General features: G+C 44.1%; 1 long non-coding RNA gene across 6 annotated transcripts; it reads left to right on the forward strand.

Annotated features, from left to right (window-relative positions):
• The first annotated feature begins 19,419 nt into the window (after window positions 1-19,419).
• Window positions 19,420-120,692, forward strand: LOC309848691. 6 transcript variants are annotated; one of them, XR_014303211.1, is made up of 8 exons: window positions 19,420-19,697; window positions 20,635-20,695; window positions 20,846-21,006; window positions 25,237-25,346; window positions 29,709-29,800; window positions 34,091-34,155; window positions 35,195-35,289; window positions 35,878-36,085. It is a non-coding gene; the product is annotated as an uncharacterized lncRNA (long non-coding RNA). The 6 variants fall into 6 exon arrangements; XR_014303209.1 differs by lacking the exons at window positions 34,091-34,155; window positions 35,195-35,289; window positions 35,878-36,085 and adding exons at window positions 39,177-39,266; window positions 120,614-120,692; XR_014303210.1 differs by lacking the exon at window positions 35,195-35,289 and having other exon boundaries at window positions 34,091-34,200.
• The last annotated feature ends 23,487 nt before the right edge of the window (window positions 120,693-144,179 follow it).

Raw genomic sequence — 144,179 nt, forward strand, 5'->3', positions numbered from 1 at the left:
TTTTTTAAACTTCTGGAACTCATGCTATGCTGAACTGGAATTAGGAATCTTAGTATCGATGTGTCACAAGACCGCTTCCAACTGTTACCCAAAGAAGTGTTTTCCTCGGCTGGCTTAGCTTGCTTACCACTCCAAACATTTGCCATTAGGAAAATCCTCAAGGCCTGCAGAAGCCACACTCCTTTCCCACTGGTACTGAATTTTTGGAAGCTTCCCCGGTTGTTCGCAGACTGCCACCAACACTGAGAAATGACTGTGAAAAAGACTTGGTGTCCATGTGACTTAGAAATTTGCTCGCCTTTAAAAGTCTTTTGGGATTCTAAGGGACACAAAAGCAAATGTCCTCCTTCATGAGAATATTACTAGGCGAAATGTTCATTTATTCAAAATTCCTAATAAAGGGTTTGGAGGAGAAATTTATCATCAGCTGATAATCGGCATTTATGGAATCAAGTAGGACAGAACTGATGGGAAAATAAAAAGCCCAGTTGTCATCATAATAGGTAATATTTATTGAGCACTTGATATGAACCAGGCTAAATGCTTTAGCGTGCCCTTTTCTATTCAATCCTTATTTTGTTATTAGGTAATATTATTATGTCTCTATCAGCCAGGGGCCCAGAAGGAAACTGATGACAGATTCTTAGTAGGGAATTTAATAAAGGGACTACTGCAGGTTTATTTAGAGTTTAGGGAAACAAAGGATAATGCAGTCAGTCCTCTCGGCTCCTGGGTCTAAACCGGTAAGGGGAGGGAGGATTGCTTATGGAGAGGGCTGCCAGTGAGAAGTTGTGATTTTTTGTTTGTTTGGTTCAAAATTTGCTTTGATCTAGCAGGTGAGTTCTATTCACATGAAGGCTGTCAAATGTACTCAGCCTATGAATAATTCATTTTCATAAAATAGATTTTGGGGCTCACAGATTTGACAAAAGCTTTCTTTAGATGCCTATGACAATTGAAGCTCAGAGCATAGTACATACTTCTAAAGACGTGTTTAATAAAGCGAAAGAGTTTAACTTTGTGGGGAAATGGTTGAGTTACATTTGGCACTTTTTATAGCCTTGCGTTTTTGCAAAGCATTTTGCCATGATTTTCATTAATCATTCTCATAATCAGTCTTTAGATTTAGTGACTATTTGAGCTACAGAGGTCCTTAGCCATTATTTCATTGAGCTGGTCATTTTAGTATGGAACAATGGGTCTGGGATTTTATTCCTCTGATTCCTTGGTATTGGGCTTTAGATTTACCCATAAGAAACAGAGTCTCTGCATAGTGTCCTGTCCAGACACCACTCTCTCCAAATCCTGGCTACAGGAAAGGAGGTTGGGTGCAGAAAAGATGAATTTTAAAGTTTTATTGTATCTGGCTTTTGGTCAGTGTTCACAGAATAGCTTCATGAACATAGTCATAACAAATGTTGTGGCTTTTTTTTTTTTTTTTAATTTTCCCTATAAATGTTTCTAGACATTGAGGATCTTTATTTCGGGTATTTGAGCTAGTTGCAGGTTCTCGCTGTACTCCCGTTTTTGCACAGGGTCATAAGGTCTGCGGGAGTGTGCATTAAGATTACGGTGTGCCTGTCCACGTGTGTATTTATAGTCCTAGAGATTTGTATGTATGTTCCCTCAGAGATATATGCTGCATGCGAAAGAGATCTTAAATAATTTATCATAACATTAAATCTTCATAGTAATACAGGAAAGGGAAGGGAAATACACAATTGAACTCATCCCCATTGTAAAGCTGAGCAACTTGGAAAAACACTGGATACCTGGAAAATCACTGGAACAAATAATCAGAAAATCAATTTGCAAACACCTAGAAGACCACGGGGTCCTGGGTAATCATCGCACATAGCTTTGTGAAAAACAAAGCTTAGCAGGTAAATCTAATTTCCTTCTGTCACAGAGTGACAGGCACAGTGGATGGGGCAGGGATGTGGGGGTTGTCACAATAATGTATCTCGATTGAAGAAACCCTGGGATCTTGCCCTTTGATGTATACTCAGGAAGACGGCTATTGACGTGTGGCAAGGACACGTCAAAGCAAAGTTCAAGGCCGGACTTCCCCTAGACGGGCAACTTACACTCAGTCTGTGCAAAAATGACCTTGTCCTTTCCCAAGGCTCTGCTTAACTCCTTAAAGTGTCATTCAGGTGGTGTCGATGCAAATTACTTCATCCGTCCCTCAGTTTCTGGACTCTAGAATGGGGGTAATACTAGGACCTGCTTCATGGCGTTGTGGAGATGAGATCAGAAAGTCCACGCAAAGGGCTTGGCCCTGGGCGGCACCAGTGGCCCCTGGTGGCCCTTACCATTAGCCGGAGCATTACCATTATTACCACATTTGGTTCCTCTTTCTCTTCTACCTTCTAGCACAACATTAAATCTGATCATTTCTACCTTTTCAGTGGTGTCCATGTATGTTGACATTTATTTCCCCTGCTGCTGGGTCAGATCATCTTGCTCCATGAACTGTGGGAAGAGGCGCCAAACGAGTTTCTCTGTCCCCAACTCACCCACCTCTTTCATCTCACATTCTTTCCGCTTGTCACAGCTCGAAGCTGAGCTCTTGCTGCCCTGCGCCTACACCCGACACCTGCGGGGCTTCGCCTGCTGTGAGCTCCCAGCCCACCTCTGCAGCCTAATTCCTACCTCTTCCCTCCGTGCATCACAGATTCCGTTAATTTCTCACTAGGTCCTGCATCCGTCTTACTCTGTATTTCCTCTGTGAAATGCTCTTGTGTCCTTTCTCTAAATATCTGCGTCTTACCCATCCTTTTAGGCTTACTTCAGATGTCATGTCCTCTCGGAGCTTCCCTTACTTTCCTGCCCCAGGGATGTCTTCTGATTCCCCTTAGTATCTGGCATACTTGCCTTCTGATAGTTATTCTTCTCTAACTTCAGGTCTCATCTTAAAGGGCATTTCCTCCAAAGGTCTGCCTTGCCCCACTGACAGGGGACATGCTTGGCTCTGCATGTTTCTCTCTCACGGCCTTCCCCACACCTGCTGTGGTGCCCCTAGATTATGTGTTGCAAGGCCAGCGCCCTGCACACAGTAAATACTTCACAAATGTGTGCTGAGGGAAGGTGTGAGCCGGACAAGGACTGTATTATCCTGAGGAACACCTTAGGCTCTGAGTTATAGAAAGTTACTGCAACTAGTTAGGGCCCAAGGGAATCAGTGTCTTATGTAACTGAACTGTGGGAAGCGGGATAGTGTGACTGGCCTCAAGAACAACCAGAACCAGTGTTTTTTCTCTCTCTCTCTGTTAGATTTCTTCTCATCTCTCACGGGCCAGCTGCTTCCACATGGCAAGGGATCTGGGCCCTGCCAGCTCCATGTTCATTCTGCAAGCTTCCCCCACTGAAACGGAAGGCCTTTCTCAGTTTCTGTTGGAAAGTGTTAGGGATGAATTTGGCCTCACCAGGGCCCCGCACCCTCCTGATGGTTGATGCAAGTGGGGTATTGTGGTTGGCAGCCCTCATCAGAATCCCATGGTGGAGAGGAAGGGGGAACAGGGATTCAGAAGTAAGTCAGATAAACTAAAGAGTAGTGATGGTCACACCATTCTGTGAATGTCCGAAAAACTTCTCCACTGTGAAAGACTGAATTTTATGGTATGTGGGTTGTATCTCAATTAAAAAAAATAATGAAAAAGTAAACCAGAAGTAAAATCTTGCTGGCAAAACAAACATTTTTATGTTCCCTTTATTTGAGGCATTCATTTATTCAGCCACCATTTATAGTGAGCTTATTATGTGCCCCCACTGATCTAGATTGACGGTTTAGTTGGGGGAACACACACACACACTCACACTCACATATCAGATAAAAAGCTTGGATTTCATTCTCAGTGGGACAGGAAACCTCTGGAGGGTTAAGCATGGAGAGAGCTCCATCCCAGGATGATTCCCTGGATTGGAGGGCCTTCGAGAATCTTCTGGCCTGGCCCTCTGCTCGTGGTCAGTGCTAACAACACTTTTGTAGGAAGAAGAGAACATTTTGACTGCTCGCTCAAGATAGCTTATAACCTCATTTTCAGAATATGGCCACTTTGTCATAAAAGAAAGTTTCTTTTTGGGTTAACCTAGATCACATCATACTTGGCTTTCTTTCAGCCCATTTGCCTGAAGTTAGTCAGACTGCAAAGTTTGAAGCCATGGTCCCCACAATTGCCCTCACTTTGGACACCAGTTGCAAGTTTGGGGGGCTTGCCAAAACCACCGTTAGGTTTGATGCTGTGCTGGAAGGATCCACAGAACCCACTGAAACCTGTAGTACTCGTGGTTATGGTTTATTACAGAGTAAGGATACAGAAGGAAATCATTCAAAGGAAGAGACGCGGAGGGCAGAGTCTGGGAATGTTCCAAATGCCAAGCTTCCATTGTCTTCTCTCTCCAGGGAATCAGGTTGCTTTACCTTCCCCTTATTGGTGTGTGACAATATGCATTGCCAACCAGAGAAGCTCATCTTAGTTTTTATTAGGGCTTTATTATGTAGGCATGATTGATTGATCACCCACGTGGTTGAACTTAGTCTCTAGGTTGACTGATAACAAGTGACCCAGGGCCCTGACCCTAAGTCACATGATCTTTCTGACATGGTTAGTTCCCTCCTAAAACTATCAGGTGTATCCAACACCTGTCCTAAGGAAAGATACTCCAAGCAGGTGTGACATAGATGACTTCTAAGAGGCTGAGGGCAAAGGGCCAGTCTTTCCGGGCAAGTCCAAATTCTTTATAATGCATTACATTTTTCCCCCCTAATTTTCTCCTCATTAGATATGGAGGAGAGAGGATTGGTTATTGTCACAAAACATGGGTAAGTGTTCAGGACAGCAGCTCACGCTGGTTCTGGGCACCTCTTGCTTCTCTCCAGACTTTCCATGGGGAAGTTCCAAAAAGAAGGGTTTGGAGTGGCCGTGGGGAATAGCAGGTTTTCTCCGGGGCCCATGCTCTTTGGCTGGCTGCCTCATAACCCCGTGCTCTGATTTTAAAATGGAAACTGTGGGCCCTTGGGGTGTGTCTGATGTTTAAGAGAAGCCCAGGTTAGATTGAGGAATATCACCTGCCTTAGGATTTCCACTGGAAAGCTGAAAAGCAAAGTTACAGAATTGCATGTGGAAAATGGAGGCTTTATAAGGAATTTGTCCAGATCTGGCAGCATTTGAGAGTGGACCTGGGGAGCTCTGCCCCCCCAGCCTGCACCCCCATCCCCAATATGTCTTGGCTATGTTGGCTGACATCTGCGGGAGTCTGGGTGCGTCACCTTCTGCCCTGACCTTCTCATTGTGTATAAATTTTAGCGAGTCTATCTGGCATAGACAGTAACCCCCACCATTTATTTCTTGCCTCGGGTGCTTCCTGGTCTAATGCTGTTTTCCATTCTAAGCTCTAATATAGACAAATTGGAAGTGGGGGAGTGAAGAAGGCAGGAAATTTTGTAAGCATCCAATGTGTTCATTGAGTGGAGGTGGAAATGGTGAACCTGACAGTTATCAGAAGCCGGAGTAATTTTCCATAACCTGTGCTTGTTAATGTCCTGATTGGGGTTAATGGATTCATGGGAGGCAGAGAGAGTGGCGCGCGGAGGGAAGGGAAGGAGGCATAATCAGAAGCTGGCAACAGCTCAGCGGTGGGGTGTGAAGGGAAGGGATGATTTGTTGACAACCCCAAGATGATAAGCATCCCCAGAGAGACAGAGAAGTGGGGCAGAGAGAACGAGATTTATCTCCTCTGACAAATCCGAGGCACTGCAGGGACATCTAAATGGAACAATGTAAGGGCGCACGACATCCAGGGTGTTCCAGACACCTACCTAGGGGACAATTGTCATTTTCAGGCCAATAGGAAACTGAGGGATTTTCTCAGGGAGCCGGCGTTGGGAGTTGGAGTAGGGGTGGCTGTTGCAGGTGGCCGGGGGTAGAAAGGGAGGAGAGGGAGGAGCGTGTGCACGGGAATGTGTTCGAGGTTCTGTCGCACAGCGGACTTACCCTGACTAGACATCACAGGAGCACCAGCTGTGCCCTGCCCAGCTCCACAGGCCTCTGGTCACGGGGCAGCCAGCATAGATGTGAAGTGAATGACGATTTTCTGGCAGGTGGGGGCAAAATGTCTTGAGGAAGGTGTGACTTTTCCTAATTTGTGCAAAGGTACTCTATGAGCTGGCAGAGGCTCTGCGGGTACCTGTTAGGTTATTTTGTGTAAGTCTTGCAAATTTTTCCATTCCTTCTGATCTTGCTACATTATGTCGGGAATCAGTCAAAGCCCCGGGCCACTACTTATTTTGTAAGTTGGGCACATTCGTGTTGGCACATAGCTTCTTGCACATGCTTTCTGTGTGATTGTTGGACACACTGGGAAGGTGAATTGGACAAATTTCATGCAATGCCGCTTAGCATATAATACAGAGCAAGAACCAAAAACATGGTTCTTCCTTGCACCTGGTAATTCTACTTCCAGAAATCGATTTTGAGGGAGGAATGAGAGAAGAGCAAAGAAATAGATTTATGAACAAGGATAGATTCATGAGCAAGGATATTTTTCCTTATAGCAGCATCTATCATTAAAAAATATGGGAAGCAATAAAATGATAAAAATAGGAGAATGGATGAACAAATGGTATACCCATATGATTGGATATTGTACAGCTGGTGTTGTTTACAGTCAGGATTATTTTAGGATACAGAAGAAAGCAGGATCCCAAACTATATGTGTAGTGTGGGCCCAACTTTGTGTCCCATATTAATATGTTTGTATAAGTAAACACACACACATAGAAACTGGAAAGAAATATACTAAAGTGTTAACAGTGATTATTTCTGGATGGTAGAATTACAAGTGATTCTGTCCCTTTACGCTTATTTTAACTATCCAACTTCTTTGAAATGAGTATATAATTGCTTTCATAGTCACAAGCTTTCTTCCATAAAATAAATCCATACATCTTGGGAGTCTATGTTAAGGGTTAGGAGAGGTCCTTTCCTGGGCTCTCAGCATCCCTAGGACAAGGAGATTTCAGCACCATCCAGCCTTCTGTCAGTCTTTACTTGCTGTTCTGACCCTCCAGACTTGAGGCTCTGGGATGACCCTTCTAGGGGGCAGTGCGGGCAGCAAAGGGATGAAGCTCCAGGCCCCGCTACACCAGCCCCCCAGGTCCTCCCCTAGGGTGGGGTGGGCAGTCCATCTTCTCATCCAGAAACAAAACCTGGGTACCCAGGCCTCACACGGGAAATGCCAGCTTAGTTGTATGTGAGGTTCTTTGAGTAAACCAGTTATTTGGTAACCTTTCACGAGATGCTCTTCGCCAGAGTTTAAAGACTGTTTAAGTGCACAACTTGGATCTCATTAGATTTTCTTCATCTGGTAACTTCCTCTTGACACAGCGCTGCCTTGTCTTATTGAGGCAGGTGTCGCAAATGAAAATCAAAGTCGTTTTCCCTTTTAAAATTATTTTCAGGTTGAGTTTTGACCCATGACTCCTTCGCTGGATATGGAAGGCCCTGGGGAGATTTATCAAAATGAATTTCTATTTGAGTTCTTATTTGAGGGTTAGCAGAAACAACCGGTATTTCCACAAGCTGTAAAGAGGCCAATGTCAGGTATTACAAATATGACAATAAAAAGGAAAAATAGAATTCATTCCATATGAGGCTCAGCAATGATAAAAACATAATGAAAAACTTGCATATTTAGAGAGAGCTCTCTACCTTTTAAACTTGATCTTCTGAGGGCATGATAGAAATATACCTCTATGCATGTGCATATCTACATAGAAAGTCATTCTGCTTCCAAGACAATTAGACCCCAAGGGTTCATAAATTTCCAGGCTCCTATCCAATTACTCCTTTTCTCATGTGGTGTCCACCACAGGGCCAAGAGACTTCTGGGAGAGGGAGGCAGAGCAAGTAAGGCTACAGCTTTTCCCTCAGGTAAATTTCGATTCAGATTTAAATGTTGTGCCACTTCTGCTGAGTCTATAACTATTTCAAAACAAAAAGTTAAATGAAGGGCCCCTGGGTGGCTCAGTCGGTTAAGCGTCTGCCTTAGGCTTGGGTCATGATCCTGGGGTCCTGGGATCAAGTCCTGCATTGGGTTTCCTGCTCAGTGGGGAGCCTGCTTCTCCCTTTCCCTCTGCCTGCCGCTCCCCCTGCTTGTGCTCTCTCTCTCTCAAATAAATAAATAAAATCTTAAAAAAAAAAAAAAGGAATTTAAGGAGCTGGGGGATTATGTAGATTCAAGGCACAGATTGCCAAGTCTGCTGCCATCCCATGGTGGGTGACCCAGAGTTAAAGGTAGATGCTGGTGAGGGGAGGGTGGAGCATGTGCAGAGACACCAGAAATGAAAGTTGTGGGTTCGACCTTTCCACCACCAGACAGAGGAAGCAACACTTGTGTCTTCTATTTGCAAATGATTCTCTTTCTCCACATTCTCGCCAATACCTGTTGTTTCTTGTGTTAATTTTAGTACCCTGACAGGTGTGAGATGGTATCTCATCATGGTTTTGATTTCTATTTCCCTGATGATGAGTGATGTGGAGGGTCTCTTCATGTGTCTGTTGGCCATCTGTATGTCTTCTTTGAAAAAATGTCTATTGACATCCCTGCCCATCTCTTACCTGGGTTGTTTGTTTTTTGGGTGTTGAGTTTGCTAAGTTCTTTGTAGATTTTGGATGTTAACACTTTATCAAATATATCATTTGCAAATAGGGGTGGGGGGAGGGGCGGTCCTAGCTTTGGTTGTGTGAGATTATTTCTTCTTCTTCTTCTGTTGTTGTTGACTTTAGATGACTCGGTGTGGGTGTCTGTCCCTGGCGTTGCAGCTGAATTCCAGTATAGACACTCCAGGTCCTTTCCTCACCACTCACTTGCCCAGCTGCCCAGGGCTGAGTTGGGTCACCCAAGTGCAATGACTCTTGAGGACGTTCTGAGGGATCAAGTGTGCCGCCAACGGAAGATTCTTTCTGAAGTTCGTGTCATGGACTCGTGCGCCAGCGTCACTTGGGCCACCAGCCACTGACGAGTAAAACGACCTCAGTGACCAGATGCTGAGCAGAAGGCCTTGCCCACAGGACAATGCTGCTTCCCAGTTTCTGCTAGCCCTGGGTGCTGTGGCGAGACCAGACCTTTTCAGGCAAGATTCTCCACCAGCCAAAACTCGGAAAAAGCCAGCGTTTCTGGTCAGGGAAACTTGGCTGCTTCCATGAGCCTCTTGGAAGCACAAAAGCTGGTCCCCCACGGCGAGTGGTTGCCCGGCACACAGCTCTGAATGGCGCGCTTGGCAAATCCCTTTCGCTTCACTCTGTAACGCGAGTTCAGGCTCCCTCTCTGGCAAGGACACTGTGGAAAATTCCCCGGACATAACTGGCTTGATTTCCTAGCAATTCTACGAAGTTCTGTCCCCGTGATGGTAAAATGGGAGCAGCCTGAACTTCTGCAGATCACTGGAATCTGAAACAAAGACTCCCTGGGGCCCTCTGACAAGAAGGGGGGCTCCCCTGGCGGCCCGGAGCTTTCAGAATTTAGAAGAAATCTGGCCTCAAAGGTTCGGTCACAGCGACTGCTTCAACTCTGGGCCTGCTGGAATGTTCGTTAGTGGGTCCCTGAATATTTTGAATTTCTTGGCAAAGCTGTCCCAGAATGTGTAACCTGTGTCATCAGGGAGCAGAGGCAAACCGCTCCTAGCTTTCCAGAGGAATAAAGCTGGGGGTGTTGTCGAGGGGTGGGGGGAATCAAGTAGACCCTGGGAGCACAGATAGCTTCAACTTGGACAGGCTCAGAATTGATTTTGCCAATGTGTGACCTTAGGGGCAAATTCTGTATTTTCTTTAAATCCTAGTTCTTCATCTGAAAAGCAATAGAAAAGGCAGTGCCTGCGTAGTAAGGTCAACGTGAGGATAGCTGAATAAATAGGAGAGGTGTCCAGGAGGCACTCTCAGGTTCTTAGCCATCTCTCTCTCCTCCGGCTCTCCACCCCTTTCTCCTGCTTCTAGAGCTATGATTTTCAAACTATTTTAACTGCTAGAACTTTATCTTTTTAATTTTTTAATAAAGATTTTATTTAATTATTTGTCAGAGAGAGAGCACAAGCAGGGGGAGTGGCAGGCAGAGGGAGAAACAGGCTTTTTGCTGATCAGGAGCTGGATGTGGGGCTTGATCCCAGGACCCTGGTATCATGACCTGAGCCGAAGGCAGATGCTTCACCGACTGAGCCACCCAGGTGTCCCTAACTGCTGGAACTGAGCAGTTAAAAAAAAAAAATTCAAATCAATGTGTAGGTGGAAACATAGAAAACAAATGCCCCAAGCGGCTACCAAGGAAGGCCCTGTCTTGTGTCGGTTTCTTCTTAGTGGAAGCTTTCTGCAGTTTCAATGCCATCGGGCTGGCTTTCTTGTCTGTTGGGAGACCCCGGGGACACGGACACTGTGGATTGCTGCTCCCCACCTTCCACTGCTCTCACTCCTCCCAGGTCCGGGCAACTGGAATCTCCCCGTGGAGGGCTCCTGTGTGTCTTGGGTTTAAATGTAAGCACTTTGGGTCAGAGTTCTTTCTATGCTGGTGTTTTCTCGGATGAACTCACTTTTTGGAGGGACAGTGGGACTCCCATGAGCCATGAGGGCTCTGGCAGCTGTGCCCCGACCCCACCCCCATGACTTGCCCCACCTCTGCCTCCTCCCCGGGTTGCTCTCCATTTCCTTTCCCGCAGGATCATCTATGTGGAGGCTCGTGAGAAGGGGCACAGTCCTCCCTCCCAGGGAGGAGGAGGACTGTTTGAGGGCTGGGAAAAGGGCTTCTTTTCCTCTCTGTGTCTCTGATTATAGATTGCTGGGTCTGGAGGATGAGGACAGCCTGTAGTCCTGCCCTGAGCTGGGACTTGGAATGTACAGTAGTGCTTTCAAGACCTTAGTCATCAGTAAACAGAGCTATTATGCTCTGTGTCTCGTGTGCTCTCTCTTCTGCTGGGTCGCCTGCGGTTGCCATGGATATGGCTTTGTCTTTGGAGGCCTCTAACCAAGGAGGATTTAAGTAAATCCTCGTGGGTCAATATTTCCATACCCCACCCCACCTCACTGCACGCCCCCTTCCCCCAGCCTCCAAGAAAAGAAAGAGAGAGAGAAGGAAAAAGAGAAAATAAGGCCACCGTTAAACAACTTCAAGAAATCCTTAAACAATCCGGCAGTCATCACCAAAACAACAACAGAAAGCCCAGGCTTTAATGGCGGCGACTTAAAGGGCACACATTTTCGAACAGTACTCAGAATTAGAAAGATGAGGTCCATTAATGGCTCTGACAGCAGCAAGTGTGAAAGATGGTATTTCCCAGTTGAGTGTTTTGGACAATATAAAGTTACATTTTTTTTTTCTCTCGCCATGCTTGGTTTTTAGCGTGCGTCTTGATCTGCCATTTCTAGGATGTGTCATATTCCCGCATATCAACGAACCTGTGTTTCAAGCAAACAGTGGTTGTTTCTGACACAGAGGATTCAGTGACACTTGGGAATGACTATGGAAGATGGGTAGATTGATTGAAGAAGGCTAAAAAAGGAAAGAAGCCTGGGTCCTGTGCAGGAACCAAAGGGTCTTTGTTTGAAAACACATGCACCCTCTCCCAGGATGGCCCCTAAATCACTCCAGAGAAAGGTGCTGTCGCCTGGTAAAGGAGAGGTCAGAGGCTGAGAGCTGGGGTGTGGCCATAGCCCCTCCATGTTCGGTTCTTTGCTTAAGGGCTGCATCCTTTTTAATGAGATGCCCTTTGTGTATGTCTCTTTGGGTGTGTTTCCAGGGGCCACACTGCCTCCGCCAGAGAGGCAAGCTGTGGATCCCCGGCTGAGGTGCCCGCGGCGTGGAAGGGGCTGGTCCATAGCTGTGTGCAGGCTGGCATCACCAAGTTGCCCCCTTTCCTCAAGGTAATGACCTGGGGTTTGGTCATCCATTCCATTGGCTTCCCTGGTCACCACAATGGGCAGCAAGACACTTCAAAAGAAGAAGTTGAGTCTGAGCTGCCATTATTACCCAGTGACCTCTTCTACTGAAGGGGGAATAAGTGATATGAATTTCCTTTCCATCGGCTTGAGTTTTCACGTGTTTGTACTTAGTCTCTGGATTAATCCACAGCCTCTCCTTGCCTGGACGAAGAAGGGAAGCTCACACTTGAGCGTGCTGGGAGAAATGGCCTGCCTCCTTCACCTGGTGTAAGTTGGCTTATGTCCTGCCTTGAACTGCCCAGAAGGCTGAGGCAGCAGTCTAGAGTGTCAGGCCAGCCAACAGAGGCCCAGCTTCTGGGTTTGAAGAGATGTATGGGGAGGTGTGTCTGGGAGGCCCAAGACAACTTTGGGATGTCCCCACACAAACAGCTTCTAGATTGTCTGAGCTGATCAGGCTTTCGATGAAATTCTGGCCCCTGGGGCTTTCATATAGTTCTCCCGGGGTCACCACTAAATGGGACAGATTTCAAGGAAAAGCCGAGGGGTATGCTGATCCTTCCTTGGCATCAGGCAGAGAGAGATCATTTTGATCTGGTTTAAAAGGGGTTTTCTGATTTTCTAAGTTGTAGTATGAAACGGGGAGGGGGGGCGGGGAGGGAGATGTCTGGGAAGTTGGGATTTGAGGGTGACCTAAAAAGGACCTGGGAAGGTTATGAACTTTTAAATGACATCCTATCTGTACCATTACCAAAAAAAAAAAAAAAGATCACAAGAGAGAAAAGGTGAAAGCAGCCAATGAACGTGGTGTAGAGGGAAAGCCGTCATAGCTGGATTTTGAATGAACACAAACAAAAGATGGAAGGAGGGGCCGAGATGAAGGGTGTCACAAAAGAGTAGTGTCAGGAAAACTGAAGCCCCCCTCCCCCCCCAATATGCTAAGATTTGTGAAATAGCAGCTGACATGAGAATAATGCTCTGTAGTTTGCAAAGCATTTTCATGTAAATGATCACGTGGACCCTCACAATAATCCCATGGGGGGGCGGGGTGAGGGGTGGGGAGAGGAGTTATTATCCTCAGAGTGTGTGGGGACTACTCAGAGGCAAAGCTGGGATATGAGCCCAGATCATCTTGGGCCAAATGCTGGGTCTTTCGACCACACCACGTCACCTTCTGTTACACACTCCCAAGTACTTTAGAGAAGGTGGGGCGAGGCCATGATTCCAGAGATGGTATACCACAGGCAGGTGATGATAGAAAGCAAAACTAGTTGCTTCTTTGGTTTTTTTCAATTCATTACGAAGCAACACACTCTTCAGAAAATAGAATATATTTCTTAAGATGGATGAGACCTTCGAGAAGACCTGGTTTGTCCCAGCCAGAACTGGCCATTGTAGATGGCTATTCCCAAAGGGACCTAAGTCTCTCTTGTATGGCGCGTTCTCCACTAGACTTGGTGTCTTGAAGGCGAGGACTATGGCTGTCCTTTCCATCATGGTATCCTTTTGGGTGCCCAGTCAATGAGTAAATAACCACAGACCCACCAGCAGTAATTCTATGAAATTATGGAGAATGGGAAGTATGCCACAGAGAGAGGCGGAAGTCATGATGATTTACCAAAAGAGAGAAAAGGTAGATTCTGGAGTCTATTTGCCAGTGAGCTGACATTAATCTCTAAAGTATTTCTGTTCATTTCAATGATAAAACCGAGGCCCAAATATATAAAGTAGTCATGTGAGCTCATCTCGGTCATCCCAGAGGCTTGATCAAAACCTCTGTTTTGGGGGGTACCTGGGTGGCTCAGTGGGTTAAAGCCTCTGCCTTCGGCTCAAGTCATGATCCCAGAGTCCTGGGATTGAGCCTTGCATTGGACTCTCTGCTCAGCAGGGAGCCTGCTTCCTCCTCTCTCTCTCTCTCTCTGTCTACTTGTGTTCTCTGTCTGTCAAATAAATAAATAAAATCTTAGAAAAATATATTAAAAAAACCCAAACAACCTCTGTTTCGGGTCAGTCAAGGCTGAGATTGGGCCATCGGGCTGCAGTGTCATCAATGCAGGAAGGAAAGAGTTTCAGGGCAAGAATCTTTTGTTTTAGATTTGAGGATCTGCTTTTAGAATGAGTTGTTTTAGTAAGTATTCAGGCTTAGTAGAAGAAGTTTTATTTTCTGCTTGTGCTAGAAGGTACTTATTTTAGAGAAGATGGGAGAGGATCCTTTTTTTTAAAAAGACGATTTATTTATTTGAGAGAGAGAGAGGGAGAGAGAGAGCCAGAGAGAGCATAAGTGGGGTGAAGGGCAGAGGGAGAAGCACACTTCCTGCTGAGTAGGGAGCGGGATCCCGGACTTGATCCCAGGACTCCAGGATCATGACCTGAGGGGAAGGCAGACGCTCAACTGACTGAGCGACACAGGCACCTCAAGGATGCATTTAACACCAAAGCTGAGTGACACTGTCAGTTATCAGTACTTATCATCATGACCATAAGTACCATTCACGCAATTGTGAACACAGGCAGAATGCTCTCTAGAGGAGAATGGGCTCAACTGAAGCCAGATTTCCAGAGATTTCTTAAGCTCCTCTCTTCTCTCTGGAAGGACACTAGTTAAAGTTAAGCTTCTCCTCTCTTTTCCTGACCTCCAGGCACACCTTTTCAGCTCCATGCATGACCTTTCCTGGGGCTCGAAGGACCTTGAGCTGAGTCTGTCTCAAGCCTTCTCCTCCTTCATTTCACAGTAGTCACAGGGCCCTCCCCTTTACCCCAGAACCCTGGCGCCTGCTGTTCCCTCTTCCAGGTCTGTTCCCTACATTGTTATCCCCACCCCTAGCTTGGTGTCCTTCCGGTCTCAGCTCAGAATCTCCCCAGAGAGACCCGCCTGATCCATTCCCCTTGTATTTTCCTCATAGTGCTTTCTTCACAACACAAAATTGTTTCACTTCTCATCTCTCCCTTCTCCCTCTCCCTTTCCTCTCTCCTTCCTTCCTGTGTCTCCCTCACTAAAATGGGAGCTCCATGAGGCAGCCCCCCTTATCTGTCTTGCTCGCAGATGGATCTCAGTGCCTGGGACGGCACCAGAACAGGTGCTCAGCATACATTTGTTGTGTGAACACCTTGGCTCGCCCCACGTTCCTCCTCGACTACTTCCACTTAGAGCACTTGCAGACAGTAGATCATCTATTTTCGACAAAGGGTAAATGAGGGAAGGGAAATGGAGATCATTTGAAAATACTTTGCTATCAGTAAATAGTCTTAATGTTCGAGGGGTCTCTGATAACCTGAAAACAATCCACAGGGACAGGCTCAGATCACCAGTTCTGGAAGCCTCTTTAAGGCAGAAAGAACTGTGCTTCTGTCTTGTAGTAAATGACACCTCAGGGAAAGCTGAGGAAAGGGAATGGGGTGAGTCCATCTGGGAACACAAAAAACACTGCTAGCAGGAGATAAGCCTGCTCAGGATCTCTCAAAATATCCTTTCTTCAGATCATGCTGTGCTACTGATCAGTGTCCATGGGCGAGACTGAGGTCCGAAGGAGCTAGGGGAAGGCCAAGGATAGGCAGTAAGAGAGAAGCTTGGGCGGCTGAGGAGGCTGAAGAAAATGAGACCCAGCAGGTACTGGCTTAAAGCTAAGCATTTCCACTGATTTTACTGCCCAGTGTGGGCATGCCCCCTCTTAACCTCAGTTTGACTAAACGGGGAGGGGGAGGTGTTACTGCTGACTTTCTTAGTGGGGAAGGTAGGAAGCAATGATGCGATCACGGCCATCTTTTGGAAAAAGATCCCAACTAACAGTGAGTTAAGCGAAATTGTGAACTTCAAACTCTAATGCAGTCCACACAGCAGCTAGGATATAATTGATACACTTGCCTTTTCCTCATTGTTCTGCCATTTTCGATATTGCCCTCATCCACACTACCACGTCCACATTTAAGCCAGAAGAGGAAAAGAAAGGGAAGATACTCAGCTTTCAAGCTTACTGTGAAGAAGGTACATGCATATTCTCCATTCACATTCCATTGGCCAGAACTTAGTCCGTGATGTAGCTCACTGCAAAGGAGTCTGGGAAATGTGGTCTTGAACAGGGTGGCCACACCTCAGCTAAAAATTCTGCAACCACGCAAGAGGAGGAAAAGATGTATCTGGAAGCAGGGGACTGGAGGAAATGATGCCAAACACCTTACAAATACAGAGATGGTTTTCCTTTGTGACTGTCCTAGGGAGGAAAATCAGCTGGAAATTAGAGGCTCTCTGAGAGGTCTTTGCATAGCAAACTATAGATTTTTGACAAACAGACCAATGAAAATTTCTCCCTAGCCAGAATATAAAGCCCAGTGATAATAAAGCGTATTAGTGCCATAAAACATATGTGTAGGAAGTTTGAAGTCTTCATCAGAATGTAGCACCGACCAGGTCATTTATGTAATCAGTCAGAATAGTGCTTCCTGCTTTCACCATCAACCAGTTGGAATTAACTATAAAGTGGGTCTCCTGTGGAGTCTAAATCCAGAAGTACTAGAGTATAAGCTCTGGAGATATTAAATTTGGGCTGCACTTATTCATTCGATGTCTAACAACTAGGTATCAAATGCACCATGATGTACTATGGGGGCAGGGCAGCTATGCTCTTGAGAAGGACAGAGATGCATGTGAAGAGTTCAGTAACAGAAAACCTGCATATGAATGAGGGCATTCATTCATTCAACAAATATTTGTTGAATACCTACTTAAAAAAGAAGATTTTATTTATTTATTTGAGAGAGAGCATGAGCAGGAGGAGGGGCAGAGGGAGAGGCAGAAAATCTCAAGCTGATTCCATGCCGAATGCAGAGCCTGATGTGGGGCTTGATCTCATGACCCTGAGATCATGACTTGAGCAGAAATCAAGAGTCGCAAGCTTAACTGACTTAGCCACCTAGGTGCCCCTTGAACACCTCCTTTGGGTCAGACTCATGGTATTATGACAAAGCTGGGGCATATTGATGAAGAATCAAGACAAGTTTTCTGCCTCAGAGTGTATATTCTAGCGTGAGGAAAAAGGCAGGAAAGACGGAAGCAAGCATGTGAATAGATAGGTTACTATATGGTGATAAATACCATGAAGGAACTAAAAAGAGTGATGATGGAGAACTTGGGGAGTGAATAAGAGGGTTCCTGAGGGCCTTTCTGAGGTGATGGATGAAACCTAAAGGATGAGAAGCCACCCGTGAGCGGGAAGGTGGGAAAGAGCTTGTGTGTTAGTGGGACAGCAAGAAGACCAGTTGTTGCTGGAGTGTGTTGAGTGAGGGGACACTGATGCAAGATGAGATGGACAGGGAAGGGCTGGTCCTAGAGTTTCTGGAACGCATGGAGCTTGAGCTGATCCTTGCAGGACAGGTAAGTTTTGAGTCAGAGAGGGAAAGTTTTGCAAAGTAGGATGAGCTGTGGAGGGCTTGAGCCTGGTAGGTATTGGTCCAAGGTGGTGGGTAAGAAGGGTTCGTAGTGGGAATAGTGAGAGAAAAGGCTGGAAAGGCAACCTCAGGAAAATTCTGGAAGGTCTTATAAGCCAAGGAGCTTGAATTCTCAAGGACAGTGTACAGCCATCTGAGCAGGAAAGAGACATGATCAAAGCGTGGTTTTAGAAAGATTTTCTCTAAGCTAGAGAGTGGCTTTTTGATCTTAACACTGTTCACATTGTGGGCCAGATCTTTCTTTGTTGTGAAGGGCTTTCCTGCGCATTGCAGGATGTCCAGCAACATCCCTGGCCTCTAGATGCCTGTAGCAGCCCTCCTAGTCACGATGACTGAAAGTGTCTCCAGATAAGGCCAAATGTCCTGGGGGGAGGGGAAGGGCAAAACCGCTTCTGGTTGAAACCAATACTTTTTTTTTTTTTTTTTAAACTGGTTTTGTTTATCTTTATGTTTTTGTTTTTGAAATCAGATTTTGGACCTGAAATATCTTGATAATTGACTGTTTCCTTACACTAGGATTGCGTGGACATAAGAACTGCCCGTTTATTTTTATTATTTTTTAAAGATTTATTTATTTATATATTTGACAGACAGATCCCAAGTAGGCAGAGAGGCAGGCAGAGAGAGGGGAGGAGGAACCAGGCTCCCTGTGGAGCAGAGAGCCTGATGCCCCCCGCCCCCACACGCTGTGGATATCTGATGTAGAGCTCGATTCCAGGACCCTGGGCTCATGACCTGAGCTGAAGGCAGAGGCTTTATTTAACCCACTGAGCTACCCAGGTACCCCGGAGCTGCCCATTTAAATAGGAAGGCAACCTTAGTTCTAGTTGCTGAATATTTTTTGACTTAAATTTTAAGAAACGCTTATACAAACCTTCTACAAAAATAAGTTTTAATTCACTCCAAAATGAGGCTTTGGAAGTCCTGAGGGATCTTTCTTCCGTACTTCCATCCCTTGACCTTTCTGCTCTTCTTCCAGTTTTCCCCCCTCCCTCTTCAGCCCTTGAATCTGGGAAGGCCCAGGTGAAGTGAGGTACCGAAGGAGGGGCCCTTTTCCTGTGAGAAGATGTGGCCCCTGAGCTGAAAAAACATTAAGGAGGATTGTCTTGAATTTTTTTTCTTCAGGTCCCTACATTTACATTAGTTTTGTAGGAACTTTCTGGGATTAACTCCCCCTTAAAACACCTCCTAAGATAGATCCTTTCATTGCTTCCCTTCTCTAGATGATATATGAAAGACACCCAAATGAAGATATCCAGAGAAAATTTATTTTAAAATCTGTTTATGTCTCTATGTCTTTTTAATAGCCCACCAGGTTGAGTCCCCTCCCGCACTGCCACCCCGCCCCCCCCCCCCCCGACTCATGTCCTGAATTGGAAATTCATATTTGGAAATAGTCTTTGCAGATGTAATTAGTTAAGGTGAGATCCTACGGGATGAAAGTGGATCCTAACCGCCAAGAATGGTGCTTAAAGGAAAAGGAGGGGAGGGACACCTGGGTGGCTCAGTCTGTTAAGTGTCTGCCTTCGGCCTGGGTCATGATCCTAGGGTCTTGGGATGGAGTCCCCCGTCTGGGTATTTGCTCAGTGGGGAGCCTGCTTCTCCCTCTGCCTCCCCCTGCTTGTGCTCTCTCCCTCTGACAAAATCTTAGAAAGAAAAAAGAGGAGGGAACACACGGAGACACACTGCGAAGGAGGCTCCATGAAGAAGGGGGCAGAGGTTGGAGTCCGTACAAGCCAGCGAACACCAAGGACTGGGAGGCAGCTGAAGCTGAGGAGAGGCAAGGACGCATTTCCCCCTACAGCCACCTGACACCTTGATTTTGGAAGTGTGGCCTCCAGCACCCCGACAGAATAGATCTCTGTTGTTTTAAGCCATGCAGTTTGTGGTAATTTGCAGTAATTACAGCCCTAGGAAACGAATACAAATGGTTATTTTATAATCGGGTCTAGTTTTTCATTAACATGTGGGCTCGCTAGTTTCTGCTTCAGACTCCTTGCTTTTTGGAGCTGACGTGAACCTGCAGGGAAAGGTTAACCCTTGGCCACACGCTTCACGGCTGCTGGACCGCTTTCAACACGACCGCTGCAAGTTCATTCCCATGGCACCCAAACCGCAGCCTGAATTCTGTGCGACGAACTGGTTTCCTGTCGGAGCAGTAATGCTTCCTTGAGACCAGATTCCAAGACGGGAGGGTCGGGCAGTCCTCTGCGGTGGGTGGTAGTGGGTCTTGGCTCAAGTCTCCTAACTAGAGGAGGGGATCCAGCAACTCTAAATTAAAAGGGGAAAGAGGGAGGCATCTGGTCAGATCCCGGAGAAAAACAGTGGGAGGTGAGTCCATGGATAATGGGGGTGGGAATAGGAGGGAGAAGCAAAGGGTGAAGGTGTTGGCAGGGGGGAGGTGTAAGAGTGGAATGTCAGGGAATGGGGTGCGGGGAGGGGGTGACTGGGGAGTGGGGGAAGAGAATGAGAGGCAGGACAGCTGAATCCTTTCAAGAGGAGAGGAAAAGGGTCTTCATTTGCCACAGGCAAAAACAAAAAAGGAAGATTACACAACATCTTTAATGACAGTGTTTCTGTCACTCACCCTGATAGCAGTAATTACGTCTATTATGCAGATATGATGGTGAAGGTGTGGTCCTCCTAGCCGGGGCTAGCGAGGGGATTCATGGAGGAGGTTTTGTCTCAATCACATAGAGCCTGGGAGTCTGGATGTTCCCATTTATCATTCTGCAAATACACAGTTTCTTATGAAATAAGCTCTTCAAACGAACTAAAACAGGTAGACATTTTCTCCTTCTCCAAGCTGTGTCCTTACTACGTCCTGTGTTTGCTTTCCTGCTGTTGGAGGTGGGTGGACACTTGCTTGGCATGATCTTTAGCCAAAAGAAATGATTTGCACACATGTTTTTAGATGAGAAATAAGTGAATATATTGCTTGTCTAGAAAACAACTCAGAAACTCATCTCAACTTTAGGTGACGAAAGAGAGGGGGTGTGTGGGGGGGGTGTTGGGTAGGAGCTCACATTCCCCAGGGCAGCCAGAGCACAAACATGGCCTGCTGTTGGCGTTGGAAAATTTTACTCTTTTAGATATATTTATCCAGCACCTTTCATGGGTCAGGCACTAGAATGAGGGCTTTGAATACAGAAATGGTTTTTAGGAAGGGGTCTAGCGTCTAGTAGAAAGATTGATGATTAAATTCATTCATTCATTCATTCATTCATTCATTCATTCATTCAATTCTTGACTCCCTTGCATGTGCCAGAGACTGTTCTAGCTCTTGTGGTAGGGGTAGGCTGAGCAGATGAAGGCCTGAAATCGAGGAGGTATGTGTTGAGTGGTTGGAGGAGGCCCCCATCGGGCCTACGGGGGTGGTCAGGGAAGCTATCCCAGCACATCTGTCAAAGCCTGGAAGGTGCTGAAGACTGACTTCTGGCTGTCCTTTTAACTGAGACTTTAACATTGTTTCATGATAGCATCACATTTGCACTTCCTAATCACTGCAAAGTGACATGGCAGAGCCAACCAGCGTCTTCAACAAAGGAAGGACCTTAAGATGAGGTTGTTTGGTTATCTATCGGCTCATTCCTGCTGTCCACCCTGCAAGTGTTGTCTCCCGTGGCTGATGGCCCCGAAGGTGTGATCCCCGAGCTCCAGGTTTTCTGTCCACCAGCTGGCTGCTTGTGGCCACCTCCCAACCTCCGTGACTGGCGTCTTCCAGGCATCTTGCTAGCTTGGGGCCACTTGGCCTTCCTCTCCTCACTGTCCTCATGCTGACTTGTTCTCTGAACTGCCTCCTCTGTACCACTGCTTGGGACCGACTCTCCCTGTGCCTACGTCCAGAGCTGGTGTATTTGGCCAGGATGGGAGAAGCCAGGGAGGACCTGGTTGTCTCCCCAACGCCTCGGGGACTTCCCTTACAGGCAGGGCATGAAGTCCCCTGGCAGGGAGAGGAAGAGCCTCCTTTCCCCGATCACTCCCCGGAGGGTTTCTTGAGCTCTCCTACTAGGCTTGCTACGAAAAGCAGGTGGGTTCCCTCCAGCTCTGGGGGATTTCAAGTTCTTGGGCTGTGAGGATCCACTAGACACTCCCTCCAAGGACTCAGGACAGAAGAAGAAACATTTCGACAGCAGCTGTGCTAGGTCTGAGTGTGCCAGGGAGAGGGGGAGAGGGGGCCGCCCTCCTCCCTTCAGAGGTCATGGGCTTCTGGCAGGGGTGGGGGTGTCAGGCTACTCTGTCATCTCAGTAGAGTTCGCACTCCTGCTGCGGGACCCCCACTTTTGACCCTCGTGTTGGTATTTTCTCTGCAGCCAGCAGACTGGGCAACAGAAGGCGGTGGGGCTGGCCTGCGTGTGTTCTGTTGGTGTGGGAAGCCCAGCGTTTGCCCCACGATTCCGGCTAAATTAATCACGTTAACCGAATACTTGGAGGCAGCCTCCTCCTGCTTGCACTATGGCTATACCCAAAAGCAGCCAGCCTCTCTCTTCCTCGGCCGGGCCGCACTCCAGGTCCCACCTCCTGCTTCTGTCCGGACGCTGTCACCCCTGAAACGGAGACATCCGAGGGCCATCACTAATTCACTAGGTGTCTTCCTTCAGCCTGGACATGCATTTTTAATTAACTTTTATATCAAGACTCAGGTGACACAGCCCTACCCCCTTCTTTGTCCTCATGGAACATAGCTGAAGTCAGCTGTGAGCTGTTTTTCCACACAGAGGAGCTCTCTCCAGTCTCCTCCCTTCCAAGGAGCACCTGCTACTTATTTGAAGCCTATTTGAAATATTTCATGGGATTGATTTCAGATTTAGTGCCTTCCATCAGCTTGTTAGAAGTGTACTGGTGGATTAGTTAAGTCTGGGCCTCTAATCTTATAGTTGAAAAAAAAGGAGACTCAGAGATATTAAGTCATTTTCCCAAGGTCACACAGCAAGACTGTGGTAGGTCCCAAATTAAAACCTGGGTTGTCTGAGTCCCAAGCATAAGCGCCATCATCACACTGTGAGGTGTCTAAGATGATACGTTTAAATCCAGGCGAAGGCCCAAACCCTCTCAACCCCCAATTCCAAATGAAATCATGAAACCTCTAAAGGGACCGAATCTCTAAGAGAAACACTGGCGTGCGGCCATCCGTGGAGAGAGTAATAGTCATTATTATTATTTGGTTCTTTGTTGTTTTAGATCTGTAGTGATAAAAGGATTAAACTTTCAGAGCAGAAACTGAAGGCACAAGGAGAAAAAGAGAACATAGCAGATAAAACCTCAAAGAAAACAGAATCTGGAATGTAAGTCCTAAGCTACAGTCGTTTGCACGGAGAACGCCGTCAGAAGTGAAATACAAAGCAGCTGCAGGGCCCATCGGGAAAGGCCAGGACTCTGGAGTCCCACAGACACCACGGCGCATCTCAGTTTTAACATTTACTCAGTGTGACTCTGGGGCAGTTCATTTCCCAGAGTTTTGGTTTCCTCCTCTGTATTGGAGTATGGATGTGGCAACTGATTGAAAAAAGTGCCCGTAGGCACCCAGTGGTGTCTTGTATGCAACAGGTGCTCAGGAAGTGCTGAGAGGTGTGACATTTCACTTGACTTGCAGGGCAGACCCTGGCACACTGAGCCTGGCCCCACCCCCGAGCAAAAGTTCTGGAGCTGGACCAGAAGATTTCTGGCTCCGTCTCTGGGGTCTCATAGCCCAGTTTTGCTCGGTCCCCAGGACTGTGGAGGGGCCCAGGCTGGACCAGGTGACTCAGGTTTGTCCTTCCTGGTGAGGCTTTAGAGCCCTTCCTCTCTGTTCTCCTGCTTTCTAATCAGGTGGTTGGTATGTGCCTTAGCACATGCACAGTTTTGCCCCCAGGGGACATTTGGCAATTTCTTTCTTCCTCTCTTTCTTTCTTCCTTTCCTTTTTCTCTTCCTTCCTTCCTTCCTTTCTCCCTTCCTCCCTCCTTTCCTTCTTTCTTTCTTTCCTTTTTAAAAAAAGATTTTATTTATTTATTTGAGACAGAGAGAGTGAGCAAACAAGCAGGCAGAGAGGGGGAAGCAGACTCCCTGCTGAGCGGAGAGCCCGACATGGGGCTTGATCCCAGGATCCTGGAATCATGACCTAAGGCAGATGCTCGACCTACTGAGCCACCCAGGTGCCCCCATTTGGCAATTTCTGGAGACATTTTTAGTTCCATAACTGGGGGTAAGGTGGAGACCAGGATTCTGCCAAGTGTTCCACAATGTCCAGAACGGACCTCCCATAACAAAGAATGACCCAGCCCCAAATGTCAACAGTGTCGCGGTTGAGAAACACTGTTTTACTACATCAGCTGGTGTTTATCCTGTTAGGCAAATTTGCATTTGGGGATACAAAACGAAGCTTCACAAAAAGTGGGAGAAAGAGCTCTGACTTAGCGGGCAGCTTCTTTATTGAGTTTGGATTGTATGGTGGTTTTTTTTTTCAACCTCCTCTGTGACCTACAGGTGTCCTAGGCCAGGAGGGTCAATTTGACCCTTCAAGAGACACCTCTTGTTGCCTCTCCCCTCCTTCTGGCAGCAGGATCCTGACTTTCCTTGCGAAACCGCCCTCTTGTACTCACTGTCCCTGTGGTTTGGGTGGAGCTGACTGCAGGTGTGGGGATGTGACCATTGTACCGTCTGCCCACCGTGGCTGGTTCAGCAAAGGGCAGGGGCCAGTTAATGACAGAGCTTCCAGGAACTGTGGGGGAGGGTTTCCTCTGGGGGGGCTGAGAAGACAGGATTCATGCCTCACGATGACGAAGGTACCTCACATACAAGGAGGTCGGTAGTAATGACGGCCTTCCAGGAAGGACAGAACAGAGAAGTAGTGAGCCCCAGTGACATCACTCGGGCCATCTACCCAAATATGTCTGTACTCTTTACTTATTTGAGCCAATAACTCTCCTCCTTGTTAAAAAGCATAAAATAGCTTTAATTGTGTTTCTGTCCTTTGTAACAGTTACAAACCAGGAGGTTGGGTACAGAAGCTGGGAGGAAGCAGGAGCCCTCTGAGAGCACTTCCCAAATCTCCGAGTTTCCATAGAACCATATTGCTCTAGAAGCATTTTTCTTTAGGGAGTATGCTTTGCAGCTTTTATTTATTATTATTATTATCATTTTTGCCTGCCCAACATCTGAACCTCTTTCCTATAGGAGTCGTAGTGGAACTAGAGTTGCTGGAACAGCCAGATCTGTTCCCCCTTCCCAGGAAGGCCAGGCTTGGGTACTTCATCGAGGTATGGCCAATCAGGGTCTCTGGCTTGGACTTGGACTTGGACTCTGGATTGAGAAAGGCAAGGAAGGGAGGATGGTGGGGGAGTTTTTTCCAGTAGCAGCAGTCATAGATTCTAGAGTGGTTACAGCCATGGTCACCCCAATGGTGTTGTCTTCCCGGTGCCAGTTTTGGTGTCCAGTTAGTGACCAGCAGTGACCGCAGGAGTGTGTCCCTGGGTGGTTCTGGGGTGTAATTTGGGCCCTGGGTTTGGTTGCCCAACTACCATTTATTATCCTGAGGCTGCCTCTCTAGCCTTTTCTCGATTCTGTCAGTGACTCACTCTTCTCTAGATAGATTATTTCCTGCTTAACCTGGTCTGCCACTTCCTGTTGCCAGAACCATGGAGAGGCCTCCTGAGAGATGTTCCCCATGCTTCTCGAGTCCGCAGAGATTGCTGTGTGACAGTATGGCTCAGTGGCTTGAAACAATGGGTATTTATTATTGCTCAATAATTCGGTGGCTGGAAGAGGATAGAATTTCATTTTTCTCTCAGATGATGGTATGAGGTAAATGTTCCAGATTGGCCTGTGGGTCTGCTCCACACAGTCATTCAAGGATTTACACTTCTTTTGTTTCACTTGTCTGCCACGCCCTAGGGTACGGCCCTTATCTGTGCCTGGTTGTGTCCATGCCAACGTCCAGCCAGCAAGAAAGGAAAAGTGTGCAAGGGAGACACACCTGCGGTCTTGGGGCTCAGGCCAGAATGGTACGTGCCCATTTCTCACATTCCACTGCTGACTACAGGGAGGGGTGGCTAGGTAGTGTGGAGGGGAAGGTGGACACTGGTGGACAATTAACGGTCCCTTCATAATATCATTTTGAAGGAATGAATCAGATAGTGGAAATTTGAAACAGAGGGATAGTAGGTGGAAAATCTTTTTTTTTTTTTTTTAAAGACTTTATTTATTTGAGAGAGAGAGAATGAAAGAGAAAGAGATCACGGGCAGTGTGGGGAGGGGTAGAGGGAGAAGTAGGCTCCCCACTGAGCAGGAGGTCAGGTGTGGGACTGGGTTCCACGACCTTGGGATCATGACCTGAGCTGAAGCCAGATAGATGCTTAACTGACTGAGCTACCCAGGCACAATCCTCCCCACCCCCGCGCTTTTTTTTGGATCATAGAGGTGATTCAGAGTCTTTCAAAATTTTTTTTTTGGTACATAATTTGATTTAGACAAAGGAAACAAGCCAGCAGTGACTTGACTTCACATTCAGGCTCTGGTATGTTCTAACTTTCCATTTCTCTTGGCCTGAGTTTCTTTTTGTAAGATGGGGATTGTAATAGTTGTCCTCTAAGATTACTGCGAGGATTCAATGAGATAAATCATATGCCCAGAACTGTCCTTGGCACCTATTGGATGCTTGGTAATAATTGAGGTTCCCACGGATCAGTGTGTGAGAGCATGGGTAAGAGACGAGGAGTTAATTCTTCTGCTACTTGCTGGCTCTGGGAATTTGGGAAAGAGTCCCTTAACTTCTCCAGATCTTGTGAGCTTTGTCTGTAAAAGGGCTGAGAGAGAGAGAGAGAAAGCACAGCAGGAAGGGCAGAAAGGGCAGGGAGAGGGAGAGAAAATCTCAAACAGTCTCTATCCTGAGCACAGAATGTAAAGTCCAACCCGGGGCTGCATCTCAGGACCCTGAGACCATGACCTGAGCTGAAACCAAACATCAGATGCTTAGCCCACTGTGCCACCCAGGCGCCCCAAGGGATGATATGTTTCTATTGGACATCTGTGGTTTCTTTAAGAACCCATAAGGCTATGGAATTTGTCCATGTAGTATTTCATATTTTGAATATTTGCATTCAATCCTCCCGCTGTCTTGTAGGAAGTGTGGACCTTGCCGTGCACCGTCTGTAACAACACTGGGCAATTTATTTAACCTTTCTAACTCAGCTTTTCCATTGTGGGGAATTATGAATCATTTCTGTTTTGAAAGATTGTTACAAACATTAATTGGGGGTCACATATGGGAAAAAGCATTCCCCAAGAGACTCAAGAGATATTAGGCATTATTGTTTTGCTTCAGTGTGAGGATCGAGTGAATGCCATCTTTTGTATCTTGAAGAACGAACTGCCAGAAACACTGACATGGAAATAGGATCTTTCCTCTCCGCTGCATATTCCTCAAATACTTATAATCCTTTGTGACACCACAATTAGCTGTCACTGGAGAGGATTCTGATGTCACAGAGAGAAGATTAGGGCGTCAAGCAGAATGTAAATGGGAGCGGGTGACCATTTTCAAGAGGTTTGGGTTTTTGGATTTGTTACTGATATTTCCCCTTGCCCTGCCGTTCTAGTGACAGCCAGTTAAAGAGAGATGGCAGTCTGAAGGTCTTGCAAAAAGAGTCTGGAGAAACTTCCGATCTCTGGGCTTCACAAATGTTATGCCGTAGTGACTGTTGCTTAGAAACACTAGTATGTATGTTACAGAAGTACGAGGTGGGATGCCTTGCAGTGCTATGATGTCTTCACGTGTGCTTCTGTTTGGGTTCACCCCAAAACAGGCTACCAGCTGTCCCTCTGCAGCCCTGTTCAAATCCTATGTGATAGGGAGGATAGCTTAGGGCAAAGTCCTCTAGGTTTATGGGTAAAACTCAGTCTAAGAGAAAACCTTGCTGATAGTGTAAGGATCAAAGACGTGGGAGTCTAGGAACTTGGGTCTAATCCCAGCTCTGCCATTAATTAGCTGTGTCCTTGGACAAGTTTTGGAAATTCTCTCTGTATTCATTCTGCTGCTGGCAAGAGAGGGGCGGGACTAGACTCACACCATTGCTAGATGATCTCTTAGATTCCCCTGGTCCTAAATTCTGTGTTGCTTGGGCTGCCTTTTCAGATCCCAGCAGACCTGGTTTGTTTGAGGCTAAGTGCCCTGCTTACTAACCTTGGAAACCTTTATTCCAACACTGGAATAAAAACAGCCCTGTGAGAACACATTGTGCAAAGGAACAACAGGGATTGGAGGGAAGAAAACAAATTGTTTCCCTACAGGCAGTACATGTATGCTCAGAGATCAGACATGAATTCTTAGCTGCTAGAGCAGGGGAGAAAATTCCATTCAACGTGTATTGATAGAATGACTGATCGTGGGAGAGACTGAACGGAGATCTGATGACCAAGGACCCAAGGCCCTGTCCAGCCTCTGTCCTCCAGTGACAGGCCTGGGTTAGGGAGACCAGGAGCGGCCACATGTGTGTGCACGTGCATGGAAGCACACACACACTCACACACTCGTGATAATTAGTAGACATGATCCTTCCCAAAGCACTGACCGAGTTTAATGCAGGACGCTAGCCTGGCCCCTCAGGGCTACCACGGTGAAGAGCGTCCCTGCTCTCAAGAAACTTCGGTAAGGCAAGTACCTGAATGAGGATCATAGAAAAGTTAGAGAGAGAGAGGAGAGCCAAAAGTGGTAAATAATAAAACATATTTACACTGGGCTTTACTAAGTCCTTTTGTACACAGTGCACGTCCTCTCTCCTAGGTGGCATCTAGACCATCCCTTCTGGTTTGGCTTCCACTTCCCAAGTCGTCTTCCTCAGTCTCCTCTGTGCGACCTTTTCCTTACCTTGCCCCAGACAGTGATCCCCCTGGTGACTACTGACCTCAGCCATCACATACCTGCTGCTGACGCATGCTGGGACGTCAGCCCCATGCTTGCTGGAAATGTCAGCTCCATGAGGACACAAATCTGGCCTATTATGCTTCTCCATAGTTATTTCCAGTAATTTGCACAGTGCCTTGCTCATTATAAATCTTAAAAAAAAAAAAAGGTATAGTTAACTAAATCTGTATCTCTAGTTCAGAGTTCTTCCCCATTTGTTGTCCTAGAAAACCAACTGCCCATTTGCAACCCCATTTTGCATGCTTATGATATCTTATACTCAAAGTGTCCAGAAAGAATGGCTTACCTCCAAGTAATCCTTCCCCAAACTCATTTTTCCATTGGGATAGCCCTATCTTGGTGAGTCCTACTCTGTCTGCCCCAATCACCTAAGCCAGAAACACAAGAACTTTCTCAGACTTCTACTGTGCCCTACTCTTTCCTTTAGTCTTCACATTCAGTCAGTCAACAAACCCGAATGGATCCATCTGCTCGTATCCCTTCACCTCACCTGGATTATTTCCACAATTTCTGAGCTGCTCTCTTCTCCTTCTCTTAAGTGTTCACGATATTCCAGCCTGAATTGGAGTTCCAGCCTCATCCTTATTTTAACTCAACATTTTTTGTTATTGTTGTTTTCTCTTGGGCTTCATTTCCTCAGTTTTTAAAAAACCGTTTTTATCTTGCTGCATAGTACGGGTGTCTTTTTATAAGGAGCCTAAAATACCACCGAACAAAGTGGTAAATAATATATACACACTATGTTATTTTGAAATCTTTTGATTCCAAGTGAAAGAAAACTCAAACCAGCTTAAATAAAAAAGGAGGACACTTTTGGCTCGTGCAGTTAGACAGCACAAGGATGATTTCGCCTTCAAATGTGGCCAAATAGAGAGCACAGACACAGTCACAGTCATCATGGCTCTCTCTGGATCCTTACCTGTTGGCTCTGATTTCAAATCAGAGATCTTACCTTGATCAGTTATCTTTACTAGTGACTTAAAAAAAATATAATCAAACAGCATAAGCAGATTGCATTTTTTCAAGAAGACCACCTATTTTACACGCTGCTCTTGTGATATGACTTTGTCACTTTTCCCCTTTAAAAGGTGGAGTCTAAATTCCCTCTTACTGTATCTGCATAGGTTTGTGAATGTTTGTGAATGCTAAGTGATGCTATATGACTTTTTTTTTTTTTAACAGATTTTACTTATTTATTTGAGTGAGAGAGAGCACATGCTAGAGAGACAGAGAGAGAGGGTGAGCACACAAGGTTGGGGGAGGCACAGAGGCAGAGGGAGAAACAGGCTCCGCCCTGAGCAGGGCTCGATCCTAGGACTCTGGGATCATGACCCGACCCAAAGGCAGATGCTTAACGGACTGAGCCACCCAGGTGCTCCATGCTATATGACTTTTGAGTTTAGGTCATAACAGGTGATAAGGCTTCTATCTGTTCTTTTTGGAGCCCAGCCATCAAGCCAGGAAGAAACCCAGTAAGCTATGGAGGGGAAACCCACCTCGGTGATGGCTGACTCCCCAGGCAGCACAGATCTTCAGGTAAGTGAGTGAACGAGAATCCAGGTGATTCCAGCACCAGCTACTAAAGTCCCCTCCAGTCTTTGAGTCCTCCCAGCGGTACTGCACACCCTGCATCCCGTAAAACATTATGGAGCAGAGACATGTTGACCCTTTTTCTGCCTGCCCAACTTCCTGGCCCACAGAGACCATCAGAGATAATAAGATGATGTTTTAAACCACTACATTTTGAGGGAATTTGTTGCACAGTAATAGATAAATAAATACACAGAAAAGCATCCCATGTGGCTCCCAGGTTTCTTTCTTCCTGCTTATGACACGCTTTTAACAAAATGTCTATAAGTAATATTTATACTCATCTTACACAGCAGGGAGCGTTCCTGTTATGAATACTTCATTTTACAACAAGAGCCTTACTGAGCTTAGATGACCTTTTCCAAGGAGTCATGCCTCAGATATCCATAGATTCTAGAATCGCTTACCACAAGCAAGCCAAACCAGGGACTTCCTGCTAAGACACTTCCACAGATAAGGTCTTTCCTTCCTGAAATGTTGTTAAATGTTATCACATTTACAGAGAGACCAGTTCTTTTCTTCCCTAAGGGTCCCCTTAGTCACTGGGAGAGAAATGGATCACAGACTTAACTCTTTCTTCCTCAACCATTCCACTGAGCAATTTCTCTTCTGATAGAGGCAAGATGTCTGTCTTGAGCCCTAGTCCCTGTTTACCCTGTCAGGAACCCAACAGAAAAAGAGAATGCCTTTTTCTTGCTCTTTGAGAAAGAGTCTCAGTACAGCACTGGTTGGCTCTGATTGTCCAAACCAACATTTAGGACAGCGGTGACTCAGTTCTTACTTAAACTACAGGGATCGAGGAAAATTAGGGTGGTGTTGTAAGAAGAAGGGGGAAATGCTGGGCCTGTAAAAATGAAAATAATAGCTGATACATATACATTGTAATTATAAAAATATATTATCATGCATTTAAAAATAGGTATAAAATTATATACAAGATTTCTTTCTAAATTGATCTCACTTCGGTCTCTTCTACCTCCTGTTGCTGGAAAGAGATTTCTAAAATGCCAGTCCAAACATTCTGGTATATTAGCTTCTTGGGGATAGAGCCTATATATTGTTCACTGTAAGAGAGTAATGTCACTCTTTCAGTGGCTTCACACGGCAGAAATTCATCTCTCACAATCACATAATAGATACTCCTGGTTGATGGGGGCTTCCCGCTGTGTGGCAATGCAGGGACTCTGACTCCTTCCTTTCTGTGGATCTCCCATGGCTTAAGTCTTGGGAATCCTGTATGCAGCCAGTGGATAAGGGAAGAGAGGGTGAGGAACCATACTTCTTAGCGTTGTGGCTCAGAAATAACATGCATTACTTCTGCTCACTTTCCGTTGTTGAGTCCTGTGTAAAAACAGGGGACACTGGGAGACATTGTTCCTGGTTGGGAAGCCAGTTCTCTGTGACAACTTTAGGAAGGGGCTGGGGGGCGGGGGACACACAAAATCTGGCGGTCAGCTAGCTATCCTGGACATATTGACTTTTGTATTCTTATCTTCTAACCTGGTGTCTGACACCAAAGTTGATGTTTAGGAATGTCTGTGGGGTCAATTATTTTGTCTAAGCCTCAGATGGCCATCGGGTGCCAGGGCAAGTGGGATGCTATGGCATATGAAAAAGTAGACTACAAATAGCAAATGTGGCCCTTGGAGCGGGCACGAGAAGCTAGGCAAGGTGGGATTTGGGCTGATCACGAAGCTTCCTATCCTTGGCCCTGTGCTGGGAAGAAGCCTCCTTCTCTCAGAGCCCTCTGGGGGAAAGTGCAGTTTAATGATCATTCTTTGAAACCCTTTTGGGAGGGGTCCTAGGTAGGGAAAAGGTCATTTCTGCACTCTCAATAGTTTTCAGTCATGCAAAAGGTAGGGTCTTGACTACAGTTTTGATAGAAACTATTGTCTTTTAGGGAAGCCCAGCTGAACCAGCTCTTACATTGAGAAGCTACAGCTGGAGCAAGTGATGGCTGCTCTGTGTAATGGTCCAAAGGCTGTCCAGGAGGCAGGCAGAGATGTCTTTCTGCTGCCGATGTTGCCTTTGGGAAATGACTTCTGTTCTGCGGTGGATCTGGACTGCGCAGTGCCCGCAGACTGTTATTCTGGGGACCGTTGGGTTTGGCTCTGATGCTCACAGGGCACGACAGGGAAACAGAACGCTGGCAGTCCTTCGGCTCCCTGCTAGAGAAGAGGCCACAGCAAAGACGTGGACTGGGTTTGGTGAATCTCAGCTTGAGGTCTCGGAACATTCTAGACTTTAAGACATATCAAAACCAAACACATAGCTGTTGACCTAGGTCATTGTCATGGGAGGGAGGTGTTCCTCAGAGATATGCAATTTTCTATATGTAGCAATAAAGACTTTCTTTTTTTTTTTTTTTTAAAGATTTTATTTATTTATTTGTCAGAGAGAGAGCGAGCACAGGCAGACAGAGTGGAAGGCAGAGTCAGAGGGAGAAGTAGACTCCCTGCGGAGCAAGGAGCCCGATGTGGGACTCGATCCCAGGATGCTGGGATCATGACCTGAGCTGAAGGCAGCTGCTTAACCAACTGAGCCACCCAGGCGTCCCCAGTAAAGACTTTCTAATATTAGAAAAGGAGCTGACTATTTTGGGGTAATTTTTGGTAATTTATTTATTTTTAGAAAGATTTTATTTTTCTATTTGACAGAGAGAGACACACAGAGAGAGGGAACACAAGCAGGGCAAGTGAGTGAGGGAGAAGCAGTCTTTATACGGAGCAGGGAGCCCAACGAGGGAGTCGATCTCAGGATCCTGGAATCATGACCTGAACCGAAGGCAGATGCTTAACGACAGCCACCCAGGCACCCTAATTCATGGTAATTTAGGGAGGTAGACATATATCCCTCATCTTAGCCACTGCATGGGTATTAATTAGTCTGAGAAAGGCCTGATAGGGAGGAGGGGTCTCCACTGAAGGGAGTGGACTTTTCCACTGCCACCACCTGGGAAGAAGCAGTCTGGAAATGGGAATTTGCTAGGTGGGCCTTTTATGTAGTGAGAGGAACCTTCTCCCTCTCTTAGGCCCTGAGCTCTGAGACATTTTGGTAATCCAGGCTGGTGGCTTTTAGCTAGATAGGAAAGCCTCTTGTAGAAGAATGTTTATCAACCCCTTAAAAAATAGTCTTTGCCTTATTTGATAAACATAGAAATGTCATCCAAGAGAGAAGAATGCTCTGAACGGATACCCAGAGCCTGAAAGGTTGAGATGTGCTGAGGAATTGGGTGTTGAGTGTCTTAGCTGTAGGGCAGTCCAGGGTGGGCTCCTGGAGTAGATTTCTAGAAAGGCACTGGGCACATTCCACCACACGCACTGCCCGTCTCCATGCATTGCAGTCCTCTGTCGTTCGTCAGTTTCTCCCTGTAGTTTACAAGCTTGCTGAGGGCACGCATGGAGGCTGCAGCTCTTACCATGGTGCTTGGGCTTGGTAAGGGATGTGTTTCCCTGGAGACCCACCTCTGTATCCTCAAGGGCCTGGCACAAATTCAGGGCTCTGCAGATGGCCGGGGGGAGGCCAACCAAGGGATGAACTCATCACTGATGAAATAGAGACCGCTCCTCTGTCACTGAAAGCAAGAAAAAAGCCTTAAGAAGAACCTTAAGCAGTCAAAGACCAACACAGAGTTGGACCATGGAGTGTCAAGAAGTAGGTACATCTGCTTATGACAAGTTATAAAACACCGGGCCATGTCATAAGCCTACATAATCATCCACCAGCGTCGTCCTTGAGGCTGAAACACGGAGTCTGAAAGAAAAGGATCAATGGGGTAAAGAATAAGAGATTCTCTTTCAGGATGAATTCATTTCTCTTCTGCCAGTACTGACTCACTCCTGGGGCGGTGGGGAGGGGATTGGTGAGCCCTGGGGGCCCTGGAGTGAAGATGGAAACATGTGGTGCTAATTTTACTACTTGATTATATTTTTGTTTCAGGTGATTTTGCCAAGTTTTTTATTTGCTCACAGCGATGTTAAAATAGAAGCAGTTGATATATTTAAGGATTTAGAGCCCTCTTGAAGTGTCATACCATCCTAATTTTTCCAGAGAAACATGATACTCCTGGAGGCACAGAGTTTGGTGGCTTAATAACCACAGAAGCTACTATTTTGGGAACATTTATTGTGTACCAGACAATGGGCTGACCCTTACACTGAGTGACCTCACTGGATATATTGACTTCCCCTTTTAATTAATTAATTAATTAATTTTTTTCAATTTCCCCTTCTACAGATACAGAAACCGAGGCTGAGGTGGTTTGGGAAGGTCAAAGAAGCTTGTAGAAGGTCACAAAGCCAGTAGGTGGCAGGCCTGGGGTTGGAACACAGGCTGTGGGCAAACTGGTGAGGTTTCTCTGTTGACAGCCTCCCGAGGAGGAGTGAACTGTGATTTCGCTGGGTCCCAAAATGGTAGAGGACATGAACTATGAATCAGAGCATAGCACCTTTAGAGAAGCCCTGGACGCCTGTGAAATGCCATTCACTCCCCAGACTTAGAATGTGCTTATTGTCCTTTCCATCTTTCTCAGAGTCTGGCTCTTTCACGTGGGGCTGGTGTGGCCGAGACACTTAGCTGGAGATGCCCCAGTGTGGAGCTGTAGATTCCTGCTCCCGGCCCATCCTCCACACTATTCCCGTGGCTGGTGTTACCCATTCTCTTGGCCTTGCCGGTCTCTTGTCCCAGTGACAAGCGCCCAGCTCCTTGGGCTCCAGCTGACTTCCCGTGGCCCAACGGGGCCTTGTCTATGTGCATGCCGGTCACCTCTCATCTCCCTGCTCAGGGCACCTCGGTGGGTGCCCACCATTGTGCAAGCTGGAAGTGGGTGGGGGCAGTGGAAGTCATGTGGGGGTGAGGCTTTTGCCAATGGGAGGTAAGAGCTGGTGGGTTAATTACTTCCTCCCCGACTCCCACCATGGGGTGAGGACAGGGACGGAACTCTATAGATTTATGCGTAATGCCTGGGGTTTAATGACTATTAAAGAAATATATTTTGAATGAATGCCACCTGTGTAACCAGTGTTTGTACTTAGTAGAGGAAGGTAGCTCAGTGATTAACTTCCTTGGATTGGTTCTCCTTCCTTCTCTGCTTCCCTTCCCTCTTCCTCACTCCTGCTCCTTGGAGTACTTGGGGGATTATATTCCCTAACAACGTTTTGAATATTATGAGCCCTCTGCCTCAGATTCTCCATTCTTGGAAATCCAGGCTAAGACAGGTGGCTTCAGTCCTGGGTCTGCAGACTAGGCCAAGAGACCCCAAGCAGTCTTTCTCGCAGTTGCACTGGGGGCCACGTGGTGTCGCTGTTGGAGACGAGTCTCACATGGTTTGCTTCTCCCCAGAGATGGATCCTGGCCGGTCCTCACCCTGCACAGGCTTCAGGGGAGACTGGAAAGATGGCAGCCCCCTTCCTCGTTTGGTGCTGTGCTCAGCCAAGGTATCCTATATGGGCTGCTTGTGTTCATCAATGCTCATGTCTGTGCTCACCCAGACGCCCCAGGCATGGCTACTGGGCAGGGTGGCTGGGTCTTGGGAGGGTTAGCGCTGTTGTCAACCCCTGTTGACACCAGGGGTGCCATGAGCCTGACTGAACACCTTTCTGCCCTTGGGCTGAGCCCACATCCTCACCCACACTTCCTTGGCTTTCCCACTGAGCACCATTTTGAAGCATGCTTTTGCATTTTCCATTTGGCCTGTGGTTGTGAAACCCGAAAGTTGGCTCATTGTGTCCCTAGAGAAGTGCCGGTCATATCGTTTGGTATTTGTTGTTCAGAGCCCTATATCTGACTGACCACAGATGGTACCATTGTCCCCTTCCCTCTGGGAAGCAGATGCTTTCTGTTTCTATAGAATTTGTGTATAACTTACATAACCAAGAATAGACCCCAGATAGGATTCTTGGTGTTGGTGGCAAGGGTGGAGGAATGATGATTCCCCTTGAGGTGACCAGGAGCTCTCCGCAGGCATGGGATGGCTGCCATAATTTATACCGAGGCAGGTACCTATTTAATCTCTGCCTCGACAGGAACTATGCTGCATTAAGAAGAACCACATCCAGCAGGAAAGAAGACATCAGGGGCGCCTGGGTGACTAAATGGATTAAAGCCTCTGTCTTCAGCTCAGGTCATGATCCTGGGGTCCTGGGCATGAGCCCCACATTGGGCTCTCTGCTCAGCAGGGAGCCTGCTTCCCCGTCTCTCTCTCTCTGCCTGCCCCTCTGCCTACTTGTGATCTCTGTCTGTCAAATAAATAAATAAATAAATAAAATCTTAAAAAAGAAAAGTAGACAACAAACTCATACTGAAATTACATGAGTTGGTGAACAAAATCCCTGTTTCTTATCATCCATATCAAACATTTGAAACCATTCTGATGAAAGTTAACAAAGTGCCTGTTCACATGTTTCTCTGTTGTTTGTGTTTACAAAGAGCCCCTGGCTAGTCTAGTTGTAAGGAGTAAGCTCATGGGCCTGGAATTCTTTTTTTATTTTTTAAAGATTTTCTTTATTTATTTGACAGAGCAAGAGAGGGAACACAAGCAGAAGCAGTGGGAGAGGGAGAAACAGTCCTTCTGCTGAGCAGGCAGCCCTTTGCGGGGCTTGACCTGAGGACCTTGGGATCATGACCTGAGCCAGAGGCAGAGGCTTAACGACTAAGCCACCCAGACACCCCTATCTCAGGCCTGGAATTCTTGAAAACTTGCAGAAGAGAAGGAATTGTTGCCCCAAGGGGTAGGGCAAGTCTGAGGTCTCATTTTGTTCTAATTTGTCTTACTTGGCTATTCTGCCTCAAGGCATTTTTTTGGTAGTGCTCACTTGCGCGGTGACAAGGGAGAGTTTAGTTGGAAGTTGCTAACTTTCTTGTGGACCAAGGCTGTGCTGAAGACCCACAGAACTGATGCTCTCTGAGGAGGCCCCTTCTGGTCCTCATTAGAGAGTCGTGGCAAGTTCACATGTACTCTTGAGGCCACAACTGTCCAGTTGTAAACCGAGAGACTCCCTTCTCTCTGCCTTCCTTTCAAGGCCGGCAATGACAAGACTTTGAACTAAACTCTCTGTACAAAGGGCATCAACTCCCCTCCCAGCCCCCTCTGCTCTACAGTGTCAGAGGAATCCCCCAAGGAAGCGGGAGAAAACCTGAGGACCAGTCTTGAATTGATTATGAGTTAGATGGGTAATTCAGGGCTGGCTTCTGTAAAAAAGTTCTGAAACTCTGAAAGTTCTGAAGAAACTTCCACCCAGCTGGGTTGCACATGTAGAAAAGGAGGGCCCTTTCATAAAATACCCAATACAAGATGTTGACCTTTCGAAATCCTTTGGGAAGACCATTTCAAAGGGTGGGTATTGTCAAAGGTCATCTAAAAGTAGAAAACGGTAAATAGAGTTTAATCAAAAAGGGCTGGAAGGACGCCCTCTAACCAAACAGAGGTGATAGACAAGGCCAGGACTGTGTCAAATCCCTAGTTTTCACCTCTGACTCACATCCTGAGAAACAACTGTTCATCTGAGCCCTAGGGGGTCAGGGGTACCTTACATTCACACATTCTGCCCAAGCTCTGACACTTTGAGCACTAGCCCAGGCTCTTGTCAGCTGCCCCACCTGATCCATGAACCGCACACCAATGGTATTTGGGTTTTTTCTGAGGTCAAATTGTTCGAAGGCTGCCTTTCAGTGTGTATTTCTGGGACTGCTTTGCCGGCTCCTCCCCAAGTACACGTTCACCCTCAGAAGCAGGCAGATGACTAAGAGCTACAGGATACTTTGCAATTTCCTTTCCATTCAATTCAACAATTATTGACCAAACACCTACTATACATCAGAGACCAGGTTCCAGGAATAGAGACAGTCCTCAGACTGGAATGCCAATACAAAATTTAGTCTCAGAGCAGTGTTGGAAACACATGATATAAAATAAATCGCCACAGCAAAAGCCACATTCCGGCCACCAAGGATGTAGTTTCAAGCAAACGTGTATATATGTGATTCTCAGACATCTGTAAGTGGGATTCAGGTCCTTATCTCTGAACACTCTCCTCTCTCTCCTCCACACCCTACGGTTGTCCCATGCTTCTTCCTAATTCCCCAGAAACCTCCTTGGGACTCATCTTCAGGCTGCTTCTGCTTGTCCCTGTCCCTGCTCTCCTGTCTGGGCCAAGGCAGAGCACGAACGTGTAGAACCAGAGTTCTCTTCAGAGCTCTCCTCTGCTCTTCTTCAGATGGGACAGGCGTGAGCTGAGGCAGGATGTTCTGCATCTTGGTCCTTCCCCCACACAAATGACAGAGATCTAGCCCTTGTCCCAGAGAAGGCCATCGCGACTGGAGACATCAGCACCAGATAGGCAACCACAATTCAGTGTGAGAGGTGAGGGGCTGTGGAATTATGAAGAGATCCAAGATGGAGCAGGGAGGGAGCTCTAGCTAAGGCTGGAAGGATGAATCAGGGTTCGAACCCAGCCTGTGTGGATTTTGAATAAGTTACTTAGCTACTCTGTGTCAGTGTCCTCATTGGTAGCCTGGTGATTATGCCTTATACGGTTGTTGTAAGACTGTAATGATTTAATAAAAGTGAATTCTTGCAATAGTGTTCAGTAGTGCTCAGCAAACATATATCAATACATCGAATCACACATTATGGGGGTGTAGTCACAAAACAGCTTTGTTTTCTCCCTCACTGCCTCATGCACATGGAAGAAACATCTCCAGATGTTTCTGAGGAAAGCCGTGGAGTCATTTTCACATCTAAATCACGATGTGTGCTCTCATATACGGGTGGATGTTCCAGTCTTTCTATCTCTGCTCCAGTGGGGGCTGACTGCCTGGGCAGGGCTGGGAGACAGTCCCTTCTTTCTCCTTCTTGCTCACCTCCTCCCATACTCACTGGCGGTGGTTTTCTATCCTCCCTGGGATGGGCTGCAGGGAGAGACCATGAGGGGAGTGGGAACATTCTCTTGCCTCTGGCAACGGCTCTCCTAAACCTAAAGCGACAGTCCTCTGTGCTAATCCTCCCTCCCAGGACCCCTATGCCCCCCATGGGGATGGGGAGTTTGACTGTCTGAAGTTCGCAGCCACTCTTCCTTTCCCAGGGCTCCAGGATGGTCCCCCCTCACAGCACAATTCCATGTCTTATCTATTCCTTCAGTGTCGCAGCTGCAACCTTCAGTCTAACTTCCTCCACAACTGTTAGTCACCAACATCACCACTGGGTGCTACGAGGGGGTGGGTCCCTGGCAGGAGCACCTTGTCGGGAAGGTGGCAGATGAGATGGCAAAGGTGGGCAGGGACTCCTTCATTCAGGTGGTTTATGTCTGTGGCTCTTGTCTTCCAGGGCCTGCCATGATGGGAACAAGGGTGCAGAAGGTTAGGTCCTGCCCCCTTTGGAAATGACAAGCCTGTGTTTCCAGCTATACAATACAAGGTATCTTTCCTATTCATGTTCTCAGTGAAAACTCACAATGCATTAGAAGAGAGGAGCATATGCCAAGGAACAGAGGTGGGGACATTTAAACTTTGGTTTCCATAGCAGAGGTTTACCTGCCATTTTGTTTTAATGAATCTTTTTTTTTTTAAATAATAAAAGCAATATATGTTGATTGTAGAAAGATTAGAAAATTTAAAAAAGGTGATGAAAAGTTCACTCATAAGCTTTACCCCTTAAGATTTGTATGTATTTCCTTCCAACATGATATTCACATGTAAAAAGCATATCCATAGACATGCTTGTCATAACAAGATAAGCATTGGAGTAGAGACTATATTGTAAGCTGTTGTTGTTGTTTTTTCCTCTCAGCAGTATGTTGTGGGCATGTCTCCATAGCTTAAGCTCAGCAGACTTTTAACAATCCTGTGTGATGGATTCTTCCACATTGTACTAGAAAGCCAACAGAGGGGACAAACCGGTGAGGGAATAAATTGTGAAAACTCCCTAGGAACCTCCCCCTGGGAAGACCCCACTCAGTCACATCTTAGCAATGCAGACTGAAGAAACGGAACCCACAGGAAGTGGAAGGCTCAGAAATCTCCTCTCTTTACCTCCTTAGTAATAGAATTATACTGAGTGTCCCCCAAGTTCTCCTTCACCCTATGTCTGGAGGTGTGCCCCACCGCAAAGGGTTCCTCCAAAACCTGTGTATACATCCTCTAGTCTTTCTCTTCCTTCTGCAAGTGCTGACCCTCAGGGCTCCAGACTTTCCTTTTAGGGGAGGCCATAGTACTACACTCCTCCCTCAGCTCTCCTGCTATGAAAATGTGTGCAACTCTGTTGAAAGCCCTTTTGCATAAAAAGTTGGTTTGGCATCATTCAGGGCAGACTTCCTGAATGATGGGACTTTGAATTGGATTTTTAATAATAGACCAAACCCAGTTACTTCCCTCACAATGTCTCAAAGGAAAGTATTGTTTTTATTTTAAAAATTTTTTTAAATTAAAAAAAATTTTTTATATTAATATATAATGTATTATTTGCCCCAGGGGTATAGGTCTGTGAATCATCAGGTTTAAACATTTCACAGCACTCACCATAGCACATACCCCTCCAGTATCCATAACCCTGCCACCCTATCCTTACCCCCACTGCCACCTCCCAGCAACCGTCAGTTTGTTTTGTGAGATTAAGAATCTCTTATGTTTTGTCTCCCTCCTGATCCCATCTTGTTTCATTTTTTCTCTCCCTTACCCCCACAACCCCCCCATCCCGCCTTTCAAATTCCTCATATCAGAGAGATCATATGATAATTGTCTTTCTTGGATTGACTTACTTCGCTTAGCATAATGCACTCTAGTTCCATCCATGTCATCGCAAATGGCAAGGTTTTGTGGTTTTCTGATGGCTGCATGTTTTCCATTGTATATATATACCGCATCTTCTTTATCCATTCATCTGTTGATAGACATCCAGGTTCTTTTCACAGTTTGGCTATTGTAGACATTGATGCTATAAATATTAGGGTACACATGCCCCTTCGGATCACTACATTTGTATCTTTAGGGTAAATACCCAGTATGCGATTGCTTGGTCATAGGGTAGCTCTATTTTCAAGGTTTTGAGGAGCCTCCATGCTGTTTTCCAAAGTGAAAACAGCTTGCATTCCCACCAACAGTTTAGAAAGTTTCCCCTTTCTCCACATCCTCACAAACATCTGTTGTTTCCTGACTTGTTAATTTTAGCCATTCTGACTGGTGTGAAGTGGTATCTCATTGAGGTTTTGATTTGCATTTCCCTGATGCTGAGTGATGTTGAGCACTTTTTCATGTGTCTGTTGGCCATCTGGATGTCTTCTTTGGAGAAATGTCTGTTCATGTCCTCTGCCCATTTCTTATTGGATTATTTGTTCTTTGGGTGTTGAGTTTGAGAAGTTCTTTGTAGATTTTGGATACTAGCCCTTTATCTGATATGTCATTTGCAGATATCTTCTCCCATTCTGTCAGTTGTCTTTTGGTTTTGTTGACTGTTTCTTTTGCTGTGCAAAAGCTTTTGATCTTGATGAAGTCCCAATAGTTCTTTTTTTGTCTTTGCTTCCCTTTACCTGTAAGGTGACCCTTACTGTATATTGTCTCTGTTCCTTTGTGGTCTGTTACTTTTAGGCTCACTCTTTGCTTAGAGGACCCCTTTCAATATTTCCTGTAGGGCTGGTTTGGTGTTTGAAAATTCTTTTCGTTTTTGTTTGTCCTGGAAGCTTTTTATGCCTCCTTCTATTTTCAATTACAGCCTAGCTGGATATAGTTTTCTTGGCTGTGTATTTTTCTCGTTTAGTGCTCTGAATATATGATGCCAGTCCTTTTTGGCCTGCCAGGTCTCTGTGGATAGGTCTGCTGCCAATCTACTATTTCTACCACTGTATGTTATAGACTTCTTGTCCCGAGCTGCTTTCAGGATTTTCTCTTTGTCACTGAGACTTTTAAGTTTTACTATTAGATGGTGAGGTGTGGACCTATTTTTATTGATTTTGAGGGGAATTCTCTGTGCTTCCTGGATTTTGATGCTTGTTCCCATCACCAAATTATGGAAATTTTCTGCACAATTTGGTCCAATATACCTTCTATTCTTCTCTCTCTTTTCTTCTTCTTCTGGGATCCCAATTATTCCAATATTGATTCATATTATAGTATCACTTATCTCTCGAATTCTCGCTTCATGGTCCAGTTGTTGTTTGTCTCTCTTTTGCTCAGTTTGTTTATTCCCCATCATTTGGTCTTCTCAACTAGTTCTTTCTTCTGCCTCATTTATCCTAGCAGTAAGAACCTCCATTTTTGATTATACCTCCTTAATAACTTTTTTGATTTCAACTTGGTTAGATTTTAGTTCTTTTATTTCTCCAGAAAGGGATTTTATTTATCTAGAAAGGGATTCTCTAATATCTTCCATGCTTTTTTTGCACCCAGCTAGCACCTTGAGAATCATCATTCTAAACTCTAGTTCTGACATCTTACTAATGTCCATATTGATTAAGTTCTCAACCTTCAGTGCTGCCTCTTGTTTTTTTTTGTGGTGAGGTTTTCCACCTTGTCATTTTATCCAGATAAGAATAGATGAATAAGAGAACAAAATACTAAAAGGGTAGCAACAACCAAGAAAAATATACACTAACCAAATCAGAAGAGACCCAAAACTCGGGGAGAGGAATGGGGGTGTGTGTGGAATATATATATTAGACTGGTGAATAGAACAGAGCCACACATTTGAATTTGGGTGTATTTTGGTCTGTTAGAAGAAACTACTTCCCAAAATTTTAAAGAAAGAAAAACTTATATATATACAAAAATAAGGGTAAACACGATGAAGGGATGGTATATGATGGTAAAGATGAAAATTTTAAAAAGATTCTAAAAAAAGAATTGATAAGAAGTTAGTTAAAAAAAGGAAAAAAAAAGAGGACATAATTTGATCAGGCTGGAGACTAGAACAAAACCATGTGCTAGATTTAGGATATATTTTGATCTATTAGAAGAAATTATATAGGTTTCTTAAAGAAAAAAAAACCTATATGTATTCAAAAAATAAGGTTAAATACAATGAAGGGATAAACTATGACTATAACAATAAAAATTTAAAAAGTTTTTTGAAAAGGTATTAATAAGATAAAACAGTTAAAACCCATTAAAATAGGAAAGAGGAAAAATTTTAAAAATAGGATAAGAAAAAATAAAATTAAAAAAATTTAACTTTGAAAGACTAAAGGATTATAGGGAAAAAGCCATGAATTCTATGTGTTACTTTCCCCTATCTCTGGAGTTCTGCTGTTCTCCTTGATTGGTGAGCTTAGTCTTGCCTGGATGTTCTTGGTGATCTTCTGTGGGAGGAGCCTGTTGCAGTGATTCTCAAATGTCTTTGCCTGAAGCGGAATTATGCTGCTCTTGCCAGGGGCCAGGCTAAGTAATCTGCTCAGGTTTGCTCTCAGGAGCTTTTGTTCCCTGAACACTTTCCATAGAGCTCTGAAGGACGGGAATGAAGATGGCGGCCTCCCATTCTCTGGCCAGAGGAGCTGAGGGCTCGGGCTGCATTCTTCAGTGCACCCTAGGAAAAAAGCGCTCAATCACTCCCATCTCCCTGGTCTCCGGCTGCACTCCGTGTGCACTTGGCCTGTGAATGAGCATTTCTATCATAGGCACATGGCCCGGTTTGGAGTCTCCCAACCCAACAGATTCCTGTTTCCAGAGCAGGAAGCTGAGTCTTCCTGGATCTGCTGCTTTTTGGATCCCTCCTCAAAGTGCAGTGGCCCAACTGTGCCTCGGATCACAATTTAAGGTAACTCCGAGCTGAGAGCTCAGTCCTCGGGCTCCATCTCTGTAGCTGGCTTCCTCAGCTCTGATACCTGGGAGCTCTGCCCCACTCAGCCCTGGTCTTTCTGTAACCCCGCGGGTCCTGGGACCACACTGTCCATGCAAGGGCTCCACCCTGCTTAGCCTCTGGAGCAATGTCCCTCAGAGGAGCAGACTTGTAAAAGTTCCAATTTTGTGCTCCTCTGCTCTGCTGCTTGCCAGGAGCCAGCCCCTCCCCCAAAGTCTATCTTCCCGTTGCTTTGGATTCACTTCTCCACACATCCTACCTTCCAGAAAGTGGTCGATTTTCTGTTCCTAGAATTGCTGCTCTTCTTCTGTGCAATCTCTTGTTGGGTTTTTAGGTGTTCAGAATGGTTTGATAACTATCTAGCTGAACTCCTGGGACCTGATGATATTTAGGATGATATTTAGGACCTGGTGGTATTTTGCTTCTCTTCCTGCTCTTGCTTTTAAATTCGAGTACACAGTACAATCAGCCAAATGAATTCAGAAACTTCATGACTTGGCCAAGGGTTGTGTTGGGGGTTTTGGAACATTTGTGAGTGTCAACAAGAGGCCTAAGATTTCTAGTACTTTCTCCTGCACTGTTCTCAGTGTGTAACTAAGCACCCCATGCTTGTAGCCTGGTGGGAAAAACCACGTGGTGTGCCATTGGTGGAGAAGTTTCTCTTTTCTCTTCAGGACTTTGCTAGAAATTACTTTCACCACTTTTCTGATTGGATTCTAGCTTAATACCCCTACTCCTACCTCTCCATGTCATGAGAAGACTTGGAGCACTCTTTAAAAACATTTTCAGATGTGTTTCCACAGCCTGTAAATCTTGTTCTTCTGGGGTCTTGGCACCCAGTGAAGCAGTGGGCTTGGGGAGCTTCAAAAGGAGGTCATAGAGCTGGCAGAGCCCTAAAATCTTTGGTCAGTTTTCATGATTAAAATGGTTTTGACTGGGTCCCCCATCAGATCCTGTTCTTGGGGGAATGAGAAAGGGAGGGAATGTGAAGTGAAGAATGTTCACACTAATTTAGCAGGGAGGAATGGTGGATCTCTTCAGAAGATCATGGAGAAGTTTTTTCCCCTTTGTCTGTGATGGGTTAAGATGAGACTCTCTGCCACCAGCACTGAGGGGGTAAGGGGTGTGGGGAAGAGAGCAGTCTGGAGCCTTCTGTTGAGGTTGTGAGAGCAGTCTGGAGCCTTCTGTTGAGGTTGTGAGGTAGGGGAGACTGAGGTCACAGGAGGTCAGTTGGATTCTTGTTTTTCCCCTTGCTTCAGGCTAAGTCTGGGGTTTGGAATGGAAGAGCCCTTTAGGAACACCAGGTAATTAAAGAGCCTGAGGAATCAGGGCTAGCCACCCACTCTCTGAGAGGTAATAAAGTGGAGGCTGAGGTCTTCAGGAGTGGCCCAGCTCAGCACATTGACCAGAGTGTTGTTGTGGAGGTGGTGGAAGGGGCTAGGGGAGACACAGCATCCTTGGTCCTCCCACCTCAACAAGGTAGGCTGGGATCCAGATCTTTTTTGGTGTCTTCAAGAGGGGATTTGGAAGGTAGGGGATTTGGCAGAATCATGGCTTCCCAAAGGTGTCCAAATTCTTATGTCTGGCACCTGTGAGTGTGTTTAATTTTGTGGTGAGGGAGAAGCCTGCTAATCAGCTGGTTAAGATGGGGAGATCATCCTGAATTATCGGGGTAGGCCCAATGTAAATGCAGGGGTCCTTAAAAATGGAACAAGGAGTTTGGAGAGGGGAGCAAGAGAGATGGCTACATGGGAAAGACCCAGCCTACCATGGCTGGCTTTGAAGGTGGAGGAAGGAAGACATTAGCAGAGGGATGCAGGAAGCCTTTAGAATCTAAAAAAGACAAGAGAATGGGTTCTCCCTAGAGCCTCCAGAAGGAACATGGCTCTGCTAACACTCTGATGTAGCCCCAAGAGGCCCATTTTAGATATTTCACCTCCAGAGCTATAGGATAATAATTGTTATGCCACCATTGCAGTAATTTATTACAGCAGAGGTAAGACACCCCTTTTATCTCTTGTTACCTGCTGGTTTTAGGTGTTTGCTGTCTTGACATATGATTTCTTGAGGAGTCATAAAAGGCAACTGGGAATTTGCTGTTAATTTGCTATAATAGTAGTGATCATGTCTGCTTAGTTTATCACTAAACCCTGAGGGCCTGGCATATAGTAGATACTCAATGCATATTTGGTACAAGAATAAGTAACAAAATTCTCTAAAATGTACTAAAACTTTATAGTTGATGCACTATTATTCTCTTTCTACGTTGCCCAGATGATAAGCTAAGCTGGAAAACTGATGAGTAGAATTTAGTTGACACCTCAGAAGAAAGAAATTCACCTGATTGGCCTCATCTCACCCATGATTCACCCTGAGAAAATGACTCCAGAAATGTGGAACCATTGCTCTGTTACCTGTAGACAGATCCAGAAAAAGGTGGTGCCCAGATATTGAATAAAGAACTTGCCACTGAGTGGAGGGTTGAAAGAATGGGGTAGTCATGGGGGCAAAGGGATGAAAACATGGTTAGCCTGAATCAGCTATAAGAAGAGCTCAGTGTCATTCTTCCTGCTGAAGAATCAGAAGGATGCTGGGGCCCCTCTGGAGGCACTGGGTACCTGGAGAGTCAGGCGTGATTACTACAGATTGAAGTTGGAGCTGTTGGGGTAGGAGCACCTGAGGGGTTTTGGGAGAGGAGAGGAGGAAAGGAGAGTAGAGCCCAAAGAGACCGCTGGCTGCTCCCTGCTTATAAATCTGAGTGGATGAGGGCAGCCTGATGGGCAAGAAACCCATTTTGTCTGGTCTTCAAGGCTCCACATGTACATAGCTGGGTCAGTGCCTTCGAAGTCCATCATCTCCTGGGGATGGACTGGGTTAGGACCTAAGCCTGGCCCCAGGGCCAGAGATACTCTGATTAGTGATGAGGATTCTGTGCAAGGTTGGGTGAGGTCTTCTCTGCAGCCTCAAGATTAGGCTTGAGGCTCAGACGATTAGACTATAAAGTAAACCTGGGTCAGGAATTCAGATCTGGACTGTTTCAGATTGTGGTCTCTGAAGGGGAGGGGCATAACAGTGCTGGGGATGGCCAGGCTAAGGACCCCTGTAGGACTGCGACTCTCAGAGGGGGCCGACCATGGGATGGCCCAGCAGACGCTCTTTTCTTTTTCCTCTTTCCTTCCTCTCCCTGCCTCTACCTCTAACAATGCATTCAGGGTGGCAGTGGGCTTTTTTTTTTTTTTAAGGAGTTGTGCAAGTAAGAATATGTGTTGCTGCTGGGGACATTGGAGAGGACTGACCTGCAGTTCCTAGCATGGGAGCCGGGGGTGGGGGGTGCATATAGGCGGCAAGCCATCTCTGAGCCACCTCCATGCCAGTTCTCTGCGTATGTCTCTTTCCCCTTCAAATTGTAAAATTTGCTTTGTTTGGTAGCAGAGAGCTCCAGATCATTTACTTTCCCTCCTCTCTCCCTTCTCGGATTTTCATTTTTAGCAGGTTGTGGTGCTCTGAAAAACTTCCTTCACCTCTTCTTATTACAAAAAAAAAGCAAACTGCTTATTGTAGAGGAAGACACATGACAAAAGCAGGGTCAATAAGAATCCTTCTGAGAGATTGATTTATTTATGCACTCTTAGTCTTCTCTTCCTGCTAGAATTTCTAAGCCAGGAGCATGTGATCTAGAATCACCAATAGCCATTTTCTCATAACTGTTAAAGAACACTGCTGCACTGAGAGAGAATAAAAAGTTTTTTCTTTTTTTTTTAAATTCAGAGGAAAGGAGTGTTTATGTGGGTTAGTTGGTTGAGTGTCTGACTCTTGAATTTGGCTCAGGTCATGATCTCAGGAATGAGAGATGGAGCCTTGTGTTGGGCTCCAAGCTTGGTGAAGAGTCCATTTGAGGTTCTCTGTCTCTCTCTCCTTCTAACCCTTCCTCCATTTTCTCTCTCTCTCAGATAAATAAATAAATCCTTAAAAAAATAAAAAAAGAAAATAAAATTCAGAGGAAAATCAAGCTGAAAAATGGAGATCCTGAGTGTAAGAGTCCTGACAACCTTGTTTTGACAGCTGGATCCAGCTTTTCCTGAAGCTCTGCTCCATTCATTCACAAATATCCCAGATTCATAAGGCAATACACACCCATTTTGCTTAAATAGTCTGAGTTTCTGTCATTTCTATCTTGACTTAAGGCAGTCACTTAAACTTGCACTACAGAAACTCAATCATAACTATCCTTCATCTGTTAATAAAGGTTACTTTTAATCACATCTCTTCCACTGCCATAATTTTCTGAATATGAGGATTCATTTAGTCATGTAACTTTTTTTGGTAAGATGTCTATTGTCTTAGAAATTCTGGGAACCACTACTAAATATAAAATCAACTGGAAACCCGACAGCTATAAGGAAAAATATTCAAGGGAGGAAACTTGACAGGAAATTCCAATTCGGGCGGAACATTTTGGATTTAAAAGTGAGGTTCCATTCACAATTGCTGCCTTGGATCTTCTTGTAATTTCAATGTTTTCAAAACAAAATTTTTAATAGCCCTAAATACATTTTTAAGAAATAAGAAAAATACAGGAAACAAAGAAGGAAGGTCTGAGCAGGTCCTACCCCAGTTGTATTGGAATCATTACAGATCTAGGTCAAGTGATCACCTGATCTTCCTTCTCCTATTCAGACATAAGGTATGTTGGATAAACAGAATCTTAGACAGGAACCACTGGACTGACGAATGGGATATATTGTAGGAGGATTTCAGTTGGAGTCTGGATATCTGTCAGAAGGGCTTAATTAGGATAAACGGCAGGGAATATGCAGAGTGCAAGCATACCCACTTCAGAGCTGCGCATGGAGGGCTTGCAGGCCGAGGGCAATGGGATATAAGAAAAAAAATCACATAATTCCCCCTTTTTAAAAATTAAAAAAAATTTTTTATTTGACAGACAGAGATCACAAGTAGGCAGGGGTTGGGGGCAGGGGACAGAGAAGCAGGCTCCCTGCTTAGCAGACAGCCTGATGTGGGACTTGATCCCAGGACCCTGGGATCATAACGTGAACTGAAGGCAGAGGCTTTAGCCCACTGAGCCACCCAGGCACCCCTAAATTCCACCTTGTTAAGAGCGAGCAAGCAAGGGAGGCTGATACCCTTTTCTTGGGAGCCCAAGAGCACAGTGAAAGCTTGTGGGAGGGATTATAAACTTAGGTTTCTAACCCCAGGACTCCTTGGGAATCCTCAGAATGATGTCCCTAGAGCCCCAGGGCTCCTGTTCTGTGGTAAAAGTTCAAGGACTGTACTTGAGTGCCAGGCTCAGCCTCACTGCCCTCCCTTACCTTGCGGGGTCTAGAGTTTTTCCATGAAGAAATGGGACTGATTCATGTGTTGATGAGGATATTTGATAAGAATCTGCCTAAGTGGGGCCCCTGGGTGGCTCAGTGGGTTAAAGCCTCTGCTTTTGGCTCAGGTCATGATCCCAGGGACCTGGGATCGAGCTCCGCATAGGGCTCTCTGCTCGGCGGGGAGCCTGCTTCCTCCTCTCTCTCTCTCTGCCTGCCTCTCTGCCTACTTGTGATCTCTGTCAAATAAATAAATAAAATCTTAAAAAAAAAAAAAAAGAATCTGCCCAAGTCTTTTATACTAATTTCTTTGTCATGGAAACAGGACTTGTCTCTCCAGGTACTGATCTCTGGACAAGGCTCCAGATAACCTGGAAATGGGTATAATTGCTGCTGTATCCCTTCCCCTGCACCCTGCTGGGATGGTGTGCTCTCAGTGGGGCTGCCATCAGTGGCTCTTCAGACCAGGACCAGGGTCTTTTCCCCTCTGAGGCTCTTGTTTTTCTCGCTTTCTCTTTCTCTCTTCCTCCCCCATTCCCTTCCCCCTCCCCTATCACTTCCTTCCTTCCTTCCTTCCTTCTCATCTGACTTTTTTTTATGGAGTGCTTGTATTTCTTTAGAAGTCAAGTGTTTGATTTAAAGAACAAGGAATACCTGTGAGGGAGGGAGGGAGGGAGGGGAGACTAGTGAATCTGTCAGAATTCCACACAGAGCACTGCTTGAGAAGGAAGAAAATCTCACTGTGCTCACTGTGCAGTGTGGTCCTAACACACCTTGGGGGGGGGGGTCACATGAGTTGATTCTAACACTAAAAGGGATTTTATTATTATTTTTTTAGTTTTTAAAAGATTTTATTTATTTATTTGTCGGGGGGAGGGAGAGAGAGAGAGAGAGAGAGAGAGCGAGCACACAACCAGGAGGAGCTGCAGGCAGAGGGAGAAGCAAGCTCCCCGCTGAGTGGGGAGTCCAATGCAGGGCTCAATCCCAGGACCCTGGGATCATGACCTGAGCTGAAGGCAGACAATTAACCGACTGAGCCATCCAGGTGTTCCTATAAGGAATTTTTTAAAAAAGATTTTATTTATTTATTTGACAGAGAGAGATCACAAGTAGATGGAGAGGCAGGCAGAGAGAGAGGAAGGGAAGCAGGCCCCCTGCTGAGCAGAGAGCCTGATGTGGGACTCGACCCCAGGACCATGACCTGAGCTGAAGGTAGTGGCTTAACCCACTGAGCCACCCAGGCGCCCATCCTATAAGGACCTTTAAAGAGTTAAATCCTAAGAACTAATTTTCTGTGTGATATATACACACGTACTTGAAGGTTTGAGTATAAAATTAGGTGAAAAACAAAACTTAGGTGGCCAGAGGACTCTGAATATTTCCGGGAGGAGGAAATACTTGCTGGCTATCTTAATGGGCAAGGCTCTATGTTTGCACAACAGAAAATGCTAAGAGGAATAAAACATATCCTCAATTAATAACCTAATGGGAAGAATAAGATCATTTATTAATTTTCTCTGTTTTCCATTTATCCATAAAGTATTCATTCAGAGCCCAATGTGTGTGGCTCCGTGCTGCGTCCTGGGGATAGGGCAGTCAGTGGGAAAGGTGTGGTTCTGCCCTGTGGGGTCTGTGATCTAGCGGAGGAAACCTTCCCGAAGGAAGCCAAGTGGGCTGAGCGCCTCTGGCGAGGCCCATGAGCCATGGCTTCTCTGTCCAGCGCCATCCCTTAGCTACGTGTGTTTATAGGATGCTGGCAATGCCACCAGCGCAACTGAAGAGTTGAGAATTTAATATTATTTCATTTTAATTAATTTAAGTTCAAATTTAAGAAGACTGGGCACAGGTAACCAGTGGACTTTTTAGCGTGTTTGGAACAATCTGGGTGCACGAATCTTTTGTAATTTAGATTTTATGAGATCTAAGCACAGATCTTGTGTTTTCTATGAAAATTTAGGATCCTAAACGAGAGGTTCTGTGAGTATAAAACGCACTCTGGATTTAGAAGATGGGGTGTGAAAACAAACAAAACAAAACAAAATAAAGCCAGTCCAGTAAAATATTTCATTGATAATTTTATATTTGTTACATATTAAGGTAATAATATTTTGGATGTACTTGGTAAAATGAAATAGGTTATTGAAATTTGTTTCATCTGTTTTTTTTAAAGTATGACTCCTGAAAAACTTTAAATTACCTATGTGACTTGTATTTATTCCTCTTGGACAATGTTGGTCAAGGGGGTTTTGAAGGAGAGAGAAAGCCTATCGTGAAAGCTATGGTTTTTCGACATCAACTTTACAGAACTGGATCTGTCAGGTGGAGAGGGCAGACGGTGTCGCTGGGAGGGGAGAGACCAGGCACCAATATGACTGTGAGAATGCCTGGGATGCTGGGTGTGTGGGGGAGCCCTGGGCATTGTGTTTGGGGAACAGCCGGGGTACAGGCTGGTCAGGATGGTGGAGGCCGTGGTGTGGGTTGTCTTGACATGACACACTTGAGTATGTTGTGCTCGGTCTTGGTGGCGTATAGGGAGCTAGGAGGCTTTCGAGCAGGAGCTGAGTGTTAAGAACAGCTTTTGTAATATTTATCTGGCTACAGGGTATAAACTAAGAGGAGGTGGGGAGAGCCGGAAACAGAGAGAGATGTTTTGAAGCCCCCAGCAGTAATTCTGGAAGTACCCTGTAGGGTAGGAGTGCTTCCTGTTAGCCAAGAATTCAAAAACAAAGAAACAAATATATAAACACATGATAAAACTTCACACAGTTCTTATACAAATAAATGTGGGCCTTTTCCACACTCCATTTCCTGCAAGTTATCCTGTGTGGTAATTTCTCCCCCTTTAAGTTAAAAAAAAAATTTTTTTAAACGTCAGTGCAGCAATAATGTAACTTGGAGTCTGAGCGGGAGCCCTGTTAGTCGCTTGTAAGTGGACCTGTACTTCGCTTATCACAAATCTTCCCCAAATGTGATTCCCTTGGAGCCAAGAGTCACGGGAGATAAAGATTTAGGGAAATGAATACTGATGACTACAGAGGATCCGTAAAGTTTATGGATCCTAGAATTGTTGGACAGAAAGGGCTTCTGGGTTTCATCCAATTCCAACTCTCACTTCACTGAAGAATCCGCCCAGAGAGGTGCCAGGGCACGACCACCGTCACACAGCTGTTTAGCGGCAGTACAGCAACTGGAATCCGAGCTCCAGGTTTTCAGGCACCTTCCACCCTTCCACACATTGGAATGCTGTCCGCTAGGAACGTTAAGCCTCTAATGAATCCAGAAAGAGGAGGTGAAACCTCGAGGAAGTTGGGGCTATGGTAGGGAGAGAGGTTATATGAGTACACACAGCCCCATGAATAAAAGGCACAGGGCACCTCTCCTCGCCGCTGCAACCCTCAGAAACCTCATTGGTTGATACCCCATTAATGGCTCAGGGACAGCTGCCCAGGGTTGGGACACCAGGGAGGAACACTTAATCCCCCTTAAGGAGGGGCTGTAGGGTGGAGAGCCAGGCCTACCTCCCCCACCCCCCGGGGCCAACCCTGGGGAAGGTTTTCGGTGCCCCGGCCTCTTCCTTTCTTCGTTTGCAGGGAAAAGAGAAGCACTGGAGGACTAAAGAGGGGGAGACATTGAGAAAAAGTAGGAGAGGGAGACTGTCCAGGGGTCAGCTGAAGGCCTGGCTCGCTGGTCCACGTGCGCAACCTTACAGTGGCTCTGGAAATAGCGCTGTCACAGGTGAAGGTGGGGACAGAGGACAGCCTTTCCTTGCTGCAGGGAGCTAAGTAGATAAGCACAGACATCAAATGTCCAGAGCTGGATGGAGGCTGGGCTGGACTAAGAGCTCCACAGAAAGTACCAGAACGTTTTTAGTTTTAATCGCCAAGCCCTATTCTATTAGATGGCACCTGTGGAGTTGCTCACATTTCAGGAAATGTTTTCTTCTTGGGGATCTTTCAGAGGAAAACCTAAAAACCCAGCCTCAACTCTGGCCCAGTCCAACGTTCGAGCCACAGTTACAACTTACAAATGAATAGTTTGGGCTTTCTTAAGGATTTCTCAGGCTGTTCAGTGATTTGCTTATAGGCATGAGTTTTATACATGTCCTTAAAAATGAAAACCCAACAATAATCATTAAATAATGGAAGTATTCATCCTATGAAAACCAACCCATGACCCCTGGTAAGAAGCCACACAAACCGGCCTCCTCCCAAGCCGGCTGTGTTCTTCTGTCTGCACGTTGCCCAAGGGGGCTTAGACAAGAGCTAAAACACCAGCAAACATTTGGCTTTTGGTTAGACATTAAAGCTCAGACAGTCATTGAACTTCTTGAACTCTGTGGCTTCAGTCCAGGTTGGAAAGCAGGTCAAGCAAGTAGAACTGAGGGTAGAGTGTGTGTTCTTTTGTTTTTGTGGGCTTTGAAGATTGTTTCAGGGTTAATGTTTGACTTTGGATCCCAACTATTTTATGCTTGGGTTTGCTCACATGCAAACAAAACACAAATCTTGCGATGAAGGAAGACCTCACTTTTTCATTAATGCGAAGAATATAAACTCTCTCCTCTCTCTCTCTTTTGGAGGGTAAATCAGAATAGTAAAACATTCAGGGTTCAGAGCAGTGTGGTCCAATAAAGGTATAATGTAAGCCACACGCGTGATGCTAACTTTTCTAGAAGCCACATTAACAAAAAGTAGAGCAAACAGGTAAAACAAACTTTAATAACACTTCGTTTTATCTGATATATTCAAAATATTATTTCAACACATAATCAATATTTTAAAAACTATTAATGAGATATTTTATATTCTTTTCTTCATGCTAAGTCATCAAAATATACTGTCTATTTTGTACTTAACTGCACACCTCAATTCCAGCTAGACACATTTCAAGTACTCAGTAGCTATATAGCTAGTAGCTACAAGATTGGGCAGGACAGCTCAAGAGCCAGATTGTATGGATTTAGAAACTGACTGACTTTAAGCAAGCTACTTAGGAATCCTGTGCCTCAGTTTCCCCATCTGTAAAATGAGAATAATAATTGAATCTGCCTTATTGGGTTTGTGGTGCAGATAACCTGAGTAAATACACTTAAAGCCCTTTGTGTAGTGCCTAGCCTGTATTTGATCAATCTGTGTCAACTTTCATTATTAGTTTTGACAAAAGTACACAAAGAGAAAGTGTTTGTATTTCTCCAAATTATAGTACTTCCAAACCAAGTGAAATGGAGTTAAATTTAAACCTTAGATCTTTTGGGGGGCAGTAGGTTGTGGTGTGGGGGGATTATTTATCAGCCAAAACCAGGAAGACATACTCATAGTACTTTCATTTTTTATTTTATCAAACCAGCGAAATGTAAAGTGGCCTTCGATCCACACCAATGGCAAGAGAAAGCAAGAATAGTTCAACCAGTTATCTACGGGTTGTTTCCCCACCTTGTCAGTAATATTTAAGGCATCTGAATAGTTTTGTGTGTTTGTGAGAGTGCATGTATTTAGGTTTTGAGGGGCAGTATTTAGATATTGGAGCTTTTTTAAAAAAATTTTTTATTTTCTATAAACATCTATTTTTATCCCCAGGGGTACAGGTCTGTGAATCACCAGGTTTACACACTTCACAGCACTCACCAAAGCACATACCCTCCCCAATGTCCATAATCCCACCCCCTTCTCCCAAACCCCCTCCCCCCAGCAACCCTCAATTTGTTTTGTGAGATTAAGAGTCACTTATGGTTTGTCTCCCTCCCAATCCCATCTTGTTTCATTGATTCTTCTCCTACCCACTTAAGCCCCCATGTTGCATCACCACTTCCTCATATCAGGGAGATCATATGATAGTTGTCTTTCTCTGCTTGACTTATTTTGCTAAGCATGGTACGCTCTAGTTCCATCCATGTTGTCACAAATGGCAAGATTTCATTTCTTTTGATGGCTGCATAGTATTCCATTGTGTATATATACCACATCTTCTTGATCCATTCATCTGTTGATGGACATCTAGGTTCTTTCCACAATTTGGCTATTGTGGACATTGCTGCTATAAACATTCGGGTGCATGTGCTTCTTTGGATCACTACGTTTGTATCTTTAGGGTAAATACCCAATAGTGCAATTGCTGGGTCATAGGGCAGTTCTATTTTCAACATTTTGAGGAACCTCCATGCTGTTTTCCAGAGTGGCTGCACCAGCTTGCATTCCCACCAACAGTGTAGGAGGATTCCCCTTTCTCCGCATCCTCGCCAGCATCTGTCATTTCCTGACTTGTTTATTTTAGCCATTCTGACTGGTGTGAGGTGATATCTCATTGTGGTTTTGATTTGTATTTCCCTGATGCTGAGTGATATGGAGCACTTTTTCATGCGTCTGTTGGCCATCTGGATGTCTTCTTTGCAGAAATGTCTGTTCATGTCCTCTGCCCATTTCTTGATTGGATTATTTGTTCTTTGGGTGTTGAGTTTGCTAAGTTCTTTATAGATTCTGCACACTAGTCCTTTATCTGATATGTCATTTGCAAATATCTTCTCCCATTCTGTCAGTTGTCTTTTGATTTTGTTAACTGTTTCCTTTGCTGTGCAAAAGCTTTTGATCTTGATGAAATCCCAATAGTTCATTTTTGCCCTTGCTTCCCTTGCCTTTGGCATTGTTCCTAGGAAGATGTTGCTGCGGCTGAGGTCGAAGAGCCTGCTGCCTGTGTTCTCCTCAAGGATTTTGATGGATTCCTTTTGCACATTGAGGTCCTTCATCCATTTTGAGTCTATTTTTGTGTGTGGTGTAAGGAAATGGTCCAATTTCATTTTTCTGCATGTGGCTGTCCAATTTTCCCAGCACCATTTATTGAAGAGGCTGTCTTTTTTCCATTGGACATTCTTTCCTGCTTTGTCGAAGATTAGTTGACTGTAGAGTTGAGGGTCTATATCTGGGCTCTCTATTCTGTTCCATTGATCTATGTGTCTGTTTTTGTGCCAGTACCATGCTGTCTTGATGATGACAGCTTTGTAATAGAGCTTGTAGTCTGGAATTGTGATGCCACCAACGTTGGCTTTCTTTTTCAATATCCCTTTGGCTATTCGAGGTCTTTTCTGGTTCCATATAAATTTTAGAATTATTTGTTCCATTTCTTTGAAAAAGATGGATGGTACTTTGATAGGAATTGCATTAAATGTGTAGATTGCTTTAGGTAGCATAGACATTTTCACAATATTTATTCTTCCAATCCATGAGCATGGAACATTTTTCCATTTCTTTGTGTCTTCCTCAATTTCTTTCATGAGTACTTTATAGTTTTCTGAGTATAGATTCTGTGCCTCTTTGGTTAGGTTTATTCCTAGGTATCTTATGGTTTTGGGTGCAATTATAAATGGGATTGACTCCTTAATTTCTCTTTCTTCTGTCTTGCTGTTGGTGTAGAGAAATGCATCTGATTTCTGTGCATTGATTTTATATCCTGACACTTTACTGAATTCCTGTATAAGTTCTAGCAGTTTTGGAGTGGAGTCTTTTGGGTTTTCCACATATAGTATCATATCATCTGCGAAGAGTGATAATTTGACTTCTTCTTTGCCAATTTGGGTGCCTTTAATTTCCTTTTGTTGTCTGATTGCTGAGGCTAGGACCTCTAGTACTATGTTGAATAGCAGTGGTGATAATGGACATTCCTGCCGTGTTCCTGACCTTAGTGGAAAAGCTTTCAGTTTTTCTCCATTGAGAATGATATTTGCGGTGGGTTTTTTATAGATGGCTTTGATGATATTGAGGTATGTGCCCTCTATCCCTACACTTTGAAGAGTTTTGATCAGGAAGGGATGCTGTACTTTGTCAAATGCTTTTTCAGCATCTATTGAGAGTATCATATGGTTCTTGTTCTTTCTTTTATTGATGTGTTGTATCACATTGACTGATTTGCGGATGTTGAACCAACCTTGCAGCCCTGGAATAAATCCCACTTGGTCGTGGTGAATAATCCTTTTAATGTGCTGTTGAATCCTATTGGCTAGTATTTTGTTGAGTATTTTCGCATCTGTGTTCATCAAGGATATTGGTCTATAGCTCTCTTTTTTGGTGGGATCCTTGTCTGGTTTTGGGATCAAGGTGATGCTGGCCTCATAAAATGAGTTTAGAAGTTCCTTCCATTTCTATTTTTTGGAACAGTTTCAGGAGAATAGGAATTAATAAAATTGATAAACCCCTGGCCTGACTTATTAAAAGAAAAGAGAAAGGACCCAAATAAATAAAATCATGAATGAAAGAGGAGAGATCACAACTAACACCAAAGAAATACAAACTATTATAAGAACATACTATGAGCAACTCTACGGCAATAAATTTGACAATCTGGAAGAAATGGATGCATTCCTAGAAACATATAAACTACCACAACTGAACCAGGAAGAAATAGAAAGCCTGAACAGACCCATAACCAGTAAGGAGATTGAAACAGTCATTAAAAATCTCCAAACAAACAAAAGCCCAGGGCCAGACGGCTTCCTGGGGGAATTCTACCAAATATTTAAAGAAGAACTAATTCCTATTCTCCTAGATATTGGAGCTTTTAAAGAAATAGAACATTCTGGGTTAAGCTGGAATTCCTAGCCTTGGTTTCTAAAGCAGGTTTGCGTTGGAGTGACAGTCACATCCTGGGTGACTTGTGCGTTGTCCCTGATCTTGGGGTTTCATTTTGGTACTCAGAGGCACACCAGAGGAGTAGAACATTTGTTTTGTGGCCACAGGGGCCAGTGTTACATGAATTTTTTCTTAATCTTTTTCTTTGGCACCTGTGAATGAGCATAAGAGAGACATAAGATTGGATGGGGCCAAGTGCTGAGGGCTTATGTGCACATGGCCAAGACTGAGGAGTGTGACTGTCACTGGCTACACATAGAAGAAGACCCACAGGGAGTCAGGAAACGGACATTCAGGGCCCATTTGCCTTCACCCTTAGTTTTGGTGATGGCACCAAACATCTCTGTGACATTTGCTCAAAGCACATTTATATCTTTTGGAGGAGGTTTGAGGGGTTAAGGGCTGATCATGGAAAAAGATATGACCATGGCAGTTAGTAACCCAAAAGCTTTATTGGGCCATGCTTAGGCAGTGTTGTATGAAGGGGAGAATCTTTGGTAGTGTGAGACTGTCCAGAGGCTCCAGGAGGCCAGTTTCCAGAAGGGGAGGGGAGCTCCTACTTGCAGAAGAGGGGTGCATGGGGCCTGGGGCTCAGCATCTGGTGGGTGGTGTCTGGGTCAGAGAGCTCTGAAGGGTCTTGTAATTAGGAGTGTCTATCTTACCAATGGTGAACGGGCACTGCGTGAGGTTTCAAGGAGTATGCAAAATTCTAGAGGTGGGCTCTAGATCACTAAAAATCTGCTTGTTTGGCCCTTTAAAAAATAACCTGATGGGCGCCTGGGTGGCTCAGTCGGTTAAGCATCCCACTCTTGGTTTTGGCTCAGGTCATGATCTCAGGGTCACGAGCTGGAGCTCCAAGTCAGACTCCACGCTCAGCAGGGAGTCTGCTTAGGATCCTCTCTCTCCCTTTCCTCCTGCCCCCAACCCACCATCCCCCACTTCGTTCACATGTGCATTCTCTCTCTCTCTCTCTCTCTCAAATAAAATAAAATAACCCAATGTTTTAAATATTTATGCTTGATGCCAGTGGGCTTTTGAACAAATGAGTCTCAGCTTACAGTGGAAAAACACAGCCTAGAAGCCAAAACACAGAAGCCATCTCTGAGCGATTTATATCACAGTCCTACACTCTGCATGGAACAGTGTAGTCCAGCAGAAAGAGCATGGATGGCAAACTTTGGGTTCAGGTGGTGGCTGGGCCCCTCGCTAGCCATACCTTCAGTGGTCGCTCACTCTGTCGGACCTCACTTCCCTCATCCATAAAATGAGGGTGGGACAGATGGACTCTGAGTTTCCAGCTCTAGATATTTGTTACTCTCAGGTTCTTGAAACGTCCTCATGACGGTAGATAGGATCTGTTGTATTATTTCCATTTGTCGTGTGAGGGACCCAAGGCACAGTGTTATTGGTCAATGCTGAGCGTTTTATCAAATCTCACCCAGTGTCCAGCAGAGAACTGGATTAGAATTCCTGTTTGGGGTTGCATGGCTTCTTTGTGAGCAAAATAAAATGAAATTAAAATTCTGCCACTGGGTATGGCTGTAGCCCCAGCAAAAGATGACCAGATTGAAGATTTATAGGCATGCTATCGTACGATCGTTCTATTTTCTTTACATCTTTACATCTATAAACATTTAGAAGCACAGCACTGCTTCCTTTGTTGCTGTCTATAAAATTGCCGAGTGGATGAGGGGTGATGCCTGAAGACCCCACATCTGACGACAATGTGTGCAGGTATCTGCATCTCCCCCAAAACCACCTGACTCTTAACCATCCTGCGTTGATTTCTCACTTCGAACACCGATCTTCTCTGTCAAGATAATTACTGTGAAGATTGGTTACTATTTTTAATAAAGCATATCAGTTGCATACCTGAATCAGTCTTGGAGGCTGGGCTTGAGAAATTCGCTCTGTTTTACTCACCATTGTTGCTTCTATTCAGAGTTTGATTTCTTATGGTCAACAGCCAGGGAGTACCCCCTTCTGTAAGGAGGGTGGTTTCCCAAAAAATAAACAAATTTTCAAATCCTTTTCCAGAGACTTGTATAAATTAAAAAAAAAAATCACCCAGAAGTTTTGGTGAATTTTTTGGCCCCCAAAGTTTCTATATTTGACTGTCCTGGAATGCTGTGTTCTCTGTGATATGTCCATTGGTTTCTGATTCCAGCATTTCAGAAGACTCTGTCACCCTGTTTTCCAGACCTGAGTTTAATTGGAGAGTTAATTATCTGAGCAAGAACCTGTAAACCAAGTCAGGTTTGGGGGTGAAGGCTGAGATCTCTGTTCCACCTCGGTGGACAAGAAAGTCTTTGTGAACACTTGTTGATTATATTTTTACATAAGCAGATGTTCCATATAGCAGAGGCAAGAAACCAGGGAGAGGAGCTTGTAACCAGATAGTGTTTAGCTAAGATGAAGACAAAAGCCTCCTTTATCTCTTTGCAATAACTTAGCCTAGGAAGACCTGAGACCTGAGCTGGGAGGTCCTCGTTTCGGTTCCAAGCAGGCGTTTGAGCTAAACAGGAAGGAATGAAGGGTCATTTGCGTGGCCTCAGCCTTCAGTCATGATTTCTGATTAGCCATGTGCTTTTCAGATGAAATTCATAAGCACCTCGAATAACTTATCCTTCCTCTCATTCCAAGAATTTTTTAGTTTGGTATTTTCTTCCTTTTCTTTCTTTCTTTCTTTTTTTTTTTTTTTTAAAGATTTTATTTATTTATTTGACAGGCAGAGATCGTAAGTAGGTAGAGAGGCAGGCAGAGAGAGGGGAAGCAGGCTCCCTGCTGAACAGAGAACCTGATGCGGGGCTCGATCCCAGGACCCCAGGATCATGACCCAAGCTAAAGGCAGAAGCTTTAACCCACTGAGCCACCCAGGCACCCCTAGTTTGATATTTTCAGAAGTTACTTTCTTTTAAATTCACTTGACTCGGGCTACTAGACCACCTTCCCTAGTTCATGGTTTCCTTGACAACCAACTGAAGGATCCATTCAAGTCTGTCCACAGTGGTTAATGAAAATGATGTAATAATACTTAAAATAGGTGTCCCGTCTCTACAGCACAGTTGGATTCCTCAAGCTTCTGATGTCTGTCTCTGCAAGAATTCTTCCCTCTGATTTGCAAGTGCTGCACGTCTCATTTCCCCCTAGATTCCTCTATCTCAGTAACTTATTGTCTTACTAGAAGGGAACCACAGGTGCAAACCTCAGTCTCCTCATCAGGAAAATGGGAATAATAGTAACAGTCCAATATCTCTCATAGGACTGGTTCAAGAAAAGGTGGCGATATAAAGGTGATGTGAAGGTGTTTGCAACTTTGTAAAGTAGGCCATGGCGTGGGTTACATGCCAGGCTTGCTGAGACCAGGCAGGTATTGTGAATGAGTGCTGGAGACCAGGGCTAAGAAAAGTCACAATCCTATCCCAAAGAGAAATGGCAACTGACCCCAGGAGACATCATCCAGCTTGTGGACTGTGGAAATGGAAAGGCCAGGCCCACTGACGAAAGCAGCTGCCATTTGTGTTTTGGGAAGAGGGGGCCAGTGTTACCAATTCTGATTTCATTTTTGAAGAACAACTAGGAATCAGAACCCTCAAAAAATCTCTTAATTTTTTAATTGTGGCAATGAATTCATAGGAAGCAGACATGTGTGCACGCAGACACGCATGCATTAAGTGGAATTCATTCCATGGATCTGTTTTCTGAATGCAACCCATAGGCCACCATTTTGAGACCTGTGCTGGAGGACATTCTTAGAGCCATATATAAATTTGGAATGGGCTAGGTATTGACCTCTGCTTCTATATCTTGCCACAGAAAACAGGTTACACTCAGATTTACAGATTTCTTTTTTGAGAGAAAAAAGAGAGAGAGCACATGCATGTGAGTGGGGGGAAGGGCAGAGGGAGAGAGAATCCTGAAGCAGACTCCCTGCTGAGTGTAGAGCCTGATGTGGGGTTAGATTCCAGGACCCTGAGATCCTGACTTGAGCCAAAACCAAGAGTTGGTCACTTAACTGATTGAGCCACTCAGGCCACACAGATTTACAGATATGTTAAGAATTTACTAAGAACCACTGGATAATAACAAGAGATGAAATGTACAAGGAAGTAATGTCAACTCTTTTTTGAGAATCAGAGGTGCTGCAAATAGTATGGAGATGTACCAACCAAATGCAATATACGAACCGTGAGAGGATCCCAGATTTGGGGAGAAAAAGAAGCAAGGGAAAAAAAGATTATTTTCAGGGTGATTGGAGAAATTTAAATAAAGACTGTATGTTAGGTGGCATAACCTGATTCACGCTAATGTCTTAGATGTGTGTGATAATTAGTAGCACTGTGATTCTAGAGGAGAATGCCTTTTTTCCTAGGAGATGCATGTGGAAGGTCTTAGGGTGAAGTGTCTGGAGGTATACAACTTTTTTCAAAGGTTTAGCTGAGGGTAGGGGTGGGAGAAGGTTTCAAGAGGGAGACAAAGAGGGAGAAAAGGCAGATGTTACAGCAAAAGTGATTAATCGAGGTGAGGTGTATTTATTGTACTCTTCATTCAACTTTTCTGTAGATTTTATTTTATTTTTTTTTAAGTAAGTAAAAAATAAGATAGACTTTCACATAAGGTGTGTTGTGAGCTTCCTGTCCTGGGAACCGTTCATGTTGCTTTGGTTTGGAGTATTGCTGTAATGGTTGGGTACCTGGACCTTGCTAGAGGATCCCCAGGTCTCTTATTAAGGACTTACTAAGGGCAGGACACAAAGATACAAATCTAGGATGATTGATTGATTGATTGAGGAGAGAAGAGAGAGAGCAGGGCAGGGAGGGGCAGAGGGAGAGAGAAAGAGAGACTCTCAAGAAGTCTCCATGCTGGGACGCCTGGGTGGCTCAGTTGGTTAAGCAGCTGCCTTCGGCTCAGGTCATGATCCCAGCGTCCTGGGATCGAGTCCTACATCGGGCTCCTTGCTCTGCAGGGAGCCTGCTTCTCCCTCTGACTCTGCCTTCCACTCTGTCTGCCTGTGCTCGCTCTCGCTCGCTCTCTCTGACAAATAAATAAAATCTTAAAAAAAAAAAAAAAAGAAGTCTCCATGCCTTGTGTGGAACCTGACCCAGAGCTTGACCTCATGACCCTGAGCCCCAATCAAGAATCAGATGCTTGAGGAACTGAGCAACCCAGGTACCCCTAGAATGCTTTTAATTGCTCAATTCCTCAAGCCATCCGTTGTTGTCTCCTTACTTAAATGAGGTAACTTATATAAGTCAACAAGCACAGTTCTGGACACATGGTAGGTATGTAGCATCAAATAATCATGTCTCTTTTAGTTTTTAAAATATACCTATGGCTATACTTTGAAATATACCTATGGCTATACTTTGATACCTATGGCTATACTTTGAAGTATTGCATCTCAAAGTATCAACTCCCTCACTAAAAATCATACTAGGAGTCAATTCCATGGTGGGGGAAGTATTTTCAACTCCTAGCCTTGTATAACCTATCCAGGTGAGTTTTCATATTTTAAATCCAGGAAATAAGTTTATGCTGACACTTGAAGAAATGACATGAGGTTCTCACATCAGGGATGCTTTTGTCCTCAGCTCCTGCTTAAGAACAAATAAAAAATATTTTACTTGAAAGTTTCAGAATGATCTGCTCTCCAGAGGTGCACAGACATGGGCCCCACCTTAGAGTCAGGCCTGCTGTAACACTGTAGGGGTTGGGCAAGTGTCCAAATGGAGGCCATATACCACATGTCTAAGTGTTTAAACATTATAAACCAAGTTTATGAGCTGTTAGATAAACTATGTTCTGTCCTCCTACTTTGGCAAATATATCTCCTGTCAGTGCCATCTAGGCAGAGTCCCTCAGAAACATACCTGTGGTGGAGCAAAGTTGAGTGGATTGACTCACAGCAATGAGGGAGATGCCACACCCTGTGGGGAACCAATGGACAGCTCTATCAGTGTCAGCAAAAGCCTAATAGAGATCTGGGCTTATGATGAGTGATTGGGGGAGAATTCAAGAAGGCATGGTTTTGCTCGGGATTAAATGTATGCTCTTAAGAAGTGGGGGTAGTCCTGAGATTGGATATCTTAACAAAGTGGGTGAAAGCTGTGACTGGTAATAAAAAACAAAAAACTATCTCATTAGCTATGGTTGGGAGATAGTGGTCATGCTGTGGTCTTTATGCTGAATAAGATAAGATCTAAGATATGTGGTCTTATGCTGAATAAGGTCTTTGGTTTTTTTTTTTTTTTTTTAAGATTTATTTATTTATTTTTAGAGACACAGAGAGAATCTCAACCAGACTCCGTGTTGAGAGTGGAGCCTGACCTGGGGCTCAGTCTCACGACCCTGAGACCATGGCCTGAGCCAAAGTCAAGAGTTGGATGCTTAACAGACTGAGCCACCCAGATGCCCCAGTAACATTCTTGATTTAGTCTGTGCTCACACATGAGTACAAGGAGGTCTTGGTTTTCTCTTGCTCTATCATGGTCACAGTGTAGACTCTCTGTTGCTTGTGTTTGGTGAGTTTTTTTTTTAAGATTTTATTTTATCTATTTGACAGAGAAGAGAGAGAGCAAGCAGGGGGAGTAGGAGGCAGAGGGAGAAGCAGGCTCCTGACCAAGCAGGGAGTGCAATACAGGGCTCGATCCTAGGACCCTGGGATCATGACCTGAATCGAAGTCAGAAGCTTAACTGACTGCACCACCCAGCCGCCTCTGTGAGATTGTTTATGCTCTATTGGAAGAAACCCCCACTGCCAGGGCCAGGTCCTGGTGATACCACGCCTAACTGATGGGGCTCTGCTGTTTTTCTCTTTCTCTTATCATTTCTCCCTTGACAAGGAGGACCAGGTTTGAATGTAGACATCCTGGACTCCTCAGTGTTCTGTGCCAGAGCATGGCTGGTGGCAGGGGCAGGGGCAGGGGGTAGATGTGAAGCTGTCTCCACTTCCTTTCTCCTCCCATTCCTGGCTATTTCCCAGCCTTGTACCTATCTTTTGCTGTGAAAGGTCTGACACTCAAAACCATGCATATCCCATCCCCAACATCCACACTGTTCCATGACCATCACTTGGGTCTATCCATCTGCATGTTGGCAGCAAGGTGCATCCTCAGAGAATAGATCCCCCCTAGGCTTGGGAAACAGGCTCCAGGAAATTTCAGGGTCCTGGTTACCTGGAATATAATGGAGTTGTTGGTTCAATAGGGTTCAGTCCTGAAGACTTCTCACCTCGTGGGGAAGGGCCCGGTCAGAAGAGGGTCAGAAGGGTTTGCCTCTAATTGTGGACTCTCCACTTTGACCCATTCATTACAGTGACATCCCTTGTCCAGCAGGACTTCCGCTTCTGGTCTCTTCTAGCTGGCCTGCTTCCGTTTCACTTGTGGGGTTGTGTGAGACAGTCACTCAGCGCACACTTGAACTGATGGGAAAGGGGAAAACCACTCAATGTTCAAAGCTATTTCTAGTCCCTTCACTTTTTCATAGAAAGATAGAAATATATACAAAGTTGCTTAAAATTAATATTTGTGTAGATACCTTAACTCTGTAGGAGTGAAAATATGTCTCTAGAGTGCCAGGATTCACAAAAAGCAGTGATTGGAGGGTCACATTTCCCTAGAAACTAAACTAACTAGTTTACTAATTCTGTCCTCCTTTAAATGTTTTGGATGTTTAGATTAGAAATAGAGTTAACATTTCCAGAACTAGTTTTTATAGAGTATTTTGGTTCTCATCTAAGAATATTTGGGGCTCCTCTCTCAATTCTTCAAAGAGGAAGGTCTTTCCTAATTATTCTAGTAAGTAAGAAATATGACCTCTGGTTTTTGTGTTCAGAGAGTCCTCCTCCAAGCAATAAGGACCTCAGGTGGTGAGACTTTAGGACGATGAAATTAAAGGTTTGTAAACTCGGGCGCTGAGGGGTTACAGGTATAGATGTTGGTCTACAGCTGACTCCTTGAGAAACGACATCCTGTTTTACCCTTCAAGTATCTTCAAACCCCATGTCTTCAAACATAAAAATTATGAAATCACAGTCCTTATCTGTTTGGGCCCATTTTATAAGAGATTTTTTTTTATCACCTGGAATTATATATTTTTATATTTCTTAGGTTTATGCAAAATAATATTGGTGCCTTCTTTAAAATACTAGAATTTAAAACAACTTCACCTTGCCATTAACCACCGCGTAGTGAAGCTTCTGAGTGCCGTATGTGTGTATTTCCTTCCCTGATTTTCTTCCATCTACTCCTCCCTTCCTTCCACGAGTGTGATCAATGAAGAGGGTAGGTTTGGAGTCGGACTTTCCATGGAATTTTAAACCTATTGTTTGCTAACTGGGTGATCGTGTACTTCAGTTGAACCTTCCCTCCCCCTTAAAATAGGGGAAATAACACTAGTTACTTTATAAGGTTGTGAGAACTGTATGAATGGTACTCAGGCTGGCACACAGTAAGTATTCAATACATAAAAATGTTGATATTTTTCACAGTATTTAATAAGTGCCCACTATTGATAAAGCACTGTGTTAAATAGTGAGGACAGGGTAATGAAGCAGATGTATTCCTTATTCTCTGGGAGCTTACAGAACTGAGGTTGGAGACAGGCATGTAAATAAGTGGGCAGCATAGAATGGGAATTGAGCTTGCCATAGGGGTGACCCAGTGGAACCCTTATCCAGTTTTGAGAAGTCAGGCAAAGCTTTCCAGGGCTGATGTCTGATGTCTGATGTCTCCGCTGACATCAAAAGGGTGAATAGGAACCAACAAGGTGATGTGGGATCCGATGAGGACTTCTAAGCAGTGGGAACAGCATGTGCAAAGTCTCGGAGGCAAGGAAGACCAGGGCAGCTGCACTGTTGTCATCTAACCTCCTCAAGTCATTGATGCAATAAGGAAGACTGAAAAGAAATGAACCAACTTTATTTTTCTGCATCTCTATTCTTTTGAGTTCTTCTCTGCTTCTCAGAGGTCCCAAGTGGAGCCCAGGATTATTGCATTTGTGTAAAGTGGTTAACATGACGCTGTTTCTTTGAGCTAACTTCGGATGGTGCTTGGCTCACCTCTTCCTTTACCTGCCCTCCACCATCGCCTACCAACTGGGTCTCGTTCAGCATTCTCCCTCTTTGGATTTACCCCTTCCAGGTAATATGTGTTTTAGCTTCTCTTACCTTTTAAGACTTCATCTGTTGATTTAGGTTTACGTTCTCCCTGTTTTATGATGTCTGAGATTTCCCCTCCCATTTTTCCTGTAGTTCTTCATGCTTTCAACTGATGGCCACTGAAGTCTCATCAGTTCATTTTATTTTTCTGTTCTGTCAGTCACAGAAACATTAACACTTGTTTAATCTCCAAGATTGACTTTGGTCTTTTGTTTCACACGAATCATCCCCCTCCTATACGACGTTTATGCTCGGATTTAGCTAATTTTTAAGTTGTTCTTGGCCGAGATATCAAAGTTGACATTATAATAAAAAATGTCACATGCTTTTGAAGACCATGCTTTGCTCAGCTTAAATAATTTCTATTGGGTATTTCAATAGGGCGCAAGATACTCAGATATTCGAAACGAACTTAGACTGGTTCAAAATTGCATATGTCAGATATATTAGAAAAAACCACTTTTAATCCCAATTTTTATATTTCTACCCACCATACTTCCCAACGGTGATAACAGAAGTTAACAGATTTGTACACTTTCAATATGCTCAGTGCTTTACTGAATGAATGTGAGCGCCATTTCATTTAGATCTTGTTAAAAACCTACAGAGTGGGGGTGCCTGGGTGGCTCAGTGGGTTAAGCAACTGCCTTCAGCTCAGATCATGATCTCAGGGTCCTGGGATCGAGCCCCACGTCAGGCTCTCTGCTCAGTGCTCTCATGCTCCCTCTGTGTTCTCCCTCTCTCTTTTACTCTCAAATAAATAACTAAAATCTTAAAAAATAAACAAACCCTACAAGGTGGATACTCTTATTGTCTCCTTTGAACAGATTAGATTTCAAGGGTTTTGGCACTCTGCCCAGTATCACACACTAGTAAGTGACATGGGGGGAATCGAGCCCTCTCCAGGGGTCTGTGCTCCCTCAATGTTCTCTGTGGCCACATGGCCTTCAAGTCGTAAAGGAGTAAGTGAAGGGGAAATTGGAGATTTTTAGTCAGGCTGGCTGTGTGAATTCTCTCTTTCTCTTTTTTTAAAGATTTATTTATTTATTTATTTATTAGAGAGCGAGAGAGATACTAAGTGAGTTGGGGGCGGGTGGGCAGCTGGAGGGGTAGAGAGAATTTCAAGTAGAGTCCCCAGGGAGAGCAGAGCCCAATGCAGGACTCGATCACACGACTCTGAGACCATGACCTGAGCCAAAACCAAGAGTCAGACGCTTAAACCCCTGAACCACCCGGGTGCCCCAGCAGTGGGATTTGTTATTTTTCTGGAAATTTTTATTACGATGCCTTGTCACTCATGTTAGCTGGGACAAAATGCAGCTCATTCCTTTCTGTTGACATGCAGCATCTCCCAGCCAATTAATTTTTTTTCAAGTGATACTCGTATTGTGTTTAAGATTCGAAAAATGTGTCCTTCACTTTGAAGACATGCATGGTGAAATGATGTAATGTCTGGGATTGGCTTCAAAATTATTCCTTCTGGTGGGATCTATTTAAAAAAACAATATTGGCCATGATGGTTGTAATGGGGCATCTATCAAAATAGATGGTGTTCACTTTACTGTACTCCATATTTGTGTGTGTATTGGAAACTTATCCTGATAAAATGTTAAAAACATTTCTGAGTTACTTCACTCCCCTCCTGTAAGGATATCATTGCTCCCCACTTTCCCTGGTGATTTATATTCCGTTTTCTTTATTAGAAGCTCGTATGAAGGTCACCAGTCATTTAAGAGAGGAATTTATTTAGGGATCTTCCTTATGGACCTTCCTTTCACTTTTCTGTGATAGGACTTTTAAAAAGCTCGATTATTACAATGTATATTTTCCTTAATATCCTCCACCCTTCCATTTTCTTTTTTTTTAAGTTTTTTTTTTTTTTTAAGATTTTATTTATTTATTTGACAGAGAGAAATCACAAGTAGATGGAGAGACAGGCAGAGAGAGAGAGAGGGAAGCAGGCTCCCTGCTGAGCAGAGAGCCCGATGTGGGACTCCATCCCAGGACCCTGAGATCATGACCTGAGCCGAAGGCAGCGGCTTAACCCACTGAGCCACCCAGGCGCCCCCACCCTTCCATTTTCTTGCTAAAACAGAGTTTGACTGCTGACACAATCTTTTCCCCCATGGCTCTCTTCTCTTTAATTCTCTACCACACTTTTTTCTTTACAAGTAGATTTTGTTTGTGCAGTTAATTATGACATGATTTTGGTACATTTTCTTCGGCAGGAATCCTTTCTGAGAAAGACTGTAGTGCTTCAAGTTTTAGATGAATGTTAATTTCTTTCCCACTGGTATGAGACCCAAGTGGTATGATGTGTCTTCTCTATGACACAGACTTATATTAAATAAGTTTTATTTAAACAGAGCTCAGTTTGAATGACAGTTTTGCCTGTTTGTGTTTCACTCGCTAGCTTATCAATAAAAAAATTAAGTTCCTACACATCTTGAGTATTATAAAGAACTGTCTACTGCCTTAAATTCGTGTTTTTTTGTAGGGATTTTATAAAACATTATTATTTTTTAAAAAGATTTTATTTATTTATTTGACAGAGAGAGATCACAAGTAGGCAGAGAGGCAGGCAGAGAGAGGAGGAAAGCAGGCTCCCTGCTGAGCAGAGAGCTCAATGCGGGTCTCGATCCCAGGACCCTGAGATCATGACCTGAGCTGAGGGCAGAGGCTTTAACCCACTGAGCTACCCAGGCACCCCAAAACATTATTTTTTAAAAATCGTGTCATACTAAACCTGAATTTGGTCCATAACCAACATGGACTGAATTATATTCTTTAGGGATTATGAAGCTCTCATTTCTTTTTATATGATATGCACTAAAAAGTATGATTAGATGGAGAGGGTATTCATTCATTCACTCAACAAATATTTATTGAGGGTCTAGCATGGGCAAATATTCTTCTGAGTCTAGAGATACTTTGCCAAATAGCTGAATTTCCCTGACCTCTTGTAGCTTATATTCTAGCAGAGGAGACAGATAACAAAGAAAACCACGTTCACACAAAGTGTATCAGACAGAAACAATCGGGCAGAACGGAAGTAGGGAAGGGAAGAGGATAGGTGGGTTGCAGTGTCAGAGCTGGTGGAAAAGGCTCCTCTGAAAGGTGGCTTTTGAGTGAGAACTTACACCCAGGGGTGATTTGGGGCCAAAGCATGATGCGGGTTGCAACAGCGATCCATCTTTTTTTTTTTTTTTTTAAATAAGTTCATCAAAAAGCCTTGAGTGAAGTGAAAAGTATGGAGCAATAAAAAACAAACAAACAAACAAACAAACAAACAAACAAAAAAACCAGTCAAAACAAAATATTTTCCATTGGAAGCATGTGAACATGAATACGAGGTTCTGGCACCATTGCTGCTATTACTTTAGGTACTACTTGCATACATACATACCCCATGTATCTGTAATCACGTGGATTGGAATGAAAGTTCACAGGGGCCACGTGGCTGGGGCGGAGCCATGCCAGGGAGAAAGGCAGGCGGGTGGGGGGTTGGGGGGTTGGGCACAGGGTGCTGGAACGGGGCCAGGTGAGGATTTGGCTCTACTCTAAGATGAGAAACAAAACTTACACTTCAACAGAATCACACCGGCTGCTGTGTTAAGATTATAGGAGAGTCGGGCAACGTTGACCCTTTACGTTTCCAAAATGGGAATTAAGGTGAGAGGAGGACGGTGAGAATGAAGGTGAGAGAAGTGGTTGGACTCTGGACGCTCTTTGGGAGGAGGGCTGACATTATTTGCTGATGGGTGGGATGTGGGGGTGCCACTAGAGCATTTAGCCAGGGCAGGAAGGCCTGGAGAGGAGTAGCTTTGAGAATGATCAAGAGAGCGGTTTGGATGTTTGAAATTGGAGAGATTTATCAGACATGCAAGTGGAGATGTTAATCTGAACTATGGTTTAATTTTCAGGGGGGGGGGAACTGGATTGGATAAAAATTGGGGAGTCTCTTTTGCCACCAGTGGCTTCTAGAATGTTTGTAAGTTAAGTGAGGGCCCCCATGTAAAAATCCCAGAAACATCCTTCATAGCCTCTGTTAATTGCCAAAAAATCCTTTTGCTGTTTTTTTCTTTTTTTAATATCTACTTTCTTTATTTGACAGAGAGAGAAGTGGGGAGGAGCAGAGAGAGAGAGAGTGAAAGAGAGAGAGAGAAGTTGACTACCTACTGAGATGGGAGCCTAGTGCGAGGTTTGACATGGGGCTCCATCCCAGCACCCTGAGATCATGACCTGAGCTGAAGGCAGACACTTAACCAACAGAACAACCCAGGTGCCCCTCTATTGCTGTTTAGAATCAGAAAGGGATGGAAAAGGAAAATGAGAGAGAGAGAGAGAGAGAGAGAGAGAGAGAAAAGAAAAAGCCTTTGACATCAGACAGACCTGTTGGAATCCTGCTCTACCACACAATATGACTGGGTGACTGTGGAAAAGTTACTCAACGTCTCTGAGCGTCTCTTTTAGAAAAACGGCTATTAGGCTGTACATCTCCAGAGTTATGTGAAACTAAAAACTGATAATGGATAAACTTGTACGGTGCTGAACAACATTAGCTTTTCCCCTTGATACTGACTGCTTACATGGTATTTATAGCAAAGGGGCTCACCAGGGATGAGGAGGTTATCCCTGGGGAGGGGGCAATGCACTCTGGTATTAACAGGGGTGTGCTGGGAGAGTGTGGAGGGGAGAGCTGGCCCCCCATTTCTCACACTCTACACAGTGTGTTGCCATGACCCACCATGGGTGTGTTAAGTTGAATTCTTTCCCATTTTGTGCAACTTGGCTATTTAAATGTAGGGACTGTTTTTGGCATTCTGGATATTTAAAATTATACATGGTTTCTAGGGAAATCCCAAAGGCATTAAAGGTTTTGCCTACAGAGATGAGTCCTGAATACTGATGAGCATTTTCTTTCTGACATTATGATACTGTAGACTCCAGCCAGCGGTGGTAAAGGGTTACAGTCAGGATCCTGGAACCAGAGTTTTCCAACACATTAATTTAATAAGGACATCTCTTTGCGGGCCACCAGTGAAATCTCATATTAATGTAAAAACACTGCAGTTGCTTTCCTTACATGAACTTGATGTTTAGCAGTCTTGAGTCTTTAAGTGGCGTGATTGCTGACTGAGGGGGTCCACACAGTGGAAGCAGATGGTGAGGGGGTGGGATGTGTTTACCCCAACCTCCAGAGTAGTTCTCTCTCTGACGGCATCCCTTTTTTGGCAAAATCACATGGGTCCTGTCACTCTGCCTGCTTCTCAGCCTCTTTCTCGAGTTCTAGGAACACCGTGTGCTCTGAACCTGGAAGAGCCCCCCTCTGTCCTGTGCCCTCTGAATGGGTTTTCCCAGCTGCTGGAGTTCTGACTCTGTTCATTTATTTTTTTTTTAATTTTATTTTATTTAAATTCAATTAAGTAACATAAAGTGTATTATTAGTTTCAGAGGAAGAGTTCACTGGTTCATCAGTTGCATGGAACACTCAGTGCTCATTACATCGTGTGATGTCCATCGCCCTGTTACCCCCCCCGCCCCCCCAGCAGCCCTCAGTTTGTTTCCCAGCATTAGGGGTCTCTCATGGTTTGCCTCCCTATGTGATTTTGTCTTATTTTATTTCCCCTTCCCCTATGATCCTCTGTTTTGTTTCTTAAATTCCACATATGAGTGAAACCATATGGACATTGTCTTTCTCTGACTTATTTTGCTTAGCATAGTGCCCTCTGGTTCCATTCTTGTCATTGCAAATGGTAAGATTTCATGTTTTTGATGGCTGACTAGTATTCCATTACACACACACACACACACACACCCCACATCTTTATCCATTCATCTGTCGATGGATGTCTGGACTCTTTCCATAATTTGGCTATTGTGGACATTGCTGCTATAAACATTGGGGGTGCAGGTCCCCTTTGGAACACTATGTTTGTATCCTGTGGCTAAATACCTAACAGTGAAATTGCTGGGCTGTAGGGTAGCTTTATTTTAAACTTTTTAAAAAAGATTTTATTTATTTATTTGACAGACAGAGATCACAAGTAGGCAGAAAGGTAGGCAGAGAGAGAGGCAGAGCCAGTCCCCCTGCCAAGCAGAGAGCCTGATGCGGGGCTCAATCCCAGGACCCTGGGATCATGACCTGAGCCAAAGGCAGAGGCTTTAACCCACTGAGCCATGCAGGCGCCCCTATTTATAACTTTTTGAGGAACCTCCATATTGTTTTCCAGAGTGGCTGCACCAGCTGGCATTCCCACCAACAATGCAAGAGGGTTCCACTTTCTCCACATTCTAGCCAACACCTGTCATTTCTTGACTTGTTTATTTTAGCCCTTCTGACTGGTGTGAGGTGGTATCTCATTGTGGTTTTGATTTGTATTTCCCTGATGCCAGGTGATATGGAGCATTTTTTCATATATCTGTTAGCCATTTGTGTGTCTTCTTTGGAGAAATGTCTATTTATGTCTTCTGCCCATTTCTTGACTAGATTTTTTGTTTTTTCGGTGTTGAGTTTGAGAAGTTCTTTATAGATCTTGGATACTAGCCCTTTATCTAATGAGACATTTACACATATCTTCTCCCATTCTGTCAGTTGTCTTTTTCATTGACTGTTTGCCATGTAAAATCTTATTATCTTGATGAAGTCTCAATAGTTTATTATTGCTTTTGTTTCCCTTGCCTTTGTTTAACAACACCCTTCTCCTAGACCTCCCCTCCCTCCCAGACCTCAAATGACCTGAGGAAAGGATGGGTTTATAATGGATCTTTTTCCTGTCCTCCTGGAGGGTGCATACCCTAAAGCCATCGCCTACACAGACAGTGCTGTGTGCCCAGAGAACTCTGTGCCTTGTTCCGTTGGATCCTGAGATCCTAGCATTTTCAGGTGTTTGCAGGTGACTGACTGTGGGACACAATCTCTGGAGACTCAGTGGGCTCTTTTCCTTGGGGCTCTAGCATTATACAAGGGAAGCACATTCACGATTTTAAAAAGACATTTTTAAAAATCATGGTTACCCTTTTCTTTTCTTTTTTTGGGGGGGTTGCGAAGTATTTATTTATTTATTTATTTAGGTAGCAGAAACAAATTGTGTTGTTGTGCCTGGGATGTTCTAAATTGCTTTGGACCGTGTGGCTCTTTTTTTTTTTTTTTAATTAATTAATTATTTTCAGCATAACAGTATTCATTATTTTTTCACCACACCCAGTGCTCCATGCAATCCGTGCCCTCTATAATACCCACCACCTGGTACCCCAACCTCCCCTCTCCCCCGCCACTTCAAACCCCTCAGATTGTTTTTCAGAGTCCACAGTCTCTCATGATTCACCTCCCCTTCCAATTTACCCCAACTCGTTCATCTAGGCAGCTTCGGGTTTTCTGGATCCAAAAGCGTACTAATTTAGGGGTACATCTTTAAGGAAAAGAATAAAAAATCATGAACACAGAATTACTAATGACTTGATTTTCTCCCATGCAAGCGAGAAGCCTGAAGTTCACATTTAGCGTCCCATTGAATCTGCATCAGAAAATTGCGAAGCCAAACCACCTTCAACCCACTTCCTCTGAGGGTCTGTTAACACTTTTTTGGTTCTAAATAACAGCTTTATTGAGGTATAGCTCACATACCTTACAGTTCATGCCAAGTATACAATTCAGTGGTTTTTGTGTATTCACAGTTTTGCAACCATCACTACAATTCATTTTAGAACATTGCTATCACCCCAAAGAGAAACCTTGTATCCATTAGCAGTCACTAGCCACTTCCTCCAACAAAGCTAGCCTGAGGCAACCACAAATTTACTCTCCCTTTTGCCTGTTCTGGGTATTTTCTAGAAATGGAAACACTCAGTATGTGGCCTTTTGTGACTGGCTTCTCTCACTTACCATAATGTTTTTCCACATTCATCCACATTGTAGCTTGTATCTCAACTGCACTTTGCAGTGTTCAATAATATTCCACTGTATGGACATACCATATTTTTTTTATCTGTTCATCAGTTGATGGGTTAATTCTTTCAATCCCCTGGAGACACAGCTGATACAGTCCTTAAAGAACGGGGAAAATCCAGCCTTTTAAATGCCCTCCTTAGTCTTCCCTCTCCGGTTTCTTCACTTTCTTCCTCCCTTTCCAGGTTCTAGAGATTAAGAAATGGTAGAGTTGGTGAACTAGGAGGCTTTATTACCACTGGGACAAATGGTAGCTGAAGATATAGCTCATGGGCCCAAGACAGGTCCTGTCTGAGGGGGTATGGACTGGGAAGCAGTCACCCATCCCCTCCTGCACGTGGGATTTACCCAAGGTCATGGAGCAACCCTATACCATTTCTGGTGGCCACAGTCTCTTTTTTTTTTTTTTTTAAAGATTTATTTATTTATTTGACAGAGAGAGATTACAAGTAGGCAGAGAGGCAGGCAGAGAGAGAGAGGAGGAAGCAGGCTCCCTGCTGAGCAGAGAGCCCGATGCGGGACTCGATCCCAGGACCCTGAGATCATGACCTGAGCCGAAGGCAGTGGCTTAACCCACTGAGCCACCCAGGCTCCCGCCACAGTCTCTTTTTGCATAAATTCTAATTCTGGGGAGATGGAGGAGACCCCACAGCCGGAGGAATGCTCCACAGGCAGGTGGCTTGCAGTTGGGTTCCCTCTTTGTCTCCACTGCTGAACCTCAAATTGATGCCCCTGGCTTGGGGGCTGGGATGGGGAGCTCAGGGCTCCCCGTAGAGTTCTGGCACTATTATTATAAGGCCTGTAGGCCAGAGGTGTTGAATTGTAGACCACCTCCTCAGCCTGTTTTTAAAAACACTGGGCCACTTCTGAGCAGCTGATTCTTGCTGTTTAGCAGAGAAAAGTCCTCCTTCTACTCTCTTAGTACTACGGATCTCTCTGTCCTAGTGGCTAACTCAGGAAATGTTGCCCCAGCCAACTGCTCTGTCCCGGGAAATCCGGAGGGGGCTGGACAAATCCTGAGCACAGTTCCTGGCTGATTGCGGAACAAACTCGCATAAACTTGTCACAAGAGAAGCTGGTAACTCGAGAGATGGTGGTTTGGAAAAGAGAAAAAGGAGATATTTATCTGGGCAGCCTGGGGAGGTGACAACTTAAGCCTTAACAACAGACCTCTCGACCTGCAAGATGGACACTGGAGCTTTATAGGGAGTGGTGCAGGGGTACATGCGAGGGAGCAGGAGGGGGACATGGGATCATGGGTAAGGGTGGGGATGTGGTAGACAAGTGATCATGTGCAGGGAAGGGGACATCTGGGGTATTTGGTCTTCTAGGTAATTCTGCCTCTATCTGGGCCTTTCTGGCCCAGTCACTATAAGTTATCCTTATCAATGCTTCGAGAAAATGCAATAAGTAATAAGCAGAATGGGTTTCAGTTGGAACATGAGTTAAGCGGGGTTGTCTCTTCCTGCTTTTAACTGTTGGGGTCTATCGTTGAGCAACAGGGCTCACTGACTTTTTGGGCTAGGCCTGAGAAAGAAATGAACCAAAGACAGATTAACAGGAGAAAAATATCCCAATTTCATTGGATGTTAATGTTTTACATGGCAGGGGAGTCTTCAGAGGAAAGACATGAAGACCCAAAGAAGCAGAGAGCTTATGTAGCAATTCAACAAAGAATGATAAATTGTGGAGCTGTGCCAAGATGGAGTTGGGGTTAGGGGCATTAAATTGTGGGAAAATGACTGGAAATATGTGGGGGGAGCTAAGGGAAGGTAAGGATTATTTTAGTAGGTTTGTTTGTACAGATTTATTTCAGAGTCAGCTGCCATCTCTGGTGGTAAGAACGTTCTCTTCCTGGGCCATGGAGGGCTCTTTTCTCATGGGAAATTGTGTCCTGATTTGAGGTAGAAAGCATTGGGTCAGAGAGACCTTCCTACACATGTTGTTTCTCAAGTGCCTTCTGCTTAGAATAATCTATATGCCTAAGGGGCATATTTTGGGGTAGTATCTCCTGGTTCCTCACATTACCAAGGAAGGTGGGGGGCACGTGGAGAACTGAGTGCCTACTATGGGTCAGGCACAATTCTAGGCCCTGGGAAAGAGCAGAGTGATGGTCAAGGACAGTTCTGTAGTCACAGAAAGGGGGGGTGGACATGCTGGGGGACATCAGGGAGCCCTCTTTGGGGGGGTTTAGGTCTATCAGGGAAACAGGAGCACCGGGCAAGAGGAATGGGTTGAAGAGGAGAGAGCACAGTGTGAGAGACGGGACCGGGGGAGCATGGTTAGATGGAGTCATGTGGAGGACCCACTGGACCATAGCTATCATCCCAGTGTGTGCTCTACTCCAGCCTGATGGCAGTTTTCAAATAGGTAGAGAGTTGAGGTTTACCAAGAGTGGAGATTTGTCAACTACGATTAGTTGAAAGAGAGAGAAGGTAGTTGATGAAGTATGTGAGGGAGTGATCTTGACTGACCATAGATTTTAATGACTGGCCATGGGATTTCATAAAGGTAAAGGAATACATGGATATGAGGGGGTGAAGGCAATGAAAAAATGGTAAGATCAATGAATTTTATTTATTTATTTTTTTAAAAAGACTTTACTTATTTATTTGACACACAGAGAGAGAGACAAAGAGAGAGCACAAACAGGGGGAGTGGCAGGCAGAGGGAAAAGGAGAAGCAGAGTCCCTGCTGAGCGAGGAGCAGGATTCAGGACTTGATCTCAGGATGCTGGGATCATGATCTGAGCAGAAGGCAGACACTTAACTGACTGAGCCACCCACGCACCCCAAGATCAATGGATTTTAAACTTAAATGCAGATACTAAAATGTAGTAGTGTTCTTCTGTTTGTTTTGGGCTCTTCGAGCAATCAGCATAGTTGAAAAAGTGTGGACTTTGGAGTCACAAAAATATGAGTTCAGCCTTTTAGCTCAATGACTTAAGGGAGTCTGATCAAGGCTCATGTCTTCATCTATAAAACAAGGTCCTCATTCTTCCCTAACCAGGGTTATGTGAGGCGCCATTTAGGAGACGTCCAGGAAGGGTTGCAGTGCGTGGCACTTGCCCCACGCGGGTCCTAGTGTCTCTTCTAGGTTGGATGCCCCCCATTCCTTCTGAAACAAGTTTTCAAGTCCTCACCAGCCAGCAGTGAGAATATGCAAAGGATTATTTAAATCATTTAATGAATCTAATTATTATTCATATGAATAATTATTCACTATTAATTAATTAGTCACATAAAGCACATCCTGAAGAGGGTGATTGATGAGAAGCTAGTTTTAAACTAATAAAATGGGGGCTCCTGGGTGGCTCAGTCGGTTGGGCATCTGCCTTCTGCTCTGGTCATGATCCTAGCATCCCAAGTCGGAGTCCCATATTAGGCTCCCTACACAGTGGGAGTCTGCTTCTCCTTCTTCATCTGCCCCTCCCACTGCTCTCTTTCTCTCTTTCACTCACTCTCTCTCTCCAATAAATAAATAAATAAATAAATAAAAATTTCAAGATAATAAAAAGAAGTGTAAGGAGAAGATTAAAGGGTGGGGGAAGACCAGGGGGAAAAAAGTTCAAAGGAGATAAAAGTTAATGAAGAGGAAGGGGAGAGGTGTTGAGAAAATCAAATGTAGCTTCGGCCAAGGAAGCACGCTAGACAAGTCCCGTCATTAATTTCTGAGACTCCATGTTCCCTCTCCTTGACCTTTGGGATCTCCCCCCATTTAGTCTGAACAGATAAGAGGCAGGAAGGAGGCAATAGCATTATTCATCAGGTGTTGGACTTCATTCTGATGAGGGGACTTGTGGAGGGGGATCACCACAAGGTAAAGTCATTCTTAAATAAAGAGGGGGAATGCTGGCCCTGCAGGGAGCTGTTTGCTATGGAGGCATTAGGGGTTGGAATGTTGTCTGTAGGTAGAAAGGTATATAGGTTAGATTCACACCTGGGGACCACTGTCTGCAGTGGGGATGTATGGATGGCCCAGTTAGCGGGTGCAGAGGGCTGGGCTGGAGGGCAGTTAGTGGGCTCTAACTGGCAGGAGGAGGGGGAATTTCTTATCCTCTGATGTATTTAGAGTCTGTTAGTTAGGTTCTGTCATTCGGTTCCTTTTTCCTTCTTCCCCCTTCATTCCTGGTTTCCCTCAGGGCCTGAGTGTCCTGTGCCTCTTAGAGCCCCGAGTAAATCTCCACAGAAGAGGGATCTTGGGAAGACATGTGGGAAGGCGTGTGGGAAGTCATGTGGGTGGGAAGGAGAGGCAGCCATGTTGCATGATAGCAGCAACAGGGGCACACGTTACGCCCTCCTCAACCTGCCTGCCAAGCCCTCCCTGGCCCCTTGTCACCTTCCACACACAGCTGGAGTGACGTGCCTGGGTCCCCGAAGCCTGATGTTCCTACTTCGGGCAGAGTACAGCACTTAGCTTACTTACAGTTCTTAGAGTTCTGTTCTGCAGTCCTTGGCTGACATCCCCCACGCTCACAGGGCCTGCTCTGGTCTTAACTTGGTGTCTCTGGAACTTAGCACAGTGCTTGGGTCAAGTCAGGTTTGCCTTGAACCTGAAGGGCTCTCTAGTCTGTGCCGGGTTCATGAAATATCCCCATCTACAATAATCCGTATCTTTAAAAAATGATGCGTTCCTGGGGCTCTCAGTTCAAAGACAACCAGAATGTTTCCCAGGGAGGATGTCGCAGCGTGAGGCTGTGTCCCTGGGGTAGATGTACCAGTGCCCTGCTTACATTCTTCTGTCTCAGGCCAGAGGTCACCCATAGCTTTGGTGCGAGATTCTCATCCACTCTCAAGATGGCCACCCCCCACAATGGCTCCCTGGGGATTTCCTCTTGGTATTCTCTCCTAGTGTGACTCCTTCCCCTTAAGTGTGGGATGGGACTTATTTCCAAGGCACAGAGTCCAACAAAGGGGATGGGATGTCCCTTCTGAGGTGATGTTAAAAATACTGTGAGGCCTGGCAGGCTTGCCCTCTCTTGCTCACCAAGGGAGGCCTGCTGCAATGCTGTGATCAGCTCCATGGAGAGCCCACATGGCAGGAGCTCTCTGAGCAACTAGGACCAACAAGGACCTGAGGCCCTCAGCCCTTCAAGCTGTGAGGAACTGAATCCCACCAGCAACCACTGAGCGAGCCTGAAGCCAATCCCCAGACTGAACCTTCAGATACCTGAGACTCCAGCTGAAACCTTACTCGCTCTTACAAGAGACCTGAGCAGAGTCTCCCCTCTCAGCTGTGCCTGGATTCCCAGCCCGCAGAGACTGGGGTATAACAATTGCGTGTTGTTTTAAGCCACTGAATTTGGGGGAAATCTATTGTGTTGCCATAGATAACAAATGCTCGAACACCAACCTTCTCCCTGACGGAGGGCATTCTCTGGCCATGAGAATATGTTGGCCACAGAAGCGGCAGCCCAGGAGAGCCCTGGAGTTTGTGTCTCCAGGAGGTGTCAACCCAGGAGTTATGGAAGTCGATGGGCGGATTTCCCAGCTGCCTCATCCTTGGGGCACCGTTCTAAGATGTGTTCTATGTAGTCGCTTAGAGGACCCCAGGGGAGCTGAGCCATCGTCCTCCCGGAGGGAACCCCTTCATAGCAAGTCTTTACTGGCTTTCTTCCCTTCCCTGTCTTATTTCCCGTACTGCTCACCAAGCTCCGTGGGATCACCACCCAAACAAACAACTAACATCCAAATCCTTTTTCAGGATCTATAATTGGAGGAACCCAAACTCAGATAAAACCTCTACATGGTGTGTTCCAAAAGTTCTGCCAAGGAAGTCAGATAGCTAACAACCTCCAAAAGTTTGTGCTTCGTGCCACTATTTAAGGCAATGACAGATCTCCTCTAGCCCAGGGTGAACGGAGAAGGATTCGCCTTCTGCGACACTTTATATTTCTTCTCATCTCGTAAATCTGCATGGTTCTTGGAGTCCTGGGACTTGGGACAATGACAGCCACCCACAATGCATGTTTTGGTGCAATCAAATAGTGAGGCTGTATGATTGGTCCCAAAGGATCCTGCGGATGCTGATGCCAAAAGTGAGAGGGCGGCTGGTGGGCTCTCCTCACTGCCGAGGCCGCCCCACGCTGCCCCACACACCATCTCGGGGCTGGCCACAGACCTCTCACCCAGCTGTCCTGCCTACCAAAATTGGACTTTTTTTCTCTCCTCAAGTCATTTCTGGGCTTCTTTCTTGAGGGTTATTTAAAAATAAACTTACTGGCAGGATCATGTAACATAAGCAAAGGTTGAAAATACTTTCTGGAATGAGCTGATGGGGAATGTGTGGAGGAAACATCGGGAATCCATTGCTTCTTTTAAAGAACTGACCGGATATAATACTAGCCCAGTGATTCTTGGTTGGGAATGACTTTGTCCCCCTCCCCGATATCTGGTAAAACCTGGAGACATTTTTGATGGTCACAACTTGGGGAGGGAACAGGTCGTAGGTAGAGGCCAGAGAATCAGGTACCCATCTTATAATATGTTGGACAGAGCCACTCTCCAGCCCCAGGTGCCAGCAGAACTGAGGTTGACAAACCTGGACCACTAAGCAACTCTGAAAATAGGAGTGGGAGGATATGGGTTTATACGTAATGTGGTTGACAAATGAAATCAGTTTAGAGGTTAAAAAGCCAAGTTTTTTTTAAAGGGCAGAAGCTAGGGGGCATGTTGTCTTTTGGGGAGGCCACAGAACGTGTGGTTCACGGCCAGGCTGTAAAGTCAAATGGGTAGGAGCTGGACTCCAGGGTCTGGGCTTTCCTGCTCTGTGACCCTGAGCAAATAAGTTGACCTCTCTAAGCATCAGTGTCCTTGTTTATAAAATGGGCCAGACTCATTGCTTTGTGAGAATTAAATGAGGGGAGCATAAAGAGCATCTGGCATAAAGCATAGCGTTTACTAAGCCCCCAGACCACATCTACTTGGAAGCTACTGGGGATTTGGTTCCAACCACCACAATAGCAAGTAACGCAATGACAGGAGTCAAATGAATGTTTTGGTTTTCCGGTGCTCATGAAAGTTATCTTGATACCACACCATGGTCTCTTACGTGTGCAAGAATATTAGATCTAAAAAAAATGGTGTGCGTACCTTATTTTAAAAAGTGAGCAAATGCTTTGGGAAAACGGTCTGGATGGATGCGCTCCCCACAGGATGGTCCCAAGCTTTCCCTGTGCAAACAGTGCGATATCTGTGGTTTGTCTGTCACGGAAGCAAGCTAGAGCAGCTTCAGGAAAGAGCCGGGGCCCGGAATCCAAGCCCAGAGCAGCGAGCAAGGGCAGTGGCATTCCATTCTTCAGATGATTCAGTCCTAGCATGGAATCCTTCCTGAAATCCTGCATGGGAAATCATCACAGAATCTTCCCCACCACCCAGAATTTTGCTGTCTAAATTCCTGCTGGTTTTGGTTTTGGTTTTCCCAGATTTATTTCTTGAATGTCAACAAACAGTCCACGGCCTGGAGCCTGTGGAGGCCTTCACACAGATGCCAACCTTCTCACCGGGAATGGTAGCTCAGACAAGGAGGCCGCAGAGCTTGCCTCCTGGCCCACGTCCCCCCTGCTCCTTAAGAGGACGCCTCGGGTTACCTCAGGAAAACAGCCTGAGCAAATAAAGCAGCCCAAGACAAATAAACACGGGCCCTTCTTGGTCTAATATGGAAGGCATGAGGCCTCAGGAGGAGAACAAGGCCTCACAGGCAGGGAGGTCTCCTGGATGCCTCTGGTCGCTGGCTTCTGAGAGGTATACACACACACACACACACGTACCTACAGGGGAATGGGATAGTGGGGGTGAGGAGGAGGGGAGGAGGTCAGGAAGGGGAGAGAATGTACATGCCAGAGGGAAACTGTAGGTCTTTTACCCTCTCATCTTGGAGATGACATCCCCTCGTGTTTGCCAAGTTCTATCTGTTGCAAGAAAGTCACAGAGCCTGGCCCACACTCCAGGGCAGGGGATCTCACCAGGGCATGAAGGCCAGGGGCCATTTTGAGAACAGCTTACCGCCAGTGTGGAATGTGGGACAGAGGCCCGGTGCAGGCCCTGGCAGTCAGAGCAGAGGAAAACAGACCACTCAGTGCCACGCAGAGCCTTGCTTCACCACATGGTTGGGAGCTTGTGGGGTAACTTACCTTTTCAGAGGATTTACACTGGAGAGAAAGAGTGGTTCTGGTCTGGAGGGCTGGACATGATACCCAGGAGGATGGAGTTTTTATATGTGGAGTCTTTATGGAGTCTTTATAATTCATCTGGCCCTTTGTATCTCAAAGCTACTGTACCTAGTTTCCTATGGCTACTGTAGTCAATGACCACAAACTCAGTGACTTAAAGCAACACACACTGAGTTTCTCCTGGTTCTGGTGGCCGAAAGTCTGAAATCAGTTTCAAATGGGCTAAAGTCAGGTTATTGGCAAGGCTGGTCGCTTCTGGAAGCTCTTGAGAAGAATCTGTTTCCTTGCCTTTACATCTTCTAGAAGCTCTCTGTATTCCTTGGCTTGTGGCCCTTCCACCTCTTATCAAGACCCCGTGAGTGCCTTAGCCCAGGATTAGCCCCCATATGAAGAGCTGTGATGCAATCACAGCCGCAAAGTCTTTTTGACATTGAAAGTTCTATTCACACGTCCCAAGGAGCAGGTTTGGGTGTCCTCCGGGGGCCATTCTGCAGTCTGCCACACTTACATAACTGAAATAGCTAACTAACAGGTCTTACTGTCACCATCCAGTGCTATGACCCTTACATTTGACCTCAGAAACCCCAGCGATGGCCCCTCATGGCTGATTGAATACAGCCTATTTGTATAATCTGATTGAGCTGTTACTCCCCTGATGGATTGCTCCCAGATCCATTCTTGCCCTTTCCCTGTAAATTGCCTTTCCAGGCTCCCTTGCGTGGGCTAGGTTTGGCCAGTGCACTGATGAGAGTGGAGGGCAGGAGGAAGAAGCCGAGGTGTCTCTGACTCAAGCAGGTTAGATGGACCCAACTCAGGCAGTGTCTCTGCAGTGACTGTGCTCTCCCTGTGTTATAGGTCCCATGAGACAGATTCTCCCACTGCGGGTCCCACTCTTACTGGGCAGCTCTGCTGGGGATCTAGCTCTCGTTGGGGGCGGTTCTGCTCTAGTCTTTTAAAGGGTGGTAGCAGCTTCCTGTTGGAACTAATTCCAAGGTGACTTCACCAGCCCCTAGATAACTCTTCAGCTTTCCCAACATCTTTGTAGTTAATTTCTCTTTATTAAATTCTTTCTAATGGCTGCCAGCGCTGTGCCGTAGGTTCTGAAAGTGAGCCCTGAGTGGTACATTGGCTTTCGGGGATTTTCATATCACCCCAAACTATCTGTTCAACTTGATCTCCCATATTTCTTTATTCTAGCTAACCTAAGCCACGTGTTTTCCTTCAAATATTCGTTCCTACTTCAGGAAGTGTATGCTCAAGCTGTTCCTTCTGTATGAAATGCCCTTCCCCCCATTTTTGGTTTTGCTTGTCAAAATATTTTGAGTGTTCTTGAATATCATTTCAAAATCATCCCTCTTCTCACATGCCAGTGATGATAGGGCCTGGAATCATCTCTTTTTGCTCTGGGGGCACTAGGTGCACGTGACCCAGGGTCACACAACTGCCTTGTGGTAGAAATGCTTGTTTAGGTCACAAGCTACCACAGTTTTAGAGTTTGCATAGCCTACCTCATCAGTACTCATCAAATGGGTTATTTAATTGAATAAATATTGGAATTCTAATCATGAGCATGACCTACTATCATTTTCTGTTAGGTAAGAGAAAGTAATCAGTTTTTATATTACGCTTACTAGTAATTTTTCCCTAAGCTAGAAAAACAAGTCTGATGCTTTTAAAATTATGAAACTTCTCTCCATTCTCTTATTTTAGTTAATGTAAATAATCTGAGTCTCAATTTCCCAATCAAACAATTCATTTCATAGTTTAAAAAGCATGATGAAAATGTAAGCTATTTCTGTCATTACCATGGGTGAAGAGGTTGGCATAGACTACTTTCTGATACATTTGTATCAGAAACTAATCTGATACATTTGTAGCCAGCTTAACAAAGTCATGTGCCCATCACCTTGTATGGTAAGCTATAGCAATGACCAAATGGGCAGGTGTCTCATCAATTTTTTCCATTTCTGTGAGTGGGGGATATGACTCACAGCAAAGAAACCTGAGCCTGTCACAGATGTAAGATAGTCTGGATTGACCAGGCTACCTAAACCAGACCAGTACAGTGCTGGCAGGCACATAATGACCCGGGTGGGTACCCTTACCTATCAGGTGTCTATGAGCAGGTCACGCACCTTGACAGAGCTTGAGGTCCATTCTTCTCTTCATGCTTGGCTTCCCAGGTGCAATTCCAGGTACCCTCAGGGACAATTAGCCACATTCATCAAGAGACAAACAGACCCCTCCCTCTCTTGCTAGCATCATTGGCTGGGCAGTATTATTCACGATTCCATGGTCAGTGCTTGTCAGTGTGTAATGGTGGAATACCAGTTCCAAGGGGCCTCGTGGAGATCTTTGAAAATCTGTGGTGTTGTTCCAAGCAGTCTTTTTAAATAAAAGGCAACAACTTTGTCCCAGAAAAGTTGGGGGCAGCCTCTGAGAACATGCTTTTTACAACTTTCTTCAAAACCAGGGTTTTCTGAAGAGGTGACTCATTTGTCGTGTACCCCAAGACTGCCCTCCTGAGAGACATCACATCCTGAGATGCAGAACCTTTGGATTGCTAGGTTACTTTTACTTGTGGATCTACTTTTGAGGAACATCTTTCCCAAGTCAGGAATTTGTCTTTAGGGCTGTTGGCAATCCTCTGGGGGTGGCAGGTGATGAACATGCTTGCCTTCCCCCACTTGAAATGGCAACAGCGCCGCCATTTCTGGTTCTAGCTTCCTGTGGCCACAGGATGGCAATGTTTAGGAATGTTCCTGTTACCTTCCAGCGGCTGTTTAAGTCCTAAATTGGAGCCTTGGTAAGACACCTGAGGGATGGTGAGATATATGGCACCAAGAGCTTCTGCACCAGAAGTAAGAGGGAAAAAGGAAGGTTCATTATGAAACAAAATATTCTAAATAAAAGCATTTTGAATGGTATGTTGAAGTATACTTAGGTAAAAGTGGAGCATGGCTGAGTCCGCCATGAAGGTATGCTTGGCCTGCACACCCACCGTCATCCCTGATGATGTATTTTATTTCTATTTCTGACTGGTATAGAGAATTTTTCTCCCACTACCAGGAAGCACTTCCACAATTTTGTCCGTATAGCCATTTAGCATCTCCAAGCTGTAATATCACCAGTCGGTTTCCCATTAGATTGGAAACTCCCTGAATGCAGGAGTCATGCTTGTTTTATCTGTTTTCTCAACCCCGAGGATGGAGTGTAAACAATCTGGGCTCATTGCACGTTAATAAATGACTCACTGATGGGAATATTGTCAGAATTTAGGACAAAAATTCCTATTTGTGGACAAAAATTGCAAGTAGTCAGAGAATGAGCCCCAAAGGGGAGATCTGGACTGAATTTTGAGGAGGAATCCAAGCACATGGGCCAGGGAAGAAGCCATGCAGATAGACTCCTCCCCACTTGGCCCACCCACCCTAAGGAGAGTGCTGGAAGAGAGCAGGAGCTGGCAATCACTAGACCACGAGCTCTGGAGGTGGTAACAGGTGTCCTGACCAACTCTGGCTGTAGAAGGACCCCGTGGGAGCTCCGCGTGGTAGATCCCGGGTAGCTACCCCTGCTTCTCTGTCTCTACGACTCAGAGGCTGCTTCTAGTTCCACTGTTCCTTTCCCTCCCTACCCCATTCCACCCCCATCATGGCCTCTGGGGTGCTAGAGGAGACTGAATACTTTTATGACTTCAGAAGTTGGAAGGCAGAGGAAGGAGAGTTAGCCTGCCAGCAGGGGTTGGCTAGACAGGCAGGTCCCCTGGTGAGCTTGCTGGATGAATGGATGGTTGAATCCAGAAATCAAGAGCCCCCTGGGAAAGGTGTTGGGTATGGGTCATACCTCTCATACACAAATTCAAAAATAAATGCTCTTACTTTGGTTTGCAGCATAGACATCTCTTGGTGCAGTGCAAGTTCAGCAAATTACTGGGAATGTAGATGCCTCTTTTATTCCAGTTAATCTGATTATATTGACTGATTAAATAGGATTTGTTAATAGTGTTCACTTATGAGCAGTGGAGAGCTTTATTAATAAGTCATTATGTTGGGGACTTTAAATACCTAGCATTCAAAAGCAATACCAAAGGCTTTTGTATTGCAGATTTCTGGACTGTCTAAAAAAATAGCTTATGCCCAGTGTGTTGCATTCCTACAGTGCTCAAAGACATGGTTGAAAAAAACCCAGAAATGTGTCCCAAGCCTTTGCAAAGTCAGCTATTGCTTTGCTCTGAAAGGTATGTTTTTCCAGTTTTGCTTAGTGTTTTATCCTAACCTTTCTTTAGAAGAGCTGCAGTCCTAACTGGTTCTTGGTGAAGAATTGCATAATAAATAAAAGAGGATTCTCTTGGTGGTAGATGGATAATGTGGTTTGTTCTCCCCATTTTATTTTATTTTTTAAGATTTATTTATTTATTAGCGAGAGAGAGTGCGTGCAGGGAAAGGGGTCAATGGAGACGGAGACTCCCTGCTGAGCATGGAGACTGACACGAGGCCTAATCTCATGACCCTGAGATCATGACCTGAGCTGAAACCAAGAGCTGGACACTCAACTGACTGGACACTCAACTTACCACCCATTTTAGAGACAGAACACCTGAGGCCCACAAAAAACTGTGCCTAATACGCCCCTTCATATGCAGAGGAAATGGGTCAAGGAACTGAGTGAACTGAGTGAGTAGATTGGAATCCAGAGGCCTCGACTCCTGGTCTTCCCCATGATCTTTCCAATTTAATCAACTCCATTGATGTCCATGGCCGATGGTGGCAACTGACTTGGGGTGTGATGATTGGTCATAAGCTGTGAAGTCAGAAGGGGCCGGAGTCCTGGGTTTTCTATGGAGTGAATTTGGCCTAGATTTGTGACTCAGTGTCCCCACCTGATTGTGTTTTAGGATTAAGTGAGTTATTACATGTAAATGAGTTATTACATGTTTAGGACAGAGCCTGGTGCATATTAGGATCTCAATAAATGGCAGTTAACATAACACACGTGGTTCCTGTTATAGCTGAGAGAAGCAGAGCGGCTGGGAGGTAACCAAACCGAGGGCTCCTGCCTTCAACAACTTCACTGTGTGGTGGTGGGTGAAGAACAGGAACATATGAAACAAACTGACAAGAGTGCACAAGGTAGAGGGGGCAGGGGTCATATACTCAAAAGGATTCAAAGCCAGGTAGGCTACTGAACCAAGAGAAGTGGAGGGTGTAATGAAGCAAGGGGTGGGGCTGAGACACTGAGAAACGCGGGTATGTCTAAAGACATTCAAATTCACTTTTATTTTTATTGTATTTTATTTTCCAAAAAAGTTTTATTTATTTGACAGAGAGCGTGCATAAGCAGGGGGAGCAGCAGAGGGAGTGGGAGAGGGAGAAGCAGGCTTCCCACTGAGCAAGGAGTCTGATTCGGGACTCCCAGGACCCTAAGATCATGACCCGAGCCGAAGGCAGACCCTTACCTGACTGAGCCACCCAGGAACCCTTCAAATTCACTTTTAAAAATGCTCTGTGGGCTCTACCAATCACAGTTAAAGGCTATGTTGTGCCCAGAAGCTGATGTAATTTGTAGAGTTTTGAAGTGAACAGGCAAATAGGATGGGTCAAATTGAGGGGAGAAGAACTGAAGAAACCGTATTATGGCCAAAAAGAAAGGGGAAGTCTCTAGCCTTTTGGACCTGGGATGGTCTGCCCATCTGGAAACCCAGATGAGGAGCCAGATTTGATACTAGGCACCTTTCCCCTTCACCTGATTAGCCACCCTTACCCAAGGCCATCCCTTATTTTATTTATTTTGTTTCCTTTTCCTTCCCCCATTTCTTCTTGACCTCCTTTCCTTTATTGTTCCTTATTTGTCTTCTCCCTTCTGCTCACCCTAGGTCTGGCACGGCACCCCATGGTACATAGAGTCATTGCAAAGATTCAGTGGTGACATTCTGAATTTGGAATAGGGGCAGCCCTGGTTCACTGGCCTTATACTAGACCATATCCACTGCAGGATGTTAATACCTTACAGTGCTATTTCCTTTTTTTAAAAGATTTGTTTATTTATTTGAGAGAGAGAGAGAGTGTGAGCGGACGAGTTGGGGGAGGGGCAGAAGGAGAGGGAAAGAGACTCTGAAGCCGACTCCCTGCTGAGTGCAGAGGCTCAATCCCACAATCATGAGATCCAGACCTGAGCTGAAATCAAGAGTCAGATGCTCGATGGACTGAACCACCCAGGTGCCCTAAGATATTAAATTGTTAATTCTGGGAAGAGATGTTAGCATAGCAAAGAGAACTGAGTAGCAAAATACAGAACCTCAAGGTGTAAAACCAGAATATAAAACCAGAGTGCCAATGCACTTAATTCCTGGTTCATCCCAGTAGGGACCAGAAACTAATTACTCAAAGAGACAAAAACTCATTTTCTGTGTTATAGATAATGCACACAAGAAATTATTTCCTGTCCTTAGCTATTAATCCATTTGGTAAAGATAAGGCCAAGTTTCTTTTTTTCTAATCTGGTGAATTTCTCAAAGTATGCCATAAAATATTATTTGCTTGAGTTATATTGTCCACAAACATTGGTATGAACCACACCTTGATTATCTGTCAGGGATACAGATCTTGACTAATTGAAGAACCAGAAGTTGAAGAAACAAATCAGCGTGGTGATAAGGAAAAGAAAGCAAATAGTCGAACAAGAAAAATAAGAAATCCAAAGCAAATGTTTGTGGATGTTAGTGTGAGGGGTAGGGAGTGCAGAACTGTGGGGAAGATATGGATGGCTGGTCAATTTTAAGTATAATCTTAGAAATATAGCCTCTGTGTGTTATATTATGAATATGACCCAGGGACAAATATTTAGTGTTAGAATGACTCTAGGGCAAATCTTGAATCTAACACTTACCTCTATAATCTTAAATATTCTAATTTAACTTCTTTGTCTCAGTTTCCTCATTTGAAAAATGAGCATGATAACATCATGAAGGTCAAATGAGTTAATGTAGGTGAATTATCTACACCAATACCTAGAGAAACGCAGTCTGGAAATGGTAGCTCTTTTTATTGGGAAGGGTAGATAAAATCACACAATACATTCAACTTTTCTCCAAATATGGTTTGCTACTGTGAATTGTTCTCTTTTCCTCTGCCATTCAGTGACGTTGTACTTCACTCTTTAGGAGAAATAGCTGAGTTTGGGGCAGGATGTGATCTTGTCCCCTTATCCTCGCCTTTGTGTATTGCCCTTTGAATGTTTGTGGTAGTCATTGTTGTTCCTATTGGGATTTCTCTTCCTAAAAAGTGTTACCTGCTTCTAGGAATACATGGACCTATGTTTCTTTTTTTTGAAACCTCAATAAAATAATAGTATTTTTACATGACATAACCTTGATAGGAATGAAAAGGTAAGAGTAACAAATTTTGGAACCTGTTATGCAGATGGATGTATGTTGACCAACTGGGTTAACCTGAGGGGCTGGAATCCTAGTAGAAAGAGCAAAAAAGGAGCCCTGTTTTTTTTATAGAGAATCCCTAAAGACTCAGGAATCCATGATATGGTTATCTGTGGAATTGGATTTGAAGGTGAAACTAGAAACCTGAATATTGACTAGAGTTTCGTTTAAGAGATAATTAGATTTCCAGATATCTTCTCCTATGCTGTGTAGCCCAGGGACTGCTCCTCACTTGTTCCAGCAGAAGATAATATTATTTTCTAGAGAGGCTAAAAGAGGGGGCCTCTGGCCCAAGGAGTACCAGTCACAGTTGGCAGTGAGGATATTATAAAAAAAGGAGACTGACTCCTAGCTCTTTTCAGTAACCTTCTGGAATGTTCACAGTCCTATAATCTCCAGGCAAGAGAGTAGATGACCCTTCTCTGGGAAATTTGACCAGCTCAAGAGAAAAGACCTAAAGATACTAACATCAAAGTTTCCCTATTGAAATAGCCCAGCCAGATTGTCTCACACTGAAGCAGACATCAAATGAGCTTCACTCATGTGCTTGGAGCTTCCACGCAGAGGTTTAATGCTTTGTTCTTAGATCTGATTAGACAACCAAAGGTCACTAGACAATTGAGGTAAGACTTCAAAAATAAAAATGGGGACCAAAACAAGCAAAAAACAAAAAGCCCCAACAACTTGAAGAAACAGACCATATGAGAAAACACTTACAAATATAATTAATAGTCTCAGAGAAAGCATTCATCAAAGAAGAACAGGATGCTATAAAAAAGGAAAAACCAAGGGAATAAAAGATAATTTTTGGAAGTTAAAAGCACTATAGCTGAAGCGGTAAACTCACTAAGGGTTAGAAGAGAAAGTTGTAGAGAAATCTCAGAAAGTAGAACGAAAAGGCAGAAGTGATGGAAAAAAGAGAAAAGATAAAACTAGAATATTAGAGTGGATGAAATAATCACTAAATCAAGAAAATTTCACAGCATGGAGCCCAGCATAGTGGGTGAAAATAAACTGATGTTAAGGTACATCATCATGAGTCTTCAGACCATTTAAAACCAAAGAAGTTTCTATAGGCTTTCAGAGGAGAAAAACAGGCCATATACAAAGGATTGGAAATCTGAACGGCTTTGTGTTTCTCAACAATTCTGAAATCTAGACAGTAATGAATCACTGCCATCAAAATTCTGAGATAAAATTATTTCTACACTGGAACTCCGTGTCTAGTCAAATATCGATCCAATGAGAGGGTAGCATAAAAACAATTTCTGGCTCACAAAACGTTTAATTCTTAAGCACTCATTGTTGAAAATCTCCTGAGGTAATTGACAAGAAAAAGGAAGATGTGAGTTTTAGGGAACAGAAAATGTAACCCAAAGGGACTCCTCTGGTTGAGGGGGAGGCATCTATGTGAGGAATGAGGACGGCCAAATCAGACTGGAACAGTCAGGATCTCCAGGAGAAGGGGCTTCAGGATGAAAATGGTGGAAAGGTTGATGCAGTCAATATCCTTTTTAGACAACCGACTGTCTTGACTCAACTGGAGGAAAGTTGAGGTTGAGAGTTAATAATAAGTACATACAAAGCTAAGCAAAGGGAATAATGATTAGTTCCAGGGAAAACAAATTGTGCAGAAAAGTAATCAGAGAGTATTATTAAAATAATATGATCACTGATTATTGATCTAACCAAAATTACATACACACACACACACACACACACACACACACACACACACACACAGACTGAGAGATAATTTGTAGAAAGCCTTCATGAATCCATGGATGGGAGCTAGGAGGGTGAAAATCTTATCTTCCAGAGTGGAATGTGACAATTGTGGGCGCTTGGGTGGCTCAGTAGATTAAGCATCTGCCTTGGGCTCAGGTCATGATCCTGGGGTCCTGGGATTGAATCCTGCATCGGGACCCTGCTTCTCCCTCTCCCACTCTCCCTACTTGTGTTCCCTCTCTCTCTGTATCTCTCTGTCAAGTAACTAAATAAAATCTTTAAGAAAAAAAAGTGTGATGATCTTATCTGGAAAAATGAAGAAAGAACCTCAATCATCTCATTTAATAAAACACTAGAAAAATATTAGGTGACAAAAGCATATAAAGTAGCTATTAGGAATATGGAGGTAAATGACAAGAGAAATCAGCTAAGCAGGTAAGGAAGCCGTTGTCTCTGGCACGGAGAAAATGAGAGACAATGCTCCATCCAGCCCACTGCTGTTTTCCATAATCAGCCTCGTAAAAACGATTTCACTCCTTAAATGTATGTGTGCATAACATGGATGGAAGGAAACAAACAGAACCAGATGTGATTCTCCCATCACTGGCTTTTATCTTTGACAATTTAATCTACAACTATTGCAATTTCACCCATTACTCCCTGTAAACAATGCATTGTTTTTGCATGGGGATCTGTGTCTTTTCTAACTGCATTACCTGCCTTGACAGCATTTGCTTTTGGTTGTGTTGGAAATTCGATTTGCAACTGAGTTTTAGCAACTTCTCTTGAGTCTCTCCATTGACATCAGCAGAGAGCTCAGTTCTCCACTTGGCTGTTCAGGAAAGAGCTCATCTCTGGTTTGGGCTTCCAAGTATACACCAAGTATGTGTATAATATATGCCAAATATAGGCCAAGTATGTGTATATGTTAATGACAGGAGGTAGACTTGCAGGAAATGATCCAAAGCACAGAGATTAAGCTGAAGTTTTTCACATAGAGTTGTCCGTGCAAGCCTTATTCGTGAAGGAAAGGATTGTAATAACCCTAGTGTCTAACTGGATGCTGTTAGCATACATTCAAATGATGAAACTGTATAGAGCCATTAGGTGGCATATTAAAGGAAAAAATCTATTGGTATAAAAACCTGTTTTTATTTTTAGTTAGCTAATTGAAATAAATAGATCAGTAAACCAAACGACATTATGAATCAGTATATCACTTCTGCGACAATAATTATCTATCCTCGTAATATAAAAGAAAGACATACTTTAAAATGCTTAAAGCCGTCATTGCTTGTGGATGGAATTATTAGTAACCTTTACCTTGTTAGGTTGTTTCCTGAGGTTTCCCCATGAAGCATAAACACATTTTGTAATTAGGGAGAAAGTGTTATTTCAAAAACCACATTGAACCAGATGTATAGCCTGACTTTTTTTCTTGCCACTAAGAATCAGTTTGCTGGAATTGAGATGGCTGGAAGAAACAGTAGAAATCCTTTTGGTCAATACTTTCTTTTCCATAGTTCTGGGTTTGGAATGCTTAACATATTTTGGGGAGTTGTGTTATTTGTTCTGGCTGTGTGCGTGGACTCGTTTCTTATCTTACCCTGGATTCCTCAGATTACTGCGATTTTGAAGCAGTTTGTAATAGTATGGCTGCTCATGCCATTCTAAGGTGTCAGATTTAATAGATTTGCTATTTGACTTAAATCAAAGGTTCTCTAATGGGAGAGCTAGGTAACCTGCCAGTTCCTAGGCAATTGGAAGATTAGACCCCCTATATGTTTTTCCCCTGCATGCTTAGACAAGAGGCTTTTTGTTACCATAAAAATCTTTAACGTTACACTTGAAGCAGTGATTACAAGGATACTGGAATTTAGTAAAACGCTCGCACCAGGCCATAGAGGGAAAGGTGCAGAAGTCTTATCTTTAACAGCACTGAAGCTGTGCCCGTGGAGGCAGGCTACAATTGACAGCTCACACTTACGGAATTGCTTGTAAGGTGCCCATGTCCTGGACTGGCAGGAGAATGGCCCAGGGGGCAGGCAGGCAGACAGGCAGGAGTCGGGATGGTTCCCTGCATTGTTGCCTTTGAACCCCAATTTTAGACAGAGAACTCTATGAGTGATGGTAGCTGGATCTTGGGGCTAAGCCATTTGAGCCTTTAAAAACATTCCCTTTGAAACCCAAGGCTGTGTCAGTCTGCACCGTGCCAAGCAGCCATAGAAACACACATAAGGGGTGACTTTATCTCTGTAGAGAACGGAGTCCACCTGATGGGAAGTGGTGTGTCTGAAAGTTTAGCACAATTGCCGGAGCGATTTTTTACTCCCAAGCTTATCAAAAGGGCTGTGTCTGTGGGGCTCTGGGAAAGGCACTCAGCCCTAAACAGACTCTTCAGAGAGCCTATGATATGAGAAAGGGGCACAAAAGTTGTGTGGGAGAGTGAATCAACCCAGCCACAAGACGAATACCACTCAGTATCTACATTGTGGAGCTACCAGGAGGATAAGTGCTTTCCAAGAGTGGTGAGTGAAAGGGAATTCTTAAGACTGACGAACCACTCACAGGAGAATGAAGAGGAATTGCTGAGCTCTTGGAAAATGTCAGAATATCTGTGCTGGCATGTTCCTGGTTGGATCCGCCTGACTCTTTTGGCCCTCTGTGCTAGTGTCTCTTCAGCCCTGTATGGAACTGGGGCCATTCATTCACTTTGCGCAGAACACGATCTGTGTTACCTACACCATCTAGTCCCAGATTCCTGATCTTAAGCCTCAGGTCCATGGATGGGCATCACAAGAGTTAAGAATTTCCTGGAAATCCAAATGGAGTCTTTGGGTATGAGATCCTCAAAGGGGTCCCTGACTCAAAAAAAGTTGAAGAGAGTCCCTGGTCTGTGTGGGTGCTACCCCTGGTGAGGGGAGGGATCTAATTTTTAGTTTGCTGTATATTAATATTTCACATCCTTTGGTTGAAAACCTATGCAGCACCATGCTTGGAGCTTTGCTACATACTCTTTCATTTAATGTTCATTCAGCTTAGTGTGGGTTCATAACACCCAGAGGTATCCCAGAGGTACTGTGATGAAGTGACTGGCTCAAGATCTCACCACCAATCAATGTCAGCACTGTGGGGGTGGTGGGCCTCAAATGGCCTGACTGGCAACCCATGATGGTGGATATCAACTGTGGGTGAGGAGAATATATCTGTAAAAAGATTAATCTCTGTAGGCCTTATGAAAACTTCAGACTCTGAAGGATCTCCCCCACCCAACCTTGCTCTCCCTCATACTCAGAGGATCCCTTATAAAACTGCAGTTACAGAAGATAACTTGTCATATTATTCAGCCTTGAAAAGGAAGGAAGTTCTGACATGTGCTACAGCTGAATGAATCTTGAGAACTTTAGGCCAAGAGAAATAAGCCAGCCACAGAAAGACAAATACTGTAAGAGTCCACATAGTTGAGGTACCTAGAGTAGTCAGACTCATAGAATCAGAATGAACAACAGTAGTTGTTGGAGGCTGGGGGCCCGGAGAGTGGGGACTTTTTGTTTATTGAGTACAGAGTTCCAATTTTGCAAGATGAGAAGAGTTCTTGAGACTGGCTGTGCAATACTGTGGACACACTAAGCACTCCTGAGACACTCAAAAATGGTTAGGATGGGAGTTACCTGGGTGGCTTAGTCGGTGAAGCATCTACTCAATTTTTGCTCAGGTCATGATCTCAGCATCGTGAGATCGAGCCCCATGTCCGGCTTTATGCTCAGCACAGATTGTCCCTTTCCCTCTGCTTCTCCGCGTGCTCTCTCTCTCTCTTTCAAATAAATAAATAAAATCTTTTAAAAAATGGCTAGGATGGTAAATTTTGTTGTATGTGTTTTACCACAATTAAAGTAAAAATAAAGAAAAAAAAAGCTTGCGAGTTCACTAGCAATAAATTCTATAGAGTCATGGCTGTGTTTCTGTTGATCATTCACCCCACTCCAAGTAGGAGAGTAGAAATGGTATGTGCCCCAGAGAGCCAGGGGTAGGGGAATGAGTTGGAGGCTCCGGTGGATCCCCGGCCTGACCCGTCCACGCCCCAGTTCCAGGGATGCCTCATGCTCTGCGGGAGAGGGGAGCTGCCAGCTCTTCTTGTGTCCGCGTTTGCAGAACGAGGAACTGATCATCATGAGTTCCTTTATCAAATGCTGTTCAAGTCTCCCATTTTTTCTCTCTTTAACAACTTATGGAGCAAAAGCAGCAGCTTTCTGCCAATACCCTTTCCAACGCACCGGCTCCAAGAAGGAATCCTGCCAGGTGCCCGCATTTCCAACACTAATAACGCTTCCCGGGCCCAGAAGTCTTTCCAGAAGTCATCTGACCCATTGGCGGGCTAGGGCCCCCGGGGAAGACTCACCGGGAGAGGAGCGAGGTCATCAAAATGAATCGATGATACTCAGAAGTAAAGCCCGAGGTGGCAGGAGCCCTGCTGCCCGGGGCCACTCTGAATGAACTCGCGGCCATGCTCAGCCCCCCTGGGCTCTTGGACGCGTCCTGGCCGTGAACTGGTGGGACTCCAACCCAAACAGATTTGTAACAGTGGCCTGGGTGGCCAGGACTGCCAGAGCAGCATTTGTGGCCGACAAAGGAGGCCTCTGTGGGGACAAAGGGGGCTCTTAGGACTCATTCTGCTTTGGCTGCTTTATACCCAGCAAGAGCCAGGGGACTTCTTTTGTCAGCATCAGGAAATGAAAGTGATTCATGTCATCATGGGCCTCGCTGGGGTCTTTGTGGTCAATCAAGGCATGAGCCTTTGCAGCTAGCAACCCTTACAGACACCGCTTACTGAGGGCGTACTAAGGGCCAGGGATTATTCCCTGTAGGAATCATCCCCACTGTGGTCAGGTGAAAACAGAGATGTGAATAGGGGAAGGTCCTCCTGCTTGTTTCCCGCAGCAGGGCGAGCACACGTTATCAGGCTTGGCCCCCTCCCAGCTGACTGCTGTCCCCAACAGATACCTGCTATGGATGTCTGACAGGCCAAAGGGAGTCTCCTCCTCTAACCTCTCTCCTCCAGGAATGTTGGCCCAGAAAGTCCCTGACATTCAACAAATAGTTACAGCAAATGGAACAAAGCCACAAAGACATGAGGGGACTCAAAGTCACAGATTTTCTTCTAAAAGCCCCAGAGATGTCCCAGCTCAATGCAAGGATATTTACAGAGGCTTTTGTTAAAAAAAAAAAAAAAAAAGTTAGGATAAAAAGAAATGGAGGTCAAAGTCCCTGTTGATAATTGAGCCATCAGTGCCTTATTTCTCAAATATTGATCCTATAAAGGACAGAAGTTCCAACTGAACACCTTCCTCCTGCATCCTGATTAGTTCCAGTCTCTTGTGATAGACTTCATATGGACCAGTGTTCAGGCAGCCTTCTCCATCCTGATGTACCAACTCAGCCTTTGTGGCCTTCCCTAAAAAAGGACCTGGGGCAACACTTGCTGTTTCTTGTCTTTTTTTTCTTTTTTTAAAATTTATTTATTTTTAAAAATAAACATATAATGTATTTTTATCCCCAGGGGTACAGGTCTGTGAATCGCCATGTTTACACATTTCACAGCACTCATCATAGCACATACCCTCCCCAGTGTCCATATCCCCACCACCCTCTCCTGTCCTCCCTCCCCCCAGCAACCCTCAGTCTGTTTTTTGAGATTGAGTCTTTTATGGTTTGTCTCCCTCCCAACCCGATCTTTCATTTTTTCTTTTCCTACCCCCCAACGACTCCCCCCACATTGCATCTCCACTTCCTCATATCAGGAAAATCATATGATAGTTTTCTTTCTCTGATTGACTTAATACGCTAAGCATAATACCCTCTAGTTCATCCACATCGTTGCAAATGGCAAGATTTCATTTCTTTTGATGGCTGCATAGTATTCCATTGTGTATATATACCACATCTTCTTTATCTATTCATCTGTTGATGGACATCTAGGTTCTTTCCATAGTTTGGCTATTGTGGACATTGCTGCTATAAACATTCTGATGCATGTGCCCCTTTGGAGCACCACATTTGTATCTTTAGGATATATACCCAGTAGTGCAATTGCTGGGTCATAGGGTAGCTCTATTTTCAGTTTTTTAAGGAACCTCCGTGCTGTTTTCCAGAGTGGGTGCACCAGCTTGCATTCCCACCAACAGTGTAGGAGGGTTCCCCTTTCTCCACATCCTCGCCAGCATCTGTCATTTCTTGACTTATTAATTTTAGCCATTCTGACTGGTGTGAGGTGGTATCTCATTGTGGTTTTAATTTGTATTTCTCTGATGCCGAGTGATGTGGAGCACTTTTTCATGTGTCTGTTGGCCATCTGGATGTCTTCTTTGCAGAAATGTCTGTTCATGTCCTCTGCCCATTTCTTGATTGGATCATTTGTTCTTTGGGTGTTGAGTTTGCTACGGTCTTTATAGATTTTGGATTCTAGCCCTTTATCTGATATGTCGTTTGCAAATATCTTCTCCCATTCTATCAGTTGTCTTTTGGTTTTGTTAACTGTTTCCTTTGCTGTGCAAAAGCTTTTGACCTTGATGAAATCCCAATAGTTCATTTTTGCTCTTGCTTCTGTTGTCTTTGGCAACGTTCCTAGGAAGAAGTTGCTGCAGTTGAGGTCAAAGAGGTCGCTGCCTGTGTTCTCCTCAAGGATTTTGATGGATTCCTTTCTCACATTGAGGTCCTTCATCCATTTTGAGTCTATCTTTGTGTGTGGTGTAAGGAAATAGTCCAATTTCATTTTTCTGCATGTGGCTGTCCAATTTTCCCAGCACCATTTGTTGAAGAGGCTGTCTTTTTTCCACTGGACATTCCTTCCTGCTTTGTCAAAGATTTGTTGACCACAGAGTTGAGGGTCTATTTCTGGGCTCTCTGTTCTGTTCCATTGACCTATGTGTCCATTTTTGTGCCAGTACCATACTGTCTTGATGATGACAGCTTTGTAATAGAGATTGAAGTCTGGAATTGTGATGCCACCAACTTTGGCTTTCTTTTTCAATATTCCTTCGGCTATTTGAGGTCTTTTCTGGTTCCATATAAATTTTAGGATTATTTGTTCTATTTCTTTGAAAAAAAAAATGGATGGGATTTTGATAGGGATTGCATTAAATGTGTAGATTGCTTTAGGAAAATAGACATTTTCACAATATTTGCTCTTCCAATCCATGAGCATGGAACATTTTTCCATTTCTTTGTGTCTTCCTCAATTTCTTTTATGAGTACTTTATAATTTTCTGAGTATAGATTCTTAGCCTCTTTGGTTAGGTTTATTCCTAGGTATCTTATGGTTTTGGGTGCATGTCTGTCTTGTTGTTAGTGTAAAGAAATGCAACTGATTTCTGTGCATTGATTTTATATCCTGATACTTTCCTGAATTCCTTTACAAGTTCTAGCAGTTTTGGGGTGGAACCTTTTGGATTTTCCACATATAGTATCATATCATCTGCGAAGAGTGATAGTTTGACTTCTTCTTTGCCGATTTGGGTGCCTTTAATTTCTTTTTGTTGTCTGATTGCTGAGGCTAGGACTTCTAGTCCTATGTTGATCAGCAGTGGTAATAACAGATATCCTTGCTGTGCTCCTGAACTTAGCAGAAAAGCTTTCAGTTTTTCTCCATTGAGAATGATATTTGCAGTGGGTTTTTCATAGATGGCTTTGATAATATTGAGGTATGTGCCCTCTAACCCTACACTTTGAAGAGTTTTAATCAGGAAGGGATGCTGCACTTTGTCAATTGCTTTTTCAGCATCTATTGAGAGTATCATATGCTTCTTATTCTTTCTTTTATTAATGTATTGTATCACATTGATTGATTTGTAGATGTTGAACCAACCTTGCAGCCCTGGAATAAATCCCACTTGGTCGTGGTGAATAATCCTTTTAATGTACTGTTGGATCCTATTGGCCAGTATTTTGGTGAGAATTTTCACATCTGTGTTCATCAAGGATATTGGTCTGTAATTCTCTTTTTTGATGGGATCCTTGTCTGGTTTGGGGATCAAGGTGATGCTGGCCTCATAAAATGAGTTTGGATATTTTTCTTTCATTTCTATTTTTTGGAACAGTTTCAGGGGAATAGGAATTAGTTCTTCTTTAAATGTTTGGTAGAATTCCCCTGGGAAGCCATCTGGCCCTCAACTTTTGTTTGTTTGGAGATTTTTGATGACTGTTTCAATCTTCTTACTGGTTATGTGTCTGTTCAGGTTTTCTATTTCTTCCTGGTTCAGTTGTGGTAGTTTTTATGTCTATAGAAATGTATCCATTTCTTCCAGGTTGTCGAATTTGTTGGCGTAGAGTTGCTCATAGTATGTTCTTATAATTGTTTGTATTTCTTTGGTGTTGGTTGTGATCTCTCCTCTTTCATTCATGATTTTATGTATTTGGGTCCTTTCTCTTTTCTTTTTGATAAGTCTGGCCAGGGGCTTGTCAATCTTATTAATTCTTTCAAAGAACCAGCTCCTAGTTTTGTTGATTTGTTCTATTGTTTTTTTAGTTTCAATTTCATTGATTTCTTCTCTGATCTTTATTATTTCTCTTCTCTTGCTGGGTTTAGGCTTTCTTTGTTTTTCTTTCTCCAGCTTCTTTAGATGTAGGGTTAAGTTGTGTACCTGAGACCTTTCTTGTTTCTTGAGAAAGGCATGTACCGCTACATATTTTCCTCTCAGGACTGCCTTTGTTGTGTCCCACAGATTTTGAACTGTGTGTTATTATCATTTGTTTCCATGATTTTTTTCAGTTCTTCTTTAATTTCCTGGTTGACCCATTCAATTTTTAGAAGGATGCTGTTTAGTCTCCATATATTTGGTTTCTTTCCAAATTTCCTCTTGTGATTGAGTTCTAGCTTCAGGGCATTGTGGTCTGAAAATATGCAGGGAATGATCCCAATCTTTTGATACCAGTTGAGACCAGACCTGTTTTAGGACCGAGGATGTGATCTATTCTGGAGAATGTTCCATGTTCACTAGAGAAGAATTGTTGCACTGGCAACAGAATTGTTGCTTTGGGATGGAATGTTCTAAATATATCTGTGATGTCCATCTGGTCCAGTGTGTCATTTAAGGACTTTATTTCCTTGTTGATCTTTTGCTTAGATGATCTGTCCATTTCAGTGAGGGGAATGTTAAAGTCCCCTACTATTATTGTATTACTGTTGATGTGTTTCTTTGATTTTGTTATTAATTGGTTTATATAGTTGGCTGCTCCCATGTTAGGGGCATAGATATTTAAAATTGTTAGGTCTTCCTGTTGGACAGACCCTTTGAGTATGATATAGTGTCCTTCCTCATCTCTTATTATAGTCTTTGGCTTAAGATCTAATTGATCTGATATAAGGATTGCCACCCCAGCTTTCTTCTGATGTCCATTAGCATGGTACATTGTTTTCCACCCCCTTATTTTAAATATGGAGGTGTCTTTGGGTCTAAAATGAGTTTCTTGTAGGCAGGATATTGATGGGTTTTGTTTTTTTATCCATTCTGATACCCTTGGGTAAATCGGGGCATTTAGCCCATTAACATTCAGGGTAACTATTGAATGATATGAATTTAGTGCCACTGTATTGCCTGTAAGGTGACTGTTACTGTATATTGTCTCTGTTTTTTTCTGATCTACTATTTTTAGGGTCTCTCTTTGTTTAGAGGACCCCTTTCAGTATTTCCTGTAGAGCTGGTTTGGTGTTTACAAATTCTTTCAGTTTTTGTTTGTCCTGGAAGCTTTTTATTTCTCCTTCTATTTTCAATGATAGCCTAGCTGGATATAGTATTCTTGGCTGCATGTTTTTCTCGTTTAGTGCTCTGAATATATCATGCCAGTTCTTTCTGGCCTGCCAGGTCTCTGTGGATAGGTCTGCTGCCAATCTAATGTTTTTACCCTTATATGTTACCGACTTCTTTTCCCGGGCTGCTTTCAGAATTTTCTCTTTGTCACTAAGACTTGTAAATTTTACTATCAGGTGACGAGGTGTGGATTTATTTTTATTGATTTTGAGGGGCATTCTTAGCATCTCCTGGATTTTGATATTTGTTCCCTTTGCCATATTAGGGAAATTCACTCCACTAATTCTCTCCAATATACCTTCTGCTCCCCTCTCTCTTTCTTCTTCTGGAATCCCAATTATTCTAATGCTGTGTCATCTTATGGTGTCACTTATCTCTCGAATTCTCTCCTCGTGGTTCAGTATTTGTTTGTCTCTCTTTTGCTCAGCTTCTTTATTCTCTGTCATTTGGTCTTCTATGTCACTAGGTCTTTCTTCTGCCTCATTTATCCTAGCAGTAAGAGCTTCCATTTTTGATTGCACTTCATTAATAGCTTTTTTGATTTCAACTTGGTTAGATTTTAGTTCTTTTATTTCTCCAGAAAGGGCTTTTATCTCTCCAGAGAGGGTTTCTCTAATATCTTCTCTAATATCTGCCTTTTTTGAGTCTGGCTAGAACCTTGAGGATCATCATTCTGAACTCTAGATCTGTCAGATTACCAATGTCTGTATTGATTAGGTCCCCAGCCTTCAGTATTGCCTCTTGCTCTTTTTTTTTTTTTTTTTTTGTGGTGAGTTTTTCCACCTTGTCATTTTGTCCAGATAAGATTTGCTTTCTCAGGGCACCTGGGTGGCTCAGTGGGTTAAAGCCTCTGCCTTTGGCTCGGGTCATGATCTTAGGGTCCTGGGATCTCTCTCTCTGCCTGCCTCTCTGCCTACTTGTGATCTCTGTCTGTCAAATAAATAAATAAAATCTTAAAAAAAAAATTTGCTTTCTCCTCCTCTGGAATTCCGCTGTTCTTCTTGGTGAGTGAAGTTAGTCTTGGCTGGGTTTCTTGTTGATCTTCTAGGGGAGGGGGCTGTTGTAGTGATTCTCAAGTGTCTTTGCCCCAGGTGGAATTGCACAGCCCTTACCAGGAGCCGGGCTGAGTAATCCACTCGGGTTTACTTTCAGGAGCTTTTAATCCTTGAGTGCTTTCTGTAGAGTTCCGGAGGACGGGAATGAAAGTGGCGGCCTCCCAGTCTCCGGCTGGGAGGAGCCGAGAGCTCGGGGTCCCGCTCCTCAGTGCGCCCTCAGAGAAAAGCGCCCAACCGCCCCCGTCTCCCTGGCCTCTGGTTGCACTCAACCACTCGCACTTGGAGAAAAGAGCCCAGTTGCTTCTGTCTCCGTGACCTCAGGCCACACTCTGAGCTCACCCCGCCTGCGACCCGTTCAAGGTAAGCCCGAGTTGAGAGCTCACTCCTTGGCTTTGTTGCTGTAGCCGGCTTCCCCGTTGTAATACTTGTGAGCTCTGTGACACTCAGACACCCCCAGTCCTTCTGTGACCCCGGGGGACCTGGGGTTACGCTGACCCCGCGTGGGCTTCCCCCTGGTTTAGCCTCTGGAGCGAAGTCCCTCAGTGGAGCAGACTTTTAAAAGTCCTGATTTTGTGCCCCTTTGCTCCGCCGCTTGCCGGGAGGTGGCCCCTCCCCCAATGGTCTATCTTCTCCTCACTTTGGATTCACTTCTCCGCAGGTCCTACCTTTCAGAAAGTGATCGATTTTCTGTTTCTAGAATTGTTGCTCTTCTTCTCTTCAATTTCCTGTTGGATTTGTAGGTGTTCTCAATGGTTAGATAAGCTATCTAGCTGATCTCCTGCTACCTGATGTCGTCTCAGCCTGCTACTTCTCCGCCATCTTGACTCTTCCCCTGTTTCTTGTCTTTTTGATTCGAGCCTTTCTGACAGGTGTGAGATGATACCTCATTGTCGTTTTGATTTGCACTTCCCTGATGATGAGTGATGTTGAGCATCTTTTCATGTGTCTGTTGGCCATCTGGATGTCTTCTTTGGGGAAATGTCTATTCAGGTCCTCAACTAGGCTTCAGTAAAAAATAAATTTAAAAAATTTTTAAAAAGAGGGAAAAAAAAGAAAGAAAGGGGAAAAAAACCACAAGGGCCCTGGGCAGCTGACCTCTCTTCCCTTTATCATTTCATTATAGGCCCCAAAACTGAGATGGCCTTTCAGCACAGCTTGTCAGCAAGTTAAAATGCCAAATGAGAAAGTCTCTGTCACAGAGTGTATGGGCCAGAATTCCTCTCCACAAGCCCAGTTTATTCTCTGTCGTGGCCCATTCGTGCCAGATGGAAGTACCGCTAATTTATCCGTTCTCTGACTTCCATACACAGACAACATCCTCTCTCACCAACCACTTGTGTCACATTTTCCACTGACATTTTAGGCAGCATCCAAATCCTGGCTTAGGCAATCAGGTATTTCGGATGCCCCAAGTTTCAGACTTAAGTTCTTTTCGGGGTTAGTGATGAGTCACTGTGACTCATTTCACTGTTCCTAGAGACATCTGGGGAGCCAGGTCACGGACCAACAGCTGAAGAGGCAAACATTTAAGAAAAGAATGGAGGGAAGGGTGACTGAGAAGAGAGGGAAGGAAGAGTAGAATTACTTCAGACCTGAAGCAACATCTATTCCTTATCCATCAATCCTTTTTTTTCCCCAACAGATTTTTTAATTGAGTGCCTACTATTTGCTAAAGTGTTAAATCCTGAAGACCTGGTAGTGTATCAGTCAGGGTCCCAGCAGAAAGGAGGTAGCACACTTGGAGGTTAATGAAGGAGCTACTTGCAAAAGGGTAGGTAGAGCTAAAGGAAGGAACAGAAGACGAGGATGCCCCCAGGATCGCAGTAAGAGGAAGCTGTTACCACTGCTAAGCCTGGGGAGGAAAGGGGAGGCAACCTGGTAAAGGAATCAGGCCAGGAATGCGGTTTCTGGACAGCACTGCTGGTCTTTGATAGATGAAAACAGTGGATGCTGGATTTGGGTCCAGCCCTGAGGAATCTGGGATATTAAATACCCTGAATATCGGCAAACCCAGATGGAAGTGAGAAGATAAGAGTCCGAAGATGTAGTTCTTAAGAGTTCTAAGAATAGGGTATCGGGCAGGGTGGAAAATGGATCTGGTTGGGAGTGGGGCAGGGCAAGCAGAGACCAGCCAGCCTAAAGAGGTGAACAAGACCAAGATGCTGTAATAGGAACAAGGTCATAGGTCATATAGGTCAAGAGCTATATACAGGAACCTGGGTCTAAGCCTACCAACAGGTGAAGTCAAGGGCTTTTTGGTTGTAACAAGAAAGTCTCTATTTGCTGAAGTGCTCATTGCAGTAGGGCCTGCAATTTAACTTCTGAGGATCCAAGGATACCAGGTCAACTGAGCTGTTCTGGGTTGTGGGTCCTCCCTGGGCGGAGCCTGCCAGCATCTGCCTCTGCCCTTTGATGTTGGCTCTGACTGATGGATTAAGCATCAATGGCCTTCCCTGAACAAGTTCTCTATAACCACCATCCCCTCAACAGACAAACAAGACAATAGAGGGAAATTCTTTTCATGAGTAAGAAAGCAACTGCTTTCAAGCCTGCATGGGGAATTACTATAGACAATGGAAAGCTAATTTCCAAACATACTCATTTATTCATTAAATCAGATTCCCCAAAGGATTCTCTCCCAAGCAGTACTTTGTTGGCATATTTCGTATTCTACGTACACTTGAAAGTCCTAAAATCGCAACTTTAAAGTCAGCCTGTAAATCCTAGTTTTCTTCCATTTCTTCCTGATATTCCCTACAATCAGTCTGATGTGCTGAGATCTCCATGAATATCTCTATGAGAAAAACAAGCATGTGGAGTCCAGATACTAGAGGAGAGAGGTTGAGACTTATGAAGTGTTAGTTTCTTCTTGTAATCATGAGGGTCTCCTTTGGGAAATGTAGATGGTGAGAAAAGTCAGAGGACAGGAGGTTTGGAAGGTTGAATCTTTTCCTGTTTAATGCAAAGGAAAGCAGGATGATAGAGCATTGGCTTTGGAGTTAGACATGGGTTTGAATCTCACCTCCATCACTCACCCCAGCCAAGTATCGAACAATCCTTTGTCTCTATTTGCTTATTTCTAAAATGGGGATAGTACTGAACCCCTCCTAGGGATTAAATATGATGAGGAATGTAAAGTACCTAATACAAAGTCTGGTGTCCCAAACTGTTTCCTTTTCAAAAGGCTGGGGTATAGGATCCTGGCAGAGCACTAGAAATATGGAGGGGTTCTGGGGTGGGAAAGATGACTGAGGGCAGGGGGTGTTCATGTCCTGGGGGTTCTGTAGCAAAATATCACGAACTGGGTGAATTAACCAACATAAATTTATTGTCTCATGATTCCAGAGTCTGGAAGTCTGAAATCAAGGTGTGTGTAGGGCTGGTTCTTTCTGAGAGTTATGATGGAGCATCCGGTTCCAGTGTTGTGGGAGCTGGTAGAGAGAGACCCATTGCCTGTCATGGTGTTGGGCTTGAAATCTCCATTGGTCAGAGGCTGGCGATTGGGAAAAAGAGTTGGTGAGGAAGCAGAAAAAGGCAAGAGGAAATAGAAACCTTTGAAGAAAAACTGAAACCCTCAAAAACAAATTGACCCCCACTGTCTTTCACCACCTCCAGCATCCATGACATAGGTGGCCTACAAAGGAATGGGTGCCTTTGTCCCAGAGCTATCCATAGGTCTAGCCCTGTGCTTGGAGGAGCTGAAAGATGGGAGCTGGTGGGAGCTGGGGAAACTGCAGGCCAACAGCCAGATGACCCCCAGTGACACGTGTTGAGCTGCCATCATCTGGGCGTACTCTGACCTTCAGAGCATAGAAAATGGCTTCTCCTCGGTCCTTGCCTCCCAAAGATAATGCAGACTTCTTTTGTGGGCAACCCCCACCTTGAATCCTTTGGGGGAAGGGAATCAAGGAAATATGGTTCCAGATTAGCTATGTTAACTCAGCACAAACCCATCACAGGGTTGTGTAGGCAATGGCAACATAGAGGAGTCTGATGGAGGCATCTATTTGACAAAATGGGTATTTTGAGGAAGATCAGCTTTATATTATAGATGATGGGCTGGAGGAAGAAGAAACTAGAAATAGTGTAGCTAAAAGTTGATTATAGTAGTCTGGACATGGGGTTACAGAGGCCAGAGAAAGAGCTGCGGGGGGGAAAAAGTGTAAATTAGGTGCGAGATTTAGAAATATTCTAAAGGAAGAATTGAGTGAGCTTGCTGAGCAGGTGACTTGAAGAGGGAGGGCATGAATTCTTTTGAGGTATTGAGCCTGGGTGGTGAGGAGGGTTGTGGTCTTTGAAAGGAAATGATTCGTTCAAAAGCTGTTCTATTCTAATAGACTGGTTCTTCTACTCTATTGGAATGCATTATCTTATTCAGAGAATTTTAAAAGTTTTGGACATTTGAACAGTTTAAAACTGCAGGATGGCAAAGAAGTGAATGATTCCCATAGAGCGCTGATAGAGTTGGGGGGGAGGGCAGGAAATTCTACTGAGTTAGTAAATTTGGTTGCCAAGGACTCTTGTCTGGTGGAAGGCGATTGAGCCCAGAGGTCCTCTGCAAAGGGCTGGCTCTTCCTCCCCGTTTTACACTCGACCCCAAGGTAGAGGAAGGAAGAAATACTTATGGCAGGTGTTTTTTTTTCTTTCTTAACCTTAGAATACAAGTTCTTAATCTGGGTTTCTTAAACTCCTTTGCCCTTTAGGGAGCTTGTAAAGTTGGTGAAGTTTTTCACAAAAATTTTGGTGTTTTGTGAAGACATGGATTTTTCTGGGGGAAGGGTTACAGCTTTCATCAGATTTTCAGTGAGATTTGGTTTCCAAACAGGTGAAGAATCTTTTGCACAGAGAGAGATCATGAGCATAGTTATTGGCTCAATTCACACTCAGCTTCATTATTTTATTTTTTTTATTTTACTTTAGTTTTTACTTTACTTTTATTTTATTTTAGAGAGAGAGAGTATGTGTGAGTGAGAGAGCATGAGCAGGGGAGAGGGGTGAGGTGCAGAGGGTGAAGCAGACTCCCTGCTCAGCAGGGAGCCAGGTGTGGGACTTGATCCCAGAACCTGATATCATGACCTGAACTGAAAGCAGATGCTTAACCGACTGCCTCCCAGGCACCTCCACACTTAGCTTCATTCTATGTCCCGTGTTGCTCCCAGGCCTGGGAACTGTGGGCACATGGAGAAAGGAGCCAGAAAATTACGAGAAGTAGGGAGAAACAGATTCCAGACAGATCAAGGAGCCAGCTTATGACTGTTTCCTCCTTTTCCTCTCCTGCTAAGTGAAAACAGTATGCAAGGGTTTGAGACGGAGGCCTCTTGTTTTCACAATGGTTGTTCTTTGCACGCCAGGTGCATAACCAATGTGCACTAAGTATTTTTCAGTAAGTTAATTGATTAAGGGACTGTTTCCAAAATTTCTGCTTGGGACTCCAACATTAAGGCCATCAACAAGCTAGCAAGCTGCCCTTTCTCAGATGTTGCTTCCTGTTTCTGATTGTAATTCCCCATGCCAAGCTTGCTAATTGGCTCATTTGCCTTGGGTCCACTGTATCCTAAGCTTTGTCCACTCACGTAAATAGCAGATTAGTTCCAATAGGACTGTGGTGCACAATGCCTACTTTTTGGCTTCCCAGCATCTGAATCCACATCCTAGTTGTGGGGAGGCCCCCAATGTGGCAGCAGAGATGGAAAGCAGGCGCCCACTTCCCACAAAGGAAGCCAGAATAGAAAGCTAATGTGTTCTATCCCATCCCTCTGGAATCAGAATGCAAGCATAGAGTTTGCTTGAACCTGCGGGACCCTCCCACCAGGGACTTCAACCTTGAATGAGTGACAGAGAGATAGATGAGTGATGAGATCCAGTTCATAGCCATGGCAGTGGTCATTTAGCAAAGTCAGTTATGTGGTGTCCTGTGTTGGGGACTGTGTATGATTTGGTGGTGGCAAGCTCGTTTCTACGAGCTTGAATGCCTCTACTAGCCCTCCCATCACATGGACAATGACCTGAATATCGCTCCAACTGATAACATTTTTGCATGAGTTAACCAGATTTGATTTCTGTTGGTTGTGATTAGGAACTCTGAGTGATAATAGGAAAAGAAGAAAGACAGTCTCTCTAGACCTTTAAATCACCTTTACCGTGCAGCATGAGTTGAAATAAAGGCTACAGCCCTTGAATGACTCCTGTGATGGTTAATTTTATGTGTCAACTTGATTGCTAGCAGTACCATTCTAGGACAAGATAGTAAATAATTATTATTTGGTCGGATAATTAAACCTTATGGCAAGTTACATTCTCAAAACAGGAAGTCTCTCTATTACTATTTGGGCTTATAAAGTGATTGAGAAAGAAACTACACTGTCAGAAAGAAAGCATAAGGGATCAGGAATTGGGAAAGCAGTATTCCAGCACTAGTCTGCTTTTCAATCATTTATTTTGTTCCCATTTTTGGTAACTTCCCACTTCTAGAATGAGAGCACCCATTCTAGATGTCACCATGTTACTTTTATCAGAGGTAATGATAATATATGGAAATTTGGAAGTGATTTTACTTATGATTGTGCTTGAGAAGTAAAAATTTTAAACCAAACAATACTATTGGCCAGCAACATTTCCAGACAGTTATGAAAACCTAGCTCTTATCTAGCACGCAACGGGGAATTCAAAATTGTTTTCTGCAAAGGTTCTGGTCTGTTTTTGGATCCTCTACAGAAAACAGTCAAGTCCTCAGAGAGGCCGCGTATTCACTTGAACTTTAGCTATGAGAGGTTCATTGTGTCTCTATGTCCCTTTCTCTGGGAGAATACGAAAGGAAGAAATTTGGCCTACTATATAATTTTTTTTTTTTAATTAGCATGGACTTGGAGTCAGAGAATCCTGGGGTCAAAATCCAATTCCCACCATCTAATTGGTTGTATGATGTTGAGTGGGTTATTATTTAATTTCTGAGTCCCCATCTCTTCATATATAATAGAAAAAATACCTTCCTTAGAGACAGGAGGGAGGATTGGCTGAAGTCACATTTATAGACATCTGATGGGTTACCTCACATATTCTGGTGCACAGTGTCTTTTGGTTCCCTTTCCCTTCCTGTATGAAGAATTTTTAGGGACACTTGGGTGGTTCAGTTGGTTGTACATCTCAGGACATGATCCCGCAGTCCCGGGATGGAGCCCCAGGTCGGGGCTTCCTGCTTCCTGCTCAGTGGAGAGTCTGCATCTCCTCCTCCCTCTGCCCTACCCTCTGCTCATGTGCTCATGTGCTCTCTCAAATAAATCTTAAAAAAAAAAAAAAGAATTTTTAAACAATGCCCATGACTCAAGCAAGGATAAGAGAAGTATGGGTCAATGAGCAGAATTAGGTGCAATATATGAATCTGTATCTTAAGAAAAATGTGATCTCAAGTAAAGATCTAATCATAGTAACATTAGCTCATATTGACTAAGAAAGAATAAAAGTTGGATCACATCCTATATTTCCAGAAATTCCAGAAGTTTCCAAAAACAAAGGGGGAGAAAGCTAACTGTTGATTACCGAGACCTAAAAGTTGGGAGCTACATATTTTTTTCAGTTTGTCCACTCTAGGTCTCACTGAGTAACCAGACAAATGCTTCATTTTACTTAAGTTAGCTTCCCAAATGGGGAAATGAGGGATTTATTTTATTTTGCTGGGCAGTCAATGCCATGTGCTCGGAGAGTCTTGGATGAGAGATGGAGTCCATCTGAAATATTGTTGTTGACAAAAGTAAATCAAACATCACAACCTCCAGGGCTCTATTCATCACTTCTCCTCAGAAAAGCTGTGTAGGGCATTTCTGGTGAAATATAACACGTAACCCAATGCAAATTTCTTGCAAATTATTTTCATAGGATAAAAATATTATTTCATTGGGACTGTCACTCTTACTTTAACATTTTACTTGGAAGACAGCCCTCAAACCTGCTGACCAAAAAATTTCTATTGCTCTTTTGGGGTAGTTACAAACTAGAAACAGAAATAAAGACCAAAAAAAAAAAAAAATCCAAAAAACAAAAACCAAAACAAAACAAACAAGCAAACAAATGAACAAAAAAAGAAATGAAGCCCCAAAAAATGACTCAGGGAGAAAAAAACTATTGACAGCCCTCCCAAATCTTACTTGAACTGCAGAAATTACCAGGAATGTTTGGGTTTGATGGCATTTGTGGGATGTCAGCTAAAACAACATGGTTCTCTTTTCTGGAAATAGTGACTTCAAACATATCACTTCAGACTCTTCTCAGCAAAAAGCACAGAAAACGAAAAAGGAAGCTAGAGCTCTGTCTCTGTACTAGCCTCTACCTCCCACCCCACCCCAGCAGAGTTGTGAAAGCCAAGAAGGGCCACACTGAAAGTGTCCACACCCATGCTCCCTAGAGGCAGCCGCACCTCCCCAAACCCCAGGCATTTCAGAGCCATAGAATGCTTGGCAGAGTGCCCCTCAGAAAAATGTTGGCTCACCAAGTCAGCGTCACGCTTCCCCAACCGCGGAGTCCACCATGAGGCAGGTGGGAGATGAACCCGTGCTGGTACTGATCATGAAGACCCGGCCAACAAGCAGGAAGACAAGCATGGAGAAGCTGATGGTGAGGCAACAGAGAGAAGCTGTTAGAGCAGCCCTGACTCATACTGGGTCTTGTCAATAAAGGTAATATCAACACAGCCCGCTGATCTTAAATTTAATGCATTTTTCCCACTGGGAAGTGGGGGAGATAATGTTGGCGTAGACTGACACACTAAAATAAAGCTTAGTGTGCTTAGGGGTCCCCTGGGGTGGCTCCATCAGTTAAATATCTGCCTCTGGACTTTGGCTCAGGTCATGATCTTGAGCCCTGGGTCAGGTTCCTCACTCAGTTGGGGGCTGGGGGAGTCTACTTCAGATTCTCTCTCTCCCTCAGCCCTACCCCTGGCTTGCATGTGCTCTCTTTCTTTCTCTCTCTCAAATAAATAAATAAATCTTAAAAAGAAAAGAAAATCTTAGCGCGCTTAACAGACCTGAAATTTCCCATTATAGGCCAAAGCGGGTGGCCAGGAATTTCAGGAGGAAACTGGCTCTAGGCTCTTTCAGACATTCGCTGTTACTTAGTTAACTGTAACCAGATTGTAACTTTCCAAGTCAGTGTCCTTTGTCCAGAGCTGATTGAGTGATAAGAGAACTAAAAAGTCACTGGAAAAAGAGTAAATGTGACCTGGGTCCAGAAGCGGAAAGGGAAGAGTGCCTGAAACTTTCTGGCCCAGCACTGCTAGTGATAAAAAGCTCCCAGAGCCGCGTGACCTGCCTTTCCCCGGTGAATTTCACTCCTGGCAGAGATAGGCAGTGCTGGGGAGAACTGACAACCTTCACTTTCCTCTATCATCCTTCTTTCCTTCAGGGCTCACATTTCAAAACTACCTTATTAAATTCCAGGCCCTGCAAGGTATGCGTTATATGCATTACCTCACTGAATGCATTGTCACAGCTGCCTTGTGAGGTAGGTGTTATAATTAATTTCATTTTTAAAACAAGGAAACAAGGCCTCGAGGGAAGAGCACCCTCACCTAAAGTGGCCCAGGTAAAGGGACAGAACAGGGACACCATGCCAAATCTGCTTTGTTCCGAAGCCTATGATTTCAATCTCCACACTGTATGGCCTCCCACACATTGCTTCTTAATTCTGAACTGAAAAGAAATCGGATCCAAAGGAAGTGAAAATAGAAGGAAACAGCTGTGAACGTGAAGGTAAAGTGTAGTGTCGTTAGTGGGCTTACGGCAGCAACTGAAGACGCAGGAGGTCTGTGAAAGATAATGCCTCAGTGATTTTCTATCATGATCTAAGAGGAACCACTGTTAGGATCTTTCTAACACTCAGCATCAGAGAGCTGCTGACAACTGCAGAGTGAACTGTGAAAATCAGGGTTAGGACCTCAGATGCTGGGTCCCCCCCGCAACCTCTCCCTACCAGAAGATGTCCCTCCCTGAGACCTATCTCCCTTTCCACCTTCTTCTCCAGTTTGAGGTTAGCCATTTGGGCTGGTACTCTGCTTTGACAGATATCACCCAGACTCTCAATGACTGATGGAGGCATCTTGTAGGCAGATGGCCTGAGTTGCTCAGATCAACCTTTGAGTCTCAACAATGTCATTTAACTAGTTGTGTTTCCTGGGGGTGGTGTCTAAATTTCACTGAATTGATCTCACTACCTATAAATGGTACCAGTAAACACCTGCTTTGCTGGGCTATCATAAGGATCAAGTAATATGATGAATGTAATGTATTTAGTACAGTGCCAGGCACAGAATATACTCTGAAATGGTAACCATTCTTATTATAGAGTGGCTTTTTCCTTTTAGTAACTGTTGGAATATGTTTTTTTCTCCCCACTGTAGAATTCCCTACTCAAGAGTGGATTATTTGCCAGTTGATGAAAGAGCACAATATCATCTATGGGTTAGTTTTTAGGACTGCTGTTACAAAGGACTATAGATTAAGTGGTCTATAAACAGCAGAAATTTATTTTCTCACAGCCTGATGCCAGAAGTCCAAGGTGAAAGTATTGGTGGGGTAGTAGTTTCTTCTGAGGCCTCCTCCCTTGGCTTGTGGAGAGCCCTCTTCTCCTTGTGTCTTCACATTACCTTCCCTCTTTAATCAAGTCTGAGTCCAAATTTCCTCTTATAAAGACATGGGTTATATTAGATTAGGGTCCAACCTAATGACCTCATTTTAACTCAGTTTACCTCTTTGGAGACCCTGTCACCAAATATAATCACATTCTGAAATACTGGGGCTTAGGACTTTAACATACAAATTTATGTTAATTTAGAACACAAATTAATTGGGGAAGGGATGGCACAGTTCAGCCCACAAAAATCACACATGAGGTCAAGAAAACACAGGACACAGAGAAGCATGTTTAAAGTACCATGGGGAAGCTATTAACAAAATCTAAGGAGTAAAAACTGTACAGAACACATAACCTGGTTTCTTCAACAAATAATTGTAATAGAAAGTAAAAAGAAAGGGAGGTGGACCCTAAAGGCCAAAAGAAATTTTGTGCTCAACACCACTCATCATCAGGGAAATACAGATCAAAACCACGATGAATACCACCTCACACCTGTCAGAATGGCGAAAATTAATGACACCGGAAACAACAGATGATGGTGAGGATGTGGAGAAATGGGAACCCTCCTACACTTTTGGTGGGAATGCAAATTGGCACAGCCCCTCTGGAAAACAGTATGGAGATTCCTCAAAAAGTTGAAAATAGAGCTACCCCACGACCCAGCAATTACACTACTGGATATTTATCCCAAAGGATACAAAAATGCTAATTTGGAGGGGTACATGCACCTCAGTATTTATAGCAGCATTATCAACAATACGAAATTATGGAAAAAGGCCAAATGTCCATCAACTGATGAATGGATAAAGAAGATGTGGTGTGTTTATACACACACACACACACACACACACACACACAGAAATATTACTTAGCCATAAAAAAGAAGGAGATCTTGCCATTTGTGACAACATGGATGGAGTTAGAAAGTATTATGCTAAGTGAAATAAGTCAGTCAGAGAAAGACAAAGATCATATGATTTCACTTATAGTGGAATTTAAGAAACAAATGAGCAAAGGAAAACAAAAGAGAGAAAGAGAGAAAGAGACAAACCAAGAAACAGACTCTAAACTATAGAGAACAAACTGAGGGTTGCTGGAGGGGAGGTGGGTGGGGGGTGGGCTAGATGGATTATGAGTATTAAGGAGGGCACTTGTGATGATGAGCACTGGGTGTTGTATGTAAGCAATGAATCACTAAATTCTACTTCTGAAACCAATATTACACTATATGTTAATGAACAAGAATTTAAATAAAAGCTTAAAAAAAAACCAACTTGGAGGACTTATCACCAAATGCAAGTTACAGACTGTTTGGATCTTAATTGGAACAAACCAACTTAAAAAAAAAAAAAAAGCAAAAAGCATTATGAGACAAAGAGATTTAAATATTGTCTAAATCATTAATGGTATTAGGGCATTATTGTTCATTTTTTAGGTGTATTAATAGTGTTCTGGTTTTTTCTTTTATAAGATCCTTATCTTTTAGAAAAATCTGCTGAAATATTTGCAGGCACAGTGATGAGAGCTCTGGGATTTCAGCATGTCAATTGGAGGGAGGGAAGTAGCATGATTATAGTTGAAATAAGGTTGGTCATGAGTAGATAACTGTTGAAGCTGGATAATGGGCCCATTACAATAATAGTCTCACTAATTTGTGGATGCTTGAAACCTCCTATTATAAAAAGGTTAAAATATATAGAAAACATTTTTCCATGCCATTAAATATTTTTCTACCACATAAAGTTTTCAATGTAGCATTCTATTATATGGATGTATCATAATTCATTTGTACAATTTCCATTGTCAAACTGTGAAGTGATTTCTCTTTTTTGGCCATAAAAGATATGTAAATTACTATACACAACCTCCTCCATTCATTCATTTATTCATTTGTTATTGTTTTATGCACAATTCTGTTTCTTTAGAATAGACTCCTATAAATGAAACTGGTGGGCCAGAAGTTAGGCTTGTATTGGAGGGGTTCATTCCAGGATGCCAAAATATTCTCCATCAGTAACAACCCTTTGCTTTCCCCTTTTGCAGCATAGTCCCTGCACGCCCCTTCCATTTCCTCAGTTAGATATGCAGGACATACATGCCAGGCTCTAGAATTTTTCCTACTGAAGGGCAGTTGCAACGCATCTCCTGAGGGTCCTCTGAAAATGTTTCACATTTGCTTGTTTTTTTTTTTTTCCTAAAATATGTTCTGAATGTTATTGATCATGCTTTGGCTTTCATCTAGAAACTTCATCATGAGAATGGCAAATCAAACAACCAACTAAATGACAAGACTCTCTTGTTCTTGCATTAAGATGTTCAGTGCATTAAGAGGATAGGGAAGAATACAGACCCCAAAATGATCATGCTTACATTCAGTACAAAAGGATAAGGTGACTAGACAAGAAACCATTAAACAAGATTAGCAGGCATACACACTGGTATCAGCCTAAAGAGCAATAGGGATTACAAACCCTAGCTAAAGGTGGGGGGGAGGGGTAGTGAGAAGCAAAATATCAAAATAATCTCTTCCCCAAGTCAGATGATGACTCAGCCACATGACCCTGCTGGTTCGCTCAGCTGGCTAGCAGTCCCTTAAAGAGACAGATATGAAGCCTTCTTTATACACACTGCTTCCCTAGATGTTTGCTGGTAGTGCAAAGGACCAGAAGGGTGCATTGCTAATAACAGTGTGGTGAGCTGGAACAACCATGGACCTCAGCGTCTTGTAGATCTGAGGTTAAATCTCTGCTCCACCACCTGTTATTAGCTGTGTGACCTCAGCCAAGCCACTTCCCAACTTCAAACCTCATTTTACTTATTTGTAAATATGGACAGTGAAATCTGCTTCATAAAAGTAGTTGTGACTGTTGAATAAATATTTGTAAATTGCTGAGCACAGTGCCGGGCACTTAGTGGAAATTCTAGAAATGCTGACTATATATGGTGAACTATTTTTTTTTTTTTAAGATTTTATTTATTTATTAGAGAGAGCACAAGCAGGGGGAGAGGGAGAGGGAGAGGGAACTGAGCAGGGAGCCTGATGTGGGGCTCCATTCCAGGATCTGGAGATCATGACCTAAACTGAAGGCAGATGCTTAAACATCTGAGCCAGCTGGGCGCCCCTGTGATGAACCATTTTAAAATGAGTTTGCCTTCTATGTTTCCATAGCATTTTTCCAAATGGTATTAAAGCTGTTGTACCTTGTTTTATAATTATTTGTTTCCATGACATTATCTCATTCATCTTTCCTTGGGGCCACAAGCTTAGCAAAACTTTCTGCTGACTGAATAAAACTCAAATTCCAATGTCCACAATAGTAAATATCTGGCTATTGCCAAGTGACCTAGATATTACAAGCGAGCTTAAAAAGTTCATTCATGTCCGTCTATTCAGCATCTAATTAATCAAGAAATGTTGGTTGGTTTATCTATTTGGGAGGCAATATCCAAAAGTGGTGAAATGTATGGTCTTTGGGACCAGACAAACTATGGTTTCAGTCTTGGCTTTGCCCTTTCCCAGCTGTGTTATTTGGGGCAAATTTCATAACCTTCTAAGTTTCAGCTTTTTTCTCATCTAACAAGTAGGGCTAAGAATAGTGCCTGCCACATTTGGTTATTGAAAAGATTGAACAGAATAAATGCAGCAAAGCATTTATGATATAGGATACTGGCATAAAGTGCTCCGTGAATGCATTGTAGTGTTATTTTGAAAATACATTTATCGAAATGTTACTATGGGAAGGAAATGAGGTAGGTGTGAGAAATTAAAAAAAAAAAATTATGATCGGGATGCCTGGGTAGCTTAATCCATTAACCATCTGCCTTCGGCTCAGGTCATGATCTCAGGGTCCTGGGATTGAGCCCTGTTTCTGGCTCCTGACTCAGTGGGAAGCCTGCTTCTCCCGCTCCCTCCACTCCTCTCCCCTGCTTGTGCTCTTGTTCTCTCACTCTCTCTCTCAAATAAATAAAATCTTTAAAAAAAAAAAAAAAAAAAATATATATATATATATATATATATATATATATATATATAAAACTTGAGTCTCATCCTCAAGAAGATTGTAGGCTTCTTTGGAAGATAAAACAAACATGGGCAAACAGATAATAATACAAGTCAGTCTATGGTTAAGTGCTTATTAAGTGGAACAGACAGAAATTCTTGAGTCCTGGGACGTGGATCAGTGAAGTGAATTTTCACCCTCTTCTGCCCACTCTCTCCTCTGTCCCCCTTCTTGATGACAGCCATTGACGGTTGACTAGTCTTTCCTCCTCTTCCTTTGAATTTTTAGGAAACGAAAGCAAATATTTAGATCAGTAGTCACAAACTAAAATGCCTTCATGGACCAAGTAATGGTCGATGTAATGCAGATATGGAAAGCAACAAGAAATCATGATAGGAGATGACAGCTGAATGAAAAGTAAAAGCCAAGCCTAAATGTAGAAATCACATTCATACATTCAAAAACAGTGTGTCAGCTAAACACAATGCGACCTACAGGTCACTGCTTGCTATCCTTGGTACAGAGTTTCCAGTTTATCACATACTTTAAGTAGGCTGAAAAGCAGTGGCCTAATATACCACCAGTACTAAGTGACTACCACGTATGAATGCTCACTGTGCACCAGATGTTGTGCTAAGTACTTTAAACTCTCGAAACAAGTAAGGGACTACTGTTATTTATTATTACAGAAAAGGAAACAGGTTCAGAAATGTCACATAACTCATTCAAGGTCACAGAATTTCAATTGGTAGAGGCCAGACTTGACTCAGATATGTATTTTTTTTTTTTTTTAAGATTTTATTTATTTAACAGAGAGAAATCACAAGTAGGACAAGCAGGCAGAGAGGCAGGCAGAGAGAGAGGAAGGGAAGCAGGCCCCCTGCTGAGCAGAGAGCCCGATGCGGGACTCGATCCCAGGACCCTGAGATCACCACCAGAGCCAAAGGCAGCGGCTCAACCCACCGAGCCACCCAGGTGCCCCAGACATGTATTTTTGATGGCAAATTCCACATTCTTGACTACTGTACCGCAAGAATCAGATTTTGGCCAGAGAAGCTTCTGAGAAGATAGTAGGACTTGAGCCGTTAGAAGGAGGATAGGCAGAAAAGCAGATAGACTTTCTGTACCACATTGTTCTTATCTATTTATAGAGTTTTTTTCTCCTTGGTTAGAGTAAATCATTGCAATATCCCTTAAAATTACAATCAATTGATGATGAATCACAGACCTGTACCCTTGAAACAAATAATACATTATAGGGTTATTAAAAAAATAAAATTACAGTTGAATATACAGCATTCTGGTGAAATTAAAACATGTCACCCAATAATGATATGAAAAGGAACAAAAGTAAGAGGAATGTGGTCTTGGTTGAAGCCTTCCATAGGCATCCCAGGAAGATTCCAGGATAACTAACAGGCAGCGAGCATTTTCTGAGCCTTTGCTTCATTAATATGCTCGCCTCCTTTGCCAGAAGTCATGAAGGAAACAGCACCTCTCAGGATAAAATTTGGAACTAAGAGTGTAAATATCTAGCGACTCTCCTCCCAGATGCCTCCATACAATTAACCACAGTTGCATCTAGGTGCTTTTCTAATGTTTCCAAGAATATTTTGCTAAGCCTTCATACACTAAGAGCAGTATAAGACAGTCTGTGGTTTGTTTTGAATTTTCCAGGCAGGCAGCTTGGCTCATTCTGATTTCACTCAGGGAAAGGCAGAACCAAACTATGTAACTCAAGCAAAAAGCCACAAATAGCTAGTTGATACTTGGGGTCAATCTTAGGAGTTTCAGTTAAAGACAGTAATAATCCTCCAGATGGTATTTGCTTCCCAAGAACTATGCCCCCAGCTCAGACAACTGCCATCATTGGTTCACTCATTGCTAACCTTGCATTAAAAAAGAAAACGCAACTTCGAGTTGAGATACAAAGACAGGTATTTAACATTAAGACTTAATTACCTTTGCTTCCTCTAAATGGCTCTCCAGGAGACCGGCCTAGTTAACCTGAATCTCAATGTGGAGTCAAAAGTCTTTGGACAAAAACATGCATCTTTGTCTCTAGCACTTTGGAATGCTAATGCAATTAAAGGTTTTTTTGTTTTTGTTTTTGTTTTTTCTCCATACCAGGTTAAAAACTATGGCTCATCATTTGTAACTTGTTGGAGAAAACAAATTGATTTTTTTTTGATGATCTTCTGAACATGCCGAATTACTTTTGGGGGGTTGATACTTGCTTCTCCATTAGCTTCTTTTTTTTTTTTTTTTAAGATTTTATTTATTTATTTGACAGAGAGATCACAAGTAGGCAGAGAGGCAGGCAGAGAGAGAGAGAGAGAGAGAGGAGGAAGCAGGCTCCCCGTTGAGCAGAGAGCCCGACTTGGGACTTGATCCCAGGACCCTGAGATCATGACCTGAGCCGAAGGCAGCGGCTTAACCCACTGAGCCACCCAGGTGACCCTCCATTAGCTTCTTACAGGAAAAACCTCTTATGGCTCCATCTGACTTGTCTTAGCTGGAAAGACACCACCTGGTTGTCTGCTTCTCCAACTATCGTGACAGTGGTCATTTCTAATTGGGTGTCTGTGATGATAATTTCTTCTTTTTAGAATTTAGCCAACTTATAGTCCTCTGGTGATAGGTCTTAACAATTTTCTTCTCCAATGTATATACATTTATTTGGCTGGGGACTACTAATTTAAGGCTTAGTAATCCATTAAAGCTTCCAAATGTTTTCGGAGAGATCTCAGATGGGGTAAACCTTTAATTATCTGAAGAATTTGAAGTCCATTTAAATAAACAATTTCTGAAAAAAAAACTCTCCAAGTGGTTTTCTGGTCACCTTCCTAACGTACATGTGTGCATGGGTATTTGTGTGTAAAACTAACCATAGGTAGAGGGACTCGGATGGCATAGTCTGATGTAGTCAGACAGAAAGTAAACAGAATGAGGAGCCTAGAGAAACTTCCTTGATTTGGAAAAACCTTGACCTTTCCAGACTCATTGCTCTTGGTTTTTCCATTGGCAGTGGTTAGAATTAAGATGGCATTTATAGCTGCCTGCACTGAATTTCTTTCTTTTTTTTTTCTTTTTTTCTTTTTCATGCTCTGCATTCAGTGTTTATCCAAACGATCTACTTGGTATTGAGAGAAAAGTTCAGTTTTTGTATTCTGATGACAAACTACTTCAGGCACTGTTGGGACCACTCACCCAGGACGTGAACTTCACCTCGTTATGTCAAGATCTCTCTCTAAGTTTACAAATGAGGCGCTGACCCCAAAGTATTGTAAGAGTTTCTGAAATCTCTGCACAAGCTCCTAAAATCAGAATGGAATAACAGCTCCTTCTGCAATTTCTGCCAATTAACCCACCCCCACACCACAAACCAAAGATTCCACAATAAGTTAAAGAGCAGCGTTAGTGACTCAGATGGAATGATTTGACCCATAGAGCCCCACTGCGGTGGTGTTTCACTAGCTGGCTGGTATTTCCCTTTGTAGGAAGAGTGACATGTACCTGGGAGGGGCGGGGAACCGAGGGGACATTACTTGCCCAGCAGCTCCTGCAGTCAGAGCCCTTCGCCTCAGCAGCAGAGTAAATCAGACCTCCAGGGACTGGAACCTGTGAACTCATGCTTTTCCCTGTTAAAAACTTTCAGGGGGAGCACCTGGGTGGCTCAGTGGGTTAAGCCGCTGCCTTCAGCTCAGGTCATGATCTCAGGGTCCTGGAATCGAGTCCCGCATTGGGCTCTCTGCTCAGCAGGGAGCCTGCTTCTTCCTCTCTCTCTCTGCCTGCCTCTCTGTCTACTTGTGATCTCTCTCAGTGAAATAAATAAATAAAATCTTTAAAAAAAAAAAAAAAAACACCTTTCACGGACTGCCCACATAGACGGAGCAGGTCCCACAATACAGCAGGAGAATCCGGAACTTCCCCGATCTACCCTAGTTTGCCTTTAAGCCTTCCCTAGTGCTCCTTTACCCCAAACCAAACTGAATTACTCTAGTTTCCCCACCAATGTCACATCCATTTTTTTCCCCCTCCATCTCTGACTTACGCTATTGTTCCTGCCTGGAATGTCTTTCTCCTTTGTCAGCCCCAGAAAACCAAATTATATTCATCTTTTAAGGCCTAGGAAACTTTTTCAGAAACCGTCTCTTATTTTCCAAAGATACGTACTTCCCTTAAAGCCTTGACCCCTTTCTGCCTTATAACCAGACTGTTTACATTTGCTGTAAGTTCCGTGAAAGAGACATCTGCTGCTTATTTGTCTTCATGCATGAGACTCTGCTTGGCATAACTTTTGCAGGGACTCGGTGACTACTTACTGGCTTGCATCTCAAACCCAACATTTTGACCTCAGCAGCTCCTTTCTTGGCACCCATTCCAACCTCCTCTGGAATTTCCTGTCCTGGTGATGGGGACACTGTCCACTCCAGAGCTGGTTCCAGAGCATTTAGCATTGCTAAATTAGCTAATTAGCTAAATTAGCATTGCTTATTCCCTCTGTTCCTTAATCCCTCCACCTCCAACTAACTAATGACACTGTCCTGTCAACTCTGCCTTCTTTAACAACCTTAGACTCGCACCCCTGTTCTTTCCTTCCATGGTGCTGTAACTTAGAGGTGGTTACCACCATCCCTCACCTGAAATAAATACATCCCAGCAGCTCCTAACTGATCAGTATCTCTCCCTTCTTGCCCTCCCTGTCACTCCCACCTAAATCCATTATTTCCTTTTTTTTAATTATTAAAAGGCTTTTAAAAGTTTATTCATTTTTGTAAGAAAGAGAGCAGGAGCTGGAGGAGAGGCAGAGGGAGAAGCAGGCTTCCTACTGAGCAGGGAGCCTAATGTGGGCCTCGATCCCAGGACCGTGGGATCATGACTTGAATCCAAGGCAGACGCTTAACAGACTGAGCCACCCTACTGCCCTAAATCCATTATTTTCCATAGCACATCCAGTATGATTGCTCTAAAATGCAGACCTTCTGTCATTCCCTTGCCTGCGATTCTCAGGATCTAGTTTAAGTTCTTTAACATCCCGTATAAGGTCCTTTAGAATCTTGGCCCCTTGTTCCCTTTACCATGCATATGCCTCTCCTCCTCATTTTCTACCACCCAAACCCCAAACTTGACCCATGCTGGATATGTAGATTTCTTGGAAGGCTCTTCGGGATTTCTACAGATGTTTTATACAAGCTTATGTTTTAAATATATTTTAATTATTTAAGAAACTATAATAAAAACATTCATTTAAATGTATATCACAGTCTTGTGTACTGAGGACCATCAATATATTAATTTGGACAACTAGTTAGTTCTTCAGGATGGAACTTCGACTTTTTTTCCTGAGATTTATTAATTTATTTTAGTGAGAGAGAGAGTGCTAGTGTGAGTTGGGGAGAGGGCTAGAGGAAGAGGATCTTTAAGCAGACACCTCGTTGAGCCGGGAGCCACACACGGGGCTCGATCCCAGCACCCTGGGATCCATGACCTGAGCTGAAATAAAGGGCCGGATGCTTTACTGATTGAACCACCCAGATACCCTTGGGATTTCTACCTCTTTTGAGTATGTACTTGAAATTCTGCCAAATGCATCATCATTGATTTAAAAACTTGGTGATTTTTCATGGGCTTTTTTGTTTGTTTGTTTGTTAATAAGGCCAAGTTAAAAAAAAAAAAACACAACAAAACTCTGCTCAAGTGAAAATTGCTCTTCATCTTGGTACATGTCAAAGTATATTTTACTAGAGACATTTTATCACTTACTGAGGGTTGGGGTGTTTGTGGCTGACTTGTATATCATGATGAGAAATGCAAGCCATTGTTAAATAATGTTGTGGTTAAACTTTGAAACTAAAATTGCTTTGGCTCCTTGTCTAAGTTTTTAGATTAGTTCATTTGAAGGGTATACTATGATAGAAAGGAAACTATTAAAAAAGCCCATACTTTCCCTTTGCATCTATTTCTCTGGGCAAAGTAGGTTTTCTAGTTACTCTGAAATACATAAAATTTTTTTTAAATGGTCAAAACACAACCAAACACAATTGAAATAACTTGGATGCAGAAATCAGTATGAAGCAAAGCATTAACACCCAATTTCTGATATTTATGTTCATCAGACTTTCTGCTGTTCTCACTGATGGATAAGTAAATACTAAAAATATAAAATTTTAAAATAAATTTCTATTAGTAAAATATTATATTTATCTGTTTTATGTAATTGAGCTCCAAGAAAAATTTCAGTTAAAAAGATACGTTCTCGGGGTGCCTGGGTGGCTCAGTAGGTTAAGGCCTCTGCCTTCAGCCCAGGTCATGATCCCAGGATCCTAGGATCAAGCCCTGCATCAGGCTCTCTGCTAGGCAGGAAGCCTGCTTCCTCCTCTCTCTCTGCCTACTTGTGATCTCTGTCTGTCAGATAAATAAATGGAATCTTGAAAAAAAAAAAAAAAGATACGTTCTCATGCTTACGAAAAAAAAAAAAAAGAACCATGAAAGTTGCAACAAGACTGTTCCTCTCTTAATCCTATTAAGGATCTCGATGCCTTAGAGAAAAGAACCTCCAGATGTCCACAGACACATTTTCTGTTCCAGCCAGGATCAACTCTGTTCCAATGGAGACTTGTCTTGTTGGCCTATATGTTCTCAGGGGAACATACTAAGGTGGTGCTGACTTCCTACAAATATGCCTCCATCCCTGACCCAATTTCCCCCACTTCTCTTGGGGGTAGACCTTTGAGAAGCCTCTTGGTGTTGAGCGCATGACCATGCATATTCTTTTCCTTTTGCTTTGCTTCCTCTGTCTCCATATGTCCTACCACACACACAACATTGTACTATTTCCAAGCACCCCAAAGAACAGAATTTGCTCTGCAGGACTAATAAATTGCGACAGTGTCAGATAATATCTTGCCACGTGGTTTGTTTGTTTGTTTTTTCTTTTTTTTTTTTAGTGAGAAGACACCATACCTCAATGCGGGATTAAATCATTTTTTGGAATTTTAGATTCTTCCTCAGCCAAGAAAATGTGTTCGTATTTATTGTTGCGGAATTTTTCCTCCCTCCAGAATGCTACATGAAGGTATGTTTGGTGTTTGTGATCAGCAGGTTATGCACGCGCTGGACTGGTCACGTGCTGAACCTATAAAGACATGGAGGCTGGCGGCACTAATTCCACTGGGTTAAATTCCACAAGGAGGACAGGTGCTTACAGCTGCCCAGAATGGCATTGAGAAATATGAGTTTGTCCTTGTCCTTTTGAACACCATACTGGTTGGATTCCTGAGAGCTTTAATTGTCACCCTCTGAACGGAGCTGGTCTTTGGCTTGGTGTTTATCAGCTCCCAGGCTGAGGAAATTGGGCTTTATCTCTTTCAGATTAGATCACTATAAGCCTCATTGGGTAAAGCTAGTGGGAGGAGGGATGGGGGGGTAAAGCCCTTACTCTCTTTACTTAAAATGCTTCTGCAAAACCCATACCTTTTATAGAGCAAAGCCCAGGACTCCCGCCCTCCTTCCGCAACCCAGCACAAGATAACTAACTGGGGATTTACTTATTTACTTCTTTCAAGGGCTTTTTAATTAGTAAACCTTCCCCCTAACCAAAACGCTGATCTCTCTCAAGATAAAGCACTTTGGGCCTCAGGTTTCTACTTCTCTCTTTTCCATTTCCTTCAGGTTTTATTAACTCTGGAGCCAGGCAGAGGGAGGCAGTTGTGGGCTGAAGCATTGGGCCCGAGGCGGAAATTTGTACCTTCCTTCCCCTGCCTGCCACAGGATTCCATTCCATCCTCTTTGGAAGAAAGAGAGACACAGAGACAGAGAGAAAGAAAGAAGGAAGAAAGGAAAAGAGAAAAAAACCTCCTGAACTCTGCAGTTATTCTATATGATCTTGATTTTTGTTGTTGTTTTTTGTTTTTTGGGAGCCCAACATGGGGCTTGGAACTCACAACCTTGAGATCAAGACCTGAGCTGATATCAAGAGTCAGCTGTTTAACCAACAGAACCACCCAGGCACCCCTATTTGATCTTGATCTTAAAGGGAAACCTTTCCTCTGGCTTGGGGTCTGGCTGGGTGTTGACATGCTACATGGCACCTTGGGGATGCTGTCACAGGGGCAGGAAAAGCATTTTGCAAAGGTGACAGGCCCATGGCCCCCTCAACTTAGCATCTCTTCGTGGCACAGCCCCTTTGGAAAGGCTCAGGCACCCACTCACCATTTACTGTCCCTCCTCTGATGCCCTGTTCTTTGACCTCCACTAACAAATGACTTCCTGATTACCTAAGCTGGGCCCCACCTGCCTCTGCGGGCCAAGCTGTCACCCAAGAACTGTGCAGGGCTTCATTGAAATTCACGGATCCACTGTGAAGCTACCTCCCTGGGTGTATTTATCTGGAAGGGCGAGCTGGCTGCTTTGGAGTGTCTCTTTTTTGCCTTTTTTTTTTTTTTTTAACCCATGCAAGGACTGAGAAAGGAAAATTCAACCCTTGCTACTTGTGGAGTGTTGGGTCGGCAGTGTGGGCAACTTAGACATGGGGACAAGTGGAGGTCCCCAGTGGGAAGTAGGGTGAAAGGAGAAAAGATCACAGGATTTCTGAAGCTCGAGTCAGTGGCATTCATGAGCAAATCATCCGTCTCTTGGTTCTTGACCTCCTTTGGGCATTGGGAGGGCTGATGAGCTCATGCTTATGAAGAGTATAAGCCTTTAATTGAAGTATAATTAATAATCATCTGATAAGTGAATAACAATAATAATGATGATGTAATCCCCTTCCCCCACAGCCCCACTCCTGTTTCCTTGGGTAGTAACATCATGACATGATGTCCCAGTGTACTCAATTAGATGAATGACTGGAGGTGCAGACAGAGCACAGCTATGTGCCTGCTGGCACAGTCCAGGGTTGGCCTGCCACCGAGAAACCCGAGGGCACAGAACAATGCAGCAATGTTCTCTAAGTGTTGTGCTGTTTGGATAATGGACAAGTTCAAGCTGTTTCATGACTCAGGTACTAGGACAACCTACTTGCTTCTTTCCAAAATGGTGGCTCCCCCCGGGGCTAGGGGGTGGGGAAGAGCTGAGTCTGGAACCCTTACTGAGAGTGATGGTTATTTCCCCTGATCCTCCGCCTTGTGCTTTCCACAGGTCCCTGTACTCAGTCAGATGAATGAGTGAGTCTTCCAAGGGGGGATCGTGATATGTGTGGATTTCTACCTGTGTCTACACCAATGATTATCATAGGGACATCTGGATTAGTTGACCTGACCAAGATTTTTTTTTAAGATTTTATTTATTTATTTGACAGAGAGAAAGAGATCACATTTATTTGACAGAGAGAAAGAGAAAGCAGATCAGGCAGAGAGGCAGGCAGAAGGAGAAGCAGGCTCCTTGCTGAGCAAAGAGCCGGATGCAGGGCTCAATCCCAGGACCCTGAGATCATGACCTGAGCTGAAGGCAAAGGCTTAACCCACTGAGCCACCCAGGCACCGCGACATGGCCAAGATTTATCTTAAGTACCTGATGAGATGGATGAAAAACAGTGAGTTCTAGGAAAAAAAAAATCTTTTTAGTTCCTAGGCTTCTCACAGTTTAATCTAAAAAAACAGAGTCCTCAAAGCGGACCTAAACTTAAGAAAAGTGCTTAGACTGGGAACAGGGGAATAAAAAAATTATGAAGGAGGCAATTCTTCACCCACTTTTGTCCTAAAGTCTTCTCTGGCCAGAAGGCTGAGAGAGGCAGAATGGAATCCCTTGCTAGAAAAGATAATAACACCTTTCATTTGCAAACAATTTACAGTTTATAAAGCACTTTCGTATAGCATGACCTCATCCGAGTCTCATTATATCTAAGTTCATAATCACCAGTTTATACATGTGGAGATTGAGGTCCAAAGTGCCTAAGTGACTCACTCGCCCAGAAAAAAGGGGACAGTCACAGCCAAACCCGTGTTTCTAACAAGACATTAGGCCTTCCTCCACCATGGGCAGATTCCACGATCTTCTCTCCTGGGAAGATCAATATTTGATCGATGGAACAAATAGTAATGAATGATCACTGGATGTTGGGCACTGTGCTGGGTGCTGGGGAGACAGCAGTGAACATGAACATGACATATGAGGTTTGTGTCATAACATTTCACCACTGTAATCGTGTTGTGCTGCTGGCACCTCTAGGCCATGCTCTCCCTTCACAGAGATCTCTAGAAAATTCCTTTCACTGCAACAGTGACCCAGGCCTTCTGCACAGGTGTCACCACTGGAGGTCCATCCATGAATGAAAGAGTTGTTCCCAGGACCAGGAAACCAGTGGGTACTAAGGAGGCTGCCGAAAAAAACGTTCAGCCCAATGTGCCCACCCCAGACTTTGGACGACTCCCCGGAGGAAAACAGGGAGGCAGGAAAGAGTTTCCAAAACTCAGTCATCACCTCCCGGAGGCCCTTCTCTCCCAGTTTTTCTGTTTAAATTCTCAGTATTCCATAGAGAAATTTCTGTAAAAAACACAAACAAAATAATCTTTTATAAATATATTCTGGAATATCTATGGCTGATATGGCTGGGATTTTCCTCTAACATGTTTCAGGGGTGCCTGAGTGGTTTAGTTCGTTATGCATCCAATTCTTGATTTTAACTCAGGTCAATGATCTCAGGGATGTGAGATTGGCCGGGGTTGGGCTCTGCACTGAGCCCCTGGTGCCTGGAGCCCGCTTAGGATTCTCTCTCTCCCTCTTCCTCTGCCCCTCCCCTTCCCACCCCTGCACACATGTGTGTGTGTGTGTGATCTCTCTCTAAAAAACACTACCACAACAAGCAAACAAATCCCCAAAATCGAGTTACAAGAATGCAAAGGGATCATTCTGTGTCATTAGTTTCCTTCCTTGAGCCTGTTTTAAATAAGCCTGTATTTTTCTGTATAGATTTTTGGGGGATTTCCTACTTGCCTTGTCATCTCCATTATTTGATGTTTCTTGCAGGACAGAATGATTCAATCAATTTCACAAGCAAGTGTGGAGGGTTCCTTTGGGTTCAGTGGTCTCTCTTGCTTCCGGGTGAGCTAAGAGCCCCAGCAGTTTGGGGGTATTTGCTTGCGTATTTCCTCTACCATCAACCCTTTGCACAGGTTCCACAAAATGTCCCAGGGACTCTCAGTGCTCTGGTGGCTCTGCTGTGACCCTTCTGTGCTGACCCTGCTGTGATGGGACAACAGCAGCCTGAGGAAAGATCCCCATGGGAGCAGGGAAGCCCCGGGGGGCATTTGCAACTACAAGAGGCATTTCTTCCCTGGCATCTGATGCCCAGCCCAGCTTCAGACATCGGCCAGTTGCTCTGGGGTCAGGCCAGTTTCTAAAACACATTCAGGAACAACCTTTATTTTGACCCAACGAGGGAAAAGAAAGAAGAGAGACAGCTCGCTTGGCCCCAGCTCAGGTAGGGTGGGCCAGGTCAGGCGGCTCACAGCAGGTGCCCAGCTGTATCTGTTTCCAGCAGTTCCATTAACACTTGGCAAGTTTCACTCACCTTCAGCATTTGTAACATGCAATTGTTGACACAACTAATATTACTTCATGCTCTCGGGTCTTTATGTGTTCCCTTGCCATTGTCATCAGAACACAGGATCTATGGGGTTCATTTTCTATAGAGGCTGTGTTTGTCGATGGCAGGGAGACAGTGTATGCCCCCCCTTCCCCAACCTTCCCCCCAAAACACAGTGCCCTCATTTTTTCTTCCTGGATTGACGTTAAGCACTTAATGTAATTGCCTTGCAGAAAAAAATAGCGAGAGATGTACAGTCAGCCACACCATGGCCTCATATTTCAAAAACCAGCCAGGCTTCTTTTTAAAGGCTCCTTTACAGGGTGTGAAATCAATCATGTCACGCGGGGTCCCCCATGGTGCAGGGGAGGCAGACGCTTGTCTTACTCTAGAAAGACAGCCAATGAGTTGAGCCCTTCTCCTTCCCTGCCCACACCCCACCTACCCTCGGTGGTTCATCCTACCATTTCCCACTTGGCTTCTCTTCCGTGGGCTTCCTCTTTTATGCTGGCAGCTCGCTCTGTGATTCTCATCTGCTCGGTACACAGAAACCATGACCGTTAATAGTCCACTCTCCTCCCTGATGTCAGCCTGTTCATTGGCCTGGGCCTCTGTTTCCTATAGAGCACTACAGTTCATTCTAGTGACTTTCTCAGTGTGCCTCAGTTCCTGAACCCTGGCCATTCTCCATACCCTCCCCTTTACCTTATCCCCCTGGAAATGCCTTCTTTTTTTGAGCATGACCCAGTCTTAATGCAGACCCAGGCCTGCCTTCCCTCAAGCAATGTTCTCCTTTGCCTCCATGGAGCCAGCCCTCAAGAAGAAGCAGGGAAAAGAGAAAGCTTTAGACAGTTTGTTCTTGCTGATCTATTGTATTCAGGGATGGGACCAAGAATAAGACAAAAACAGCTTAGAAAAGTGAATCCTGTATATAACTAAAGGTTATAGTTTTCTTCTACTTGCTGCTTATCTGCTGATGGAGAATGATCAAGGCTGACCTTAAGAAAATAGCAGCTAAAGAGGGGACCAGGACAAAGGGGTTGGAAAATCGACAAGCCAGGCACACAGCCCTTAGCTGTGCTGTGTTTTACTCACTTTCTGGCCCTGCTGAATGGTTTTGCTGGAGCTCTGGGTGACCAGACCATTTTCCAGAAACCATTCCTTGCCTCTGCCTGCTTGGCGCTGGATTTCCTCTACATATGACTGGTGTGTGTGCTCTGACACCCAAGGAGGTGAGGCTCTGGTCATTACTGTTTCCTAGTCACCTGCCTTGGAGAGAATAGTCAGAACACACCCATTTTGCCCCTCGACCTGACCTGTTCAGCCTGGCTGCAGGGGGTCCGAAGTCCTTCCCTGTATGTGCACATGTACACTTACACGGGATGTGCTGGCTAGCCATCTTGGTGTGTTTTCCAATTAATAACTCAAAATCTGAATGCGATAGCTCTTTTCTCCATGTGTCATGAAATCTGAATTTTTGAGGGGTTGTTTTGTCAAGATGCTTGTAGCATCTACAAATAGGATTGTACCAAGGAAATCAAAATACCAGGCTGCACAAAGGAGACTGCCATCTCCCCTTGGGGGTTTCTTCTTTTCTTCTGTTTCCCCAGAATAGTAAGCTTAGGTCTTTTTTTTGAAAATTAATTAATTAATTAATTAATTAATTAATTTTTGAGAAAGAGAGAGAGGCACATAAGTGGGGGTGGGGGACAGCAGGCAGAGAGAAAGGGAGAAGCTGACTCCCTGCTCAGCAGGTTGTGTGATGTGGGACTTGATCCCTGGAGCCTGGGATCATGACCTAAGCCAAAGGCAAACCTTTTATTAACTGAGCCACCCAGGTGCCTGTATGCTTGTTTCTTAACTTAGGATGGTGACTGTCTATTTCTTCAAAGACTTCCTTATAGATCAGCTTTGATCTTTGTCTACAGTGAAAATGCTGGGAAGGTCAAACTATGTGGAGTGAAAGTATGAGAAGAGATACATGACACACAGGTCCACAGAGGACAGAGGTCCCGGATGTGGGTGCCCTACCAACTCCATTCTTCTAAGCATAGGCCCAGGGGAGTGCAGACCTCCAGCACCCCCATGGCCATCCGCTTCCTAGGCTAGCTACGGAGTGAGAGAGGTTAGAGGGAAGCAAGGCAGATACTATCCCTGTCCTCAGGGACAGCAGTCTGGTGGGGAGACAGATAATGTAAGACTATCATTATAGGAAAGATAAATGCTAGAAATATTTTTAAAAAAAGATAACGTGCTATGCTGGTATACAACATAGCCCAGACTGGAACATCAGGTAGGATGACGCTTCTGTGTAGATGTCCAGGATCAGGGGAGATGGTGGGAATGGCGGTGGGCGGGGGCCAGAGGGAGAGAGCACAGCTTTTTGTTGCCAAATCTCGTAGTAGCAGTTGGGGTTGTATTTCACGGCAGTTAGAATCTCCTAGGCAGAAATGAAGCACTCTTCAGATCCCCTGGGAGTTAGTAATAAGTCAATCTGACTATGTATGGGTCTAATTAATAATGATAGTAATACAACAGTAACACTTATTAAATGCTTGTGTGGGTGTAGGTATTATGCTAAGTGTCAACGGTCATCTCAGTGAGGCTGTCCCTGGACACTCTGAATAGCAACCCCCTACCTCCTGTGTCTTTTACTCTGTTTTTCTTTTCTCTTCTGTTACCACTGTCCGACATTGTTTCTTGTCCGTCTCTTGGACTGTAACCTCCATGGGGGCAGGTAGTTTTGACTGTTTTGTTCATTGCTGTTTGCCCCAGAGCTTAAAACACTGCCTGGCACATACTTGGGACTCAAAACGTACATATTTGTATTTGTATAGGATTTGTATGAATCATAGTTGTAATGAATGAATGGACAGTATTCATTTAATCTTCGCAACATGTCTATGAAGTAGCCACTATTTGCCTTACTCTACCGATGAGCAAATGGGCACAGAGGGGTTAAGTAATTTACCAAAGGTCACACAGCCGCTGGAGGGTAGAATCAGCACCTAAGCCCAGGAAGTGTGACTCCAGAAGCTCGCACTGCAGGAGTGTGTGCAAAATGGCAAGAGTACATGCCAGTTTGATTTACAGCTTTTCTCCGGTTAAACGGCATTCTGTTTAAAGACTTTGGAAATATGATCCAATGTGGTACTGCAGTTTGAGATACTACTGATTTCATAACACAGGAATCATGGAACTGGTGGAGTGTAAGGACAATCATTGGTTAAAAAAAACGTGTGCCAAACCAGGGAACTTGCAATCCAGATAAGATAAGGAAGTACTGACTCACACTTTCAGATCCTATAATATAACCTGAAGCCCATGTTCCTGGAATATTCCTTCCTTTCCACTGACGTCTTAGTGACTTCACGCGGTGTGGTTACTGGGGATGTGACATATGGAACCATGATTTACTCTTTGACTTGTTTGGTGGAACTAAAACCTTAAAAGCTGTGGTGGTGGTGTGTCTGTGTTTAAAAACCTAAGAGTTTTAATAAAGAAAAAAGATCATTTGCCCTGCATATCCATACAGTAGGCCAGAAATTCAGTCTTGATGTGCCGTTTTTCACATCTCTTTACCACTTTGGGCAGAAATTATTTCAGCCTCTGGAATATAAGACTTGTCCCTGAAACTGCCATTCTGACAGTTCTGGCCTCTGACCAATTATTTTTCAGGAATCTAGCTGCCAAGAGTTTGCTTTTTCCTTGATAAGAAAGGTTTTATCTTTGTGTGTGTGTATGGAGTTGTCAGAGAAAGGGACTTGGCTTTTGATCTCAGAAACTTCATCTTTTCCCTTCTGCCCACGTCTGCCTGAATCACTCAGCAGTCCCTAACCTCTTTTTCCAAGAAAGCTATTTAGGAGTTTCGGCATTTATGTTGTTACATCTTTGACCCCACACTGTGTCAGAATTGGTGAGTAGTTCTGGTCCTTTTCACACATCTGTCTTTATGTTGTCTTTCTGGGTCCATCTCTTTGTGTCTGTCTCTGCTCCTTTCTGTCTCGAATGTACCATATGCTCCCTGGCACACATAACGCAACTTTAGAGTTACAAGAAGTTATGTGTTTACAAAAGAGGGTGTGGAATTGCCACAATTCACTGAGCTACACACTGAAAATCTGTACATTTTGTTCTGTAAAAGGTATACCTCAATAAGAAAAAGAAATTTTGTGTTTACAAATTTGCAGCAAATGTAATGAGGGTTTGAGCATCTGCCACGTGGATTTAAGTAGGGGTCAGTGTTCCCAACAATATCTCCATTGGTATTATTGTTGTGCAAAGACAATGCCTGTGGCTAGGAAAACTGCCATAAGCAACCGTTTTTCATAGCTTACGAATGCTCAATTTTTAACTTGGAATTTCTGCATACACAGTTAGAGCCACTGGAAACCCATTGCCACCAGGAACTTGAAAACACAGGAACAGTTTCATCGCAGTGAGGACCCATCTCGTAAGGAATCCATGAGGGGGCCTCTGGGGAGCTCAGCTGGTTAAGCATTTGACTCTTGATTTCAGTGCAGGTCATGATCTCAGGGTCATGGGATCGAACCCGGCATCAGGCTCCATAGTCTGCACTGGGTCTGCCTGTTCATCTCCCTCTGCTTCTTCCCTTACTCCTTCTCTCCCCTCTCTCTCTCAAATAAATACATAAAATCTTAAAAAAAAATAATGCATGAAGATTAGACCAAACGCCTTCTCGTGGATGCCTAAGACAAGTAATTTTTTTTTTCTCATCCTCAGATTCCTCATCTGCAAAAGAGGATAACATTTGCTCCTGCTTTATTCCTAAGGTTGTTATGAGGAAAATTACCTTTAAGCCAATGAAGCATATATTTAGTGTCACACAACGGCATCAAAGTCTGTAAGCACGAAAGAAGGAAAAAGCATGCTACCTGCATTCACAGAACTTGGGAACAAGCATAGGAAGGACGACCCATTGATATATGTTTGCAATAGAAAGTATCACATCATCTAGGTGACAGGGAGCAGAGTGGTCCCAACTCAAGTAAAAGAAACTTTAATTCTGGCTGGTGCCCAATGTCTGGCACAGACATTGCAATGAGACCTTGATGGGTCTCTAGGACAATCCAATGAGTCTGTTAACTGCAAGGCGCGAATCAGTGATAAAATACTACTTGTTACTTCTGCTGGGGCCACTATTCACCTTCCGCAGCAGCCATGGTCCCTCTAGGTAATAAAATAGAATGGTGATTCTAAGAAAGGACCACCTTCCCAGCTTCTGGAACTTCGGGGTAGGCATGACTGACTATGGTATCTTTCAGTCTCAAAGGAGGAGAGGATACATCCCAGGTCCCGCCAGATAGAATAAACACCAACCAAAGGTTAACAGTTAAATTCTCTTTCCATCTTCTAACATTTCCCCCAAGTTCCTCTCAGGTGGGCCCCTTGCCCCCCAGCCCTCTCCCCACTGCCCCTATCTATCACCACATCAACTCTTCTCCCTTACGAGGATCAGAGCAGGCTCTGAGTTGGCCCACATTGAAACCCCGACGATATCAATTTCTAGCGTGTTATAGGGAGCACCTTCCTTTAATCTATAGATAAATTTTACATCTGTAAAATGGGAATGAAAATGACAGTACCCACTTCATAATGTTGCTGGGAAGGTTAAGTAAAATAAATGTATCTGGTGTATAACACTTAAAATAGTAGGTCTTATATTATCACCTGGAGTGCATGTCGCCAGATTATGGCTGTGGGCCAAACCCAGACATGTCCATTTGTTTGTGGAACGTCCAAGCGTCCCGTCACAACAGCTGGGTGGAAGAGTGACAGAGCTGTTATGTCCTACAGAGCTAAGATACTGTCCGGCCCTTTGCAGAAAAAGCTTGCTGACCTCTGACCTGGGATGATGAGAGGAGAAAACTGGCTTATGCGACATTGACAACCAGTTAGATTTTGTCCTTGGTGGGCTCGCCAGTGCCTTTCCCTCCTTATTGTTGGTTCTTAGTGTCTAATGATGTATGGTATGAACCCCTTATAGTGGAGATGTCCTTATAGGGAGCTCCACAACTCAGTACCATGGACATTCCTGGGATCTGTTTATTTCCTCCTGCAGTCCAGTATTAGTAGAGAAGGACTACATGGCAGATGTGGGGAAGGTGGGTGACCAATTTCAGCTCTTTTTAGTTATGGCATAATCTCAAATGGAAACTGCAGAATACTGTAAGGTAAAAGGGGCGTTGGTATTATCAGGTGATATCCTAGTCACCAAGCGGAGGGAAGCAGCGACATGGAAAAAGAAGCAAACCATGGCGGGTGGCTTGAAATTTCCTCTGACCTCTTCCTCTGCGCCTTAAATTAAGAGCCCTGTAAAGTCCAGTCTGATTCCATTTAAATATTTTTAAAGCACATGCAACATTATTGCTATTCTTTGTTTTTTCTTTTAAAGATTTTATTTAATTACTTGACAGAGAGAGAGCGAGAGAGGGAACACAAGCAGGGAGAGTGGCAGAGGGAGAAGCAGGCTTCCCGCCAAGCAGGGAGCCTGATGCGGAGCTGGATCCCAGGACCCTGGGATCGTACCTGAGCCAAAGGCAGATGCTTAACGACTGAGCCATCCAGGCATCCCAATACTATTGCTATTCTAAGATGTACAGAAACCTGGGTAGATGGGGATTGTGTAGTGGAGCAGTATTTCTAGGGTTTCGCTATTTGCATGTTGGGAAGAGCACCCAACTGGGTCCAGAAAACATTGCCACGATCTAGATGGGACAACAGGAGGAACGCCTGGGTGGCTCAGTTGGTTGGGCAGCTGCCTTCGGCTCAGGTCATGGTCCCGGCGTCCTGAGATCGAGTCCCACATCGGGCTCCTTGCCCCGGAGGGAGCCTGCCTCTCCCTCTGACTCTGCCTGCCACTCTGCCTGTGCTCTCTCTCTCTCTGACAAATAAATAAATAAAATCTTAAAAAAAAAAAAAAGATAATTTAGATGGGACAACAGGGGCATGGTGTTCCCTCTCTTAGCCTCAGGTTCCCAGTAGAGACAATCTCTTTGTTAACTGATGAAAGATAATAAATGGAAACACTCAAAGAGCAGTGTGTGGCTGTGTATGACTGTGTGGTGGGGTGTTCTGTAAGGAAGGGATTGTAAGCTTTCTTTTGAATGGTAGATGCGGCAAGAAGATACTCTAAAATGAGCTTCAGTCACAGCTGTTTTCACCTACTGCCCCTAGGCCATCTACATCCATTCCCCTTTTTCATCCAAGGGAAGGTTGCTTTGGACCACAGCTCTCATCAAGGCGGAGAATGAACCTAGTGTTCACTTGTGCACACATGTCATCCAGAGACGTACAGTCCTAAAATCACTGGTTTTGGGGAGTTGTCTCTTGTCAGTGCAGAGGCTTCTCTTAGTTGAATAAAAAACAGATGCTCATTAATTTTAAAGATTCATTAAAAAACCAACATTTGGGGCACCTGTGTGGCTCAGTCAGTTAAGTGTCTGCCTTTGGCTCAGGTCATGATCCCAGGGTCCTGGGATCAATCCCTGAGTGGGCCTCCTTGCTCAACAGGGAGCCTGCTTCTCCCTCTCCCTCTGTCTGCCACTCGCCCTGCTTATGCTCTCTCTCTTTCTTTGTCAAATAAATAAATAAAACCTTAAAAAAAAAGAAAACAAACAACAACAAAAAAAAACCTCACCAACATTCATTGAGCTCTCACTATATCCCCGGCACTGTAGTCAGTATCTGGGACCGCAAGAGTGGACAGTCATGGTCCCTTAATGACCTCAAATCCCGCCTTGAAATACTCTCTAACAGTCTCGTTCTGAATGCACGCTCCTTTACTTTGTTACAGTCAGCCACAACTGGAGGCTCTCTGACCCCCTGTGCACGACGCCCTCACTCTACTCTTGATGCCCCTCCTTTCAGTTTCTGCTTACTTTTAGAGTTTCTTGCCCACTAAAGTGCAAATGACAGTTCAGGAGAGTTTTCTTCCTGGGGAACTTGCATTAGAGATCCATGTCCTCCCCACGGCACTTGCCCTGCTGAACCTGGATTTGGCCTCAGGACCCATCTGTCCTTACCAGTCACAGTTGGCAGTCAGGTCTTCAACTATTCATCATGCTTTAAGCCAAGACTGAAAATTCAGGGATCAGATAGCAAACACTAGGTTCAGTTTTTGTGGGGAAGAGGGAAAGGATAGGAACAGGGGTTTTATGTTTTTTTGGGGGGGGGTGGGGAGCCCTGCAGAATGAGATGATAGAGATACAGCCTGTCCCTGTTATATATAAGGTCCCAACTTAGCAAAAGGCATTGCCCAAGGGTGGCAATTATCCTGCAGAAATGTTCACTACCAAGAAGAACATTGGAGATGATCTTCACTGGACTGAAAACCTTGTCACAGAGAAAGTGAGGAGTGTGGAATTTATATCCCTATAAAGGCACAGCTACTCAAAATACCCAGCGTAAGTGGAGAATTCAGAGCAGAAGCACCATGCATAGATAGAGAAGGCCCCCGAGGTACTTTAAGGTGCCTAAGTGAACAGTTGGCCTCAAGAAGAATCTAATTTGAATGTTTCAGAGCAATCATACAAGGAGGTCTCTTTTAGAAAGTTCTACCATCTCGTGCACTGTGTTTGACAGAGATAGAGTCCAAAGAAGGACAATGAACACATTCATTAATGAGGGCTCAACTTGCTGTTGTACTGTCAAAAAGACTCACCAATTTAAACAATATTCTAAGCTTTCACAGTATCTATTTTTTAAAAGGTTTATTTATTTATTTGACAGAGAGTGTGGGGGGGCCAAGGGGCAGAGGGAGACGGAGAGGGAGAGAGAATTCGATGACATCTCCACCCCCCAAGAACGCAGCCTCACACAGGGCTCGATCCTAGGACCCTGAGGTCAAGATCTGAGCCGAAACCAAGAGTTGGATGCTTAACCGACTGAGCCACCCAGGCGCCCCCAGCTTTCACAGTATTTAAATGTGAAAGAATGCATTAAACTTGGGAACCTGCTGGGATATAGTAGATTGTAAACATCTCCATATGGTTATAGAATTTCAAATGCAACATTATGCCCTCACGAAAATGATAATATATAAATGCAGGAGAGCTTAGTTCAAGTAAATGCATTATTGGAGTTGACAACGAAAGCGTGGACACCTTTAGGACTCATAGGTGGGCTCACTGCCGATCTCTGTGGACCAAGGAACCAGCTTGGTATCATGTGGGCTCTCTGAAAATGCTCTCTTTACCATGTATCAAACTGCGAGTCTCTGAAGCTCCTGTCCAGCTGTCAAAGTATTGGAGTCACTTGTCTACAGGTATGTGACATGTCACGGCTACATTAATAAGCTGCAGAAATATGCATGAAGTTATATTTCTGCCTGACATCCCATTACCAATATGAAAATAGCATCGACTGTTTTGGTCATTTGTGTTGATAATTAACTAGGAAGCTTTAAAATTCCCATTTCCCTAAAAGCTATGTTTTTATAAGTGCTTGATTTTTTTTTCCCTCTCAATAATTTTGGGAGGGAGTTTTCAGTGTTTTTAACAAATAAGTATCTTTTTTGTAACTTATAAATGTGCACAGACATAAAAAGTATTAACAATTAAGAGCTCATAAGATACCCCTATTATTATTATTATTATATTACTACTACTGACCCCTATGATTTGTTTTAATTGGATTTTAAACACAGGCTTAACATCATATGTATACAGACCCTATGGTTATCTTAACCAGCAAGATTAACCTTGAACTGTTCCTTTGAGGGTATTGTCTCATTAGATGACTTCCTATCACTTCACAGAGAAAGAGTCAAGCCTTCTGCAGTATTTGGAATCATATTTCCCCCCAAATGTGGCTGTAGTGGAGTAAAATAAAGAGCAGACTTAGAGCTGGGGTTTATGCCCCGACTCTGTCAACGACCTAGATTACCTGTTACTAAAGGGACCTTTTGTTTAAGATTTCAGAGCCTCAATTTTGCCATCCCTGAAATGGAAACCATAGTTTTTTTTTTTTAATTAAATAGCTCATTTAATTAAAAAATTTAATAACATAATCTTTGAGAAAAGCCCTGGGTAAAAACTCTAACATTAAACAAGTACAAGAAGACCTTGAGGACATGCTGGGATAATTTACTACACCATGACTTTATCAGTCCCTGTAGTTCTAACAGTAATGGTTTGGTCACTGGTAGTAGACATCTTTTTAATTTTTTTTTTAACCTGCCCAAAAAAACTTTACATCTTTTTCTGATGATAGTGAAATGATTTTCCATGGAGATATCTTTTTCCTACTCCTTATTCCATGTGACGGGAGAAGACCTGCCCAACGTGATGTAAATGTGGCCAAAGTACCAAAACCCTCTGGACACAGTGACTGGTTCGGGAATGATTCTTTCAAGATGAAACCAGGTAAATAAAAACTGGACTTTACTGGGCAGGGACTCTCTCTCAACGAGAAGAAGTAAGGACATTAGGAAGTAAGTCTAGAGGTGCTAACGGTCATCTTACCAGCAGATAGACTGATTTACTGAAGCTAACTATAAACGAACTATTGAAACTAACAGAGAGAACAGCAGGAGATGGAGAAGAACAGATCCTGAATTGCATCATTGGAATCCCTGGCCTCATCATCCCTGAGGTTTCACTTGTGCACCTTTTAGTTCTCCAGCCCATGGATTTTTTTTCCACTTCAGACTTTGGAGTTGAGTTTCTGTCACTTGCCATGAAAAGAACCTTGACTGATTCACTTACTTCTCACTATGAAGGAGATGCTCTATAAAGAGTCCACGGCCAAGCTATGTATGACTCATGGTTGCGTCAAGAGATCCAGGGTGCTAAATGTCAGTGATATTGTTGTGTGATGGCCTTCACCCCATCTTCTGCTAGACTGCCTAATAGACCTTGAGTCTGGATCTTCAGAGTCTAGGCTCTCAGCACTGCAGCCCACCTAACTGCAGCTAACAGGTGAGTCTGCTCTTTTGTTCAGGTTGATTCTGGCTTTTAACCCGTGAGCTAGGATATGCTTCTAATAAATCCTTGTAGAACCCTTTCTGATGACTCAACTCCTCCCGATTCATTCGGGATTTCTTACTGTCTGCAGAAACTTAAATATTACCTGAATCGCACCCTTCCCTAAACCACCATTGGCTTTCTTGGACTTTGGAGCCTGGACTGGATTGGAGCTTGCTCTGAATTACTCCTGACTATAACACCAAATTTGAACTCCTGACCACCATCCTCCTCTACCAGAATAGGACCAAACTTCCTTTCTCAGTTTTTCCTGGCTCCTGGACAATTCTTACTTACCCTTCTACCGTTCTTTAGGAGTGATGAAAGCCATTTCATTTATAGATCTCTACGCTTAGATATAGCGAGGCTATATCAGGATCTTGAATGTGCTTTTTAAAACTAAATTCAAGTTTCAATTTTTCATGTACCAAGTGCCTATCCCCCACCCACAACCCCGAAATCAGAATCATGCCGGAGTTCTCTGGCCAGACTCTACTTGGGAAACCAGCCAAAGGAAATCTCTGCAACAGACTGGTCTAGCCCAATTAGAGGAGCTGGAGTACGTGTTACTCCAACAAAAAGAAGGCCTGCCCAGAGTCATCCAGCCCGTCCTCATGCTGGCCCAGCCAAGGCGGGAAAAGTGGAGAATGGCCACTAAAGACAGAAGTGACTTCATGCTCTGTGTCTGGAATTGCCTCTGAGCTTGTCCTAGCAATGGACATTGGGTGCTGACCAAGAGGACTTTGATGATTGTTGGTAACTTTGGGCAAATGGGTCCTTTGCTGGGACGACTCTTCTCATTTCCAGGTTGGTGCCTCAGTCTCCATGTCATCTGAAGCAATGAGTCCTGGGTTTCCTGCCTGGATGTGGGAAGCTGAAGACAGAGCTCCAGGACTTAGTCTACTTTAAACTGAGGAGCCAGGGAAGACTGCCTTGCCCAGACCACTGAGGTAGCCACGATTTCCTTCTTTTCAGATAACCCAGGATCATGACCAGCCCTTGGACTCTTGAACCTCTCAGGGCCAATGGAGAGGACATGGGTCCAAGAGAGGAGTTCAGAATGCCTCCAAGACAACTTAAACCAGGAAAGGAGAGTAGAGTCCCATGCCAGAATTTAAAGGGGGGCCCAAACTCAAAGGGGGCCAATTCTTTCGTTAAGAGCTGACCAAAGGGCTGAGCACCCAGGAAGTTGAGGTCAGAGGAAACGGAAGACTGCCAAGAGGCCATGTAGTGATCCCGCCCCTCCCACCACAGTCCTTGGATTTTTGTTCATGGCTTGGGGGAGGGAAGGGGTGGTGAGTCCCAGTCCTGCACTGTAAACTGAACCGTGGGTGACAATATCCATTTAAACAATAAATGCTGGCTACACCCTAGGCTGGCTCAGCAAAGTCTATTAAACACATCATATAGGAACAAAGATTTATGCCTACAAGAAATTTGTTCTGAGTTAAAAAAGAAACAAAACAAAACCTACCAATGAACTTAGGCACACACCTTCTGTGTAAAGCTGGAGACAGTCTGTCCTGTACCTGGGTAAATGCAGAGTAGTTTTGAACATATGGTAAGTGCTCGGCGACCACTTTATGTTTGATAGATTAGTTATTCTATAAAAGTTTATCATGTTCTTTTCATTTGTTTTTTTTTTTTTTTGTAACTCATTTTCAATAAACTTCTGTATATAGAATCCTAATAACAGACACGATCCATGTCAGTGTGCCTTAATTCTTCCTTTTCCTGGAATATATTTGTTGAGATATATATCACATATATAATAGGTATTATATACAAAAATTTGTATAAATTTAAAAGGAAAAATTTGTTACTTTTGAGAGTTAATGGAAGACTTTTACCAATCGCGTAATAAAGCATAACTTTTCCTTAAAGATAAATTCTCCATTTCAAAAGTTGGTGACAAGGACAGCAGGGATAAAGAATTTCAATGGTTTAAATTTAAGGTCCTGGGTAAAGTCCAACTGGAGAATATGTTGTGATTCTGAGAAGTTGGCTTTTTTTATCTGATTATTTTTTACAGAGTCAGAAACACCCAGAGGGTAGTCAGGGGCACTGAGCAGTGACACAGTGAAGAGGGCCGGGACATTGTCCCAAGGCTATAGGACACCACGTGCTCTGCCCAGCTCCCTGTGGAGGTGGTTCAGCTCTCGAGAGTCAAACAGATAGTTATTCAGGCCCAGTTCTTGAATTTCAGCATATTTCAGCTTGTGAAAAGACAAAAGCCAATTATTGATAGCTATGCTGACCTCAGATCTGTGGTCTTAGTGAAATGATCTTCCAACCATATCATTGCCAGTTAGAACATGTTGATACAAGTTTAGTAAAAAAAAAAAACAAAAAAAAACAAAAAAACCCAAACCCAAGAAATAGATATTCTCCTTGAATTTTGTGTTTTCAGTCACCAACGTGGTTTTAATCCTGCTAGCTCTTTTTGCCGGCCAAGCTCTCTCTTCTGTAAGATCATTCCAACCTCCTGGGAATGACTATGGGATCATATTATCCTCAGACTGTGGTTAGCTGTGACCTGCCTCTCTGTCTCCCCCCAGAGAATGTGTCTCCTAAAGGGTCGGAGCTGGATCTGGCTCAAATCTCTAGCCTGTGTTGGGCCAACAAGTGTTTTGAATATGGCAGGTGCTCAGTAGCTATACTCTGGAATTTTGAAGTTGAGCTAAACAAGACCTTGCTATCATCGATTGATAATTAAAACAGGATTCAGATTAGGACTTTTTCCTTCCCAACTTCAGCACCCACAGCCTCCTGTGGAAATCCCAGGAGCCCAGGTGCCCTGCATCTTCGTAAGCCAGCCCCACTCCCACCGAAGGTCTTTTCCCAGGCTAACAGCAGCAGCTACCCCACGCCTTGCCTCGGGCCTCTGCTTGTCTTGCATGCTCAACCTCTACGCCCTGGGCTCAGGGCTGCATTTGAGAAGGGTCAGAAGCTGAAGTCAAGGCTTCTGATATTTCATGATATCTTTAAATCATAGCCATACAGCTACCTTTTTCTGAAGCTCTGTTACATCCTTGCTGGACATGTTTAAAACCTGTTATTTATGAACTTTGCCTCAACCCGGAAGGGTGATTCCCTTTGCTAATTCATCTGTGTGGACAGTGAGGATCCCTGATTTAATGAAATTCCTGTTCCTATGGAAAAAGAGAGACAACAAACAAGTAAACAAGTTAATTTCGGATAGTGACTACACAACGAGGGAATTACAGCTGGGTTCTGATGTAGTTAGCACTGCTTTAAATATCAACATCAGGGAAAATCTGTCCAAGAGGGTGACATTAGTGCTGAACCCCAAATGAGACAAAGGAGACTGGCAAGGTAAAGAGCATTCATTCACAAGGACCAGCATGGGCAAAGCTCTGAGGAGGGTAAGGGCTTGTCACTTTATTAAGTTATCTATGCATCTGTTTGCTTTCTCTGCTAGAATCTGAGCAAATATTCTAGTTCACCTACACACTTGGAAAGGACTTTTCTTGCTAGTAACTGGGCTTTCCATGCCCAGCATCCCTCCAGCACAGCTGGGGCACCTATTACATTTATAAGCATATTCTTTATCCTTCAAGACACAATCGAAACCCCGCCTTGCCTTCCTATCTTGGTCTTCAGTGAATTAATCTCGTATTTGTTTTCTCTTGGTTTATCTTGCCATATGAAACATGGGTCATCACTCCGGCGAAGCTTACTTTCAACAGATTTCCTAAGCATCAACCTTGTGCTGGGCACGGGATTAAGGCTTGGGACCTAAAGACAAGGTCTTTAGGGTGGTAATTGCTCTGTGACACATACATGTTTTGATAATTAGACGTGCAATATAGATCGCTTTTTCCAGCAATGGTGTGGACAATTGATTGAAAAGCAACCAGACTGTATATAGGGAAAACAGTAAGTACGTGTAGCTATATGCACGTGAATGTGTGTGTGTGTGTGTGTGTGTGTGCACGTGGTGTTGTAGGTAGCTGCTGTTTTTGTAGCACTAACACCCATCCCCCCTTTTTCCCTGGAAAGAACACCCTGTTTTCATTGATTATCACCCCCCTCCTTGCCACTACTACTGTTCCATGGGTGAGATTGATTCCAGCTTTAGATTCCAGAAAGACCGTGTCATAGGTCCTGGCTAATCAACACCAGGTAATCCTGAACTTTTTGCTAGAAA

The sequence above is a fragment of the Mustela nivalis genome (genome assembly GCF_964662115.1).
Source record: "Mustela nivalis genome assembly, chromosome: 15".
Classification (NCBI taxonomy): Eukaryota; Metazoa; Chordata; class Mammalia; order Carnivora; family Mustelidae; genus Mustela; species Mustela nivalis.